Raw genomic sequence first — 144,179 nt, 5'->3', positions numbered from 1 at the left:
CCTGGAATGCATATTGGGAAGAATGGTGTTTTAGGGAGGGTAACAAGACAATGTGTGTAAACTGAGAGGAATAAGCCAAATGGATTCAATATGTTCTTTCGGCAAATATTTACGGAACAGCTCGACTGTGTCAGACACTGTTATTGCAGGGGGGCGTGCGAAACAGTGACTAAAACGCTGTCCTCAGGGGCCCCAATCTAGTCGGGGAGACAGACATAAATCTGAACGTATATAAACATTTTCAGACGGTGGCAAATGTTATAAACAACATACAAGGCGGGTGAAGTGAGGGAGGGGCCCTTGTGCAGAGGCCGGGACCCCTGGGGGGGTACGCTGAGACCTGAGTGAGGGGAGGGGCAGCGCCCAGTCACCCAGGTGAGCCGTCGGGGGCGGGCGGGGCGGGGTGGGGGATGAGCGGGGTGGGGGTGGGTGGGAGGAAACGCCAGGCAGGAGCAGGGCTGCAGGAGGGGAGGCTGGAAACCCAGGCCGCGTCAGCTCGCGCAGGGCTTCGCTGGGCAGGGCAAAGCGATCGGCTTTTGTGTTTTAATGGCGCTGGGAAACTACTGGAGGTTTTAAACGGGGGCTTGATGTTTTCTCTTGAGGCACCTTGGCTATTAATGGAGAGAGTCTGTTGGGACAGGAGACACGGCAGGGAGGCCTGGGTGGTGGGTGAGGCCAGAGTGCTGGGCCTGGACCAGGCCTAGGAGTTTGGAACCGAGGATGTTGCCAGGTGGTGCCACTTAGGACATTTCTGGGATGTAATGCCATCAGGAGACCCAGGAAAGTCGGTGGTGTGGTTCAGTCCCAACCCACAGGCCTGAGAACCAGGGGCCTGCTGGTTTAAGGCCGGGAGTCCGAAGGCTGGAGAAGCAGCAGTGCCGATGTGTCAGGGCAGCAGAGGATGGACATCCCGCTCCAGGAGAAGAGTGAGGATTAGCCCTTCCTTCTGCTTTCCCGTGCCCGGCGGGCCCCCAAGAGACTGATGGTGCCGCCCTCGCGGGGCACGTGGAGCTCTTGACTCTTCACTCAGGTTCAAACGCTGATGGAGAAACAGCCTCACAGACAGGCCCAGAAATACCAGCTATCTGTGCATCCCTCAGTCCAGTCAAGCTGGCTCATAATGTTTATCATCACGGGGGTTAACGGAAAGACTGGATTAGAAAAAGGGAAGTCACAGGAGGATGGAGCAATTGATAAAATCCCTGGAAGAGGTGAGAGGCATGGGTGTGTGTGCACAGGTGTGTGTGTGCGCCTGTGTGTGCAAGATTTGATAGGGATGCTTCATTTTATCTTTTTTTTTAATATTTAGTTATTTGGCTGCATCGGGTCTTAATTGCGGCACATGGGATCTTTGTTGTGGCATGTGGGGTCCTTTGTTGTGGCACACGGCTCTTTGTTGAGGCACTCAGGCTCCAGAGCACGTGGGCTCAGTACTTGCGGTGCAGGGGCTCTCTAGTTGTGGCTCACGGGCTCTAGAGTGCTCGGGCTCTGTAGTTGCGGTGCATGGGCTTAGTTTCCCCATGGCATGTGGGATCTTAGTTCCCTGACCAGGGATTGAACCTGCGTCTGGCAGATTCTTAACCACTGGACGACCAGGGAAGTCCCCGTTTTATTTTATCTTATTTTTTAAATTTTTTCCCAGTTTTTTGAGGCATAATTGACAAATACAATTGTAAGGTACGTAAAGTGTACAACGTGCTGATTTGATATATGTATACATCGTGAAGGATTCTCCCCCATCCCCTCCAGGGACTTACATCCATCACCTCACATATTTACTTTTTTTTTTTCTGGTGAGAACATTTAGTCCTACTCTCAGCAAATTTCAATTATGCAGCACAGTGTTATCAACTCTGGGATGCTTCTTTTTAGACGCAGAGGAGGAACACATAAGTGAAGAAACTCTGGTGAATTCCTGAACCTCTCTGAGCCTTGTTTGTAAAGCAGAGAATTATCCTTGGGATTAAATTGGCGTAATGCCTGGCACCATAGCAGGTAGGTAGCCAATAGGCTGTACACATGGGGAGAGAGAAAGACTTTGAAACAGAGGCAGAGGGAGCTGAAGGGATTCTTACCTTATGAACTGTATTGTCTTGGAGAGCTACTTCAGGAGCTTCTCTGAGAGCAAGGGCCTGGGGGGAGGAGCAGGATGGGGCCAGAGGAGAGTGATAACATTTAGAGAGCTGCCTGGGGGGAGGGGGAGGGGAGGGTGTTGGGAACTCCTAAGACTTCTAAGGTTTTTGTTACTCTGTAGTTCAGTGATATTTTTTCCCCCCTGAAGTATTTTTTTAAGCAAACGGTCTTATCCAAAACTGAAGTCTCTTTGTACTGTGCCCAAGAACAACAGAAGTCATATTACAATGACAAGACTTGACAGGAAAACAGTACCCAAGAGAGCTGTCCTGGTATATGCTTGGGAGGGGGGCTCCCTACCCAATCGTCCACCTTGACCTGAGTCTGTTCCAGCCTGAAGAGTCTTACCTTGAAAAGGGACCTTACCTTGGAAAGGATGGCATTGGTGATGGTGATGGTGGCTATGTCAGTTTACTTCTTGGTCCAGTCCATATGTGGGGTTCCTTTACTCAGAGCTATGGGATTTGGTTACATCCAGTAAGAGACTGAGGAATAGGCATTGATGTACAAGTTTTGATACACAATTTATATGGCACAACATCCAATTAGGGTATATTTTGATGGATTTAAATACCCAGCTCATACTCTTTTTTCCATTTAAAAACATGTATATGTATATATTAGTTTTGGCTGCACCGTGCGGCTTGTGGGATCCTAGTTCCCCGACCAGGGATCGAACCTGGCCCCTTGGCAGTGAAAGCGCCAAGTCCTAACCACTGGACCGCCAGAAAATTCCCTAAAAACATATTTTGAAAGCATATAATATGCATATAATACTCCTATCCTAAAAAATTACTTAAAATTTGTGCTATTTTTCTTTGTAAGTAGTTTTCCTTGCTCAACAAATACAGGTAATATTGCCATTAAAATATTGTGCTTTTATTTTTTTAACGTCCACTATCTTTGAAGTCATTAGATGAATTAAACTTCTTTTGTATGTCTTGTTTTCTTTATATAATAAATAAAATGTACAAGTATTTTCATGCAGCTATTAATAAAAGAAGTTAATTTAATCCTTTGTGATACTGATTTAACAATGTTTTTTTTTCTATAAATTTCCGTTGCTTGTTTTAATGAAACAACCTGTGAAATTTCCTGAAGTACTGTTATTTTTCCTTCTCTTCCTTTTTCTCACATACTTTCAAATTTAATTTGGAAGTTTGCAACATCTTTATATTGGTTTCTAACTGTTAAGGTTCTTATCCTTAGAAAAGCTTTCTTACACAGAAATTAAAAATCCAGAATAAATTTATGGCTTTAGACTTGTGTTTAAGTTAGGAAGCAGTATCTGTTGCTGATGGGTAAGAAAAAGATCTTCACCCATGCAGCTCTCTTTGACTTTTCTTGGAAAGTGACCTTTTCCTGTTAAATGGCAATTATTAGGAGAGTCATGAGAAGAGATGGAAGGACACTGCATGGGGTTTATTAATGATGTTATCTCCTTGATATTAAGTCTATGAAATACATCAACACTTCAGATGTGGATATCCTGTACAGATGCTTGGCTTGAAAATATGATCAGAGGTCAATGTAATTGCAGTCCTTGGACCATCTAGCCCCCTCCACTGGTACTGTGACTCTTTTTGGCAGTCCAGGTGGTTCCACTTTCTGGACTATTCCTCTTTAGTTTAACTGAAGTTGTAAGTTGTTTTGGGTAGCTGTATAGTGGCATCTATGTACTGAATATGATGTCTGTAAACAGACGTCACCACGTGAGCAAACTGAAAAGCTGTTGACTTTGCTAATTACCAATGATTCAACCTATATTATAACACTATTTGCTTTAAGTATTTTTAAATTTTTCTTGCTGTTTTGGACTGTGACCAAATCCACGAAGGAAATGATGCAAATATTAATTCAGACTGAACTTGGATGTGTGTTAAATTTCCACTCTTGGAAAAGTTAAAACATCCAGTGCTTTTGGTCAATCTTTTTTTCTTGATTGTTTTATGATTCATGCTTTAAATTCGGCTTTAACGATCACAATGTGATACAGTTTGACATTTGAACAATGACAACACATTAGCTTTTGGCTGCACAGCACAGCCTGTGGGAGTTCCCCCACCAGGAATTGAACCCGGGGCCCTGGCAGTGAAAGCATGGACTCCTAACTGCTGGACCGCCAGGGAACTCCCTAGCTCGCTAGCTATTTTTAAGAGAATGTCGTAGGCTTAGGATGGAGGGAAAGTGTGAAATAAAAGCATTGGGAATATAGATTTTCTGGTCACCAGGGAATGGATTTTTTTCCACCTGGCAAGATGAAAATGAGAAAATTTGTTTAGAAGTCAGGGTCAGAGAATCATGAAATTTCTGAGGTATGGAGAATCTTTAATTCTAATATAATCAAATACAACTCTCTTATTTTTATACAGATGAAGGCAGAAGAGAAAGGAGGTGATTTGTCTGTAGATATTTAGCTGTTAGTGGTAGAGACGGAGCTGGGGCTGAACTCTAGTGTCCAAATTCAGTGCTCTGCTTACTTTCCAACAAATCATGTAAGTGGAGGTAGGGGGAATAAGGGGGATTGGGACAGGATTTTGAAAACAATTATCACCGAGTTCTCTTTGCTGAGTCCAGCCTTTTTGGAACCCACAACTCTGAACCAAATGGAACTAACCAAGCAGGGTCAAGGGGAAAAAGCAGGTGAAATTTGCCTTGATGTGTTTCACACCTTGAAGCCTGCAAGAGATTTTGAATCGAATCCCAATTTTGACATTTACGATTTTAGGCTTAGATGCCTCAATTGTTTAAAAAAAAAAATGTGTTGGCCTAAACGAGTGATTCTCCAACTTTACCACACATCACCTGGAGGGCTTGTTCAAAACTAGTCATCTAGGCCCAGCCCCCAAGTTTCGGGTTCAGTACCTCCAGGTGGGGCCTGAGAATTTGCATTTCTAACAAGCTTGTAGGTTGTCTGAGGACCATATTTTGAGAACCAGTGGCTTAGAGATCATTTTAAAGGTCTTTTCCTGCACAAAAGAATTCTTTCAAGCAAAAACAACTTTATTGAGGTGTAATTTACATGCAATGAAATGCATGAATCTTAAGGAAATAGTGAGGTGGGACAAATGTATTCATGCACGTAACCACCGCCACAGGCAAGACATGAAGACTTTTCCATCAAGGCAAAGAGCTCCCCAATGCCCTGCTGAAGTCAGCGTCATTTTCTTTTTTCTCTTTTTTTTAACCATTTTTTAAATTGAAGTATAGTTAATTTACAATGTTGTGTTAGTTTCAAGTGTACAGCAAAGTGATTGTTACACATATACATATATATATGTTGTTTTTCAGATTCTTTTCCATTATAGGTCCTGCACGAAAAATTCTTAACTTTCTCAACAAACAGAAGTTTATACATTCATGGCACTTGGAAAGCATGGGCAGGGAGATGTTTTATTTTATGAGAAACCAAGTTTTGTGAGGTCTTCAAATGAAAGATACAAGTTACTTTAAGTATGATTTTAATATAGTATTCTGTCCAAAGTCACAAATGTTGTTGGAAAAGGAATGAGGTAATTGTCAAGGTAATTGGCAAAGGAAAATTCTGGAAGGACTGTGCTATATATACTAAGTACAGCAAAGGCTTCTCATTAGTGCCTTGCCATGGAAGTGGATCTCAAAACAAACCTTATTTATTTAAATTGGAGTCAGTGGGAGTTCCCGACAAGAAAAATAGTTATAAGATCAAAGCACTAAGTGAAAAACCAGGAAACAAGAATTTTATGTAACTACCATCTAAAGAATTCTTAAGGTAAGAATTTTCAGTTACATTTTATTGATGTTCTTTCATAGTTGAAAGAGCATGAAGCTGTGGTTTGAAACCCACTTCACTCCTTTCTTAACCTTTAGTACAAATATGCTTGGTTATTTTATTGAGTTTGGCAGTTCTTTAATCATAACAAAGAGAAATGGGAAAGTCCAAATGTATAGTCAGTTCTTGTTCTTATTACAAATCCAGTATTATGTAACATTTTCTTGCAGGAATATACGTTGGCTGAGGTTGCTATGCTGGGGTTTTAGATGTTACGGTTACATTTTGTACAATGTATAATGTAATTGCTAAATGGATGCACTGTTTACACACTGTTTTAGGCCAGGTTTTAAAATATTCCCAAGAGTTGGAACATATCTTTTAAAAGGTAAAAATTACACTGTAGATGTAAAAATATACCCCCAGTATATAAGAATTTATTTTGTATTTCTTTAATTTAAAAATAACCCCAATTCTGATATAACCCACTTATAAAGAGGTGACTTTCTTTTTTCTGGTAAAGATCTAATGCACTGGTGATCTACTTTTGTCTTAATGAGATATGACCCTTGTAAAATGCAAATGTATAGGAAAGAAAGATGAACCCATACTTCTCAGTTGGCTTTCTGTTGCCTGTATGACAGTTAGCGTTTCACCTGTTTTTTCACCGACACAGCAGGGAGGAAGATGTGTGAGAAAGGGTTTTGTGATGAAAAGTAGCCTGATTGATCATTTAAAGACCATCTGAGAAACTTGCCTCCAAATAGCTGGTGGGCATCCCAGACACTGAGTGCTGGGCACCATTGTCCCACACAGCGTGGAGAAGCTCTGCGGCCCGTGTTTGGGGCTTAATTAGGGCTCGGAAATTTAAGACTTTCTTTTTTCCTAAATCTGAGTGATTTGTGACATTATCCGTGGTTTTATTTTAGAAGTAATTGCATCAGATTAAAAATGAAGTTCATTATGGTTATTTTTTTTAAAAGTCGGGTAATAACAAATGTTGGCGAAGATGTAGAGAAATTGGAACCCACGTATTTCATTGATGGGTTGCAAAATGGTGCAGCTGATTTGGAAAACAGTCTAGCACTTCCTTAAGTGGTTAAACATAGAGTTCCTGTATGATTGGGCAATTCCACTCCTCTTTCTCTCTCTCCCTACCCCTTCTCCCTATATTCTTTCCAACTCTCCACCCTAGAGTGTCAGCTCCAGGAGAGTGCAGGCCTGGTCTGTCTGGTTGCTGCTCTGTCTCTGACATTTGGAACAGAGTTTGGCACATGGCAGGTACTCAATGGATTTTTAATTGAGCAAACCAGTAGGAAATAGGCATACAGTAAAGTTATTAAGAGCAAAGCCTCTGGAGTTAGCCTGCCTCACTGTGAATGCTGGCCTAACTCTTCCTTTGGGACCTTGATTTTATTACTCAGTCTCTTTGAGCCTCAGTTTCCTCATCTGTGAAGTGGGATAGTAACAGCACATAAAAGTTTCGAGTGACAAGCCCTCAAAAAATTTATTAAGAACAAAGAAAATTCATTTAAAAAACGTATTAGATATAAAGAAAATTCATTTAATAAAAAGTTATTAAGAATTGATTGCATAACACTTTGTACCATGTAATATGGGCATCATCTCTGTAGATGAATAAGATGTGGTCCCTGGCCTCAAGATAATAAGGAAGTGTCACCCTGGTAGGAAAGAGATCCCTAAAAGCCAAGAAAGAGGCCTAGGTCTGTGGAGAATACACTAAAGTTAAGGCACCTCCTTAGCCAAACGCATTAGGAATCATGCATCAGCCAAACTTTGTTCCCAGTTTTTAGCATTAAGGAGACAGTCATTTTGAAGTGAATTTATTTCTCTAGTATATTATATATGAAAATATTAATTCCTATGTATTTCAAGTGGACACAATTTAGCCATCATGAGAAAATTTAATTTTATGCCCGGCCAATTTACTTCATTTAAAAACAATGAAGGGAATTCCCTGGCAGTCCAGTGGTTGGGACTTCATGCGTTCACTGCCAAGGTCCTGGGTTCTATCCCTGGTCAGGGAACTAAGATCCCACAAGCTTCGCGGTGTGGCCAAAAATAAAAACAACAAAAATAAGTACATTGAGCACAGGATATATTCCAAAATATAGCTTTGTTTTGTCTTCTTTAAAATGTATTCAGTGGGAGTATTTTTCCCCTGCCCCTGATCATAACTTGGGCAGGTGCCTCAACTCTGGGGCTCACTTGTAGATCAATTTATTTCTGTTAGTTGTGATCATGGTAGCAGGTTGTGCCTTTCTTGACTTAAAGTTCCCCCTAGACCTGAGTTCCAGAAAATATGAAAGAATTCACAGTTCAGAAACATAATGCCTTATGGGAAAACAAAGCAGAGATGGGAGACTGGGCCACGATTCAATAGATCTATCCTCAGATTTACCAACTCTAGCTGATGACAATCAAATTTGGAACATTAATCAGCACAAAAGCAGCCCAAACTTCTGCAGGTGTTGTAAGATCACTTACAGTTGGAGAACGATAGTTGGGACATTTTACAAAGTTTCTCAGAACATGCTATACAGATGTTTTCCAACATGGTGGCAAATGGAATCATTGCTAGGTGTGCCAGTTTGGGTGCTCCCAAGCTGGCTATTTAAACCCCAGAAGACGTGTCTTGCTGACATCCTTAAAAGAGAGGAGACTCCCTGGGAGGAGAGGGTGGCAGCTGGGAGGTGGCACATTCTAATTCCTAGCAGACTGACATTAGGAAGTTTTGTAAGGAAATCATGGCTGGGTTTTTACCAACATATATATATTTTTAAAGGCATTGTTGGAAATAGCTGAAGTAAAAGTTGTTTATTGTTAAGAAAATTACTATAACCATAGGATGTCAAACCAATGGTTTACTGGTGTCACTATCATACCTAAAAAAATATTATATATATATATATATATATATATATATGGGATGTGAGTATCTTTTTTATAGTCCTAATACTTGGCGAAGAGCCAAGTATCAACATTCTGCTTTCAACTTAAATAGTGGAGGCATTTTCACCACTATTCTCTTAATACTGGAATGTCAGTGCTTGCCACCTCTATAGGAGAGGCCCAGAGTGGCTTTTCTGTATAAAGCAAAACTAATTCTGTACAGAGCAGATGAAGATCCAATTAAGTAACAATCTTTGTGTGATGACAATTTACGTAGCCTTTACCAAGTCCCTTGTTCGTATTTTTACATTTAATAAAAGAAAAGAGTACCCTAAATTAAAATGCTTTTGGTGGCATCTTATACACGTTACACTAATAGTAAGGGACCATTTCTTGTCATATACTCTAGCTAGAAGCTTTCTTTCTCTCCTCCTTTTCTAGCATCTTAAATAAATTAATTTTACTCTATAACAAAATAGATCCTAAGAGTAGCTTTTCCCCTTTCTGGTCCTCCATCCACACGTTCAGAGCCTCTTCTGGCTTCACCCTCCAGAGCTGTTAATGCTGGTCTCTGGGGTCCCAGTATGATCCCAGGAGGTGCAGACCTGAATAGTTGGGATGAGAAAAGTTTGGAGAAAACTTTACTTAAGCTATCTGATATAGTTAACCATTTCTCAATTTCCCAAACCCCCAGCCTCACTTTTCCCGGGACACAGGTTATACAGTCTTAGCTCTGCCCGCGATCACTTCTTGCCCGTGTGCCTGAATCTCTGTAGCCCGTCTAACTCTTCTGAGTCTCAGGTTTGCATTTCCATAAACTCCCACGTTACGTTCCTGGTCTGTACTGGACTTGATCACAAAAACCTTAGCTTCTGCTTTACGTAATTTTTTCTGTTCTTAACTCAGAGTATCTGCTTTTCTAATTATTTCCAAAAAAGTTTTATAATTCATGTGTACTGCATCAATCTTTGCTGTGATCTAAATACCACATAAAAGTGAATCCACTGTACCTGAAAATGGCATCAGGGAATGTGTGGCTGGGGAAGGAACTTAGTATTTAAAAACTAAAAGCTGGACTTCCCTGGTGGCGCAGTGGTTAAGAATCCGCCTGCTAATGCAGGGGATGTGGGTTCGAGCCCTGGTCCAGGAAGATCCCACATGCCACAGAGCAACTAAGCCCATAAGCCACAACTACTGAGCCTGTGCTCCAAAGCCTCCGAGTCACAACTACGGAGCCCGCGCACTGCAATGAAGGGTAGCCCCCACGGGCTTCCCTGGTGGCGCAGTGGTTGAGAGTCCGCCTGCCGATGCAGGGGACACGGGTTCGTGCCCTGGTCCTGGAGGATCCCACATGCCTCGGAGCGGCTGGGCCTGTGGGCCATGGCCGCTGGGCCTGCGTGTCCGGAGCCTGTGCTCCACGACGGGAGAGGCCGCAGCAGTGAGAGGCCCGCATACCACACAAAAAAAACAAAAAACAAAAAAAGAGTAGCCCCCACTCGCCGCAACTAGAGAAAGCCCACGCAGCAACAAAGACCCAACATAGCCAAAAATAAAATAAAATTAATTAATTAATTTAAAAAAACTAAAAGCAGATTGACAAATAGACACAACAAAACAAAAAACATTTCAATTCACTGACTAACATCTTAATACAGGTTGTGCTACTTAAAAAATTATCATTGCTTGTTGCTAAATCTGTTCAGAAGATTTTGATAATGTACTGTAATATAGGCATTTTTTACCCTCTTTTTCTTTTCTTTAACCTTAAACTTTAATGAAAATATAAAACCTTTTGTTCTGCAGTTTCCTAGTGCATTGCTAAATGGGAAACCATAACATCTCCTTATATCACAGTTACAGTATCCACGACTGTCTGACCCTTGTACTATGTTGTAATGCCTCTGAAATCAGGGCTGGATTTTATTTATTTTCACATTTCCCCCTGGCTCTTAACTTGTCAAATAAATTATTAGGGGAAAAATCTTTCTCATCACTGCTTTTTCTCTTCCTGGAAGATGATTTACAAAAAGTAATAAGGTCACTTGTCAGCATATACCCTCCAAAAAGAAATAAAATTTAATTTGTGCCAATTAGTCATTTATTTCAATGGGAAAGAATAAAGGATGAAAAATCAGGACAGTGTCTCCAGATCCTTTTCTAGCTAAAAAAGTCACACAAGGATCTTTCTTGTTTGAATGTTTTAGTTTGCTGCTGCTATTAGAAGAACTCTTAAATCACTACTCCAGACGCAGTTATTGTGGGCAAGTCTTCAAGATTCACCAACCTTTTCTCTTCAAACTAAAGCAGATCAATAAAAGGGAGAGATGGAAGACACAGAGAAGGAGGCGCGCGCGCGCACACACACACACACATACACACGTGCACACTAACAAATGGCTGCCTCTGTGACGACCCTGCAAGCTCATGTGGTGTTTTATGGCCTTTATTGTCTTGCTCAGGACAGGGAACTGATGACCATACCACATGGTGACCTGTGCACACCCAGATGCAGCTGTGTGCTATTGTTGTCAAAGAAAGCAATACAGGTAAGCTCACACATGCCTAGTAATAAACATAATTGTCACAGAGATGCATGGTAATTAAGCAGAAATGTTCAGCATTTTATATAAATTGCTATCATGATTATTATATTTTTACAAAAAACACAGGTTTTTGATTTTTTGCTTGGGTGTATTTGTAATCGGTCCAGAATATTCCCTGTAAAACCTACCATTCCTTTCTGTCATCCTCATCCCCAAATCCAGCTGCATTTGCTCACAGAGTACCTGGGACCCCTTGCCCTCTGTGGCATCCCTCCTGTATCCCCAAGCTAACGTCCTGCCTGCGCACTCGGACCCTGCCCCAGCCTCCTCCATCCTCCCACACTACTCACACCAGCGGGGTCCTTACACCATGCTCCCTGCCCCCAGAACCAAGGAGGTGAGTGCAAGGTCAGAGGGCTGTGGACTCCACAGTGGCTGAGCAAGAAGATAATAATCCAGTGTAAAAGGGTGAGTAAGAAGGTAACAATCCGACATAAAAGGGATGGGAGGCCGAAGTTCAGGGACAGTCATATAGGAATAAAAGGATCCACTGAGATTACGGGCTGACTCCCCAGAATCCTTGAATTGTGATCACATGTGCTGAAGGAGACGCGGCAGGAAGGAAGAGGAAGGAAGATGAGGGCCTGTCACAAGCACCGTGTCAACCCTCCTCTCGGCATCACCTCCCACCCTGACCCGAAGCCACAGACTTCTAACCTGGCTCCCCTGCAGGACTCACAGGGGGTCTCTAACAGCCCCATCTACTATGGGGCATGCCTAGTGTGAATATTCTACATGGATGTGAAGTTTAGTAGGTTAATAATTATACCATGCCTATTGTGTTCGGAGCTATATAATTTTTTTTAAATAAATTTATTTATTTTTGGCTGCATTGGGTCTTCGTTGCTGCGCGCGGGCTTTCTCTAGCTGCAGCGAGCGGGGGCTACTCTTTGTTGCGGTGCGTGGGCTTCTCATTGTGGTGGCCTCTCGTTGCAGAGCACAGGCTCTAGGAGCACAGGCTTCAGCAGTCGTGGCACGCACGCTCAGCAGTTGCGGCGCACGGGCTTAGTTGCTCTGCGGCATGCGGGGGATCCTCCCAGACCAGGGATCGAACCTGTGTCCCCTGCACTGGCAGGCGGACTCCCAACCACTGCGCCACCAGGGAAGTCCCCAGAGCTATATAATTTTAAAAGAGTGTTCTCATTTTACTCCAATAACCCTGTGTGGTAGGCATTATTATCATTCCCATTTAAAAAATAATTTTTTAATTTCAGCTTCATTGAGTTATAATTGACGTATAAAATTGTAAGATAAAGTGTATATCACGGTAATCTGATATGTGCATATATTGTGAAGGGATTCCCCCATTTGGTTAATGAACATGTCCATCACCTCACATATTTATCTTTTTTCCCCCCTTGGTGAGAACACTTAATTTCTACTCTCAGCAAATTTCAGTTATACCCATTTTTTTTTTTTTTCAGTATGCGGGCCTCTCACTGTTGTGGCCTCTTCCGTTGCGGAGCACAGGCTCCGGACACGCAGGCCCAGCAGCCATGGCTCACGGGCCCAGCCGCTCCGCGGCATGTGGGATCTTCCCGGACCGGGGCACGAACCTGTGTTCCCTGCGTTGGCAGGCGGACTCTCAACCACTGCGCCACCAGGGAAGCCCGAGTTATACCCATTTTTAAACAAGTCAGTTGAGGCTCAGAAATGAGCTGTCCCATAGTTAGCCGGTGGTCAAGCCAGAACCCTGACTCATGAAGCAGGGAACTCAGAGGAGATGCTGTGAAGGTGAAGGCAAAGAAAATGGAAGATGGGGGCCCAAGAAGAGAGATTCGTGTCTCCCACTCCCCATTTTGTTGGGCTGGCCTCAGTTTACCTTCATCTTTGTGCAGTCAGTTAAGAACTGTCACAAGGGACTTCCCTGGTGGTGCAGTGGCCAAGACTCTGCACTCCCAATGCAGGGGGCCCGGGTTTGATCCCTAGCTGGGGAACTAGATCCCACATGCATGCCGCAACTAAGAGTTCTCATGCCACAACTAAGGATCCAGTGAGCCACAACTAAGGAGCCAGAGAACTGCAACTAAGACCCGGTGCAACCAAATAAATAAATAAATTAATTAATTTTTTAGAAAGAGAGAGAACTGTCACAAAGGGGAATTGGGCCCTTGGAGGGTCTACTTTTTCATCTCAGCAAGAATTATTAGCCGCAATTTTGAAAAACTGAAAATAAAACTATCCTATTTTTGGAAATTGCTTCCTACAGTCTTCATTCTAGTCATATTATCACATTCTGTTTATAATGAATTTGAAAGGACCATAAAAATCCTTCAACTGTGCTGACATCTGGCATCAAATATTGCTTCTATGAGACATCTTAGGAAGCTTTCTTTCTCTTGGAATAGCTGAGTTCTGTTGTTTTAATGCCACCTATAAAATATTCTACTATAGAGTATTAAATATTGAACTGCTTCCCTGCTAATCCTACTCTTTTCTAATTTTAAAATAAGAAAAGAGGTTCATTTAATCTTTAAATGAGATTTAAAAAGTCTGTTGTTTTTATATGGCAAGATATCGTCAGCCCACTCTTAGCAGCTGGGGAGCAGTTGCTCTTATGGACTTTTGCTTTTTACTCTTGCCTTTTGAATTCCATGTTCAGATCATTTTTCTATGAGTAGAGACAGGTTTATGTTACTTATAATGTACCAGCAGATCTGTAAATGACCAAATCAGTGGTTCTCAAACTTTTTAGTCTTAGGATCTTTTACACTCTTAAAAATTATCAAACAACCCCAGAGAATTCTTATGTGGGTTTTTCTGGGGTATATCTACCAATGTTTACCCATAATAGAAATGAAAACTAAGAAAATTGTGAAATATTTATTTATAATTCATTTAAAATAGCAATAATAATCTTAGCAGAAGTAACATTTTTTTTAATGAAAAAATACCAAACCAAAAGAATTTTATGAGAATGGCATTGTTTTACATTTTTGCAAATGTCTTCAATATCTGCTTTAATAGAAGACAGCTGAATTCTACTATCTGTTTCTGCTTCAATCCGTTGCAATAGCACACATCATGTAGTTTCTGGAAAACTCTACTGCAAAAAAGGCAAATAACTTCATTTTATTATGAAAATAATTTTTTTTTAGAATAACATCTTTTTTGTGTGTGTGTGGTACGCGGGCCTCTCACTGTTGTGGCCTCTCCCGTTGCAGAGCACAGGCTCCAGACGCGCAGGCTCAGCAGCCATGGCTCACGGGCCCAGCCGCTCTGCAGCGTATGGGATCTTCCCAAACCGGGGCACGAACCCGTGTCCCCTGCATCGGCAGGCGGACTCTCAACCACTGCGCCACCAGGGAAGCCCAACATCTTTTTTAAAATTAAGTTATTTTTGGCTGCGTTGGGTCTTCGTTGCTGCAGGTGGGCTTTCTCTAGTTGAGGTGAGCGGGGGCTACTCTTCATTGTGGTGCGTGGGCTTCTCATTACAGTGACTTCTCTTGCTGCGGAGCACAGGCTCTAGGTACACAGGCTTCAGTAGTTGTGGTACGCAGGCTCAGTAGTTGTGGGGCACGGGCCTAGCTGCTCTGTGGCATGTGGGATCTTCCTGGACCAGGGCTGTAACCCGTGCCCCCTGCATTGGCAGGCGGATTCTTAACCACTGTGCCACCAGGGAAGTCCCTTGGCCTGTTTCTTGCCCATTTTTTTTTAACCTGTAGATTGAAGTTATTGCTAGTATCTACCTCATAAGATTACTGTGAGTATTAAATGAGAAAGTAAAATAATATCGTTCTTGGCCCATAGAAGCGTGTGTTTTACTTATTATTGCTAATCATAATTACCATCTCTTTATGAATCAAAGGCTTATTTTGAAAGTCACTAATCATTCTTTAATTTTCCTGTTACTGGGTGATTTGAAGTTTCATTAGACAACTGTGGCAATGAAATTGCAATCATGATCTGCTCATTGAGGGGCTGTTAACAAGTCCAGATTAGTCTATCAAGTTTTGACTGCATCTTTTCATCCTTCTGCAGAATAATGTTTGTGCATAATCATACATCTTATGCCTCACACATGTCCTTGGTCAAACTTAACCTGGGCCTGGCTCATAGGTCCATGTTTCCTTTACTCTATGGCAGAATCCCTAGCTCTAGGCCAGCCAGTCTGAACTGGCTTTTTGCCCTTTTTATGCTTGAACGTTCTTCATTCTGCCCTGTCGTTCTTATATTGGATTTGGAATCATCTATTTTTAGTAAACTTCTTATTTCTTGATTATTCTCTTAGCTAGGATAAATTTTTAAGTTCCGGCTCCTCTGGTTTTGATTCTGTGTATGTTCCTGCCCTGAATGCATTACTCACTTCCTACTTAACTTAATATCCATATGATTACTTACTGCATGCATCCCATCCCATCATTCGGGTTTGATCCTTGATGGTCACTTCACAAGTATCTGAGCTTCATCTGTTAATTCTTTTTTTTTTTTTTTTTTGCAGTACACAGGCCTCTCACTGATGTGGCCTCTCCCACTGCAGAGCACAGGCTCTGGACGTGCAGGCTCAGTGGCCATGGCTCACGGGCCCAGCCACTCCACGGCATGTGGGATCCTCCCAGACCGGGGCACGAACCCGCGTCCCCTGCCTCGGCAGGCAGACTCGCAACCACTGCGCCACCAGGGAAGCCCCATTTACTAATTCTTGGTGCCTAACAAATCTAAACACTCCCATCTCAGTAATGTAAAGGTTTGTATGAGAAGTGGATTACGTGGCTTGATGAACAGTGGAGAACATAGAAATATCATTCTCTGATACATGTGAAATACATGGTGTACTCTAGCAGAGATGGGTCTGGTTGAGACAGCATTCTGTAATGGGTGCTGTTTATTAGATTTTGCCAGAATCTTGGTAGCAGTTGTTGTGAGTTCACCCAGCTCAGATATCTGTATAAAATAATAGCTATGAAATTATTAGGAAGACAGAAAGATTTATTGAGTAAGAAATGAGAAATGCATGCATTTTTCTATAGACCTATCCTAAATAAATTCTTATGGATTTATAGTAGGTTCAGATATCAATCTTTAAGTCCTTTTCAGTAAGGAGATGGTGGTAAACTTAAGGAGTATAGCTAAGAAAAGAGCCTCTGTTTCAGTCTAGTTCAGTTTCTCAGCCTGGACACCACTGACGTTTTGAGTGGATAATTCTATGTTGTCAGGGCCATCCTGGGCATTGTCAGATGTTTAGCAGCTTCCCTGGCCCAACCTGCTAGATGCCAGTAGCATCCCCTTAGCCACGATGATCACAAATATCTCCAGACTTTGCGAAATGTCCTCTGGGGTTAAAAATCATCTCCTGTTGAGAACTGCTGGTCTAGTCTTTGTAAATTTATGACAGTATAGTCTAACTTGATTTTTCAGCAAAATGGGTACAAGAATATTGAACTTAATTTCTACCTTTAATTTTTTCATTTTGTGAAAATATTTTATCATTGTAGCTTTTTGTTTTCATTCTTTTATTTTTTTGTTTCCCTTACCAGAATATTAAATTATTATACTGCACATATTCTTGTGAAATTGTTTTATTGTTATTATGATTACTATTATTATTAATCATTATCTGTTTTCCCCAGTAGCTTCTAAGCACTGTATGGAAAAAAACTTTTTCTAGACCAGTGTATGTCCTTGTCTATATTAATGGCTATCAGTTGGTAGGTGCTTAATAAATATTGTGAGTGAATGAATGAATTCCTGTGCTCGAATTGGGAGGCAGGATGTTCACGCAGGACTAGAAAAAGAGTCAGAAGGTCTGAGTGCACTGTGGGATTTTTGGCAAATCTTTTCATTTCACTGGCTTTCCATTTCCTCATAGGTAAAATGATGACCCATGAAAGATCTTGTGTTAGTTTCCTAGGGCTCCTGTAACAAAGTACCAAGTACTGGGTGGCTTAAAACAGAAATTTATCTTTGCTCTTACGCTGGAAGTCTGAAATCAAAGTGTCCGCAGGGCCATGATCTCTCTCTGAAACCTGTAGGGGAGAATCCTTCCTTGCCTCTTCTCGTTTCTGATGTTTGTCAGTAATCCCTGGAGTTCCTTAGCTTCTAGATGCATCGCTCCAATCTCTACCTCCATTGTTACACGATGTTCTTCCTGGCATATGTCTCTGTCTCTGTGGCTCTTCTTACCTTATAAGGATTACCTTGTAAGGACACTACTTGTATTGAATTAGAACCCACCCTAATGACCTCATCTTAACTTGATTACATCTGCAAAGACCCTATTCCCAAATAAGGTCACATTCACAGGTAGCAGGGGTTAAGACTTCAACATATTTTTTTTAGAGGGGTGGGCACATTTCAACCTATAACAGATCCTATTTCGTCTGAATGCTGCTATTATGGTCTTTGCCTTTGTTCATTGCTCTTAAATTATAGATCATAATTAATATTGAGAAAAGAATTAGAATCTGAATCCAGTTTCCTGGTTAGGTCCCTTGGAAAGAAATGGCCGAAATCTAACAGTGCTAGAGGAATCTCTCAGGGTTGGCTTTGTTTCACCGTCACCTACACTCTAATGTTGCTATCATGCAGACACCCAAGCTTCATCTCCACCCCCCTACACATAACCACACCTTAGAACTTGGGAGGGCACACTGGCAGCCTGTCCACACTTGGGAAGAGGGACTTGAGGAAGAGATTTGCACGGTCACTGACAGCAGACTTGGGTATATTGGGGCAGTATTATTTTCCTAAACTAAGGGCTATTATAACAAAGTACCACAAATGGGTGGTTTCAACAACAGAAATTTATTGCCTCACAGTTCTGGAGGCCGAAGTCTGCATCAAGATGTTGGCAAAATTGGTTCCTTCTGAGGGCTGGGAGGCCCCTCCTCTTGGCTTGTAGATGGCCATCTCTTCCCTGGGTGTCTTCACATCATCTTCCGTCTACCTGTGTTTGCCCCTGTGCTCAAATTTCTTTTTTTTTTTTTTTTTAATAAGGGCACCAATCATATTAGAGTAGGGTCCACTCTAATGACATCATTTTGATACTTCTCTGGCGGTCCAGTGGTTAAGACTCCATGCTTCCTTTGCAGGGGGCATGGGTTTGACCCCTGGTTGGGGAACTAAAACCCTGCATGCCACACGGCACAGCAAACAAACCAACCAACCAACAAAACAAACCTACAAATATCTAATGACATCATTTTAACTTATCTTTATAAAGACCCAATCTCCAAATGAGATCACATTCTGAGGTACTGGGGGTTAGGACTCCAACATATTTTTTATTTGGAGGATACAATTTACCCTTACCAGGCAGGAATTCTGGGATCCCATGGAGTGTGGTCCAGAAGGGGTTCCATGGATTCCGGGTGGCCATGTCCTCTTAGCTCCATGTCCTCTATACAGAGGAAGACCATAGGGGCCCAGTCAGTAGTGTGCCTGTGAGCAATGTACTCTATAATGTAGCATATATAATTATAAACTGTACCAAATTCTGCCCTACCCTTTCCCCCAGGCTTTGCCATTTCCGAGCAAGCTGGGTCTATGACCTACTGCCAGCATCTACATCCCTCGGCTAAAGGAGCCTGCTCTGTGCCAGGGAATTAACATTCCCCTGGGAGCAGCCCTCAACCCATGACTGAGGGCGGCTAGGACACAGATGCTTCAGTTCCCTAGCTCCTTGGGAAGGATAATTCTGTGGAAAGGGTAAGTATGTGGGTCAATATCAAAGACTTTCCCCCCTTTGTTTTATTTATTTTTTATTTTTATTTTTTGCAGTACGCGGGCCCCTCATCGCTGCGGAGCAGAGGCTCCGCGACCAGGGCACACGGGCCCACCCGCTCCGTGGCATGTGGGATCTTCCTAGACCGGGGCACAAACCCGTGTCGCCTGCATCGTCAGGCGGACTCCCAACCACTGCGCCACCACGGAAGCCCCCCACTTTGTTTTAAAGTTTCGTTGCAAGATATGTGTTTAATGTGAAAAAAAACACAATTGCCATGTATAGACGTATTTTTCTCCTTCTGTACTTTATTTATTGTCTGTTTCCTCCCCATTAAAGAGAAAGCCCCAAGAATACAGGGATTTTTGTCTGTTTAGTTGACTGCTGGATGCCCAAGCCAACCCAGGGCCTGGCACGTGAGCAGGTGAGCAGTGCCTCCTGGGGATGTGAATGATGAGAGGGTGAGAATGACAGCACTCATGGGGCGGGGGAGGAAAGCAAGGAGGCCAAGTTCAGGTTACTTTTTAAAAAAACATTTTTATCGGAGTATAGTTGGTTTACAATGTTGTGTTAGTTTCTGCTGTGCAGCAAAGTGAATCGGTTATACATACACATATATCCACTCTTTTTTAGATTCTTTTCCCATATAGGTCATTACAGAGTATTGAGTAGAGTTCCCCATGCTATACAGTAGGTCCTTATTAGTTATCTATTTTATATATAGTAGAGTATATATGTCAGATTACTTACGATGTTGCGTTTAATCATCTTATTTTGTTTTTACCATGATTTTCCTTCCCTCTAATATTATTATTATTTGAGAGTGGTTTCTACTTGACTCATGTTGTTTATTGGTATTTACATTTCCAAAATATCTGACCAAGGAAGAGATGTGGTTGTTGCCTGACTGGACCCATCCTAGGAACCATTCCGGTTACATACATACCCCTCAACCCACCCCCTGCTCTCTCTCCTTCCACACAAAAAATCTTACAACAATTTAAATTCTTTCTCCTGGCACCAATAATTCATAAAGAATCTCTTGTCATTTTTCTATTAAAGGAGGATCCCATTATTTAGTCAGTTTTTATGTAACTAATTGACTTGTACACTATTATTTTTCTCTGTCCATTCTCTTTTTCTTTTTTTATTTCCTAAGATTGTTTTCTTCAGGATGTGTAAGCCAATTTGGTTTTAGCTCAGACAACCCATACAAGGCCCGGCATTAAAGTTTTCTCCTTCTGAAATGTTGATCTATTTCTGATTTCACTGAACTTCCACAGTTTCCATTTCCGTGACACAATTCAGCTAGGAAATTGAATTAATTAATATACAGTTTCCCCAGTTGCCTAACATAAGACTAGTGTGAGGATCTTTTCTATTACAGTAACATTTTGGGGGTGGGTTATATTTCCTTTTAGAAAAGATTATCTAATTTAAAAAAATCTTGTTTTATTTACATCACCTAGAACAGTAGGGGCTGGTGGTAGATATCAACTCCTTGTTGAATTGATAACAAGATAAGCACAGACTTTTTAAAGCTGTCTTAGACCTGAATGGTAAAATATAGCATAGTCATTTACTAAGCATCTCTTTTTTTTGGGGTTTTTTTTTTTTTTGTGGTACGCGGGCCTCTCACTATTTTGGCCTCTCCCGTTGCGGAGCACAGGCTCCAGATGCGCAGGCTCAGCAGCCATGGCTCACGGGCCTAGCCGCTCTGCAGCATGTGGGATCTTCCCGGACCGGGGCACGAACCTGTGTCCCCTGCATCGGCAGGCGGACTCTCAACCACTGCGCCACCAGGGAAGCCCTAAGCATTTCTTTTATGTCCAGTGGGTACAAAGAAAATAAAATGACACAATGACTGCCATGGAAGAGTACAGAGGAACTGTACAACTTTAAAAAAGAGGTAATGTAATAGAGAAAGATTTAGTTGGACATGGGTCGAAAATAATTAGATTGACTAGATGGGTCTTTAGAGGCACATAGGAAAGCTACCGAAATGGAGAAAACCAATGGACATATCTGAGTCTGTAGTAAACACAGGAAAGCAACAGCTTTGTAAGTGTTGGAAATGAACACTGTACTATTTATTTTGGCTCTGGGAGGACTTTGTACTCATGTTACCACATTGTACTCATGTTATGGTCCCTCAGCATTTTCAAGTTATCGATAGAGTTAATCACACGATTTAGAGAACGTTTAGTCCATTCTCCCACACTGGATTCTGGGGTGGGGTGTGTGTGTGTTTGTGTGTGTTATTATCTTGATTTTTGTTTGTTTTTTTTTAATTGGATTCTCTTCTTGTACTTATTTGTTTGTTAACACTACATGGAGAGATTATAGGATTTATCTCCAGTTGAGCCTGTTCCTTTTGTCAACAATTTCATAGATATTATATCTATCTAATGAAAATTATCTTAACATTAGAAAGGTTATTCCACCTTTACTATAAATATTATTACCACTTAGCCCCCTTACTGAACTTTATTTCGTTTACTACTGATGAAACAGTAGTTGAAAACTTTTTTTTAACCTGCACGTTTCATCTGATAGAGATTACGACAAATTCATCAAATGAGTCATACACTTAAGAAATATTTATTGAGCACCCACTCTGTGCCTTGCACTGTTTTTCACTGTAAATGCACAGCACAAAACAGGAATTTTCTGCTTTTAGGCAGCTGACATTCTATTGAGATGGGTTTGACAATGCAAAAATTAATAATGTTTGAGATAGTGACATATTGTATATTTATGTGAAAGAAATCTTAATGTAAAACTGGTTCAAATATTCTCTTTAGTTACCTAGTGCTGCAGAGCTTAACCCCAAATTTAGCTACTAAATAAATGCCTATTATCTCACCTACTTTCCATGAGTCAGGGATCCAGGATCGGCCTAGCTAATGGTTCAGCCCAGGGACTCTCATGAGGTTGGAATCAAGATGCTGGCCAAGGCTGGAATTATCTGAGGGTGGACTGGGTTTGAAGGATTCCTTTCAAGGAAGCTGACTCCCAGGGTTAGCAAGGTGGTGCTGGTCTTTGGCAGGAGGCCTCAGTTCCTCCCCACCTGGACCTCTCTGCAGGGCTGCTTGGGACGCCCACAACACAGAGGCTGGCTCCCACCCCAGAGGGTGATCCAAGAGCAAGAGGCAGAAGCCACATGTCCTGTAAGCCTTGGTCTCAACATCACTTATCTTCACCTCTGCCATATTCTGTTAGAAGAGAGTCAGTCACTCAAGGAGAGGAGAATTTAGAGTCTACCTTTTGAAGGGGTGGTATCAAAGAATTTGCACATTCTAAAAAAACCACCATAATTACTTAGATACATTTAAGAGCAAATTAAGCAAAGTAAATGGTATGTTTCAGAGATATTTCACCATGAATTATACCTTGTTTTATACTCATTGTTTGTGAGTATATAACGCCTTGTTATGCCTTATTTGCAGCTGTTTTTTAAAAATTGCTTTTTGGTGTTACTTTTGGACACAGAATCATTGAAAATTTAGGTTTCTTCTTACTCTTCTTCCTGCTTTGGTTGCTTTGCTACAATGCTGTCAACATTGTTTAGGTTTCCACAGATGAAAATATTTGAGATTTTTTTTTCATTTCTGGGATTAGTTGATGAATTCAAGATTATTTATATTACTTCATGTTTGTATTGAACATGAATTGTCTAAGTGACTGGGAGAATGGAATTTCATGGCCCAGGGGTAAAATAAAATCCCCTTTGGTTCTCAAATAAGTTACTTTTGGTGGGGCATCTAAAGTCTACAGAAACGTAGCTCCTGTGTGGAATCCACTTAAGCCTGTCTGCACATACATGCTGTACAATGGGATGACCATTTAAAATTGCGGTCAGCTCCACTTTAGCTTAGAAAGCTGGTGAGAGATTGTGTATGGCTGTTCAGAAGATAGAAATAACATATAGAGAAATGTGGGTGAAGGATAATTCTTTGGCTACTTGGCTATAATATTTGTATATTTGACTAGAATAGATGAGAGGCTCCCCTTTGTGGCCCATGTATGATGACAGTTCCAGGGCTTATCTCTTAATGACTGAAATGATAAATTTGGAATTCATCAAACTTAACTTTTCTCCACGACTGGACTTCCCCTTTGGGCAGTCTTCCATGGGAAGCCTTTAGTGAGTCTTTAAAAGTACAGCAGCTCTACTGGAGATTGACAATGATTTAACCTTTGGACCTTTAAAGATAAAGGACTCTTGTCAACTGTATAAGGCCTCCTTTTCTCCGAAGGGAAGAATGCTTTTAAGTTTCTTAGAGGATTAATTAGTAACTGAAAATAGCACCATTCTTTGAATTGTTCCCACTTTTACAACAAATAACAATGGAAACAAGTGCTGTCAGAAGGAGAAATAAGAAAAAAGCATATAAAAGATGATCAAATTTCAGACCTTGTCATTTATGAGGAGATTTTATTCCTACTCCTAGATCCTGCCCTAAATAGAAGAAACTGTGGATGGAATCAGGTGTTAAAGAGGAAAGGGGGAGGGCTTCCCTGGTGGCGCAGTGGTTGAGAGTCCGCCTGCCGATGCAGGGGACACGGGTTCGTGCCCCGGTCCGGGAAGATCCCACATGCCGCAGAGCGGCTGGGCCCGTGAGCCATGGCTGCTGAGCCTGCGCGTCCGGAGCCTGTGCTCTGCAAGGGGAGAGGCCACAACAGTGAGAGGCCCGCCTACCGCAAAAAAAAAAAAAAAAAAAAAAAAGAGGAAAGGGGGAGCAGGAGAGGTATTTTTCTCCCCCTGAATTCGTGGGAGTTTAGCGTCTTGAATATCTGAGACATTTCTAGTTGTACAGACAAGGATGGAAGCTTGTTGTCTCGGAAAGGCATACTATTTTACACAGTGAGAGTGAAATGAAGACTAAAAAAGAAATCAAGTGCTGATTAAAGCCATGCTTGGATCTGGGAATTCTTTTGGGTAGGAGGAGGCAGTCCTCAAATGTATTTATGTTGATTTTTAACCAATGTTAGGCAGCATTGCAATGGTTAAATTTATGATGACACAGAGCTGGGAGAGACTTTGTAGATGGTTTGGTTCTGACCCCAGAGAGATGAAATGACTTGGTGAATCATTACTCGGTGAAGAGATGTGGTCAGAGCTAGTTCTAGAAACTTCCAGTACATTTTTTTTCTGGAAAAACCAAACCACCGATTTTGGATTTTTACATTTGGTAAAACAGTAATTTAATTAGAGGTTGTTTTGTGGATATGTTTTCATCTGAGGGGTAGGAAAAAAAAAAGGACCAAGAGCCACAGAATTAAATAGAAGAGGAATTGTAAAAAACCCCCACAAACATTGAAATTATAATTCAAACAGTGTTTGCCTATGAGACCTCTTGGGCTGGGAAGAAGGCAGGGTGAAGGGGACAGGAAGTGAGACAGTGGTTCGGGTCCTAAATGAAACTGGGGCACCTCCCTTCACACCAGGTGACATTTCTTTCTTGGGGAGCCAGACCCTCAAGAGGAGTCAGAGTTGGCATCTGATGACTAGCAATGGTAATAAGTACTTCTCTGTGCATTTAATATTTTTGTTTATTTTGTTTTGATACTGACAGAAGTGAGACCCTTGGTTTGACAACCAAAGTATGATTTGCTATCATTACATTATTGATAGCTTCTCACAAATGGCAAAACTTCATTCTGACAAATTGCATATCTCCACTCCGTGTTAAAATCTATAAACAATATACAGAATACTGAATCTCTATTTTCTCCTCTTATCATTATTCCACATCCTGCTTTCAAAGCCAATGTCAGCAAGTCAGTTTACACAACCATGGTGAGTCCTGCAGATTTACAGTAGACAGAAAGGAAGGGCTCAGGTCCCCATGGAAAACAGCCTTCCCCCCTGGTCTGCCCTCAACAACTGATATTGCAGCATTAGGAAAGATAATTTAAAAAAATTATTTATTTTAGGCTGCGTTGGGTCTTCGTTGCTGCACGCGGGCTTTCTCTAGTTGTGGAGAGCAGGGGCTACTCTTCGTTGCGGTGCGCAGGCTTCTCATTGCAGTGGCTTCTCTTGTTGCGGAGCACAGGCTCTAGGCATGTGGGCTTCAGGAGTTGTGGCTCGCGGGCTTCAGTAGTTGTGGCTCACGGGGTCTAGAGTGCAGGCTCAGTAGTTGTGGTGCACGGGCTTAGTTGCTCTGCGGCATGTGGGATCTTCCCGGACCAGGGATCGAACCCGTGTCCCCTGCATTGGCAGGTGGATTGTTAACCATTGTGCCACTAGGGAAGTCCCAGGAAAGGGAATTTTGAAGCTAGATGCATCCTCAGAGTTCCTTTAGACCTAAATCCTCAATATATAGGCCCAAAGAAGCTGGTTTTCTCAAGGTTACAGGGCTGGTTATATACTGCTTCAGAATTGGGATCATAAAGTCAGCTGGGATCTCAGAGAGTTTTCCTTCAAGATGAATTCTCTGAGAAAAGAACCATCTTAGGCCAGAATCTTGGTAGAGATGAAGTTACCTAACCACAAGATGTGGACACAAAGGGGGAGGAGGTGGCCCTGGGAGCAGAGGTGATACAGGAGCAGGCTTGGCCTCCTTGACCATGTTGCCTGGGTCCCCGCAGGTGAGGCCAGCATCGTATTTCTCCTATTCTTATCTCCTGCTCCACCTGGCTGGCGACTGTGTGGCATCCACAGGGGACATTATTTGGAGCAGGACAGAGGTGAGGCCTGCTGGTTTGCCTCCCTGGCGTTATGCAGGTCCCCCCTTTGTTTCATTCCTCCCAGCACCAAGGATCTCCTAGGACCCAGGTAGCACGAGCTCAACCACCGAAGAGCTTTCTGTTCGCCCCTGAACGGAGGTTCCTTCAGCTCCTGGAATCCCCCACACCCTCACCCTACAGTTGTTTTACTGGGGCTAAGCCCAGGAGAAGGAAAACAACGCGGAAAAGGAACGAATACAACCCCATTCCTCTGTAACTCAAAGCAAAACTTATATGGAATGCAAATGGAAAAAGAGATTTGATCTGGGAGGTTTTTTTCCAGAGTGGAATGCATACTGTAAAATGATTACTGTAAAACAATTACTGTGGCTAGCATTTGTGAGTTAGTTGGTTGTGGATTTTAACAACCATTTTGCTGACTTTTAGGCAGCAAGTGTGAGTTTTCCTGTTCAATTAGACCATTGGGAGTGCTCTTAAAATCCTGTGGAATCATCTGACTTCCTCTGGGAAAACACTGATTGGTATTAACTTTCATCCTTTCCCTTTTGAGGCCGAAGTAGACTGAAATACTTCCTGCTTTTCTAATATGTTCTTTTTCTTTCCACCGTTCCCCCATCCCCAATGATTACAGTATTTCCAAGTACAAGGGACTAGTTGTGGAAAATTAAGGAACAGGCTCCCGTTACAGGCTCACATGTCTAAGGATCCCAAATGGGAGGCGTAAACGTGCTTTTAGTGAAAATGTGGGTGTGTTGAATATCAGGGGCTGCAGAATTTAAATACCCTTGATAGGTTACAACTAGAAGACAGTTTCCTCTTCTGTGTGCAAGTGTAACTATGTAATGAAAGAGCCAAGCATCCTTTAGACTGAACTCAAAGTTCATTAAAGCTGCTTAATTACAGTCTGGAGCACTTGAATTTATATTTCTTTTTCTTTTTAAAATATTTATTTATTTATTTGGCTGTGCCAGGTCTTTAGCTGTGGCATGTGGGATCTTTGTTGCAACATGCAGAATCTTTAGTTGTGGCATGCGAACTCTTAGTTGCAGCATGTGGGATCTAGTTCCCCGATCAGGAATTGAACCTGGGCTCCCCTGAATTGGGAGCATGGAGTCTTAGCCACTGGACCACAGATATTTCTATTTGATCTGAAGTGGCATTATAAAATATCTCTGTTATGCCAAAGTCAAATTAGGAAAATACAAAATAGTAAACAAATTATTTTTATATTCTTCTTGTTAACACTTTAGAGAATTTTGTAAAATTGTGGCTTAGTGTGTTTATGACCCTCAAATCTGTTTTTTATTTCTAATGTTAAAAGTGTACTTGGTTTACTATGGAGAACAGTATGGAGGTTCCTTAAAAAACTAAAAATAGCGTCACCATATGATCCAGCAATCCCACTCCTGGGCATATACCCAGAAAAGACCAAAGCTCTAATTAGAAAAGATACATGCACCCCAAAGTTCTAAGCAGCACTATTTACAATAGCTAAGACATGGAAACAACCTAAATGTCCATCGACAGATGAATGGATAAGGAAAATGTGGTACATATGTGCAATGGAATATTGCACAGCCATAAAAAAGAATGAAATAATGCCATTTGTAGCAACATGGATGGACCTAGAGATTATCATACTAAGTGAAGTAAATCAGACACAGAAAGAAAAATACCATGTGATATCACTTATATGTGGAATCTAACAAATGATACAATGAACTTAGTTACAAAACAGAAAGATAGTCAAAGACATAGAAAACAAACTTACGGTTACCAAAGGGGAAAGCAGGGTTGGGGGGGAGGCATAAATTAGGAATTTGGGATTAATAGATACACACTACTATATATAAAATGTATAAAAAATAAGGACCTACTGTATAGCACAGGGAATTATATTCAAAATCTTGTAATAACCTAGAATGGAAAAGAATCTGAAAAAGAAAAAAAAATATATACATATATATACACACATATATGCACACACATATATACATATATATGTGTGTGTGTATAACTAAATCACTTTGCTGTACACCTGAAACATTGTAAATCAACTATACTCCAATTAAAAAAATGTAAAAAATATTTTTACTTGGCCTAATTTATAGTTTTATTTTTAGGTTTAGCATGACAAACATTAATCTTTTTTCACCCTGAGCTTTTTTGTGTCATTATCAACATGGAACTTATGTTTGAAACAGAAGTCATTGGGTCTGAAACTCTTGGCATTAGATTTACTGGTTCAGAGATGCTGAGCCCCACAATGTTAAACTGAAACTGTAAGAGCCACTGGTGCGAATGGAATTTGGTTCTTTCTGGACACTCCGCAACGTGATAGCTGGAAGGAAAGGTAGCATAAATCTGTGGGGGAAAGTGTAGGATTGATTGTTTCTTTTTGGTCTATAGCGTGGTCCCCCTGTTAACAGTTGCACATAAAGAAGCTCAACTTCTTTTCTGGGTATGGCCTCATATAACAACTCTTCAAAAATACAGCTATAAATCCTGGAAAAGAGGATTTAATGGTGTCAAATGCTTCTCTTTTGTGCTAGAAAAGCGTCATCAACTTCTCCAAGTCTGATTTAAAATAGGTGAGGTTTTTGAACATTTATCCAATCAACATCGATCTCTGAGTTACAAATAGGGCTCAGTAAAAGAAAGCCAAATATCAGCTTTCCTTACTGTTAGGAGGACTTAATTAATATGACTGATCAGAAGAATTTGAATACGTAGGGCACCGCCTGTGAGACTTAAAAAAACAAAAAAAAAGTTGGAGGACTTTCCTACCTGAATTATCTGATAGGGAACCCGGCATATTAGGAAGATAACTACATGACTATGGTGTGAAGAATTCAGACCAAATGGAATTGAATGAAAGACAAGATCATCAACAGCCTGGATAATTTACTTAACTGATGACTTTGCAGTGAGGTAATGTTACAGATAAGAATGCTTAATGCAAACCAAGTAGGATATTTCCCAGGCAGCATTTTGAAGAATTGTTTGGGATCTTTCAAGATAAAAGATGGCATAAGAGGGGCTTCCCTGGTGGCGCAGTGGTTGAGAGTCCGCCTGCCGATGCAGGGGACACGGATGCGTGCCCCGGTGGGGGAGGATCCCACATGCCGCGGAGTGGCTAGGCCCGTGAGCCAGGGCCGCTGAGCCTGCGCGTCTGGAGCCTGTGCTCCGCAAGGGGAGAGGCCACAGCAGTGAGAGGCCCGCGTACCGCAAAAAAAAAAAAAAAAAAAAAAGATGGCATAAGAGACATACATGAGACAATATATGCAGAGAATGTTAAGTAATTTTGAATGTTCTGAAAAGAGTCAAAAAGCAATGTGATGGGAAAAAAGTGATAATCAAGAGAAAGATCATAGATTGTGAGATAAAGTAGATTATTTGGAGCAGCTCCCTTTTTTCATTTTTTCTCTCATTCTGGAAAACCTTGTTTTGAACTGGGGATGGAGCCTGGGTCTTTACAGATTAATTTGTTTAAAAGTTTGCTTATTTTGCTCCTTTTGTGTTTATCAAACAAAGTATGGTAATAACTACTAATTCAAACTGCTCCATTCCTAGTTCTCAAAAAATTAATAAAATATGGACTGGCTCAAAATATTGATATCACATCGATCCTTAGAACTCTCCATCTGGGTCTAGCAGGGTACTTTCCTCTGATTAAAGACCAAAGAAGAAAATCCACCCTCTGAAAATCACATGATATCTTTGATCTACAAAGGCTACTTGGCATTTGTTTCTGAACCCTCCCTGTGCCTAGTTTAGTGCCTTACAAGTACAGAATAAATAAATGACCTAAATGTGCAACCCCAAGTCAGAAAAATAAAGGTGCCGAAAAGAGAAATCTAGGGAACCTGGGCTCTAGTATCAGTTCTACAAATTCAATTAAAAAAAAAAAGGATTTATTCAGCTCTTTATTCTGTGTCAGGGATTGTGGTAAACATCAAGCTGCCCATGAGGAATTCTGCTTCTCAAGAAGATGGCCTGGCTGTCATTTGGTAATGTGCATGCATATACAATGTAATAGGATGGCAAAGATTATAGCTAGCAGAGAAGAAAAATTAACACATTCATAAATGATCATTTTGTATCCACTTTAATTTCCAAAGCTATTTACCTAAGATTCTGCCTTTATTATCTGCCATTAGTGACACTGGATGTCTTCAAGTTTGCATTTCAGACAAGAAGGCCTCCCTCAAACTTTCACCTGCTAACAACTGTAATTAAGGTAGAAGGCCTTATTTAGGTAGTAATTAGCCTCCAGGACTTGAAGTGTAAACAGAATGCTAATTCATTTAGATAGTTAATTGGTCTTCTGGGTTGGAGATCTTAGCATGGCCTTCTTCTTCAACAATGATGTATTTGTCATCAACATACAGATAGTGTGTTGACTTAGTGCAGTGAAATTTTGCAAACTCTTGTTTGACTCTCAGAATTTTAGCTTTTAACTCTCTGGTAATGATGAATGCAAATGAATTTGAAAACATCATGAAAATATCAAGTAAAATTCTGTGGCAAAATCATGAACAGTTGACTTTTTCTTCATAATTACAGGGACCATATGGCTCAATCTATTCATGTTATTCCAGTGTAAGTATTGATAAATCCCCTTTCAGATTCAGGAATATCTTGGTTTGGAGATAAATTATGTGGTCACACTAATCATCATTAAAGATGATACAAAATACAGTGATTGCTGTAACTAAAGGTGTGGGTAAGATTGGTTACATTTTCCAGTGAATCCAATGACAGATGTTAAGATGCTCCCTACTTGCTGCCATAAAGAAAGGATGGTTAATAATTGATGTTATTAAGTTTTAAAAGTCATTTCTTTTTTGAAGGACAACTACGCCATCTGGAATTTTGTCATTGCCTTTACCAAGTCTCCTGGTCAACCAGCAACTCTTGCTCAAAAAACGACAACAAAAAATTATTGTGTTTGATAACTGCATGTCTTTGTGTTGTTGTGGCTCCCCTGCTGTAGATAAGTTGCATGGCAGGTGAGTCCGATGTTTCACTTTTTTTTTTTTTTTTGTGATACGCGGGCCTCTCACTGCTGTGGCCTCTCCCGTTGCGGAGCACAGACTCTGGACGCGCAGGCTCAGTGGCCATGGCTCATGGGCCCAGCCGCTCCGCGGCATGTGGGATCTTCCCAGACCGGGGCACGAACCCGTGTCCCCTGCCTCAGGCAGGCGGACTCTCAACCACTGCGCCACCAGGGAAGCCCCGATGTTTCACTTTTTAAAGTAGGTTTCTTCTTCTTGGGTACTCCAGCTCATCACACTATGCAACAGATGCTTAGGCCTTCTGCTAGCCAGCCTTCCAACATGTGCATCCAAGTTAACCTGTATGAATAGTCCATATCATACTAATTCAACAGATATTTCATGAATGAAGTGGCTGGCACACAAGAGGCATCCAGATATATATTAAATGAATGAATAAATACCAACCGCACCTTTGACTCCCTGCTAGGTGGCACCAGCTAGGTGGTAGGAAGAAGGAGAGGAGAAAAAGCTCTATATAATATCAGGTAAGTTCTGCCTCCCAGGGGTTAACAGTCTCCAACGGGAAGATGTAAATACATAACGCAATGGAAGGTAAGAATCACTGAGTGTCAGAGCATCTGTGAGTGGGGGTAGAGCTCACTAGGGCTGGAGAGGAGGGGGTGAAGTGAGGCTTGAAGGAGGAGAGGTAGGTTTTCAAATTTAGGATTTTCTCCCAGTTCGGGGTTAACTCTGGCCCCAGATTCAGCCCCTGAAAGTAAAAGGGCCCTTCTGTCAGTCGCTGGAACTGCACACAGTATCATTTTTTCTTTTTTTGGAGCTGGCTAACAACTTTCCCTTCACGATTGATGACTAATTCAAATGAGCATTAGCTCACTTTGCAAATATGAATATTACAGTATGGCAATATAGAACGCTAAAAGCTACCACTTTATTATGATTCATCTTAGTTGCGAAGTTGAAATATTGCAGTAGCATTTAAAGAGAAGTGAGTTACAAACAGAGAGAACGGGTTGCCAAGGGGGAGGGGAGGTGGGAGAGGGATGGAGTGGGAGTTTGGGATTAGCAGATGCAAACTGTTGTGTAGAGAATGGATAAACAAGGTCCTACTGTAGAGCACAGGGAATTGTATTCAGTGTCCTGTGATAAACCGTAATGGGAAAGGATATGAAAAGGAATGTATATGTATAACTGAATCACTTTGCTGTAGAGCAGAAGTTAACACATGGTAAATCAACTATACTTCAGTAAAATAAATTTAAAAAGAAGTGAATTAGACTGTCACAATGTCATCCAAAATATAAATAAAATAAAATAATTTTCCCTTAAGCAATTTAAAAGGAGGAGGGCTTAATCGCATAGCAGTATTGACCCACAGCACTTAAAACGAACAGAACGTGCAGGTCTCACTTTAGTTTTGATTTTATTATTACTTTCTTTAGTGCACTGTTGCTCACAGCCAGACAGCCTGTACTGCTACCAATAGGACCCGGGCCTCACCAAAGCCGACGGGCTCTGCAGGATGCACGCGTATCTACAACCCGCCCCCTGAGAAAGAAAGTCCGGCCCGGGCCACTCTGAGTGTGCGGAGACCCGCTGAGAGAGGGAAAGTAACCGGAGTCGGCTGGCTGGGCGGCCAAGCCCCCTCCTAAGTTTCGCTGGGCGTCCAGCCCCGCCCCTTCTTTTATTCCGAGCGCGCAGCTTGGAGCTGAAACTTTGTAACCCGAGCGCGCTCGCTCTGCGCTCCTCCCCGCCCCGGTGCAGCCCACGAGGGAGGCGCAGGAGGTGGGACCTGCGGGCGGGAAGACTCCGGACGCCGGCGCGCGAGGAGCCGGGACCCGGGAGAGCTCGCAGCCCAGAGGAGGAGCTGGAGGGGGAGCGGAGCGCGCGGTCCGAGAACCGGAGGCAGCGGTCCCGGCCGGAGGCGCAGAGGGGCGGCGGGGAGCAGCAGGGCCGGGAGAGTCCCGCTCGGAGCCGAGGCCGGGGGATCCGGGCTCACGGCCCCGAGGCTCAGCAGCTGCCGTCGCCCAGGAGCAGCAGCTGTGCCCGGGGTCCCGGCCGCGGCGGCCGCGGGAGGAGGAGCTGCAGCTGGACGGTGGCAGCTGGAGGAGGGGCCGCGCCGCCCGGGCTGAGCCGCGCTGGGATGTCCCGCTGACCGCGGCAGTCATGCAGCCTTGACGGGGCGCTCGGGCGCGGGGACCAGCCGCGGGTCGCGCCCTCCCTGGAAGGGGCAACGGGCGCGGGCAGCAGGACTTTACCGCCGACTCCAGCCCCGCTGGGTGCCCAGTCATCCACCATGGAGCCCGTGACCAAGTGGAGCCCCAAACAAGTGGTGGACTGGACCAGAGGTGAGCGAGCCTGGGGGGGCCCGGCATCTCCGGCTCCGGGCATCGGCTGGCGGGGAGCTGGGGTAGGGGGTGCTCAGCCCTTTCTGCAGCCGAGAAGCGTTGAGAGCGCAGCGCGGTGACAATGCAAACTTCTTCCCAGTGGCTTGTGCGTCCCTAGCTCTTGTGCCTGCTTTCGGGGGTGCGAGTGGTGGTGGCAAGCCGAGGAGAGGCCCGTCTTTAAACCGGGGGCGGGGTAGGGGTGGCCTCTGATGGAGGATGGAGGTCGGGGGTGCGGATCTTGGACGCGGGGCGCCCTCCCTGCCCTTCCCGGCGCCCCGGCTGCCTGTCCCGGAGCACAGAGGCACAAGGCGCCTTTGTGTGGGTGACTCCCCTCGGACGTCGTCAACGCCGCCTGCCCAGAGCAGTTCGCAGGCGTGACGAGGCGGTTGGACAGGTAAAGGGAGACCCCGGCGGCTCGGCGAGCCTCTGTTTTTGTCGGAGAGGGAGAGAGGGCAGCGCAAAAACCAACACTGAGGCATTGGCGCCGGCGACGAGCCTTGAGCCAGACTCCCCGGGACTCGGCGACTTTCTCTCCGGGAAGGCGCCAGTACCCCCGGTGGCGCCGCATTTTTAGGCCATATTTAAACCCTGGGAAGAAGAAGTCTAACTGTTTGGAACCTTTTCCCTGAGTTATGCCGTCATTTGGGATGAGGAAAAGCAGGGTGTTGGTTGGCCAGGCGGCGGGTGCTGGAGCAGGGGTGGGTGGAAGCTTGGACTCTGAGCTGTCACGGTTACTTTTAAGTACCTGCCAAGATTTCGAGGGAAAAGTGACGGAGGTTTCTCAAGCCTCTTTGAACCTTCCAAGAGAACAAGCCCTCCAAGAACAGCCAATGTTTAATGGGTTCCTCACCCACCTCCCAGCTCAGCATCTCTCTGTTTCAAGTTACTATTTTTTTTTTTTTTACTTTCTTCTATCTGCTCTTCCAGGTGAGAGGAATGGTGTCCTTTCTCAATAATAATAACTAGAATTGTATAGCGCTTTACGGTTTGCTAAGAGCTCTCTCTCTGTTTTTGCCCTTGGTCATCAGTAAGCCTGAGAGGTAGGTAACACTGGTAAGATCAGGTCATCTCTCTAACTGTCTCACCCATGGCTGTGGCATCACAAACACTGGTCATCTCTGCATCTCATTTCTCATGCCTGCGTAGTACACACAGACCACGTGGAATGGGATGTCCCAGATGTATGGGAGGTATGGCACGTGTCAGCGGGGCATGTCTGACCATTTCCTGCTCCTTTGGGAGAAGGGACAGGGTACATCGCTCCTGAGAAGAGGTTTGCCCAGGGACCAAAATTTCCTGGGCTCATATTTAAAACAAACATGAAAACACCAAGTACTTGTACATTGAGTAACGTGTAAATAGCAATGTCACAGCTTGATACCAAACATAAACTTAAAAGCTATAAAGACCCAGATCCTATTTTGAAATGGGGTGTGTTCCCCCATTCAAGATACTACTAGGTCCCCTGTCTAGCGACTTGCCCAGTCTGAGTTGGTTGATCTATTTTACCAGTGTATCCATCATAGAAGCAAACCAAGAAACTGATGACTTCAGCAGTTTTTGACCTCAAGAGCTGCTTTGTCTAAAATGGTAACCAGACCACAAGTGGCTCTTGGGCCCTTGAAATATGGCTGGTCCAAATTGCCATGTGCTGTAAGTGTAAAATACACACTCGTGTGAAAAACAGCATATAAACTATCTCATTGCTAGTTTTTTATACTTACTACATGTTGAAATGATAATATTTTGATATATTGGGGTCAATAAAGTTTATTACTAAAATTAACTTCACCTGTTTATTTTTACCTTCTGAAAAGTGACTCCTAAAAAATTTAAAATTACACAGGCGGCTGACTTTTGCAGCTCACATTATATTTGTACTGGACAGTTCTGCTCCTGAGTAAAAGAAAGGGTTACAATTTATCACTCTTTGGCTTTTCTGAGCTGCTTGCCAGCCTACTTGATAAGGTACAACCAGAAAACCAGTAACAGGCAAACAGGGAGATTATGGAGTGAGATCTTCACACCCTCAAGATTTGTGTCTTTTTTTTTTTTTTTTTTTGGTCCCTCTTGGGATTGGGAGAGGAGAGGCATAAATTCACATCCTGTTATGTTTGTTTAGCATTTAAGTCAGAGCAGATTAAACTGTTTTTGGTATCCTGTTGCCTTGACGTTGTGACTTAGTTGAGATTGCTTTCACCCAGGGAAAGTTTTCTACTGACCTGAAAGAGGAATTATGGGTGGTTCAGTATCTTGGTGTCTGGAGCATTGGATACTGATTAGGTTACATACCTGTGGCTAGTACGTGGCAACGTTATACAAAATGCATGTACCCTTTTGGACCCTTAAGTACAGCCTCATAGAATGACCTGGATACTTTTTGTGTTAGAATCTAGAGAAGATAAAAGGAGGAAGTGTGTGGAGAACTATTAGACGAGAGGCTACATTCTCCCAAATTGGGTGGCACATTACTTGAATATTTCTCATAGTCATGATGTGAAAATATTGACTTTTTAATGAACTATTGGCTTATGCAAACTTGTTTGCATATAGAACTATTTTTAGCTGTCTTTGCTAACCTCCCTGCCCAACCCCCATTTTATAAATACATCCTACTGATAAGCAGCTCTTCTTGTAGATTGCCACTCCTGGCATTGCATGAGTGTGGCAGTGGTGATCCTGAGCGCTGTAGAAAGCCTTAGATTTAAAACTGTCTAAATCCGGCCACGACCTCCAGCTTGCTCTCATGTTGATGTTATTAGGCAGATGCATATATTAGGAAAAAGGTTGCTGTCTACAGAATGAAGTAATTCATCTGGCTTTTATTAGTAGTAGTATTTTATTATTATTATTATAATTTTTATTTGTATTAATCGCTAGCTCTATTAACACCAGTGTTATAATATTAGTAGATCTTCAGTGCGTGTTAGCGCAGGTCTAAGCATTGTACAAGTGTTAGCTCATTTAAATATGTAAACACCCTTTGAGGTAGGAACTATCATTTCCATTTTGCACTTGAGGACACCGAGGCACAGGAAGGTTAAGTACTCTGACCAGTGTCACACAGCCACGACGTGACAGAGCAGCGTTTGACCCTGGACAGTTTGGCTTCATTTCCTTCCATCTTCTTGGGAGCTTCTTCCCAGGGTCACCCCCAGAGGACGCTCAGCATCTTCACCACATTGACGAATAGAACATCAGGATCCCTGTGATGAGTTATAGATCATTTAGTGGAGGAGAGTCATTCGCTGTATGTATGTCTTATTCTGCCTATTCCGTATATGTCAGGGAAGTTATTTGTTAATCAAATTAATTCATAGTTTCATGCCACCTTGCCTTCCAAATGATTTGGTGAAGGCTTTTGCAAAGCAGATGCACTTTTATGATGTGCATCAGGCAAGAATAGGGTCGGCTGCGTATAACAGAAAACCCAGTTTTTGGTGGACTCTCCAAATGAGAGTTTTGATTTTTCCTTGGAAAAGAAGTCTGGAAATAGGGAATTCAGGATTGTGTGGGGTTTCCGTGGTGCCTCAGGACTCCAGGCTCCTTCTGTCATCCTGTTCAGCCATTCTGAGCAGGGGGCTGAACCCTTTATACCAAACACCTCAGTGCAGGATGGCTGCTCCACCACCAGGATCATGTTCTTGTTCCAGACTGGAGAAAGGAGACCCAGAGGAGACAAAACACTGGTGGTAGCCAAGTCTTCCCCTTCAAAGAGCTCTCCTAGAGGTTCCATCAAATGACTTGGCTTACATCGTAGTTGCTACAACTGTCACGTGACTACCTCATGCTACAAGGGAAACTGGTCACTGTAGTTTTTTTAAAAAGTTTCATACACGGTGGCCTTGAAAAAAATTTGGAGTTTATTCAGTAAGGAAGAGGGGGAGAATAGATATTGGTAGGCAGCCAGTAGTGTCTGACATACAGTAATTTACATGTCCTCATACTCATAGATCAGCTCTCAAAGTAGGACACATGTCACAATTTCCCACTTCCCTCAAGCCCATGGGTCTGCCTTGTTTTAGAAATAGTGTTGTATTTTCATCCCTGTTAAGTTTTCTCAGGTCAGAACCTTAAGCTGATGATGAGGCCTTTGTCTCTAAGCCTGATTTTTTTTCTTGTTATATTTAATATGCTCATTTCATTTACAAAGATGTTTCATTGACAACAGTTAATTGCAACTTTATGGTAAAGAATTAAATTAAAAAATTCACATCTGGAGTTCCTTGTAATAATGGGAAAAGTTGGAAAGAGTCTGGCTTAAAGCCAAATCATTCTAAGCTTGATTTAAATATTAGAAGTTACATTGTAAAATGCCGCGTCCCAAGTTGTGTTTCTGCTTTCAGGCCTCTTCAGCAAGGAGCAACGGTTGCTGGTTTGTCCCTGCAGCCCTGTCCGTCCAGCCCTTGGTCGTTGATCGGTCTGCGACGGACAGTCTCGAAATAAGTGTTTTTGTTATTGAGGGAGCACATCTATAAAACCAGCTTTAGTCCCAGAACAGAAGTATCTCTGGCCACCTCCTGGTGCGGCCAGTGTGGTTAATGTTTCCCCATCACCAACCAAGAGGAAAGGGAGCTTTCTTGTTTGAGGTCTGAGCATGTGCTCAGGACATCTGCTCATTCTCTATATGTGGCTGTGGGCACTGCTTTTTTCCTGATATGTTTGTAACATGTGGCAGGTCAGGAGTTTTAAAGTGCCTCACTATCTGGTCACAGAGGAGCTGGAGTTCCCGAGTTAACTGTAGAGGTCTTGTTCGTGGCTGGTCAAAGGCCAGTTCTTTTTGTCATTCTGATTCCAGTTAGGTTGTCCTTCCTTTAGCCTCTAGGGTCGCTGAAAAAGGGAGGTCTTTTGGCAGTTGTAGGTCCACCATTTGGCTATAGGTCAAGAACTTTTTCTTTATTCCAATTTCTTGCCAGTTCTATCTCCTGGACTCCAGCCACAGAGTTTTCTTAATCATAATAATAGAAAAACATTCACTGAAGTATTTATTATGTATCAGACACAGGGCTAAGTGCTTTATTTAGACTCCCTCATTTACTCCTCAGAAAACCCGGTGAGGTGTGCGAACAATTATTAGCCCGTACTAAAGACGAAGAAACTAAAGCAGAGACAGGGAGTCTCTGGTCTCGTGCTGACAGGCGGTGGTGCTCTTAAACGCTCTCCTCTCCTCCATCACTTCATTGCTCCTGTGGCTTGTACCAGGCGTTGGAACTTAAAGGTGAGAGTGTGGGCTCTGGAATCAGTCTCTGGCTTTGTATCCCAGTACCACCTCTGCCTGTGTGATCTTATGTAAGCTCTCAATAAATTACTACTTGTTTTTATTGCTTCCTCTCCTCTTTGATCGTATAGCTTCAGGACATAAATTATTCTCTCTGAGCTGCATGGTCTGTCATAAGGTTGATTCTTACCATTCAGGGACACCAGTCAGTGCCCTGGAGATTTCCCTGCCATTTGCCAGCCACTCAGAGGACCCGGGGTGGGACTTGCAGCTGGTCAGGAAGGTTCTTGTTTTTGTTTTTTGCTTTTTCTATGTTGATATTTTATTAAATTCTTTACATTTTATACTCACAACAATACTATTGCATCCTCTGTGCAAAGTAAATTCTAGGTGTATCTAAAGCTTAATTATGAAGAGCAAACTTAAAAATATTAGAACAAGTAGGGCTTCCCTGGTGGTGCAGTGGTTGAGAGTCCGCCTGCCGATGCAGGGGACACGGGTTTGTGCCCCGGTCCGGGAAGATCCCACATGCCGCGGAGCGGCTGGGCCCGTGAGCCATGGCCGCTGAGCCTGCGCGTCCGGAGCCTGTGCTCCGCAACGGGAGAGGCCACAACAGTGAGAGGCCCACGTACTGCAAAAAAAAAAAAAAAAAAATTAGAACAAGTATACGAAGGACTCTATTAATTCCTCTTAGGCATATTTCTTTTAAAAATACTAAGAAGCAGAAATAATAAAAAGTGACGAGACATACAGATGCCCAACAAGTATATGAAAGGATGCTCAGCATCACTAATCAGGGGAAGGTTCTTGGTGCGCTGAGCGGTAGACGCCTCTTGCCAATATCATGAGCCCTCTTGGGGTAAATAAGTTCAAACTGTATTTTCTCAACTTCTTTCTTAGAGTCACTGGGCTTCCAGTGAGCATGGCGTTAGGACTGGCTCTTGCTTTGGACTGTTGACCCCTCTGTGGCACCTGGTCCATGACTAGTGGTACCCGCGTCGCCCGGGAGCTTGTTGGAGATGCAGAAGCACAAGCCTGCTAACTCTGCATTCTAACAAGATCCCCTGGTGATCCATGTGCACATTGCAGCTGGAGAAGCTCTGCTCTAGCAGCCACTGCAAATGTGTTTTCGCACTTCACTGGTAGGTCCTGCTGTCTGATCTGACATGGGCTCCACCTATTTTATTTAAGTTCCCTGGTGATGACACTTGACTTGGCCACTAATTAAAACAGAAAAGCAGTCTTAGGGTGTGTGCTTATAGTTATATATTTATAAGCACCACCTAGCGACAACATCAGGTGATTCTCTGTAAACTAAATGAGACATTTTCCTTGAGCTGTCTTCCATATTTCTTGGGATTTGAAGAGTTCTCATAACAATCCTTTTTTTTTTTTTTTTTTTTTTTTAAAGCCAAGTAGGAAGAAGGGAGTCATGGGGTGGTCAGTGGGCTTGTGTGGTTGAAGTGTGTTCTCAGGATCCTTAGGTGGACTTTGGAGGATGAGCTGGGCTTTTGGCCAGCCACATGGTCCTGTAGTCTGTGACTGCACCAGGTTTATCAGACTTAGATGATTTTGGGGGAAGATTTCATTGTTGCTGGAAAGTGACACTGAATGTCATTCAGGGCAGTTCTTAAAATTTGGAAGTACATGCTGTGCCGAGGCCGGGTGTCTGAGTTCTGTGTCGGTGGAGATTGGGAGGTGACCTCTCCTTGTTCAGGCCTCACCGACATGCCTCCCTTTTGCATTCACATCATTGCGGAGAGCTGCGGGCACCTTAGTTTTCTGTCTTGCTGTTTCTGTGTCACTGCCTCGATGTTTGTTCATTCCTAGCCTGTTGTGTTCTAGCTCTGGGACATCCATGTTCTCACCTCCTTTTCCTCTTTGCTCTCATTTTGTGAGGTTTCTGGTGTTTTCACCACTGGTATAGCCATGAGCTAGGCTTTAAAGCAAGTTTTATTTACACAAGCTCTTCCGTATTTGTTCTCATTTGATATTTTCACAAGCCCGAGAGGAGCACAGTGAAGGCCCAGTGAGGATAGAGGCTTTCGGACATGAAATGGTTGTCCAAGGTCAGAAGGCCAGGAGTTGGGACCAGACTCCACAGGCTTCTGTTCTCTTGTTCTGTGCAGCCCCTGGTTCCTCCTCTGGTCAAGGTGGTGCTTTTGGTTCTCTCTTCATCAAGTGCCAGGAGGGGCAACTTCAAAGAACTTTTGACTTTTGTGTTTCCTGATGATCCCTTCAGGGTTTACACTCATGGAATACATTCCTTTTTTTTCTCTTTCTTTTTCTTTTCTTTCTTTCTTTTTTTTAATTACACAGCTTAAGCAGGGCCCTACGTATCCTGAACCTGACCTTTTAGCATTTGAGACACTTCTTGCCCGTTATTTATTTTTATTGTAGTTTGTTGACTGTGTTGTATTGTTTCAGAATGCTACTCAGTAATGAATCATTTCTCTTTTTGACTCTCTTAATCTAATTTTTATTTTATCTTGAGTGTCATATGGCAGATTTTTTGTCTGGTACAATTCATATTTCTACTTGGTGGAAGCACATCTATCCATCCATCCATTTAACTTTCTTAAATGATTTTTATGGCTTCATTTCCTGCTTGCCTTTGATTCTTCACAGCATTTTCATTTTAACTGCTGAGGGAGAGATTGGGCATGGTGAATAACACACAGGCTTTGGAATAAAATAGAGCTGGATTCATATTCTGTATTTTTTAAAAAAAATTTTATTGAGGTGTAGTTGCTTCACAACAGATTCTGTATTTGATACTAACCGATTTGAAAACTTAGTAAAGTATCTTAAGTTCCCCAAGCCTGCCTTAGGTTTCTCATTTGTGAAATGTGACTGATAATTAACTCACAGTGTTTTTGTTAGAATTAAAAGAGGTAACGCAGGGAAAGCATTTTGCATAATGTATGGCATATAAATGTTCACAAACTCATTATTGATTAATTCATAATAACTCCAAGTTAATACATAGTATAATTGGATTATTGTTGCTTAAATATTTAATGCTGTTGTGGCTGATAGTCACCTTTCACGTGTTTACCAATAATTTATGACAATTCCATCCTTCTCTGTATTGGTGGATAGGTGGTGAGTTAAATTAACTCCATTCTTTGTCTTCTCCTCGTTGTTTCCTTGGACACTTTTCCCTCACTTCCTTTGAGGACCTTGTATGTCCTGGAGGAAGGTGGCGCCACGGAAAGGTTTAGTAGTAGTTCTCTTGGAGACAGCTTCGGAGGAACACTTTCCTTGATGACAAATTCCACCCTGTAGTAATGAGAGAGTTTCATTCATTCAACAAGTGATTACTGAGGACCTACTAAGTTCCAGGTATTGTTCCAGGTGCTGGAAAGCCAGCTGTGTTCTAGGTACAGGGTTCCAGCTGGGTCCCTCCTTTAATATGGTGGATGTGGGGATGACAAACAACAATACCAAAACCACCACCACAACAAAGCAGATGAACAAGAAAATATTCACTAGTGATAAGTGCTAAGAAGAAAGTAAAGCAGAGAGGTGAAGGAGAGTGACCTGGTGGGAGACTTCTTTGGATGGTGTCATTGGGGAGGCCTCTCTGAGAAGATGACACTTGGGTATGAATGACAGGAAGGAACCAGCCATTGGAAAATTAGGGGGAAGAGCATGTAGGCAGAAGGCACAGCTAGTGCAAAGGCCCTGAGGTGCAAATGAGCTTGGAGTGTTTGAGGAAAGGAAGCGCGGTGTAGTCATGAGGAGCAAGGACAGTGGGGTTGTGGTGGGTGGGGCGAGAGACACAGCTGTCAGGTCATGGAGGGTCTTATAAGTCTTGGACAGGCATTTGCAACATTTTCTAATCATGAAAGGCAGGGGAGTGACGTGATCTGATTTGGGTTCTTGGGGCAGGAATGAGCTGAGGGAGCCCAGATGGAAGGCACTGCAGTATTCTGGAGATGATGGTGTCTTGAACGAAGGTATTGGTGGTTCTAGCATTTGTGAAGCCAAGTTCTAGGTAGAGTTGGTTCACTGATAGCTTCACATCCAGATAATTTAAAAACTATATTTGAACTTGGGGTGTAGATTCATTTTTTTCTTTCTCTGCCAGGGTTCAGAGCTCTCCCTGGCCTTCCCTCATCCTGATTACTCTCTTGTCATTTAAAAGGGGGAGCACAATCTGTCTTTCTGCGTTCACATGCTTTGTTTACATCATTGTTCTCTTCTGGCACATTTTGCAGGGAGCTACAGTTTCTGAAGCTGTTTATTCATCTATGAATAGGGTTTTTGTGAAAGTGGACTTAGCCTAGTTTGTTTTCTTTGACATCAGATGGCTGATGGAACAGTTTTTAACCTGGGATCAGAAGGGCAGATGCAGTTGTGTTTACTAGAGCAAAGCAGTTCCTTGGAATGCAGATCAGTAGTTGTCAAAATTAGAAAATTTTTTTATGAAAACGAAAAATAGTTGAGTCAAAGGAACTGGTCAATAGATCTAATTTAAAATATTTTGCTCTGCTGACAGACTGTCCTAATTTTACTTTGGAAAATAGAGTCACCATTTTTTGATTGAATAGATGGTATTTTGAGAAATTTCAACAGGTAGGAGTTGAACACATTTTTTTTTTTTTTTTAAACACTCAATGCATCACTTACCAACAGGGTAGGAGTGACTGGGAGAGAATCGAAGGTTGGTAGGTTTATATTAGAATAACCTAGAAACTTTACAACACACACCTCATGTCACCCCCTCTAGGGAGAGTATCTTTCAGACTTTTAGAGGAAAAACCCCGATGTGTCATCAGTCAGAAAAGGCAGTGATTATGATCATCTGAATCATGCTTTCCTGAGGAAAACCTTTTAGTGAAAAGAAACACTCTATTTCCTATTTTCAGAGATTTGCAGCAGAAGGGAAATTCAGTGCTTTTGGGTTTAGGAGTGGATGTGTGTGTACATGTGTGTGTGTGTGTGTGTGTGTGTGTTTATGTGTTTCTAACTTTAACCTGTGTTAACTGAACAGATTTTCATGTTCTCAGGGTAATTTTTTTTTTTTTTTTTTTTGCGGTACGCGGGCCTCTCGCTGTGGCCTCTCCCATTGCGGAGCACAGGCTCCGGACGCTCAGGCTCAGCGGCCATGGCTCACGGGCCCAGCCGCTCCGCGGTACATGGGATCCTCCCAGACCGGGGCACGAACCCGCGTCCCCTGCTTCGGCAGGCGGACTCCCAACCACTGCACCACGAGAGAAGCCCTCTCAGGGTAATTTTATATTACCGTGTCTTAGGGAGAATCAAGTCAAAACTCTACCTGGAATATGACCTTTGAAACAGGAAAACTAGCTTGATGTGTAGAGTGGAACAGATTTCACGAGGCACCATCTTAACATGGATTCCAACTGGAGTCTTTTTTTTTTTTTTTTTTGCGGTACACGGGCCTCTCACTGTTGTGGCCTCTCCCGTTGCGGAGCACAGGCTCTGGACGTGCAGGCTCAGCGGCCATGGCTCACGGGCCCAGCCGCTCCGCGGTACATGGGATGCTCCCGGACCGGGGCACGAACCCGTGTCCCCTGCATGGGCAGGCGGAGTCTCAACCACTGCGCCACCAGGGAAGCCCCCAACTGGAGTCTTAAACTAACCATGAGCAGATGACAGAGCTGTGAGTAGCATTTATGAAAATGGCTGTCTACACTAAAGCCTAAAATTGTTGGTAATAAGTGTTAAATAAAAAACACAAATACTGCTTGTGAGTAAGACATCTAAAGACAGATGGTATGAAGTTTGGTTACAAGCACCCCTAGGCCAAGTTGAAGAATCTCATCTAAAACTGATCTGTAAAGAAAGACTCTTTTTGGAGGTGGAGAGACTCTTTGTTCTTCTTATTTGGCGCCATCTAATCGGGATACTTAATGAGCACCTATAAATCTGTGACAATTGTCTCTGACTCCTGGTGTTTTTAAACGGAGATTTTCAAGAAACCCTTTCCCAGCCACATATACGTGGCTCAACATCTTGTCACTGTTGTTCTTGAGCTTCCTCTTTTTTTTTTCAGTGTTTGCAAAGTGTAATCTACTTTGTTTTAAACAAATATACACATTTAAAACCTAGATCCTGTTTTAGTTTGTCAGTTTTGTAAAAAGTTTTATTGAAGTATAGTTGATTTACAATGTTGTGTTTAATTTCTTTTTTTTCTTTTTTTTTTTTTTTTTGCTTTACGCGGGCTTCTCACTGTTGTGGCCTCTCCCGTTGCGGAGCACAGGCTCTGGACGCGCAGGCTCAGCGACCATGGCTCACGGGCCCAGCCGCTCCGCGGCACGTGGGATCTTCCCAGACCGGGGCACGAACCCGTGTCCCCTGCATCGGCAGGCGGACTCTCAACCACTGCGCCACCAGGGAAGCCCCCCTGTTGTGTTTAATTTCTGCTGTACAGCAGAGTGACTCAGTTATACATATATATCGATATATTCTTTTTCATATTCTTTTCCATTATGGTTTATCACAGGATATTGAGTACAGTTTCTTGTGCTCTACAGTAGGATCTTGTTGTTTATCCATGGACCTTCCTTTTTCAACATGAGAGCTTAGACGTGTAAATCCTCAGGCCCCATCCCAGACTCACAGAATCAGAAACTCTGGGGGATGCAGGAGGCTGTGGTCCCTCAGTGATTCTAGTGCTGGCTAAAATTTGAGGACCACCAGTCTATACCAGTCGTGTGGAGCCTAGAAAAATAAATAATGTATGTCAGACCATCCCCCGTAATTCTTGTCTGCAGTTGGTTTTCAGCTAATACATAGTGATTGGGTAGGAAGGAGAACTTTTCTAGTAGGGACAGTTGTTGCATATTTCAGTAGGTGCATTAATGCACTGAGGTCTGTAAGTGTCCTTCCCACAGAGTGGGCAGGGAAGAGTTAAAGCCTTTGTCCCCATGGACTCCTAGACAGCTGTGCCACCCCAGGCCCAGGGGACCCTTTTGTTGTGTATCTCTGAGTGTTCAGCCCCAGGAAAACAGAATGAGGGGAATGTTTCCCAGTCTGAAGGGACCTGTTTAGGTTTTGTGTGGAATTTCCAGGCCTCGCTCTCTTAGAAGAGTAGAATGTGACACCCCGTCCCCCGTTCCATTTTGAGGGAGAGTGGATAGTTGTTCTCTTTCACGTAGCACTCAGGTTTTGGCTTTGAACAATGCATGCAGATGCAAAGGGAAATGAGAGGAAGAAAAAGCAGAAAAAAGAAATACTCAGAGTGGCAAATATGCTGCAGTCCAAGGTGAAAAGCTCTTTTGTTTTAGTTCATGGACATCGAATCAGTGCAGATGGAGTTTGAGAGTTCCCCATTCCCCCTCCACCCCACCCTGCCCTCTGCACAGTCAACAAAGGCCAAGAGAGTCCAAAATAAAAAAAGCTGCTACAGAAGTGAACATTGAGGACTGGGAATGGCCCTGAGACTCGCAACAACAGTTGCAAACTTAGACGCCTACAGGGGCCAGGAGGCAATGTCAGAAATTGAAATGTAGGGGCAACTGGGACAGTAGGGAGTGGTGGAGACTGTGGCGAACCCAAAGATACATGGACTGCTCAGTTTCTGCTGACTGCGGACCTACAGTTTCTAGAATCTTATGCCTCTTTGTTGTTGTTCTTGTTTTCAAATGAAGTTGGGTGTCTGTATTTCTCTGTGACATTTTTCAGTTTTTAGAAATCTGTCAACAGTTTTTTTTTTGGTATAGGCCAAGCATAACATATCTGTGGGCTAGTGTGTTGATTCCCACTGTGGACAGCTGTGGTCAGGTTTGTCTTAGTGAGAAACAGACGTATGATATGTGAATACAAGTAGCCGTAGAGCAACTCATTAATTATTTAGTAAATCTGTTTCTTAACCTATAATTTCATTTTGCTACTTAACTAATGACCTTATTTGTAAAATTGTAACATGTAACTCCCTATAGGTACTGTTAAGCCAGAAATACCGATACCTTGATGAACCCAGCAGGCCATTGAGTAGTTACTCTGCAGTGTAAAAGCAAGAATTTGGCTTCTTCTGAGTGAGTTTACTTTGCCACTCACTGGCTGTGTGGTATTGGTCCCTGACAGGAACTGTTTCTGTTTGTACAGAAAGATTCTATGTATAAAATAAAGCATATACCTTGGAAATAAGGTATGTGCTCCTAACTTCCGTGCTGGCTTGTGGGGTCCTGTTTGAAATAGTAAGTTATCAGTTTACTTAAGGTCTTTCTATCTTCCTGGTGCTCTGAATTGGGAGACAAAACAAACAGGAAAAGCACTAGTTTTAGTACTTAAACTGGAGTGGTACTGAGCCCAGGATACAATCTGCAACACTTCTCAATCAAAATCTCAGAGCGTTAGGCTTCCCTGGTGGCGCAGTGGTTAAGAATCCGCCTGCCAGTGCAGAAGACACGGGTTCGAGCCCTGGCCCTGGAAGATCCCACATGCCGCGGAGCAACTAAGCCCGCGAGCCACAACTACTGAGCCCACATGCCACAACGACTGAAGCCCACGAGCCACACCTACTGAAGCCTGTGTGCCTAGAGCCCATGCTCCGCAACAAGAGAAGCCATCACAGCGAAGAGTAGCCCCCGCTTATGCAACTAGAGAAAGCCCACACTCAACAATGAAGACCCAACGCAGCCAAAAATAAATAAGTAAATAGATAGATAGATAGATAAATAAATAAATAAATAAAAATTTCCAGAATGTTTTAACTTTTCAGTGTGTTTTGTAAGTGAGCAGTCCATATACGTGTCTGTATACACATACACACATATAAGTATACAGACTATATTTACATATATATACACACACGTACATTCATTATGGATGATATTTTGTTAAACCTTCATGAGGTGTTTCTATCAACCATTTATTCCCTTTAAAAACTTAAAATGAAAAAATATATAGATTTCCTTTCTAGCACCAGTTCCTCTGCTTCACGCTAGGAGCAAAAAGACGAATTAGATGTAAACGAAGCCTGTCATGAAGGAGCACACTCCTCGGTCGGGGACGCAGCAGTTAGCAGGTGACATTTACTGAGATTTCTGACGTGCTCGACCCTTGCTGTGGCTTTTCGTGAATTATCTCGTTTCGTCCTCACAATACTTGTTTGACGGCAGCACTTTTATCGTCTTCATTTCAGAGTTAAGGAGGCCAGGCCCTGACCCCTCTGAGGTTGTGTACACAGTAGATGGGGTTTGAGTCAAGAAACGTTTGATTCTAGAACCTGACCTTACCTGGCTGCTCTTGGGTAGGCACCGACGTAAGTTCGTCCTGATAATAAGTTTTTGTTTTTGTTTTTTTTGCGGTACGCAGGCCTCTCACTGCCGTGGCCCCTCCCATTGCGGAGCACAGGCTCCGGATGCGCAGGCTCAGCGGCCATGGCTCACGGGCCCAGCCGCTCCTCGGCACGTGGGATCCTCCCGGACCGGGGCACGAACCCGTGTCCTCTGCATCGGCAGGCGGACTCTCAACCACTGCGCCACCCGGGAAGCCCCTGATAATAAGTTTTGAGGGCAAGAGGAGAACACTGACGTTATTAACAGTATGGTCTGAATTGCTCTACTTAAATGTAACCTGTAATTTTACCACTCGATAAAGATAACTGTAGGGAATACTGTATCTATATTTTTTCTCTTTTTAATATTTGATAGGGTGACTGGAAAGGGAAGAAGAGGGATTTAAAAATGTACTTAATAGGGATTATGCACTTTTGGATAGTCACTTAATGTTTTCAAGTTCCAGTTTTGCCTAAGTTAAATTTCCGAGATTGTATGAATATATATGTACAAAAACTAGAAGGAAATATATTTCAATGCCAGCATTGGTTCTCTATGGATGATGGAATTAGAGATGGCTTTTGTTCTCTTGTTTATACATTCTAGGGTAATCAGATGATTTTTCTGCTGTATTCAGAGCCAGGGCTCCTTTCTGTTTGGCCTCATCCTTAGGCTGCTGGGGACTCAGAAGGGCCATAAAGGGCCACATGGGAGAGAATGTGGAACTTACTTTCCTGTCTTTCTCTCCAGGATCTTGAACCCTTAAGTTTGGCAGACTTAGCGGCTCTCTCTTACCTTCAAACTGCTAACCCATCTTTTAAAAAATTTCGTTTTTACTCTTATGGGTTGGTTTGATACGTGTTAAGCCAGCACAGCCAGGTGTGTCCAGCCATGTTGCTTGAATGCAAGACGTAGCGTGTTGGCACTTAGATTTTAGTGGGCCTGAGAGTCACTCGCTAATAAGGATTAAATGATTCCTGGCCCTAACTCCCTAGAGCCTGCTGCCGTAGGTGTGGGTGTAGGTGAGGCCCTGGTTGCTGGGTGCTTAGCCAGCAGCCCGTGAATCTTTTTCAGGTGTTCTGTGGACCACAGTTTGAGAGCCACTGACTTTTAGGAAGTTTGTACTTAATTCAGTGGTTAGTGGAGAAATGATAGAGGGGTTTGAAAGGAGGTGTGTTGCTGGCAGAACTGTGGGATGTAGGGAGGGCTTTGCAGGCAGGAGTGATTGGAATCTGAGAGACCAGCTCTGGGAGGCATTCGGGGTGGTCTCTTGGAGAGAGTTGAAGATGCCTGAGGAAGAGAGCAGGGGCCTTGAGAGAGAGAGAGAGACGGGAGAGGGGCTGCCGAGAGAGGCACCACCCATGAGTGTTCCAGAAGCCTTGGCAGGGTCTGCATGTGAGAGTGGAGAGAAGGGGACTTTCGTGTCCACGATTTGTGCCTCGGTGCCTTAGCACGGCAGTACCACTGAAGCGTGCTGAATTCCGGGAGGAGCTGCTTTGCAGGTTCGAGAGTGAGCACACCTTGGGGGTAGCAACCTCAAAAGCCGTTCTAGGTTGTAGAGGAGACATCTTGCATGGTACCAGCATCTTACATGATTCAAATACTTCAGAAGACTCAGTGCCTTCTCTCACTGCAGCACTCTGATTGTCTCATGTTTTCATGAGGTGTAAATATCATGCAGCTTGGCACGCGGAATGTGTTAAAATAGGAGAGCGTTAGCTGAAATTCAGGTCCTCCAAGTTGAGTGTGAAATGATGCAATATACATGAATATGGCACCCTGAATTATTTCTGTACATCTCAGTCTAAGACATAGAACACATAGTGAAGTAGAGAAGATTAGGGTCCTACAGGAAGCTTGTCAATGGAGATATAAAATCAGTGCTGCTAAATGCTAAATGCATCGTCGAGTAATCCTTGCAGTCTTGTCCAGTGCTTCGTGAGATCAGCAGTTCTGGCTGCAGTTGCTTTGTGGGATGGGGAGCCGGTTGCCTGAGATTAGTGCCTCCTTTGGATCGTACCGGCTGAGAGAGAGCCAAGGGCGTGGAGGGCTCTTCCAGGGTGTGGCTCTCAAGGGGGTGGCAGGTCTGTCCTTCACGGGCGTGATGGGGCCCGTTTTCTTGTTCGTCATTGGCCCATCCAACCCTTAGAAGTAGATGTGATTTCTTCTGTGAGTTTCGGGTAAAGTGAACAGATTCTTTGCTTAATAGGATCAGCTATAAAACAATAGGTGATTTTTCTTATAACATCTCCCCGGTATTCTGCACAACTGACGTTTCCATTAAAATTTGCTCATTTCTGGGACTTCCCTGGCGGTCCAGTGGTTAAGACTCCTCGCTTCCACTGCAGGGGGGCACGGGTTCAGTCCCTGGCTGGGGAGCTAAAATCTTGCATGCCGCACGGCGTGGCCAAAAAAAAAAAGTTTTTTTGCTCATTTCTCGTCTATGATTTTTAAAGTAATCCTAACTGCACAACCTGGTATTGTGAAATGATGCGCTTGTCTTTCACGTTAATTCGGGAAACGAAGTTTTGGATGAAGTAGGGCACCAGGTCACATTAGGAGAAATAGACCTAACTCTTTGCATTTAACTTTTCATCTGTTAACTAGAGTGCCCTCTGAACTGACACTTCCACTAAGTCTGATGAAAGTAGCTAGTCACTATGCATTCATTCAGCAGTGCTTACTGAGTGCTGACCCTGTACCAGGAGCTGTTCCAAGAGAGCTGAGGATAACAGCAGTGAATAGAAGAGACGGTAAGTAGTTCCTGTCTTCCCGGATCTGACATTCTAGTAGGGGTTGACATACAGTAAGTAAAACTCATAACACATGGATGTGGTACATGTTGCAGGCAAGGGCCATAGGTGGATGCAGGAGGGAAGCAGGGATGCAGCGTTAACCGGGATGGCTGGGGGAAAGCTCTCAGTGAGCACTCGGCTAACAGGCAGAGGGGTGTTCTTGGCAGAGGGAACAGTAAGTGCAAATGCCCTGAGACAGGCCAGAGCCTGACACATGGAGGGAGCAGGGAGGGCCAGCGTGGCTGGGATAGAGGGAGCCAAGGGCAGAGCAGCAGGAGGTGAGATCACGGGAGGGGGGGGCAGATGGTGCTGAGCCTTAGAGACCGTTATGTGTGTTTTGGCTTTAATTTGATGTCTGGGGAGCCATTGGAGGCTTTGGAGCCAAGGAGTGATATCAGATTCACATTTTAAGATTACAGTGGTTGCTGTGTTGAGTAGACAGAAGTTAGCAAGGGTGGAATCAGGGAGCCAGTTAAGATACTGGGGCAATAACCATCTGAAAGATGACACTTGGACCAGGTGGCAGCTGTGGTCACCAGCACGAGAGGTGGCCGTGTTCTGGGGGTTCCGAAAGGCCCGTGGGATTTACCAAGAGATCGGGTGGTGGTGTGAGAGGATACCCATGGCGTCTTTGGTCTGGGGAATTGGAAGGTTAGAGTGGCCGTCCTCAGAGAGCTGGAAGAGCGTGGGAGGAGACGGTGAAGGGGATATTTGGGTTCGAAACATCCATGCTTGTTAGTTCGCCAAGTGAAGTAGAGATGTGTGTCTGCATTAATGGGGGAATTTGGGACTAGATAGAAATTTGGTGGCCATTGGGGTATATACATGGTATGAAATCTCTGAGACTGGATGATATCACCCAATGAGTGGGCAGGGGGAGACAAGGGGAGAGAAGAAATCCAGGGCGTTCCCGCCCTTACAAGTCTGGGGGTTGAGCAACCAGCAAGTTGCTGCCAGTAAGTACAGGAAATCTTGGGAACGGTGGTGTCCTGGGGCCAGTGAGGAAAGTGCTCCCAGAAGGAAAGAGTGGTCAACTGGGCCCAGGACTGCTGGTGGACTAATAAGGGGAGACTGAGAATTGACCAGTGCATTTAGTGTGTGGAGGACATTGAACTTGAAAGTTAGTTCTGGTGGGTTGATGGGTGCAAACGTCTGAGTAAATTCAAGAGCAAATGGGAGAAGAGGCATCGATGTCCCAAGAGATCACACTGTGTTAAAGCATCTTCCTGAATGAACACAGCACAGTCTTAGTATGACTTAAGCACGGAATGCATTCTATTTGAATTCTTTAAAATCTGTAACCATCTTTTGGAATACATGACTGTTTGGTAAAGTAGATGTTTGATGAATTGGGACATGTTTCCTCCTTGAACTGGGTATCAGAACACCATAGATTATGCAGTCTCTTACTTTAATACTAACAGAGCTATTCATTCATTGAATGACTATGTACTAGTGGCTTCTATAGAGAAGAGTTATTCCACAGAAACTCTCTCTCTACTCCAAGTTTTCCCACAATTTTTTTTTTTTGAAATGAGAGTAAATGCCTCTCTACCTGGGTTCTGTATTATTCCATAGTTTAACCATTTAGGTAGAAAAGATTTGTTATGGACGGCCCCAAAACCTTGGAAGAATACCTTGTTGCTTTTGATTTACCTTCATATATTGTAGGATTTATCTGAAATATTCTGAATGCCGTGAAATTTTGTATAAATGATGTCTATTACAGCCCAGAGGTGGAAGCCATTTGTTAGCAGGAAAATTGGTGCAAATAGAGATTAACTAACTTTAAATATAAGTCATCAAACATATATAGAGCACCTATCATGTGTAATGTCTCTACTAGGTGCAGTGAAGTGGACAGGGTCCCTGTCTTTGGCACCTTCCATTGAGTGGAGAACACAGACAAGCCCACAGGTACGTCAGCAGAAGAGTAATTCACTCAGAGTTTGAACAGGCACAGCATGGAGGGCTTCTTGGAGGAAGCCACATCCAAATCCAGACCTGTAGGATGAGCAGGGGTAGCCAGGCCTAGAGGAGGGGAAAGAAAAGATTTGGGAGAAAACTGGGAGGCAAGAGAGATAAGGCATTTACTCACAACTGAAAGAACTTGATTGTTCTGGGTCTGTCCTGAGGTGGGGTGGAGAGAGGTGAACCTGGAGGGGTGCTGTGTGGGGAGGTGGGCTACATCACCAAGGCCCTGTTTATGCCTCTTAGTAGGTGGAGGCCAGTGGAGGACTTTATGTTTTTGAGTGGCCTTTCTTTGTGGAGGAAGTACGTGTGTGTGTGTGTATACATATGTAATACATATATAAATATCTATATCTATTTATCTATCTATCCTCACACACATATGTAGAACTATACACATATGTGTATGAATTTTTTCAGGCTCCTAAATGTTATTTGATTCAGGATTCTATTAGGGCGGCACTTGCCTTTCTGTTAAGGAACATGGCAGTCTGCTGGGTTTTAGACCTGGAGTGAACTGGTCCTTCTATTGCAGGGGAAGCCCCTGAATCTCAAGGAGAAAAACCGGTCAAAGGCTCTGTGCAAAACTTAACTTGACTTCCTGGGTATTTATTTCCTTTGATCTGTGAAATGTGAAATTGACTGGACTTTTATAGCATAAGGAAACATAAAACCTCTTCATTGAAAAAAGGAGGAACTACTAAAACATTGACTAGAGTGAAAAAAAAGAGATAGGAGTTTGGGCTGCCAGGCAGTGCAGGTGGGAGAGGGAGAAGGCGGTGAGGACCGGAGAGGAAAGGTGTCTGCAGAGGCGGCTGCTGCGGGAAGTGAGGGCTGAGGGGGTGTGGCCTGGAGGTCACAGCTGGAGCTGTGGGTGTCCTGTGTGTTAGCACCTGCCGTCCGCTGCCCGTGACTGATCAATGGTTAACCATCGCTCCTAGCTCTGCATATAAAGTGGTCTTTATATGTTCAGAGTCTTCACTCTAGTGGTTGAGTCAAAGCAATAGCAGAGCATTTGTAGGAATGTATGCTCTAGAAGTGGTCAGAAATAACATGCAAGCGTTTTTTTTTTTTTTTTTTTTTTTTGTGACCACACCTGCGTGTGGGATCTTAGCTCCCCAATCAGGGATCAAACCCTGCAGTGGATGCCCAGAGTTTTCATCACTGGACCACCAGGGAAGTCCCAATCCAAGTGTTTGGAAGTCTCCCCACGCTTGCCACCCCAGAAGGATGCTGGAGCATGTAAGAAACACTGCCCCCTACTCCCATTTCCATTTTTAGCTTGGTGCATGGTGTACCGAAATCTTACAAATATATACTCTGAACATTTCAGACCCAGGCCCAGATGAATCATACCGGCTCTACCAGATCCAGAAGCAGCTGCATGGGTATTCATTTCTGAGGTCCTGAACTCTGGAAGAACACACAGATTATACTTAAAACTAATGGGGCTAGATTATGATAGGATGAAAAAAAAAAATGAGGACCCACCTCTGCAGGGTGTGGCTGCCCTTTCTCTTGCGCTGCATTGTTGCCCAGATTGTTGTGGGTGGTTGCCGTTGCCACATCATTCCCAGGGTTAAACATATACTCAGTTCTGGGAAAGCTTCCACCTTCAACCGTCCACACTGACAGTTCAGGGGAATGTGGTTTTAAAAATAATTTAACAAGGTAAATTTTTACTTTTTAGTAGTTACCACTTAAAAAAACCAGCCAGTTTTTCTGCTTCTATTTCCACCTTGTTCCTTCCCCATGATTTCTGAGTGTGTGATCCCTTGGAGGATATTTATAGCTATTACTTTAATCAATTTAACACCTTTCTCTGTATATTTTAGCAATTTGAAATTCTGTTTGGTAATTTCTTCTTGCATCACTGAGGGTGTTTCTGTTTCTCCTTCATCTTTTTTTAAAAAGCCCTAGAATGGATATCGCAAAAGTATTTTATTAACCACTGTATAGCAGAGGAACTCTGCTCAATAGTCTGTAATAACCTAAATGGGAAAAGAATTAGAAAAAGAATAGATACTTGTATATGGATAATTAAATCCACTTTGCTGTGCACCTAAAACCAACACAACATTGTTAATCAACTCCAATATAAAACAAAAATTAAAAAAATATCTTATTAAGGTAACATGCATATTGGTACCTTTTTCCTATTTTCTGATTTTAAAACTAACTTAATGTTAGATAATATGTAATGTTCCAGCTCAGCTGTAGAAATTTCATCTCCTAAAATCATGTTCTAATGAATCAGGGAGAAAAGAAACATTTAAGACAAACGAATAACAACAAAAAAAGAAAAGTATAAATGCCTAGAAGCAACCATAGGAATTCAGGGAGAACGCTGAGGATCTAAGAGAAAGCTATCTTATTAAATGTAGTTGTGGTACACTTTCTGGAAGTGATAAGTGTAGTGAAATCAATCTCTTATAATGACTTAATTGTCACCAGAAGATCTAAAAACAGTTTTGTGGGTTAAGGTATGTAATTATCATCCTTGGTGGTAACTATAATGACTATAATGTTCTAAAAACATTACAAGATATTTTCTTATAAAAGCAGACTTCATATTATAGATCTTTTTATTATAATTGTTGGTTTTGTTTGCTTTTTATAGATCCAAAGATACAATATAATGAAAGTAACATATTGTTGCAGTGAGATGTAAGGAATAGAGTTGTTTTGTTTTGTTTTTTTTGTTCCATGCAGTTAACATTCTTTTTCTCTTTAAAAAAACCCAAACAAACATTTTCATTCCAAAGCCCAGTGACATTTGCACTTGAGGTGGTCAGGGATGGTGTCTGTTTATCTGCCCAAATCAGGGCTCGTGCAATAAAGGCCTTTGGTCAACACTTGATGGGGGAGAAGGTAAAACCTGGGAATCTCCCTAACAAAGTTGGAATTAGTTTTTAAAAATCATGGCTCTCAATGGAATGTGTCTACTTTGGATGCCTGTAGTTAATTGCCTACAATAGAGGAATAACTGTTTTACTCTTAAGGGTTTTGCCTGGAGAGAAAAGGTATTCATGTATCCATTCATAGTCTCTCTCTTTTCTGTCTGTTATGGTTGTCTAAATTTGTGTGTGTGTGTTTGGGCCATTCCTCATTCTAAAAACATCTGTGGCTGCTACAGTAGTACATGGTGGTTAAGACCAGGGCTGGCTGCTTACGTTTGGATCCTTTACCAATCACTTACTAGATGTGTGATGTTGGCCAATTTCTATGCATTGCTTAGTCAACTAGCTTATTTTTAAATTTGGGGTCATGCCATTACTAAACTTTGAGGGTTTATGTTGAGGATTCAGTGAGATAATGCAGGTGAAGCATTTACCACAATAAATGGTAAAATAAACTGTATAGCATATAGTAAGTGCTGAAAAAAACTCTAGCCGTTGTTTTGTTGCATACATTACAGGGATATCCTGGGGAATTTTTTTCACATTTCTGACAGAATAGTTTCAAAGTGAACACATATGCTGCCTTTTACAGATGGTAAATTACAACTCAGTGAGAAGAATGGTGAAGAGAAAGATTGGATCACATACCCTTTGGGGAGTGTGTCGACATCACATGGCATTAAAAAGGGGGAGGTGCCAGGCTTCCTGGGTGGCGCAGTGGCTGAGAGTCTGCCTGCCGATGCAGGGGACGTGGGTTCGTGCCCTGGTCTGGGAGGATCCCACATGCCGCGGAGCGGCTGGGCCCGTGAGCCATGGCCACTGAGCCTGCGCGTCTGGAGCCTGTGCTCCGCAATGGGAGAGGCCACAACAGTGAGAGGCCCGCGGACTGAAAAAAAAAAAAAGGCGGGGGGGGGGAGGTGCCAATTATACCTCTTAAATTGTAAGATATGGATGATTTCTTAAATCTCTCTCCCTGGTTATTCCACTAACGTAGTGTTCTGAGGCTTGACAGCTGCTAATAGTAATCGGTAGAATACAGTTACTAAAAGTCAGAGGGAAGGCTGTCGCCAAAGTCCTTCAAGTTTGTATTTCCTGTTTTATCACAATTAATGTCCGCGGCGGCTTATTCCATTTCCTGCTTTGCTGTGGCATTGGATAACCGGTGGGTGTGACGGTAATCCCTGGGTGTGTCCCTGGTGTAGTGTGTGTTCCTCTGAGTAATCATCTTCTGTGATCAACTGGCCCATTAGCCCCCGATGGAAGGCAGTCTGTCTCACCAAGTCCAATTAAGGGAACCGGCCCGATTTCTTCTTGGGAGCCAAGAAGTTATTTCGTAAGATGTGCTCCTGTAAGCACTGTGGGAATAGCTGTCAGAATGGTGATTACTTCTGTTCTTTAGTCACCAGAGTTGATTCCCTCAGTTTCAAAACCTCAGAAAGTTGCAAACTTCTCAAAGGACTTTTATTTAGGGTTACACGTGCAAAGGGAGAGAGAATGGTCCCCACAGGTCTCAAAGAGGCACCTTTGCAGGTAGGCACCTGGAGTGATGTGGAGTCTGCTGTTAGTGCTAGAGCAGACCCGGGTTTATGGGCAAGACTCATCCCTGATGTTTCTTTGGGAGGCATAGGGAGTGAAAGAAAGAGCTTCAGAGTTTACCTGACCTGCTTATCTATAGATGGAGTACTTTTTGTAAGACGTCCTTGAGCTGAGGGAATAAGTGTTTTTATATTTTAGTCCATGTGTACCTGCTTCCGGAACAGGATTTCAGCAGTGTTGAATGTAGACAAATTGTCTTAAAACTAGATTAATCTCTATTAGCCTGAGAAGGCCCTTTCCCCCTTGAGAAACTGTCACATGATTTCTTCTAGATCAGTTTCCAACTTAATATATTTGCTTAATTAGTTTCTATTTATTATTGCTTTAAAAATATGTGTTTGTAAGCTACCTATACTACTCCCCCCCTCCCTCCCCCATTACAGCTTCAGAACTCTGTGTAGAGAGATGCAATCCATTGTTAATGAATTAATGCACAGTGTATTTTAGATGCTATCCATTTTTAGCTTATACATTGAATTTTTTTTTTTTTTTTTTTTTTTTTGTGGTACGCGGGCCTCTCACTGCCGTGGCCTCTCCCGCCGCAGAGCACAGGCTCTGGACGCGCAGGCTCAGCGGCCATGGCTCACGGGCCCAGCCGCTCCGCAGTACATGGGATCCTCCTGGACCGGGGCACAAACCCGCGTCCCCTGCATCGGCAGGCAGACTCTCAACCACTGCGCCACCAGGGAAGCCCTATACATTGAATTTTTAAAAAAGCTTATTTTTAAAATTGATGTATAGTTGATTTACAATGTTGTGTTAGTTTCAGGTGTACAGCAAAGAGATTCAGTTTTATATACATATATGTATATACATATATATATTCTTTTTCAGATTCTTTTCCCTTATAGATTATTACAAAATAATGAGTATAGTTTCCTGTGCTATACAATGTACACTGAATTTAAAAGTTCAAAAAACATCCACCGAAAATCCCATAAAGAGAGAGTTAAAATCTGTGTTCATCGGCTGCGCTGTCTTCAGGGGAACTGCAGTTTTGCTCTTGAGGAAAGCAGGGGTGATGACTCAAGCTAAAAATCCCCCATCCAGGGGCTCGAAGCAGTCAGGCTGAGAGCAGCCACCAGGCCTGGGTGCCTACATTACCATCTGTTTACAAGCCTTAAAGACCCAGGGTTCACTGTCAGCGTCCTTTGCTGCTTAAAATAGCAACAGAGGACTTTGCCGCAATTAAGATATTAGCGATTTATTTTTATTTTCATATTTTTTTCTTCATTTTGTTTGGAGGAAGTTGTAGGGGAAAATCATACTAGGTTTGAGATAAGGGAGACCAGGAGGATCTTTCTAGTGAAGGACTATTACGTGTTTGGAAATGCTAAGATGTTCATCTTGTTTTGGTTTGTGAACTGGAAGACGGCCTGTGTATTGGGAAAATTGACTTCTATTGGGAAAGGCAAGGGCATTTTTCCTAAGGCTCTGTGGTTCCAACACTCTGATTTCCATGTTTTTTTCCCATCGCTAACTATCTCATCTTGAGTGTTGGTGATAACCATAGGTCACGCAGTCCAAATACGTGTTCTTTTGAGTGAATAAGTTGTTTCAGTTTAACGCTAAAGAAACTGTGGCCCAGAGAGTTCCATGGCTAAGATGTAATGGCAGGACCCAGACTAGAATGGAATTCTCCAGACTCGCAGTTCTGGATGTTTCTGATTATGCTATTTTCCCAACCTTACCTGAATTACCCTCTACCCCCAAATCCTATAAAATTTATGGCCTTGTAGGTCCCACCCACCAGCTTTAGTGTGGAGCATCACTTGCCCATCTGTACTGCCATCCAGGGCAGTCAGTGAGCCTGGTTAACCGTCTGTGATGCAGACTCGGTGTTGGCCTATGGAGGTCCATTGGGGAGGCGTTTTCCATCTAGCAGGGAGGTAGGTGACAACACTGATTATGATACCATACTGTGTGGTGCATTCGATGATGGATATGTTTACAGGTCTAGGAGCCATTCAGAGGAGCATAGAATGCATTGTGTGTGTGTGTGTGTGTGTGTGTGTGTATGTGTGCATGTAGTTTAGGGGGCAGTTTGCAGAGGGTTTTAAAGGATAAAGGGGACTTTGCCAGCCAGATTGGGGTTGAAGATGGATTCCTCTAGGTGAAGAGATTTGGGAAACTAAAAACCAGTCCATTGGCAGTGCTGGAGGGTGAACTTGGTGGTAGGATCGTGGCCCCCTGCTGACGTCTATAGGTTGTACTCACATCGTTCACCTGCTCTGACCTGTTTCAGAATGGAGAGAGGTGTTGAAAGTTCATCAGTGATCCTCTGTTTTCTTTCGGGCTAAAGAACATGAAATGTCTGAATAGGTATGACGTGGAGAGGCGGTGACGAGTGTGGACTGCCAGGTGCCTGGAGGCTCTGTGACTCAGGTGCGATCAGGGAAGAAAGTTCAGGAATAGTGCTTTGCTTTGGACTCAGAAATATAAAGGCAACAGGTTCTGTCCGGAGCCTTCCTGCCCTTCCTCCATGGTGCCATTGGGGTGAAGGGGTGGACACAGGTTTACATGTTCAGCTTCTGGAACCAGACACAACTGCCTTTTAGTTTTCACGGCCTTGGAGGAAACAGATAATGAATGATAGGAAACAGCTGCTCCTAACGTGGCAGCCAGAAATGCAGCCTCATGGAGCAACGTGGTAATCACGAGAATATTAATGGAAAGTCCTCTCTGATTAAACACTGGGAGCTGTGGAATGTGGTTTGTTTTCATATATTTACCCCTCCCCCCATTGTCTTTCTGTTGCCTGCAGATTTTATTTTTATTTGTCCAATCATACAGAAATACTTTCTTGTGAAGTATTACAAGAAAGTTATCTAGAGTAGATAATTTAAAAAAATAGATAATTAAAAAAAATCTAATTTCCTGCTAAACCCTTCACTTTTTTATTTTATTTAAAAAAATTTTTAACATCTTTATTGGAGTATAATTGCTTAAAACGATGTGTTAGTTTCTGCTTTATAACAAAGTGAATCAGTTATACATATACATATATTCCCATATCTCCTCCCTCTTGCGTCTCCCTCCCTCCCACCCTCCCTATCCCACCCCTCTAGGTGGTCACAAAGCACCGAGCTGATCTCCCTGTGCTATGCGGCTGCTTCCCACTAGCTATCTATTTTACGTTGGGTAGTGTATATATGTCCATGCCATTCTCTCACTTTGTCACAGCTTCCCCTTCCCCTTCCCCATATCCTCAAGTCCATTCTCTAGTAGGTCTGTGTCTTCATTCCCGTCTTACCCCTAGGTGCTTCATGACCTTTTTTTCTTTTTTCCCTTAGATTCCATATATATGTGTTAGCATATGGTATTTGTTTTTCTCTTTCTGACTTACTTCATTCTGTATGATAGACTCTAGGTCCATCCACCTCACTACAAATATCTCAGTTTCGTTTCTTTTTATGGCTGAGTAATATTCCATTGTATATATGTGCCACATCTTCTTTATCCATTCATCCGATGATGGACACTTAGGTTGCTTCCATGTCCTGGCTATCGTAAATAGAGCTGCAGTGAACATTTTGGTACATGACTCTTTATGAATTATTGTCTTCTCAGGGTATATGCCCAGTAGTGGGATTGCTGGGTCGTGTGGTAGTTCTATTTTTAGTTTTTTAAGGAACCTCCTTACTGTTCTCCATAGTGGCTGTATCATTATATATTCCCACCAACAGTGCAAGAGGGTTCCCTTTTCTCCACACCCTCTCCAGCATTTATTGTTTCTAGGTTTTTTGATGATGGCCATTCTGACTGGTATGAGATGATATCTCATTTAAAACCTTCACTTTTTTCAGAGTTGGGTGTGAGCACCTTCCAGAATCCTTCCTAGACATTTGCATACATGTTTATACAGATTAATGTATAATTATTTTCATTTACATAAATGGATTCACATGTAGCTTGAATCTGATCCAAAGTTTCTTTTTACGTTTCATACTGTCTTAAAGGTCTTTCCACATCACTCTATTCAGATAATCCTCAACCATTGCAGAAATAATTTTTTATACAATCAAACTTAATTAACTTTGTCAATAATTTAGGAATGGCTGTATGGAAATATGGGTGCCTCTTAGGAACAGGAGGGTGTGATGGTTTACCCACATGGGTACCGAACAAGGATTCAGGATGTTTTACGGCAGACTGGCTGGCACCTGGCAAAATATCTTGGATCAGCCTGACAAGATAGAACTGATCTCTTGCTCTGAGAGTTTATTACTGTGACACCGGCTCTGCTTCAAGCACACCTTTAGTCTTTTCTTGCCAGAATCATATTAAAGTGAGAGGTGGCCTGATATATAATCTTTGAGATCTCCGACTAAGGCGTCAGGAGAATGTGGGACTTGAGTCTTTCTCCAAAGCTTGCTTCATACACTTGCAAAGCTTGTTTAAGAGAAGTTGACCCAAAGGACAAGTGGAGTTTGAATTTTAACCCAGAGAAGTGGGACCCAGAATTGATGAGGGGGAAACCCTTTGGAAGGGGAAATGGGATAGGTCATTGTTTTGATACATTCATGGGCTGCTGACATGGGCAGCAGTTGGTGACATCTTGCTAACCTTGTACATTTGAGCTTGCCAATCCCAAACAGACCACGGGCACTTGTGTCTGCTCCCCAAAGTGCGACAGCAGGTGTCCCAGGAGCTGTTGGAATGACGTCGTTATGACCTCGGTACACGGTGTTTAGACAAAAGGGGGGGGGAAGACGCCTTCTTGGCTTGACAATTTGCCAACCACCTGCTGCCATTCTTTTTCTTCAGTGCTTTGAAAGTGGCCAGAATCTGGTCATCGGGCCTCTTTTAAAAATAACAACGCAGGCATGTATAAAATCACGAAATCCAAAAAGCTGATGTAATTATAGAGGACACATGGCAATGGGTGCCTATTTTCCTCATCTCTTCTCTTGAAGGCATCGGGACTCTTATATTTCACGTGGCCAGTTGCTGCCTTAAAGAGGGAAATTCTAGAGGAGAGATAGACTTTCATGGGAAAGTTCCTCAGATCTTTTACCGGAACGAACTGTTATCAAATAAGCATCAAAATGACCTTCAAATTTCTCGACGATGTGTGGCCATGTCGTGGCTTTATAAAGAAATCGTAATCTCTAGATAAAATGGCACATGTGCAGTGAACTATTTTAATCTGGCTTTCAAGGAAGTTGGGGTTTGTGGGAGATTTAGAGGCTGGGAACGTGGTGTTTCTTCTGTTGGCTGTAAAAGTGCTCTTTCCAGCTCCGTGGTGTCATGTCACCGTGTCTAATAGGGACAGGCTCACACATTTGTGTTTTTTTTTCATGCACTGCCTTCCTTCACTTAAGCATCCCTTAAACATCAGCCAGTTTGATCACATAGAGGACCAGTCAGGTAGACAGCTCTGTTTCCCTGTATCCATCCTGCTCTTGAGACCCTCCCACACTTGAGGGCATTACTTGCCTGGGGAGGTCGCACTGCAGGAAGGGAGCTTCACATGCTGTCACCTGCTGCCGGGAGAAGGTGGAGCCAGCCTGGGGCGGAGCAGAGAAGCCTGTGCGGAGTTCTCACTCCAGTGCTTTCTCTGGTGGGATAACCTTGCACGCTTAGCCCTTCAGAGCTTGCTTCCTCATCTGCAAAACGAGGATCATAATCCATCATGTGGTCCTTCTGAGAATTAATCAGACCCTGGGGGTGAGTGCCCAGCCCATGTGAGGGACTACAGAAAGGCCTAGGAAATGGTACTTGGGTGATTTCTTTCTTTCTTTCTTTTTCTTTCGTATTCCCTGTCCCGAAATGAGATGACCCCAGCCCCGGACATTCTCGTGCTTGGTTCTCATTCACCAGGGATAACTTTCTTTTGTTGACAGTCAACAAAAAGAAAGTTGACTTCTCCAAAAATTACCTTCTGGAGTTGCAGCCATTCTGCCATCTGTTTGCCTCCCTCCGTCCCACACCCTGACCTCTGCAGTGCAGGAAACCCCAGATCTGTTCAAGGGCAAAATTAGTTTCAACCACGGCGTGAAGGAGTCTGGGGGCTGCGGGAACCAATAATATAGAGTTACAGTGAGTTGCATGTACAGAATCTCAAATTACTTTGGCACAAGTTTTACAGTTGAAAGTCTCTTCCAGGTGCTTCCTCTAGACTGAAGAAGTTAGAATTCCACAGAAAAGGACACTTCAGTTTTTAAAAAGCCATTTTGAAATACGTAAACACAAACTTTTCACAATAGGGATGGTCACTGCTGTAGTTGTGGGTTGTACATCTCCGTGTTAATCTTTAGCAGGGGGCTCAATTTGTGTGGTGATTGCTGTCAGCCCTGGTTTGACTCATGCATTCCTCACCGCCACAGTAAGATCTGTGTTTATGTGAAATATGGAAACGATTTCTTCCCCCTCTTTCTTTTGTGCTTGAGTTGGGATGGAGCCGCTGAGTTGTTTTCCTTTGTTATTTTTAAAGGGTCTTCAGTTTCAGAGCTCCACTCGGGGCTTGAGCAGGACAGCTGGCAGTGTGGCTTAGGCTGGTCCTCGTGAGATCTGGCTCTGAATCCAGCATCCTTACGTTGAAGCAGGAGGCTCTCCTTTCTAAAACTTTGACTTGCCCAACCCTAAAAACCAAATGGAAACTAAAATAGAGTAGAGAAATTTTCACTGAATGAAGAGTTTTTTACCCTGAATTTGTCTTCTTTATCATGACCCATATGTCTTGTGTCCTGCTCTCTGCCTTTTTTTTTTTTTCCTTCTCCTCAACTGCTTGGGTACCATAAGGATGGGGAAGGCGTAGGCCGAGTCGTTAAAGGTCCAGAGTTTAACTGTACAAAAAGAAGAACCAAAAAAAAAGAGTGTGTGTTCCTCCCCATTTTTGAACAATTTATCCTCCTAAAAAAGAAAGTTTTGTGAGAAAGATCCCAGGCTATAAAAGAGAGGATTAGCTGCTTTCATTGGGTCCAACACCACATTCTCACTGCATCGTTGGCAATCCTTGTAAAGTGTCTTGGCAGATAGGGGCTCTTCCTTCACAGTGTAATGTTTTTCCAACTGCAGAGTTAGAGCTGCTTCATGTGCCATGACGCATGGCTAGGTGTCAAGATCATTTTATGGGACGAAAAACCCAAAAAGACTTTTAAAATGTGCAGCTTTCGGGGAAAAAAAAGTCAGTTTTACAAAGAGAGTTTTAAATAAAAGGGCATTCTTGGGTTTATGCTTTCCTCACGGGCAGATCTTTTCAAAGATGGAATTGTAAAAAGAGGACGTACATTTCTTTCATTCATTACCTGAGTCCTTAAGGTACAGCTGTCTTGAAGGACCAGGTGCTGGGGATACAGGGATGAGTGTCACCCTCTGGCCTTTAAGTAGCTCCCTTTTACTCAGGAGCCAGAGACATGAGTCAAAATACCTGGTCCAGATGGCAGGAAAGAGGGGGTGATGAACTTGGCTGGGGTGTGAGGTGCTGGGTGGCTGGTGTCCAGAGATGGCCTCATAAAGGAAGAGAAGCTTCAAGTGAATCTCGAAAGATCAGGAGGAATTTGCCGGATCAGATAGGAGTGTGGTAGGCCTTGCGGGCAGAAGAAGAGCAAATGCAGAGGTTCAATTTATGAAGCAGCAGGGTGTTGGGAGAAGGGATCCCAGCCCAGGGAGGCCGGAGTAGTCTCATGCAGGAGGGAGAAAGCAGGGGAGGAGCGTGGCCAGGAAGCCCAGGGCCAACTTCCGGAGGCCTCTGCAGGTCGTAGGGTCATGCTGTCGCCTTCAGGACTTTGCTCCCCTCATGGGAGAGGCCTTCTCTGACTAGTATCATTCTTGTTTCCTTCCCCTGCTTTAGCCTTCTTCCTAGCACTTACCCCGACCTGTTTTAGGCTTGTGAGTTTATTGCCTGTGCCCCATTGTTAGAACGAAGACCCCAGGAGAACAGGGACTTTCTTCTGGGTGGATGGCTATGTTCCCAGTGCCTGGCATCAGTGACGTTATAGAGTTTGCCTTCATCCTCTGGGTGCTGGGGAACCATTGCAGATGCTAAATAGGGGTGGGAGTGGAGGTGGGGTCACATGAGTAATTGGGGTGTTAGGAAGATCAAGGTGAATGTCACATATAGCCGATGACAGGTCTTTAGGAAGGGAGCTCCTTGGTGCATACGGAGGGCAAGAGAAGGAAGGAGGTTACTGATCTCACTCCTTGGCTACCTTGGACGATGCCCAGCTTTGCCGACCTGGTTAATTATCAGTAGCCAGTATCAATCTCATTTTGTGGCAAATGTTTGGAAACCTTGCTAAACAGTACAGAGAAGCTCTGAGAATTTTTTTTCCCTATTCTACAAACCCAGTAGCTGCCCAGGCATTCCAGTAGATGTTACGATGTCACGTGATAATCATTTTCTTCACTTATTGCTACTTCCATGATAGATTTGAGAAATCTTAATGAATTATCTTTCTTTGCAATGCATTGAATGCTTTGATATAAAATGGCTTCTTTATGTAAAAATAGGTTTAATAGTTTCAAGAAGGCTGACCTCATAGCTGTTTGGGTCATGCAGTTAGGTTGTCTGGAAAGTTAAAAATAAAAAAGATAAGAAAGTGGACATTCTGCAGTTCTTCTGAGAGAATTGATATGATGTATCATCCTGTTGACTGGGAAGTGATGAGGAAATGAACAGTTCTCCATATATAACTTTTCCTGGTAACTGAACTTCATCACTTTAAGACCTGGATATTTAAAATTTTTCTCTTCAATTTTGGATGGAAATCTTTCTAAAATTATTCACTTTCTTGTGCTCGTAAGCAGAGTGAATTCAACATTCCTTTCTTGGGAAAGAAAGAATTTTGCACAATGATTGAAGTATGTGATAATGTATTGGCACTTGTGAGTGTCTTGCCAAGTGACCCCAGAATGCCATGTTTTCAACATTACTGCCCTTAGTTTTTAGGTAGTGGGTGCTTCTAGCAGCATACCCACGTGTGCCTTTCTTGAATTTACTCAACTTGTCTCTTGAAGCCTGGGAAACAAGAGAGCTTACTTGCTTTGTAAAATGAGAGTAAATATGCCTTGGGGGAGGCTGAGAAGGCCTGTGTAAGTCAAGTGAATGGCTTTTATTGCACAGGCTTTATTATATCTTTAACATTTCAAAGAAAGAGGACTCATTTTATATTTTTCAAGTCTTCCTAACATTAAACTATCCGTATCTGAAAAAAAAAAAGATTATAATATCTCCCCTTCTACTGTCAATGATGCTGGGTTTGCGAAGTGAAAGAAAAATCCCCAAGCCTCTTACAGTGTCTGTCCAGAGGCCTCCTCTCTTCCCTTTGGGTCCAAGGTGTATGAGGTGAGGTCACTGGAGGTGTTCCTATACTAAAGTTTGTTTGTCATCATCTTTGATAACTTACTGGGCATCTATCATATATAAGGCACTGTGAACAACACAGGGAGTGCCTTCTTCCTAGAAATTTAAATCCTAGTTTGGAAGAGGAAGTAGTGGAAGAGAAACAACTACAGTACTTGGATTTTGTCAGGGGATGCAGCAGCGTAGTACACCTCTAGAAAATCCAGGGCTGAACAAGAGTCCTTTCTCCAGAAGGTTGACCTTTGACTGAGAATACAGACAACCCAGATGGAGCCGAGGGGAATGAAGCAGCCCCAGGGAAGGCCCAGTAGCAGAATCAGCCATGTCCATCCGTGGGGTGGTACATCGTGACCAGATCAGCATAGACAAGTTAAAGCTTGTCTGCACATGCCAGGAGAGCGAGGTGGACAGCAAGGGCCACGGGAGTTGGGGTAGGTGATCACCTCCACGTGGGGAGGAGGGTGGTTCTTGAAAACCGCATGGAGTGGGAGGGTTACTGTTGGATCTCGATGAATGAGTACAATTGCTGAACTGCAGAAGGGGAGAGAAGGCTGGCCAAGAGGAGAAGACTGCCTGGGATGGGGGAGTGGGGGGTGCCGAAAGGCCAGGTGTATGTTATAACTCTGTTCTGCTCTCTTCCCGAGAAGAAGACTTCTCTCTCTGAGCCTCCCAGTGGGAAGACAGTGGGTTCTGGAGTTGGATGAACTGGTCTCAAGACCAGTTCTACCACTTTCTAGTTGTGTCACCCTCAGCAGCTTTCTTACTCCCTGTAACATCAACTCCCTCCTAAAAGGAAGGGAGATAATAAGACCGATCTGTGGACTCCTCGGAAGAATACATGAGAGTTATATTTGACCATGCACTATATAAACATAGTGTGTGCTCAGTCATTGGTAATTTCCTTGGGCCAGCCCTTCCTCAGGGCCTTGAGCTGTGGCCTCCTGATGCCCACAGGCTGTGTCCACTTACTGACTCAATGAGAGGTCCCGTTCAACTCAGCAGGTGCAGGAGGAAGTGCATTGTGACATCTTCTTCCTACACTTCTCCTCTCCCTTTTCAGATCTTAATTGTTTGCCCTTCCCTGTTGCTGTTTCTATCTGGTTAGAGTTTGGAACAGTTAACCCAGCTCAAACCCTTGGTGTCGTCTTTGGTTCATTTTTGCCTTTCATGTGACATTTCTAGTCCATCATCTGATCCTGTCCGTTTCTTTCTCTTGCGATGTTATCGTCTCCGTCTCCTGGGGGCTCACATCATGTCATGAATGGATTGCTCAGAAGCTTTCTGACTTTGGTCAGCCCTGTCCAGCTTGCACATTCTTTAGATACCACTGAACCCCTCTGTCCTTCCATAATCCTTTGATTTGGCCATACCTTTTCCATCTAACCTTGCTTTTCATTAGTTCTTAGAGTACTAACAGACACATTTATTTATGCTGCTTGTGTGCCAGGTATGTGTTAAGGACTTTATTTATATTAGACCATTTTCTTTATTTCAGCCCCCAACGTTGCGCAGCTAATCAGTGTTTGAACCCAGGCAATCTGGGTTTACTCTTTTTTTGTTGTTTTTTGCTGCACCAGGTGGCATGCGGGATCTTAGTCCCCCAATTGGGGATCGAACCTGTGCTCCCTGCAGTGGAAGCTCGGAGTCCTAACCCGTGGTCCACCAGGGCAGTCCTCAGAGCCTACACTCTTAAGACCTGTGTGTCTTCATCGTCTTCCATCCATATAAACCCCTAGAGAGCAGGGGCCCCGTGATTTATCACTGCTCACCACACTCCGTGCCTTGTCCTGACATACAGTAGACACCACTGAATGCGTTCTCTGCATAATTTCCTCATTCCTTCTCTGGGCCCTAGTTCACGCCGTTCTCTCCCAGCATCATGGCGGGAGGTTCAGGAAGGGGTCGGTGGTCTGATACGAACTCATACAACCTGGGTTCATATCTCAGACATCTACCCACTACTTCACCTTGGTTGGGTCACTTCTCTGAAGCCACAGTTTTCCTCTACAAAATGGGGATGCTGGCCACGCCACCTCATAAAGTTGGTATGAAGAATCAGTGAAGTCATGTGTGTCAGATGCTCTAGTCCTGTGCCTGGCACATGGAAAAGGGTCCATAAACATCAGCTCTCATAAGCAGTCGAGTTACGCCCTCCCCTGCTGCTCTCAGCTCACTTTTTCTTTTTTTTTGGCGGTACGTGCATGGGCCTCTCACTGTGGTGGCCCCTCCCGCTGCGGAGCACAGGCTCAGCGGCCACGGCTCACGGGCCCAGCCGCTCCGCGGCATGTGGGATCCTCCCGGACCGGGGCACGAACCCGTGTCCCCTGCATCGGCAGGCGGACTCTCAACCACTGCGCCACCAGGGAGGCCCTCAGCTCACTTCTGTCTGTTCTTTTAGGCCTATCTCAACTCGCATCATCTATCGGGCACTCGTGTAACTTCTTCAGCTCACAAAGAACCAGACACTTGCTTCTTTTTGACCATTTATTAGCTGTGTGACTTTGAGCAGGTTACTACATTGTACAAGTCTCCGTTGTATTATGGTGATAAAAAAGGGTTTTCTTGGTGTGGAGTAAAGACGGAGTATGTGACGCATTGTAAGCACTCAGTTCATTTTAGTTTTCTTGCCTTTTTCTCCCTCCCTCGTCACCAACCCCTCCTCTACCAACAGACCAGCAGGCCCCCATAAAGGCTCACTGACAGACTCAAGTCCTAACTTCGCTGTTGGAAGTTACATGGAAGAAAGGGAGGCTTCTACTGTATGGAAAGGACTGGATTGAGGTCCAGTAGCAGGAAACTCTACGTTGAAGAACCCTTGCCCCGTGCCCTTTGGTCTTGTTGAAATGTACTCTTGGTGGCCCTTATAAACATAGCCAAGTTTTATACTGTGTAACAAAATTTTGACATCCTTTGGACTCATTAATTCAACAAATGATTCTTGAATACCTACTTTGTGCCAAGAACCGCCCTAGCTGTCGAGGGTATGATGATGGTCAAAACCAACCTGGTTTTCGTCTTCCCAGAGCTTGTCCTGCCGGGGAGACAGACACCAGCCATGCAAATATTACATTATAAAGCTGGATGTGTTATGAGGGGAAAGCAAAGGTGCTAGGAGATACATGCTAAGGGGATTTAGTGTTGAAGGCCAGGGAAATGTTCCCAGTGAAAGGGATGTTTGAGCTGAGATCTGAGGGCTGAGTACGAGTGCCCAAGGAAGGAGGCAAGGGAAACCTTCAGATTTAATACTCACTCTTAGTCTCTTAATGTAAGATGCTATTTAGTGTTCTGTGAAGCTTGGATGATGACAGATGATAATTAGTTTTCAAACCTGGAGGTGCCTAAATATGCTGTCACTGACGGTTTTTATCTCACTTGTGCGTAAATGGTGTGTGTGTCAGGCTGGGAGAGGGAGGCTGAATGTACTTGAGCACAATCAGGCGTTGTATTTTTATTACACTGGGGCCAATGCTGTCTGTCAGGCTCATCCAGGCACTTTGTCACGGGACGGATCGCGTTGTCTGGGCTTGTCTGCTCAAGGGCAGGTGCTCTGTATTTTAATTTGTATTACGTATATTTGCTCTGTAAGTTGTTGTTTGTTGGAACTTGGAGAGCCAGGTGCTTGCAGCTAGAGTATGGGCCAACTTTTTGGAAATTTGAATGAAGTTTGTTAACACAAATAAGGGACACCCTTCAGCCAAGTGTAACGGGCTACCGAAATATGACAGCTGTTAAGGAACAGACCTTTAAACCCCTCCCCGCCGCTTCCCCTAGTATAATCATCTCAATGGAACCCATTTTCTGACCTCTTTCAGGAAAGGTATTTCCTGAAACATTACAGCAGAGTTTTCCAAAGTGATGAGCCCATGATAGTATTAGAGATGATTTTAGACTGCCTGACTAGGTCAAGGGAAGACTGTGTTTGTAGCTAGCCTTTCTTCAACACCTGTCACTTGTGATTTCCCTTTTGACATCAAGAAGCAGGCCCTAGGACATTAATAACTTTGCTTTGTTTTCATTATACTTATGTTTATGATCCTTTCTGTTTATGGCAAGTGATACTAATTTATAGCAGTGATTTACAGACTTTTTCAAAAATGATGTTAAAAATGAATTGATTTAAAAAAAATAAAGTACATAATAGTAGAAATGGCACTCAGAGTTGACAAAATCATTAAGGTGGTTCTTGAATGACTGAAGTTTGGGAACACTGCCTTGGTGTAATCTGGACTTTTTTCCTGCTATCTGGCATTTGTATTCTGGTTCTGAGGGCCTATAAAAATTTGGGTGTTAAAATCTGATAACACAATAAAATATTATGTTACCCTCACTGTGGCTCTAATCAAAAAGATGGATAATAGTAAGTGTTGGTGAGGATATGGACAAGTTGGAACCCTCATAAATTGAGAGTAGGAATGAAAAATGGTGCAATTTCTTTGGGAAACAGTTTGACAGTTCCTCACAAAGTTAAAACATAGAGTTACCTTATGATCCAACAATTTCAGTCCTAGGTATATACTCAAGAGAATTGAAAACCTATGTTCAGGTAAACACCTGTACCCGAATGCCTATTGCAGCGTTCTTCATAATGGCCAAAAAGTAGAAACAACCCATACGTCCATCAACTGATGAATGGATTAAAATGTAGAGTGTATCCATCCATATCTGTACCCATCCATACAGGTACTATTCAGCCATAAAAAGGAATGAAGTATTGATGCGTGCTGAAACATGGATAAACCTTGGAAACATTATGCTAAGTGAAATAAGCCAGACACAAAAGGTTACATCTTGTAGCGTTCCATTTATAGGAAATGTCCAGAACAGGCATATCAGTAGAGGTAGAATGTAGATTAGTGACTGCAAGGTTTGGGTGGAGAGGGAATGGAGAGTGGTTGCCAGTGTGTATGGGGTTTATTTTTTGGGTGATGGAAATGTTCCCAAATTAGATGGTGGTCACACAACCTTTTTTTTTAATAAACAGCTGAAATTTATTTCTCACGGTTCTGGAGGCCATACGTCCAAGTTCAAGGTGCCAGCATGGTTGGGTGAGGGTCCTCTTCTGAGTTGCAGACTTTTCTTTGTATCCTCACAAGGTTGAGGGACAAGCTATTAAATATACTAAAAATCACTGAATTGTACACTTTTAAAATTAAGATATAATTCCTAATACCATAGAATTTATGGTACGTAAATTGTATCTTAATAATAAAATTGGGCAGCATAAAAAAGTGTAGCTGTCCGTATGAAGGCTTTACGTGGCAGTGTTGACTACTACTGCTGCCAGTAGAATGACATTGCCCCTCTGTTATTAGGATTATGCTTTTCCCAGTGGTGCCCACGTGGCCTTGGGAGCCAGAATCCTAATACAGACCAACATGGGTAGGTTCTAACAGGCTGTGCAAAGTGTAACATTACATTTCCATCTTCACAGTAGTACTCTGAGATCTGTGGGCTATTCATATGTATGTGTATATACATATATATACCTAACTGAATATATATATGGATGTATGAATACATATATTACTCATACGTAATAGGGGGAGATTAGACTAAAGGAGTTGGGTGGTAGAGTAGGGCCTTGAACCAGTTCTTTGTGCTATACTTTCTGCTGTAGTCTGTAAACAACTTGTCACACACTTGAGAGGTAACAGGCCAAGGTCACAACTGCAAAATGGGGTTGAAGATGAGAAAGTTCACTCCTGCCAGATTAACTCACTTATTTAAGGATGTATTCTCATGAACCTTTTCATTGACGCCACTATAAATATTGACTCAAGATGTCTTAAACAGCCATAATAGAATACTTGGTAATTTACAAAGCACTCTCAAACACAGTACTTCATGTTATCTTAGTTTAAAGCTAGGGAAACCAAAGTCTGAAAGTTAACTAACTGGCCCTAGACACATAGGAAAGTCACAAGTCGAGTTGGATTTTAAGCCGGGTTGTCTGACTCCATGCCTGCTGTGTTTTAGGTCTTTCCCCACGCCCTCCCATTGTTTTGTTTGGAACGTGTGAATCCATTCATTCTCCATTCATTTGACGGTTACTTACTGAGTGCCTCGTAGGGGTAAGAATCTGTTCTGGGAGCTGGAGCCAGGCTTAGACGAGGACCCTAAATCTTATGGTGCAGACGGTTTAGGGGGAGGGGCCCAGCTGGAGACCATTAGCCTAATAAAGCAAGGTACTTTCAAAGGGTGATGTCTTAAGAAGAAAATAAGAAGGTGGTATGACAGAAGTGAGTGAGACGTGTCCAAGGACTTTTTTAGATTGGATGGTCAGGGAGCACCTCTCTGAAAGGTGACATTTGAGTTGAGACCAGAAGGACCTGAGAAAAGTCAGCCAGGCAAAGATCCAGCAGAAGATTTTTCTAGAAAGCTGAACATCTAGTGTTCTGCATAGCCCAGCGTTTCTAAGGCTCCTTCTAGGAATCGAATTCTGAGTCCTGAATTTAAACCATTGTTCTGGTCTTCTTCTGTATACACATCTGTCATTTTCTACTTTTTGGCAGTGTGTATGTATGTGTGTGTGTGTGTGTATATACCTATATATATATAATATAGCATGTGTATGTATGTATCTATAGATACACACACATGTTGTATTATACATAGTATAAATAAACAATTATAAAAATAAATTTCAAATTAAGTACTTCTTTTTCAGTAGAAAAATATCATTCTAAAGGTGTGATTTTCCTATCAGGCATAAGGCTTTTGCAAAATCACTTTGAGTGATTCCCTCTTAGGAATCTGACCTGGGGTTTTTGCTTGGGTGACTAAACAGTTGTTGTGATGACCATGAGAAGAAGATAGCATCTCCAGTTGTTGGCCCTCCTCAGGACCACCTGTTGACCATATATTTCATGAGACTCCCTGAAGGCATTTGCAAACCCTACACACACAAGTGCTGTCGGGCAGTGTCTATTTGATGCTAAATAAATAGATCTGAGTTGGCTCAGATGGAATGAATTCTTTGTTCCGGGGAAAATGTCATTCTTTCAGAACTTCCAAGCAGAAAGCTTTTGTTTTGTTGGTAGTGCCATGCATTCCAAAATAAGAAACAGGCCGATGAAAGGATAGAGGTGATTTGAGTCAAATACTGTGAGTTTCGGGGTGGGAGGTGGCTGGTGGTGACTGCGGTGGCATCTGGGGAGGATGAGGTAGGAGGTTCCGTGACAAGGATTTTGGTAGCTGTTGTCTCCTTTAAGAACTGGTCTCGGTGATGATCGTCAAGGCTCTCTGGGGCTCTCAATGGAAACACAGCCGCTGTCGAACGTCAATTCCTCTTCCTCAAAGCTTCACCTTCCTCCTTGCTTTTCCGTATCTCCCTATACTGTATGTTCTCTCTGCAGTTAACTCTTTTCATAGAGCAACCTTCCACATTTTCTTCCCCTTGTAAAAAAAAAATACAAGTGGAGGGCAACAGCTCAGGACATCTCTGCCCCACTCCCCCAGTCCCATCCCTCCCCAACAAAGGTTTCTCCCAGGGAGTTCTCCATTCTTTCCCTGAGAGCAGGGCCTGGGTCCCAGACTGTGGTAGAACCTTCCAGCTTTACGGTATTTCCCAGTTTCTGCAGCATCCTTGCTCATGCTTGCGTGTGCTTCTGGAGGGCAGGTGCTTCTTTTTGTGTGTATCGTAGATGCAAATCAGTACAGGAGCCCAGTGAACTGAGCTGTTCTCTGCCTAGAAAGCGTACCACACACGGGTTTTTTTCTTTTCTTTCATTTATTTTTTCTCCTGTGGTTTACTTGGCTGATTTTTTTTTTAATTGAAGTATAGTTGATTTACAACGTTGTGTTAGTTTCAGGTGTGCAGCAAAGTGATTCAGTTATACATATATATATCTCCCTCTGTTCTTTTTCAGATTATTTTCCATTGTAGGTTATTAACAAGATATTGAATAAAGTTCCCTGTGCTATACAGTAGGTCCTTATTATCTATTTTATATATGGTAGTGTTTATCTGCCACACTCCTAATTTATCCCGCCCGCCCGCCTCTCCCCTTTGGTAACCACAGGTTTGTTTTCTGTGTCTGTGAGTCTATTTCTGTTTTGTAAATAAGTTCATTTGTATCACTTTTTTAGATTCCACATGTAAGTGATATCATATGATGCTTGTCTTCCTCTGTCTGACTTACTTCACTTAGTATGATAATCTCTTGATCCGTCCGTGTTGCTGCACATGGCATTTTTTCATTCTTTTGTATGGCTGAGTAATATTCCATTGTATGTATGTACCACATCTTCTTTATCCATTCATCTGTTGATGGACGCTTAGGTTGCTTCCATGCCCTGGCTATTGTAAATGGTGCTGCTATGAACGCTGGGGTGCGTGTCTTTTTTTGTTGTTTTTTTCTGTAGCCCTCAGGATATACAGGTTGGTGTTGACCTGCACTGACAGCTACTTCTCATTTTCTCTCTCTCTCTCTTTTTTTTTTTGTAGTATTCTCTCTCTCTGCCTTTGTCTTTTCCTGGGATGCTAATGGCTTGCAGAAAACTTGAAGTATACCCCCTAATCTTCCCTATTTTTATTTGATCCTGAAAAGAGATAGCTTGCCTTTTTCTAAATTCAAGTTTTTGAAAAATTACTCTGGGAAATATAGATATGTAGAGAATTTTATGAATTCTGCAGATATTTAATCCTTTAAAGGCAGTCATTTTTACTGATGTATCACCACCCTCTTATAGTCACTGCTGGCCTAAAAGGCCAGTTTCTAGAGTCACCTTCAAAAGTGAAAGAACTAGAAAAGAATTCAATTCAGATTTCCTAGAAAAAAAATAGAATCTATCTCACCTGTATTTTATGGTGTTGTTAAGAAACTTGGGACAGCGACTCAAGATGTTATCAACAGCAAGCCTGTAGGAATTGGTGTCCTAAGTTCCTTAATTTTCTCATTGACCCATCTAGGTGGGAGAGCCATTTCTATTTACATTACCATTAAAATTTCTGATGGTAGTCATAGACGGTAAACTAAGTCAGCTTAAATGACTTGAATAATTTCCTGGTATATAACACTGTACTTTCTTTAGATCATATAAAGGGATGTCTGTGAATCTCCTGAATTGGAGGATGGAGAGGCACTGTATGGTGGTGAAGAGCAGAGACCCTGGCGCCAGCCCCCTGGCTCTCAGCCTGGGTCTGTGTGGCCTTGGGCAAGTCAACTCCCCTCTCTGTGCCTCAGCTTTTCAGCTCTGAAGTGGGACACTTCTAGTACCCAATCTTGCGGACCCTGGGAGGATTAAATGGTTTATATATATTAAATTTTGGCAAGGTGCCTGCCATGTGGTAAGTGACATTTAACTGTTCGTAATTTTATATATTTATTTTTCCCAATTCTAAGAAGTTTCTTCTTAATTTTATATCACAGAAAACTTGATATCTTCTCAGCCATAGTATTTGGTGAGATAAATCAACCCTATTTTATTTTGCATTAAAGGCTTTAGAATTTGTTTGAAGCCATCAATTTTGCAGGTCTTAAGACGGAAACTCCTCTGTTTATTCACCAAATACAGACCTCTTGGAGGGTTTTCACCTGCATTTCCTCCTGTATCCTGATGCCACACCTGAGAGGATCCTGGGAGCTTAGGCTTTATGGCTCATTCTGGCCCTTGACTTTCTTTTTTTAAAAAAAAATAAATTTATTTATTTTGGCTGCGTTGGGTCTTTGTTGCTGTGCACGGGCTTTCTCTAGTTGAGGCGAGCGGGGGCTACTCTTTGTGGCAGTGCGCGGGCTTCTCATTGCGGTGGCTTCTCTTGTTGCGGAGCGTGGGCTTAGTTGCTCCGCGGCATGTGCGATCTTCCCGGACCAGGGCTCGAACCCATGTCCCCTGCATTGGCAGGTGGATTCTTAACCACTGTGCCACCAGGGGAACCCTGGCCTTTGACTTTCTTTAATGTTCTCTTAAAATCTATAATTTGTAGTGTATGTCAGTGTGAATGTTTCCATGTGTAGATTTTTTTCTTTTGTGTATCTTAGAAAGCTCTGTAGCCATCGTCTGGTCCCTCATTGAGGGAGACAGACCAGGCGCTGCCGGCCCTGCTTCGTGAGGAGGGAGCGTGTCCAGGGAGGCTAGTTGCACCACATCCTGAGTCAGTGCTTGCTGAGCCAGCAGAGGGCCAGTGTTTAAACTCTGTATAATTCAAAAACAAGAAGTATACTCCTGAATTCTGCCCTCATTCTGGGCGTATATGATCTTATAAGGTATTAACCTCAAAAGTACTATTTTTTCCTCTCGTCCATTACTGTGTACAAATAGTGCCAACTACCTGCCCTGTGGATGGGAGCTGGCTTTGGCATTTGGGCCCTTGCCCTTTCTGTTAATAGGGGGTTGGATGATGGTGGTATCCTATTAATTTGAAGATGGGAAGAAGAAGACAGTGACCGAAGATTATAGGTCCGTATGGGAATTCCCTGGCGGTCCAATGGTTAGGGCTTGGCACTTTTACTGCCGTGGACCTGGGTTTGATCCCTGGTTGGGGAACTAAGATCCTGCAAGCTGCACGGCGTGGCCAAAGAAAAAAGCAAAAAAGATTACAGAGTTGTAGAAATTCAGTGCTGGTTGGCCATGGGGTCAACTTTCCAGCCCCTGCCTTTACACACTGGAGAACAGGGGACAAGGTCTGCTCGAGGTCACATAGCTCCTAAGGTTAGAGCCACAGGCCTACATGGTGTTCCCCCTGCACAACATAAAGGCGACTTTGCAAGATGAGGACCTATGAGATCAATGTCACTCAGTAGCATAGGACATGATGCATTTCGTGTTTCCCTAGAGTGCAGTAAAAATGGGATTTTCTGGAGGACGAGGAAAAAGCTTCACTTTAATCCCTCAGGAACCCAGAGTGGATGTTCTCTCAAGCCACAATTATAGTAAACTTGTGGGGAATTTGTGTTGAAGAATCTAGAAGATTCTTCCCCCGCCACACCATAAGCTGCGAGGGCTAGGACCTTCTCTATCGATTTTCCCATCAGGAATGTCTGCAGCTCTGGTCTCAGGGGGTTCATGAAAGAAAGATAAGAAGGTGCGAGCCGGACAGGGTCACTAAGAGGAATGTGAGAGGTGAGGGGATCCTACAGCCTCAAAAATTCACCCCTGTCAGAGTTGGGATCTTCAACCTCAACCAGGATTTCTTTTCTTTTCTCTCTTTTTTTTTTTTTTTTTTGCGGTACGCAGGCCTCTCACTGTTGTGGCCTGTCTCGTTGCGGAGCACAGGCTCCAGACGCGCAGGCTCAGTGGCCATGGCTCACGGGCCCAGCCGCTCCGCGGCATGTGGGATCTTCCTGGACCGGGGCACGAACCTGTGTCCCCTGCATTGGCAGGCATACTCTCAACCACTGCACCACCAGGGAAGCCCTCTTTTCTCTCTTTTATCCAGCCAATATCTGAACGTCGCATTGTGCCAGGCAATGCATGAGACATAAGGCTGCGTCATCAACACAGGCATGGCCCCAGCCCCATATTTTAGAAAGGGAGAGAGGCAAATGCAGGATAATGAACAAATAAATACTCACAGGCTTGCTAAGTCCTGTGAAGGAAGCAAACGGGACACACAGGGAACAACAGCAATTTGGGGGCTCTTTTGCATACGGGGCTCCACCGGAGGCGTCCCTGTGATGTGATATTTGAGTTGAGACTGAGGGGTGAGAAGGCACGAACGTTCTAGGTTAAAGGAGCATCACAGTGACAGGCCTTGAGGTAGAAAGGGCCAGATATCGTCAGTGTCCAACGTGGTGGTCTGGGGAGAATGTGGCAGGAGACGAAGTTGGAGAGGCGGGCAGGACCCGGACAGACTAGCCTGGACTTTGCAGGCTGTGGATTTTCATCCCACAGGGCTTGGAGCAACATTTAAACTGTGTGTTGAGAAGGTTTTAATGAGTCTTCAGAACGTTAATCTACGTGAAAGACGCCCATCACCCAAGACCATATATTGTATGACTCGATTTATGTGCAATGTGCAGAATCCATTATGTGAAATAGCCAGGCAAACCCAAAGAGACAGAGAATAGATTAGTGATGGCCCAGTGGTAGGTGGTGGGCTGTGTGACATGGACAGTGACTGATTTATGGGCCCAGGGAGTTTTTTTGGAGGGGGGGGTGTTGAAAATAAAATTGGTTGTGGTTATGGTTGCATGAATATACCAGAACTCACTGAATTGTACACTCTATATAGGTGACTTGTAGGGTATATACATTATATTTCAACAAAGCTGTTATTAAAAAATGAAAAAGTCTACTGCTGCCTGACAAACCTGCTTCATTGTTCTAGGCAGCTGTCCCCAGTCTAGCAGCTGTGAGGGCCTTTCTCTGCCCTCCTGGCATGTGAGCATCTCCTGCCCCTTCTCCTGCGGCCTCACCAAGTAAAAGGCATCAGCTGCTGATAATGTCGCTTCTTTTTTTTTTTTTTTTTGCGGTACGTGGGCCTCTCAGTGTTGTGGCCTCTCCCGTTGCGGAGCACAGGCTCCGGACGCGCAGGCTCAGCGGTCATGGCTCACGGGCCCAGCCGCTCTGCGGCATGTGGGACCCTCCCGGACCGGGGCACGAACCCGTGTCCCCTGCATCGGCAGGCGGACTCTCAACCACTGCGCCACCAGGGAAGCCCCATGTCAGCTTCTTGCATCAAACCTCCGTGTCTTCCGATCCCGTACAGGCTTCTGCGCTGTCCTTTCACAATGCTCAGAAATGGTTTTAAATCCTGACTCTGCGTCTTGTTGGTTGTGTGACTTAGGCCAGTTATTCGACAGGTCCGTGAGCCCCAGTTTCATTTCTTTTTTTTTTAATTTAAAACTTTGTGGGCTTCCCTGGTGGTGCAGTGGTTGAGAGTCCGCCTGCCGATGCAGGGGACACGGGTTCGTGCCCCGGTCTGGGAAGATCCCACATGCCGCGGAGCGGCTGGGCCCGTGGGCCATGGCCGCTGGGGCTGCGCGTCCAGAGCCTGTGCTCCGGAACGGGAGAGGCCACAACAGTGAGAGGCCTGTGTACCACAAACAAACAAACAAACAAAAAAAAACCTTTGTATTTTCACAAACACTTAACTAGCACTTACTATGTACCTATCACTAATATCTGTAAGTGCTTTAAGAATATTAACTTATTTACAAATTTTAACACATTTACTCATCCAGATAACCCCATGAGGTGTAGGTACTCTTAGCTTCTCCACTTTGTGGGTGAAAAAACTGAGGCACAGAGAGGTTAAGTCACTTGTATGAGGTCACACAGCTGGGAAGTAGCAGAACTGAATCCAGGCAGTCTAGCTCCAGAGGCCTTGCTCCCAAACACTCTACCTCCATGGTCACAGGTACTCTCCTGGCCTGTAAAATGGGCTTAATATAAGCTTCTTCCCTTGTTTCGTTTATGATCCTTTGATCTTCAATGACTATATCTTATACCATTTCTGCAGAGCTCAGCATGGTGCCTGAAGCATAGTCTGTAAATAATGTACTTAATTAAGTCACTTTCCATCCATTTCTTCATTGACGACCTCAGACCCCACAAGGATTTGGGTGCCCCGTTGATGTTTGGGCTCTGCCTTAGCTCTGCCTTTTAGGGCCATGATGTCACAGGGAAGGCACGCTCTGCATTTAGGTTTCCTCATCAGTAAAGTAGAGATAGTAATGACCTGGCCAGCATCCTCCCCCGGCTCCTCTCAGGGATCAGTGACACATCACCGCATGGGCAGGTGCCCTGTAAACCCTGCAGCCCCCTAGCAATGCAGGAGTTCAGTTTCCTATGCAGCCCAGCTGTTTGGACTGTGCAGTGTTGGTAGATGGTTGAATAGACTGCAGTTTTCCCATGGAAATGTTGATGGACCCAGGTGAATTGGAGGTGATTGATGTGTTGTATGTTCATCTCAAGATGGAACTTGCCCCTGGGCAGTAATGACACCCAAACAATGGGCGAAGCTTCCAGGTTTGTTGCCGTGGCCACTGCATGGTCCACACTGTGAGTTGATCGTCTGCGGTTCCATGAACTTAAACTTGCTGCCTGTCCAGGGAACTAGTTAATTCTTCCTTCGGTTCAGGGTAGGCATGCCAGTGACAATACTTGTAGCCAATGTTTGGTTCTTAGACCAAACCTAATTTATAGTTTTGGAAAAATAAACTGTGCTGGGGGTGGTGGAGAGTACAGTTTACTGGGTGAAGGACATTCTTTTCTCCTCTTTCACATGTTGCCCCCCTCCCCGCTTGGTCCAGGTGTTCCAGAATTGGATACAGTGGTTTGGTTACTGAATTACAACAACCAACCTTGGAAAGGACACATTTCTTTTACCAGAGTATTGTGCCATGCTTTGTGTTCATCTTCTCAATTTTGTTTTTGTTTTTAGAATCTGAAAACTTGGTTTGTAGTTTTTGTTGAATAACAACTATGATATGTACGTATATGGTTGTCTACGCAAACACACGCATACACACACACACAACCTCAGACATCTACGTCACTGTTCAATTTCTTCCCTGCACTTGGTGTTATCTTTCAAGTTCATGATACTTTTTGGGGGTGGGGTAAGGGAAGAGGAGCTCAGTGCTGAGCATTCAGGGCTGTCATTATAGTCTGAATTCTGGTCTTTAGACCCTCAGTTCTTTGGTTGATTGTGATTTGCATGTCAGTTTTTTTCCCCAGTCTTTTAGAGCAGGTCTAAAGATCATCCAAAAGATGATTCCAGACAACACTAACTTCTGTCCTGTCCCCTGTCCCCTCTCTGGGCACTTTTCGCCTTCGTGGCTGGACTCAGGATGCTGTGGGCATGGCAGGCTGGGTCCCTTTCACAGCATCAGAAGTTGTGCAGAGTCTGCGTGGGTGGAACGCTGGGGGGCGGTGGGTGGGTTTGCCAGACCTTTAACTTGGAAGCCAGGCTTTCCTGGTTAAAATCTTCAGCTGGGATGCATTCCTTCCCAGTTCAGAAACCTCAAATGAGAGCAGTCCATCTGACTTGTTTTCTGGGTAGCTTGAATCCTTGAACTCCTATTTTCACTTCCTTAAATTATCCTGGCATGGACATATTTGCTATTTCCAAGTTTTGTTTCAGTAATAAATCCTCTACTTATGTAGTAAAACCCAAAGAGTAGCTGTTTTTTGGTTACATCTTCTGATGTCTTCTGAGTGAGGTAAGTCTTAGAAGACACTGGTAACTAGTAAGAAAGTTGAGTTTGCTTTAGAAATAAAGTACTGTTTTTTTGTTGCTTCTTGTAAGAACTTGAAGCCATGGATTTGTTGCTGCATTCTTTTGCAGCTCTTCCGGTGATGTGTGGACCAGCTTTGCCCAAATGTTTAAAAGCTGTGCCAAAGCGAGAGAGTGGCATGGACATATATACACGACCAAACGTAAAATAGATAGCTAGTGGGAAGCAGCCGCATAGCACAGGGAGATCAGCTCGGTCCTTTGTGACCACCTAGAGGGGTGGGATAGGGAGGGAGACGCAAAAGGGAAGAGATATGGGAACATATGTATATGTAGAACTGATTCACTTTGTTATAAAGCAGAAACTAACACACCACTGTAAAGCAATTATACTCCAAGAAAGATGTTAAAAAAAAAAAAGCACAGACTTTTGTCTTCAGCATTTCTGTTCTTTCAGCTTGATGCCTTCCTCCCCACCCCAAATGGACAGCCGCGTGTTCCTCCTCCTTCACATCAGTTGCTCCATTCCATAAACGTAGTGAAGAGGCTTTGTTGGTTCTTAATTGAGCTTCCGGGGTCCTCGCTGCTGGATCTGTGGTTGTGTTTGGATTTCACACAGCTTCTGCTTTGAAGGCAGCGGGAGGCCTCAGCAACGACTGCACATGCTCACAGCTCTAATCAGGGCAGAAGACCGGACAGTTTTTCTCAGGACCAAGTTTATTGATTTGCTAATTGTTTTTGTCTCTGAGGAGGTTTGGGATTTAAGTTTCTGGGCAGTTTATTTCCTTCTTCATACTCTGCAATGGTAAGTACAGGTAACATACTAAGTGGAGAAGTGTAGACTTTTAGATCTGAAAGGTACTGAGAGTTCTTTTAACCTGCTTTTCAGACAGTGAATTTAGTTGTTGTCCCCTTTCTTCAAATTATATTAAACCAGAAGCCTGGCAGGATGACTGAGAAAATCAGAGCAGCGAGCAGTAGTGTATGTGGGTGTCAGGTTTTTTTTTAAATTTATTTATTTTTAACATTTTTATTGGAGTATAATTGCTTTACAAAGGTGTGTTAGTTTCTGCTTTATAACAAAGTGAATCAGTTATACATATACATCTGTTCCCATATCTCTTCCCTCTTGCGTCTCCCTCCCTCCCACCCTCCCTATCCCACCCCTCTAGGTGGTCACAAAGCACCGAGCTGATCTCCCTGTGCTATGCGGCTGCTTCCCACTAGCTATCTATTTTACGTTTGGTCGTGTATATATGTCCGTGCCACTCTCTCGCTTCATCCCAGCTTACCGTTCCCCTTCCCTGTGTCCTCAAGTCAGTTTTAAAGTAAGCCTGTTAGTTCACTCGAGGGGCCCAAGAACCAGAAGTAAGTGGTTTAGCCAGTGTTGTGCATGGCAGAACATGGACTAAAGCCAGACTAAGAAATCAGGTTCCCTTCATTAGAGAGCAGGTTATTGGCTGCCAGGGGCCGTAGGGAAAGAACTGACACAGCAAGAGGGCACAAGGGAACTGTCTGGGGGGACAGAAATGTTCACATCATGATTGTGGTGTGGTTACATGGCTGTATGTATTAGTCAGAACTCATCGACTGGTACACTGAAAATTGGTGAGTTTTATTATATACAAAGTGGATAAAAAGTTGTAAGGGGTCTCCTAAAACATGTTCAGGATTTTTTGGGGGAGGGAGGGAAGGAGATAACACTTTCTCTGCTTTTTAATTCAGTGTAATTATATTAAATGATTCTTTCAAAAATATCAAAAGAAAACAAACAATCAGACTCACTTCATTCCCAGTCTCGTCTGTTTGTCCAGTTGGCAGATTTACCATCACTCTGGACTCCTTGCTGCTGTTAGTTATACCAAGGCTTTGCACACCTTTTCTCTAGAAGGCCAGATAGATAGTAAGTATTTTGGGCCTTGTGGGCATTTGGTCTCTGTCTCAGTTACTCAATTCTGTTATTGTATCTTGAAAGCAGCCAGAGACAATATGTAAACAAAAGAGCATGGCTGTGTTCCCATAAAACTTTACCTCCAAAACTAGGCGGTGGGCCAGATTTGGCCCATGCCCTGTATTTGCCGATCTGTGAGTTACACCTTTGTTCCTTTTGGAGAAACTCAGCGAAATGGGCGTTTTTCTACATCCTCACCAGAAAGATGAATGTTATAGAAAAGTGGAATTGTAGAGGCGTTTGGCAGACAACAGGTCCTCAAGGGCTTGGAATGCCCAGCTAAGCTCACAGATTTCGCTCTGTCAAGGAGAGGATGGTTTTGCCCAGGTCGGATTGTGGAGGATGAACCAAGAGGGAGAAGGGACTGAGCATGGGAACCAGTTTCTGGATGATTGTAGAAACCTGGGCAGCAGTGACAGTAAGACAAGACGGAGGAGATCTAGTGGAGGGGTACTCAACATTAAGATGGAGAGAACTCAGAAACCTGAAGACTTGAAGTCCTGGGGATGAAGAATCTGGAGGAGGAGGCGGATGGTTTCCACCTTCTGGCTGGACAACTCTGTACGCCTTGGGGTCATTGACCAAAATAAGGAAAATGGGGGAGAGGCAGGCTTGATGAGAAAGATGAGTTTAGGTTTGAATTGTGTTGAGTTTTAGATTAGCAGAATTTGGAACGCATCACTGTATAGCTCTGTAGCCTTCAGATTTTTGATCATGCTTTTCCATAAGTAAGTAATTTGCAGGCACACACTGACAGTACGTAGACATTTATCTCTAAGTAATACACACATTCTACTGGACTATAGTGCATATTATAAAACCTAACATAAGAATTAGGCATATCCAAAGGGTAAGAAATATTTTTTTTAAATTACAAGGCAAATATATGTTTAATGTGTGATTCTTCATGAACATTAGGATGTTACATCATTAGATGTGACACCATATTTCTAGTAGTGCTCTTAGATCTGGTCATCATTTGATTAGAATCATCAATTCACCGTTTCTGATAGTTAGCTTGGGCTTGTGTTACCTTCAGTGTGCAGTTCATTTTGCTTTTCTTGCTACTCCTTGTCCTTTTGAGATCGGTGTAGGATTCTGAGCCGAAGAAGGGAGGTCATGGCTGCAGTTGCCTCCCCTCAGAGTGCACACAGGATATTCTGACAGGGGTGAAGGAGGATGGCTTGTGAGGAAATTGGATCCTTCCACATCCAGAGGGAGGAACTGTGCTTCCATCAGGGGTCTCAGCAGGTGCAAAGGCAGCAGCACAGCTGGCTGTGTCCTTTTGTCTCAGGCTGCTGCTGGGGCTGAGACAGGCTGGGACCTGGGACGCTTTGCTTCAGTGCCTGCACCTGGACACACGTCTCCTCGGGCAACAGAATACAAAGAAGCTACAAGGGATTAAAAATAACTGCGTGCATGCACAGCTGGGGAAAATTCTGGACAAGATACAAAAAGACCAAAAATCCAACAGCTGCTTCTGAAGAGCCGGGAGAAAAAGCAGGACACTGCGCATGCCCCCTGCACTCAACCCCTCCAAAGGGGTGGGCAAAACACCTAAGCCCCCACTCCAGCCCATCCCTCTGGACCCGCCCCCATCCTCACCCCATATAAGGAACCAACCTCCCCCACCTCCGGGAGTGAGCAAAGGAACCTGTTACTTGTTTTTGCTCCCCCTGCTGCAGCAGGGGCCCCAATAAAGCCCTGCCTGAATTTTTTGTCTGGCCTCTGATCAACTTCTGTTGATTAAGGAGGCCAAGAACCCTGGTCGGTAACAGACTCCCCCCTTCACTGTTCTTCTTGGAGACACTGATTGTAGTTTTGACTCTTTAGGAAGGGCCAGTGGGTCAGGGGCCCGTCTGACCAGGCAAAAAGAATTCCTCAATCCTTCAACGTTATGGAGCTAAAACTCAGTACACCCTGTGTTTCAAACATGGTGTTATTGCCTGAATTCATACTGCTATACTTAAACCAGTTTTATCAGATAGTTTTTTGTTTTTGTTTTGTTTTTTAATATTTATTTATTTGGGGGCTTCCCTGGTGGCGCAGTGGTTGAGAGTCCGCCTCCCGATGCAGGGGACACGGGTTCGTGCCCCGGTCCGGGAAGATCCCACATGCCGCGGAGCGGCTCGGCCCGTGAGCCATGGCCGGTGGGCCTGCGCGTCTGGAGCCTGTGCTCCACAACGGGAGAGGCCACAACAGTGAGAGGCCCGCGTACTGCAAAAAAAAAAAAAAAAAAATTATTTATTTGGCTGCTCTGGGTCTTAGTTGAAGTACACGGGATCTTCGTTTCTGCATGCAGGATCTTTTCATTGCAGCATGTGAACTCTTAGTTGTGGCATGTGGGATCTAGTTCTGTGACCAGGGATCAAACCTGGGTCCCCTACATTGGGAAGGCAGAGTCTTAGCCACTGGGTCATGAGGGAAGTCCCCTATCAGCTAGTTTTAAAATTAAGGCCTACAGACTTCAACAGAACGGGGTGACAAAGAAAGTTATTCTAGGGCTTCCCTGGTGGCGCAGTGGTTGAGAGTCCGCCTGCCAATGCAGGGGAGGCGGGTTCATGCCCCACTCCGGACAGATCCCACATGCCGCGGAGCGGCTGGGCCCGTGAGCCATGGCCGCTGAGCCTGCACGTCCGGAGCCTGTGCTCCGCAGTGGGAGAGGCCACAACAGCGAGAGGCCTGCGTACCGCAAAAAAAAAAAAAAAAAGAAAGAAAAAAAAAGTCATTGTAGGATAGAGTTGGGTGTCTCACTTCACAAAAAGATACTTGGAGGTCCGAACAGTAGACCACCCTTCTGAATTTTGGGGAGACGTTATAATACGTTGAAGCAGGAGTGTCAGTAAGTTGAGAAGGCGGAGGAGTTTTGATGTCAGGTCCTTAACCATTTAATGTTTTTAGAAGTGTTGGGAATTCCGAGAATATTGTAATTAGATGTAAATGTTCCACCCAAGCCTTGCTTCCTTCCCTTTGGTTCAGATCATCAAGAACTGACCCCCTGCTAAGTGTTCCTCTCCTTTGCATTGGAGGTTCCTCCCCAGCACAGTGCCTTGTATGTGCTCGTTGCACCATAGTGTTGCTGAATTAAATTGAATTGTGTGACCTGTGATTGATTCTCCTAGTCAAAGAATACAGTATACCCAAACCCTGTTTGCATCATCTGTCACTTGGTGGCCCTTTTAGGGGACCTACATGAGATGCAAATCTACAAACGTTAGTTAGATCGATTTCCGAATCAACACATTTACTTTATTTACTTATTTTTGAATTTTATTTTACTTATTTTTTTATACAGCAGGTTCTTACTAGTCATCCATTTTATACACATCAGTGTATACATGTCAATCCCAATCACCCAATTCATCACACCCCCACCCCCACCCCCTGCCGCTTTCCCCCCTTGGTGTCCATACGTTTGTTCTCTACACCTGTGTCTCTATTTCCGCCCTGCAAACTGGATGATCTGTACCATTTTTCTAGGTTCCACATATATGCGTTAATATGCGGTATTTGTTTTTCTCTTTCTGACTTATTTCACTCTGTATGACAGTCTCTAGATTCATAGACGTCTCTACAAATGACTCAATTTCGTTCCTTTTTATGGCTGAGTAATATTCCATTGTATATATGTACCGCATCTTCTTTATCCATTCATCTGTCGATGGGCATTTAGGTTGCTTCCATGACCTGGCTATTGTAAATAGTGCTGCAATGAACATTGGGGTGCAAGTGTCTTTTTGAATTATGGTTTTCTCTGGGTATACGCCCAGTAGTGGGATTGCTGGGTCATATGGTAATTCTATTTTTAGTTTTTTAAGGAACCTCCCTACTGTTCTCCATAGTGGCTGTATCAATTTACATTCCCACCAACAGTGCAAGAGGGTTCCCTTTTCTCCACACCCTCTCCAGCATTAGTTGTTTGTAGATTTTCTGATGGTACCCATTCTAACTGGTGTGAGATGATACCTCATTGTAGTTTTGATTTGCATTTCTCTAATAATTAGTGATGTTGAGCAGCTTTTCATGTGTTTCTTGGCCATCTGTATGTCTTCTTTGGAGAAATGTCTATTTAGGTCTTCTGCCCATTTTTGGACTGGATTGTTTGTTTTTTTAGTATTGAGCTGAATGAGCTGTTTATATATTTTGGGGATTAATCCTTTGTCCATTGATTTGTTTGCAAATATTTTCTCCCATTTTGAGGGTTGTCTTTTAGTCTTGTCTGTAGTTTCTTTTGCTTTGCAAATGCGTTTAAGTTTCGTTAGGTCCCATTTCTTTATTTTTGTTTTTATTTCCATTACTCTAGGAGGTGCATCAAAAAAGATATTGCTGTGATTTATGTCAGAGTGTTCTTCCTATGTTTTCCTCTAAGAGTTTCATAGTGTCTGGCCTTACATTTAGGTCTTTAATCCTTTTTGAGTTTATTTTTGTGTATGGTGTTAGGGAGTGTTCTAATTTCATTCTTTTACATGTAGCTGTCCAGTTTCCCCAGCATCACTTATTGAAGAGACTGCCTTTTCTCCATTGTATATCCTTGCCTCCTTTGTCATAGATTAGTTGCCCATAGGTCCGTCGGTTTATCTCTGGGCTTTCTATCATGTTCCATTGATCTATATTTCTGTTTTTGTGCCAGTACCATATTGTCTTGATTACTGTAGCTTTGTAGTATAGTCTGAAGTCAGGGAGTCTGATTTCTCCCGCTCCGTTTTTTTCCCTCAAGACTGCTTTGGCTATTCAGGGTCTTTTGTGTCTCTGTACAAATTTTAAGATTTTTTGTTCTAGTTCTGTAAAAAATTCCATTGGTAATTTGATAGGGATCGCATTGAATCTGTAGATTGCTTTGGGTAGTATAGTCATTTTCACACTATTGATTCTTCCAATCCAAGAACATCCATCTGTTTGTATCATCTTTAATTTCTTTCATCAGTGTCTTATCGTTTTCCGCATACAGGTCTTTTGTCTTCCTAGGTAGGTTAATTCCTAAGTATTTTATTCTTTTTGTTGCAATGGTAAATGGGAGTGTTTCCTTAATTTCTCTTTCAGATTTTTCATCATTAGTATATAGGAATGCAAGAGATTTCTGTGCATTAATTTTGTATCCTGCAACTTTGCCAAATTCATTGATTAGCTCTAGTAGTTTTAGGATTCTCTATGTATAGTATTATGTCATCTGCAAATAGTGACAGTTTTACTTCTTCTTTTCCAATTTGTGTTCCTTTTATTCCTTTTTCTTCTCTGATTGCTGTGGCCAGGACTTCCAAAACTATGTTGATAATAGTGATGAGAGTGGACATCCTTGTCTTTTTCCTATTTTAGAGGAAATGCTTTCAGTTTTTGACCATTGAGAGTGATGTTTGCTGTGGGTTTGTTGTATATGGCTTTTATTATGTTGAGGTAGGTTCCCTCTATGCCCATTTTCTGGAGAGTTTTGATCATAAATGGGTGTTGAATTTTGTCAAAAGCTTTTTCTGCATCTATTGATATGACCATATGGTTTTTCTTCTTCATTTTCTTAATATGGTGTATCACATTGATTGATTTATGTATATTGAAGAATGCTTGCATCCCTGGGATAAATCCCACTTGATCATGGTGTATGATCCTTTTAATGTGTTGTTGGATTCTGTTTGCTAGTATTTTGTTAAGGAGTTTTGCATCTATATTCATCAGTGATGTTGGTCTGTAATTTTCTTTTTCTGCAGTATCTTTGTCTGGTTTTGGTATCATGGTGATGGTGGTCTCATAGAATGAGTTTGGGAGTGTTCCTTCCTCTGCAAATTTTTGGAAGAGTTTGAGAAGGATAGGTGTTAGCTCTTCTCTAAATGTTTGATAAAATTCACCTGTGAAGACCTCTGGTCCTGGACTTTTATTTGTTGGAAGATTTTTAATCGCAGTTTCAATTTCATTACTTGTGTTTGGTCTGTTCATATTTTCTATTTCTTCCTGGTTCAGTCTTGGAAGGTTATACCTTTCTAAGAATTTGTCCATTTCTTCCAGGTTGTCCATTTTATTGGTATAGAGTTGCTTGTAGCAGTCTCTTAGGATGCTTTGTATTTCTGCGGTGTCTGTTGTAACTTCTTTTTCAATTCTAACCCTATTGATTTGAGTCCTGTCCCTCTTTTTCTTGATGAGTCTGACTAATGGTTTATCAATTTTGTTTATCTTCTCAAAGAACCAGCTTTTACTTTTATTTATCTTTGCTATTGTTTTCTTTGTTTCTATTTCATTTATTTTTGCTGTGATCTTTACGATTTCTTTCCTTCTGCTAACTTTGGGTTTTGCTTGTTCTTCTTTCTCTAGTTCCTTTAGGTGTAAGGTTAAATTTTTTATTTGAGATTTTGCTTGTTTCTTCAGGTAGGCTTGTACAGCTATAAACTTACCTCTTAGAACTGCTTTTGCTGCACCCATAGGGTTTGGATGGTTGTGTTTTCATTGTCATTTGTCTCTAGGTATTTTTTGATTTTGTCTTTGATTTCTTCAGTGATCTCTTGGTTATTTAGTAACGCATTGTTTAACCTCCACGTGTATGTGTTCTTTACATTTTTTTCACTGTAATTCATTTCTAATCTCATAGTGTTGTGGTTAGAAAAGATGCTTGATATGATTTCAATTTTCTTAAATTTAGTGAGGCTTGATTTGTGACTCAAGATGTGATCTATCCTGGAGAATGTTCCCTGTGCACTTGACAAGAAAGTGTAATCTGTGTTTGGATGGAATGTCCTATAAATATCAATTAAATCTATCTGGTCTATTGTGTCACTTAAAGCTTGTGTTTCCTTATTAACTTTCTGTTTGGATGATCTGTCCATTGGTGTAAGTGAGGTGTTAAAGTACCCCACTATTATTGTGTTATTGTCGATTTCCTCTTTTATAGCTGTTAGCACTTGCCTTATGTATTGAGGTGCTCCTATGTTGGCTGCATAAATATTTATAATTGTTATATCTTCTTCTTGGATTGATCCCTTGATCATTATGTAGTGTCCTTCTCTGTCTCTTGTAATAGTCTTTATGTTAAAGTCTATTTTGTCTGATATGAGAATTGCTACTCCAGCTTTCTTTTGATTTCCATTTGCATGGAATATCTTTTTTCATCCCCTCACTTTCAGTCTGTATGTGTCTCTCGGTCTGAAGTGGGTCTCTTGTAGACAGTATATATATGTGTCTTGTTTTTGTATCCATTCAGCAAGCCTGTGTCTTTTGGTTGGAGCATTTAATCCATTCACGTTTAAGGTAATTATCTATATGTATGTTCCTATTCCCATTTTCTTAATTGTTTTGGGTTTGTTTTTGTGGTTCCTTTTCTTCTCTTGTGTTTCCCACTTAGAGAAGTTCCTTTAGCATTTGTTGTAAAGCTGGTTTGGTGGTGCTGAATTCTCTTAGCTTTTGCTTGCCTGTAAAGCTCTTGATTTCTCCATCAAATCTGAATGAGATCCTTGCTGGCTAGAGTAAGCTTGGTTGTAGATTCTTCCCCTTCATCACTTTAAATATATCATGCCACTCCCTCTGGCTTTTATAGTTTCTGCTGAGCAATCAGCTGTTAATCTTATGGGAGTTCCCTTGTATGTTATTTGTCATTTTTCCCTTGTTGCTTTTAATAATTTTTCTTTGTCTTTGATTTTGTCAATTTGATTTTTATGTGTTTCAGCATGTTCTCCTTGTGTTTATCCTGGCTGGGACTCTCTGCGCTTCCTGGACTTGGGTGGCTATTTCCCTTCCCATGTTAGGGAAGTTTTCGAGTATAATCTCTTCAAATATTTTCTTGAGTCCTTTCTCTCTCTCTTCTCCTTCTGGGACAGCTATAATGTGAATGTTGGTGCATTTAATGTTGTCCCAGAGTTCTCTTAGGTTGTCTTCATTTCTTTTCATCCTTTTTTCTTTATTCTGTTCCATGGCAGTGAATTCCACCATTCTGTCTTCCCAGTTGCTTATCCGTTCTTCTGCCTCAGTTATTCTGCTATTGATTCCTTCTAGTGTATTTTTCATTTCAGTTACTGTGTTGTTCATCTCTGTTTGTTTGTTGTTTAATTCTTCTAGGTGTTTTTCTTTAATTCTTCTAGGGCTTTTTTAAACATTTCTTGCATCTTCTCGATCTTTGCTTCCATTCTTTTTCTGAGGTCCTGGATCATCTTCACTATCATTATTCAGAATTCTTTTTTTCTGGAAGGTTGCCTATCTCCACTTCCTTTAATTGTTTTTCTGGTGTTTTATCTTGTTCCTTCTTCTGGTCCATAGCCCTCTGCCTTTTCATTTTGTCTATCTTTCTGTGAATGTGGTTTTTGTTCACAGGCTGCAGGATTGTAGTTCTTGCTTCTGCCGTCTGCCCTCTGGTGGATGAGGCTATCTAAGAGTCTTATGCAAGCTTCCTGATGGGAGGGATTGGTGGTGGGTAGAGCTGGGTTTTGCTCTGGTGGGCAGAGCTCAGTAAAGCTTTAATCCACTTGTCTGCTGATGGGTGGGGCTGGGTTCCCTCCCTGTTGGTTGTTTGGCCTGAGGCCACCCAGCACTGGAGTTTACCTGGCTCTTTGGTGGGGCTAATGGCGGACTCTGGGAGGGCTCATGCACAGGACAACTTCCCAGAAATTCTGCTGCCAGTGTCCTTGTCCTCATGTTGAGCCACAGCTACCCCCTGCCTCTGTGGGAGACCCTCCAACACTAGCAGGTAGGTCTGGTTCAGTCTCCTCTGGGGTCACTGCTCTTTCCCCCGGGTCCTGATGAGCACACTACTTTGTGTGTGCCCTCCACGAGTGGAGTCTGTTTTTCCCCAAGTCCTGTCGAAGTCCCGCAATCAAATCCCGCTAGCCTCCAAAGTCTGATCCTCTAGGAATTTCTCCTCCCATTGCCAGACCCCCAGGTTGGGAAGCCTGCTGTGGGGCTCAGAACCTTCAGTCCAGTGGATGGACTTCTGTGGTATAAGTGTTCTCCAGTTTGTGATTCACCCACCAAGCGGTTATGGGATTTGATTTTATCGTGATTGCACCCTTCCTGCCGTTTCATTGCAGCGTCTCCTTTGTCTTTGGATGTGGGGTATCTTTTTTGGTGAGTTCCAGTGTCTTCCTGTCAATGACTGTTCAGCAGTTAGTTGTGATTCTGGTGCTCTTGCAAGAGAGAGTGAGTGCACGTCCTTCTACTCCGCCATCTTGAACCGGGACACCAACACATTTCCTTTAAAACATAGCAAAATAAAGCAAAATCCTGTGGTTAAAAATACTTTAATGATCAAAGTACTTGATGTGAAGGGCTGTCAGAACAACTCTGGGCTCACTGTCTTTGTGGAATTAGAGGTTTTGCTGATTTGAGCCTATAGGCTGAGAGCATAGCTTTGGGATGTCTTTCTAATGGGCTGCACCTGCCAGGACAGAGGCTGATCTAGTCAACAATCTGATTTCAGTCTCGTACAGAAAATTAGAAGGGAATAGCTCTAGAGTTTTTGCGCTGGGGCATTTACTGTCATGTCTTAATCTTCATGTACACAATCCTTTCCACATTTTGGAGAGATTAATTAGTTAATAAAAACTAATCCTTAGTACAGAGCAAGTATCTTGTCAAAGATTGGAGTTTTGTTTTGGGGTTTCATTTTGTTTATAATATTTCCCAGTGTAGAAATGACCTCCTTTAATCTTGAAACATTGAAACTTGCAACAAATACCCTGATATCACAATCAGTAGTTCTGTTAATTTTAGTTACTCACTTGCATGGGAAAATAAAATCAGGTGACTTGTGCGTTCGTAAGAACATGAAGTTCTTTGTCTTTCTTATGCATTCAGTTATTTATTTCACATACATTGTGCACCAACAATGTTCTAGATGCTGGGGAATAGCAGTGAATAAAAATGAAGACTCTACTTTCATGGTGCTTGTATTCCAATATAAATCCTAAAATATTTTTAGGTAGGATCAATGATAATGGTAAGCTACCAAATTTGGGAATATATTCTGGGGAAGCTAATAACAAAGGCTGTTGTGATTTTATTTTATCTCCAATTTATGCTGTTCCAGAGGGGGCTACCTAAGCATTTGTGAGTTTGTGTGTCTCTCTAGCAACTTTTGTTCTGAACACTGAGGGGACTGACGACCTGAATAAATCAATTTTTTAATTGAACGAAATATGTAATTATTTGCTTCATAGTGTTCTAAGTTCTTTATAACTATTAACACTTAATTTTCATCACAGATCTGTGTAGTAGGTAGTGTTATTATCTCTGTTTTACAAATGAGCCAACTGGGTAACTTGCCCCAGGTACCCAGTTAGCAAGAAGTAGGATTGGATTGGAACTCAGGCTCTTAACCACTGCCCTGTTGCTTTCTGATATAAATTATAAAATAGTATTTTTAAAAATAATAAGATATTTCTTTTTTTTTTCCTTTTTACCCTTGGGATTTCTCTGAAATTTTAAGTTTATTTACAGGTTTGGGAAGAGGGGAGGAAGTCTGGCTGTCTCTCCCTGCTGCTTCCATTCTGTGGGAACTCCCTCTCCTTTGCCTTCCTGATTCTTTTCACATTGAATTATGTGTTTAATTTGTGTAAATGGAATGTGTTTAATCTAATTTTATTTAATTCTGTGTTTCTCTCAGCGCTGCTAGACTTTCAATAAGTTCCTTGAAACAAAGAACTGGTAAATAGATACATTTGACAAATAGGTTAAAGTGTACTGTGTATTACAAATTCTAAAACCAGTTTATTTGAAATTGGGGATTTTCCCCTCCTTCGTGGGACTGCGTAATAGTTTGATTTCGCTGTTTATAAATGTGTAATTGTATTCTAAACAATAGGATAACTGAACAATAGGCCATCTTGTATTGGAATAATACAACTGGAGACAATACTATTTAAAACTTAGCATATTCAATAGACATGTCCCTTGAAGGGAAATTCTTTTTACTTTTTAAATTTTTTATTGAAGTATAGTTGATTTACAGTGTTGTGTTAGTTTCAAGTGTTTAGCAAAGTAATTCACTTATATATACATATATATATATATACATATTTTTATTCCTCTCCAGAGTCTTTTCCATTATAGGTTATTACAAGATATTGAATATAGTTCCCTGTACTATACAGTAGGCCCTTGTTGCTTATCTATTTTATATATAGTAGTGTTTATCTGCTAATCCCAAGCTCCTAATTTATCTCTCCCCACCCCTTCCCCTTTGGTAACCATAAATTTGTTTTCTTTGTCTGTGAGTTTGTTTCAAAGTTCATTTGTATCATTTTTTTAGATTCCATATATAAGTGATGTCATATGATATTTGTCTTTGTCTGACTTACTTTGCTTCGTATGATAATCTCAAGGTCCATCCGTGTTGCCGCAAATGGCATTAGTTCATTCTTTTTTATGACTGAGTAATATGCCATTGTATATGTATATCACATCTTCTTTATCCATTCATCTGTTGATGGGCATTTAGGCTGCTTCCACAGGGGAAAGTCTTTAAGCCACTCTAGATTCTGTATTTGGGTAGGTAGCAGCATGGTGTTTCCACTTGGTAATTCTCCTACATCTCAGAGATCTTCTGATTAGTTGAGGTCAAACCATTTATATTCCTCAGAATCCTCAAGGAGATTCTTGCCCTTTCTCAGGCAAATGTTCTGCTGTTTGGTTCAGTTCCCTCTTGTCCTATCCAGAAGCTTCATCACACCTCTCATCTCAACCTTCTTCTCTGTGTCCGAAATATTTCCTTAATGCACTGAAGCTATTTCTGAAATCCTGTTTCTTCAGTGAAACTTTTCATAGTTAAAAGAGAAATCTGGCCTCATCTTTATTTCTACTTATTATTCAGGGGTGAAACTTTATGAACATCCGTAGTGCATGGTTCCTTCACTTTACACTTAATGGACTGGTTTATTCTGCACATGACAGCTAATATGAGTCAGTTTTGTTCTCGTATTTTGAGCAAAGAACTTGCCTGGCACAGTAAACATGAATTGCAGTTCTTTTGGTCATTGGGCCTTGTTTATTTTCGGAAAGAGTTTATCGCATGTGGATGAACATGAAATAAAGTGTTATTAGGTTTGTGTTGGTTTGTTAGGGCTGTCATAACAAAGTATCACAGACTGGGTGGCTGAAACAACAGGAATTTATTTTCTTGAAATTCTGGAGGCTAGAAGTCTGAGATCACAGTGTTAGCAGAGATGGTTTCTTCTGAGGCCTCTCTCCTTGGCTTGTAGATACCTTCTTCTCCCTGTGTCTCCACATGTTCTTCTCTGTGTATGTGTGTCTCCTCTCCTTATAAGGACTCAGTCATATTGGGTTTGGGCTCATCCATATGACCTCATTTAACTTAATCACCTCTTTAAAGACACTACCTCCAAATACAGTGGTGCTCTGAGGTATTGTATTGCTGATTAGAACTTCAACATATGAATCTTAGGAAGATCAATTCAGCCATGACAGGGTTGAAATGTACAATATAGTTGTCTTAAATTTTTATGACAAGTTAGAACAAAAATTCCTTTTAAAGCTTAAAAGAAGGCAAAGGAAGAGAACCTTCTGAAGGAGGGGAGATTGTAGGATATTGGTTTGATCTGGCTTAAAACTGGCTAAGTCATTTAGGGCAAAATTCATAGTAATTAGTCTTTTGTCCATACTTTCCCAATTTTTTGGATTCAATAAAATGTGAAGTATCTTTTAAGCACCTCTAGGTTTCCATGATTCTATTATAATAATAACTGTTTTGTAATTAGACCTTACTGCTGATTTAGGAAGGTGTTTGGAGAGGAATGTTTATAATCTCATGTTTGCAGGGTAGAATGCAAAAGGATCAGGGCTTCTGTCAACAAACCTTGATTTGAATTTGAGCTCTTTTCTTCTGTATTGAGCTGAAGAAAATGGCTGACAAAATCCTTCTCTTGGTATCTTACCAGCTATGTGACTGTGGACAAGTTATGCAACTTACACGAGCCCTAATTTAGTCATCTGTGAAATGGGAATAAAGTTGTAAGGAGGCTCTCCTCGGCTCTTGGCCCTTGTCACTGTTGACTACTGCAGCTGGATTGTGTGCAGCTGCCCCTGGCTGCCCCAGTGGCATGACACTCCATGCCTGCTGACTTGTGTGGCCTCCACTGCCTGCTCAACTCACATGCCATGGAGGCCACTTGTGGCTCGAGGCCATCAAAGTAGATCTGAGTTTATATCAGTGTCCCCAACCTTGCTGCTGTGTGACAGATCCCCTCTGATAGACAGATGTCACTTCAGGGAGGATGGGTTGGTTCTGACTAGTTATCATAAAATTAATTTTTTCTTAACCTCCTCTTCCTGTATTTATTTGATCGTCCCAAACAGTTATCAGGACATTGTTCCTCTTCCTACATCTTATCAAGAGGTGAAAGCTTTTGCCACTTTCAAAACTTTCAAAAAAGTGGGGCAGAGATATCGTTTAGCCTAGGATATCAGATTTTGAGATGCATGGACTTTAGTGTTGCCAAAAGTAAGTGCCGGACCTACGTCTACTTTTCCTGGTTCAGAATACCCACATAGAGAGCTTTCGTGAGAGTTAAATGAAGTGTGTGTGTGCTTGTGTGTTTGGGTGGGAAGGGGACAGCAACATGCCTTCCACATACTTTATTCTAGTTAAATTGAGTTTTCATCCTTTGTGTTGGGATTGAATTTATATAAATCTACCTTTTAAAACACTAAGGTAGGGGCCTCCCTGGTGGCGCAGTGGTTGAGAGTCCGCCTGCCGATGCAGGGGATACGGGTTCGTGCCCCGGTCTGGGAGGATCCCATGTGCCGCGGAGCGGCTGGGCCCGTGAGCCATGGCCGCTGGGCCTGCGCGTCCGGAGACTGTGCTCCGCAACGGGGGAGGCCGCAGCAGTGGGAGGCCCGCATACCGCGAAAAAAAAACAACAACAACAACAAAAAAAAACAAAACACTAAGGTGGCTTTTATTTTTGGGCTTAAACAGATCAACTAGTTTAGTATAAGATTTTCCAGTAAAACCATTAACGTGTTGACCAGAGAGTTCTCTATACAGGAGTAAAGAATCCCAAGTTCTTTTAGGGTTACCTATTTTAATCATTATATAAGAACATTAAAATACAACACTGTTGGCAGTAGTATTTGACCTAGAAAAATTCCCATAAACTAACCCATTTAACATTGTCTTTCTCTGGTACCACTGCTGGTACCTACTCCTCTAGATCTTGTATTCATCAGAACTTTTTCAGTTGCAAGGGACAGAAACTCAACACAGATAAGCTTAAGCTAATAAGGGAATTTATTTTTATTTAAGTAAAAAATGCTGGGGTTAGAAGTATCTTTAAGTAGGGTTAGATCCAGGGACATGTTGGATGTTACTGGGACATCTTCTTTGTCTCAAAGATTTATTTTGTAAAACTGATCAGAAAAATGACTGCCAGCATCCCCAAATTTGTATGTTTATGACTTCTAATTGGAAAGGAAGAAGGGGACTTTGTCTTCCTATGTTCATATATCAAATATCAGGGAAGATTTTGATTGGTTCTGCTTGAGTCACATGGTCATCCCTGAACCTATAACTGGCTGATGGATAGAATAGTGTGGCCAATCACTGTGGCAAAGCATCTTGATTGGCAAGTCCACTGGGATCACATGGGCTGGGAGAGGGATGGTGTTCCAGAGGAAGACTGCTTAGCAAACAGACAAACATATGTCTAGCACAGATAACTAGCATTTCAAGTCAGTAGGGGTTAGTGTTTATTCTTTTAGCTGAAAGGGAATGGGATGGTAACTGTCAAAATTGTGTAGGATCCATTTGAAATTATTTTTTTTGCATTTTTAAAAATAAAACATTTTTAATTATTTATTTTTTTAAGGTGGTAAAAGATACAGCACATAAAATTGACCATTTTAACCTTTTTTTTTATTGCAGTATAATTGCTTTACAATGTTGTGTTACTTTCTGCTGTACAAATAAGCTGTGCATTAGATTTAAAATCTGCTTAAGAAGATGCGAGGACACACTTGAAAGATGTCCTTCAGGTGGAATACACATTGTATAGACAATCAAATAGTGGAGCATAATTGGCAATTCCTGAAGTTGATTTAAATGTGGGCATTTTTTTGAGTAAAGGAACAAAAATGACAATAATGGACCCTTTTGCTTTTTTTTTGGTAGGGTTAGATGATTGCCTGCAGCAGTATGTCCACAAGTTTGAACGGGAGAAGATAAATGGAGAGCAGCTGCTGCAGATTTCCCATCAGGATCTTGAGGAGCTGGGTGTCACACGAATTGGACACCAGGAACTTGTGTTGGAGGCTGTCGACCTTCTCTGTGCACTGGTTAGTTCAGGAAAAGGTGATCTGTACCGCCATATGTTTTTAAGAATCTCATCTTGTAAATCTCCACAGTTTTGCGCTTTAGCTTATCGTCATTTTCTTAATGATCCATGGAAGTAGAGCATGAGCTGAAGATAATATCAGAAGGGAAGAAAAGAAATCATTTGCTAGGTAGACTTGGCAAGCGAAGGCCTACAAGTTAAATCTGGCCCGCTATTTTTGTAAATAAAGTTTTATTGGAACGCAACCATGCCCGTTCATTTAAGTGTTATCTGTGGCTGCTTTTGTGCTACCATGGCAGAGATGGGTAGTGGTAACAGGGACCATGTGGCCCCTCAGATCCTAAAATATTTACTCTCTTGGCCTTTACAGAAAAAGTTGACCTTTTATGGAAAAAATTTCTGTATTCATCTTATTTTCTTATCTTTTAAAAAGAATAAAAAAGATGAAGATGGTCCTGAATGAACATGTCATCTTCTATATTGAAATGACAAATGGGTTCTGATTTTCGTGTCTGTTTTTGTTACTATAAAAAGAATTTTTATGTTTCACAGATATCTGTGATATTTCAATAACTGATACTGGTGCTTGGAATAATCAACCTGTGAAATGGCAGCTAGATGGGAAAAATGTGAACTTAGTTACATTTCGCAGCTGACTGAGTTTTGGCTTGAACGTGAGTGAGTAAAATCCTGCCAGGTTCCGACTCTTCATTACATCTGTGGCCGTGTGGGTAGTAGCTCTTTTAGGTATGGTTTAAAACCACCTCCAAGGGTACTGTGTTTATAAATTGGTTGGCATAGGGTGGGATCCTTGTCAGTCTGTTGTGATGCCATGAGAAGGATGCTGTTTCCTTAACTGTCAGGATTTGGGCAAACTCGGCAGCATTCAGGCTGGTTTAGTTACGCTGTGAACCTGAGCAAGGGGTTATATACAATTATATCCCTGAGAATGGTGGGAAAAAATGTGCTACCGATTATCTTGCCATTGCTGGTCCGCGTTCCGTTGATTCTTTAACACTTGCTGCATTGTGCGTGTTCTTCTTAAAGTGGATAGAACCTTGTCTTCTGCTCTGATATGTGCTACTCTTGTTTAGGAAAGTAATGGGGAAATTATTTGTGGTTGATAAATGAGCTGCCACCAGGAAGATGCTGTGGCCAAGTGATCTGAGAGCTGGTCTGGGAAGCAGGCTTTTGCATTTTAATCCAGGCTTTGCTGCACACTCCTGGCTCTGTGACCTCCAGGGAGATGGTGGTGTGTGTTTTCCCCGTTTGTACAGTGATGCTCCCCTAGATGTGGCTGTCTACTAACCTGTAAGTGTTTTGCACTGCCCAGAAAATATCTGAGTCCTGTTTATTATTAAAACTGTATGTTTTTCATACAGTAAGACATGCTTGAGTTTAGTCTTGTCCTTTCTGGGAACATTACTTTTTGGACTTTTCTGCTATTTCAGATCATCTCTTTCACTTTGTGGTAGGACTTGGAGGGCAGGTCAATAACTTTGAAATCCACAGTGTGGGAGGAGAGCAGGCAGGATGGACTGGACGCAAGTTGTGGACCTCAAGTGGGATAATTAACATAACAGCTGCCTCCCCGCTTTCCTCCCTTCCCTACCTCTTAAAATATTAGACTAAAGTGAACAGAGCTGGACAAATGCCAGAACCTAAAGCTGTGTTTTATCTCTTACAATTTCCTCCTAATTTCCTTTGTAGACAAAGTTTTGACCTCAGACTCATTCTGGACGTGCTTCATGTAGCAGAGTGCTAGTGAATGCATTTGACACGAGGGTCACAGAGGGTTCTTAAATGAATGTGCCTTTTCTGGGTTGGGGAGGGTTTTAGAGTATTTCACTAAAATATCTTTAGCCTTGCTATAACCTCCTTTTAAAATATTCTTATGGTAATGCATCTATTGATCATACTGTGTTTAACCCATTCACACCATATAGATCTTTGTGTATATAAATAGGTGGTAATTTTTTGCCTTGAACAGTCCATCCCCTGGACAGTTAATATGTGTTTGCTGTTGTCCCTGGTATTATGGAAGACATTTTTATGTAAACAGTTTAGTGGATGTTGATTTTATGATGGACAGGAAATGAGTAGAATTAGAAGTAAGAGAGGGGGAGGAAAAAACAAAAGCCCCTGGAAAGTTTTGGAAAGAAAAGTGCCGATCTTTAGGAATCTAAGGAATCTTTAGGAATCTTTAGGATCTTTAGGAATCTAAAATAGGGAATAGCTATTGATTAAGGTTCCAAACTGATGAGCAGATGGGCCACAAAGAGCTGGTTCTGGATATAGGGAGCAAGGAGAAAAACTCCCTTTTGTGAACACTGACCTTGGCTGGCTGGAGTGGCTTAGGAGAGTGACTTGTTTTCTGAGGCGAACCAGGACCACTTCCCAGGATTGAGTTCAGAGTCGGAGCCCACTTTTTCTCCCTCTCTCTGGGGCAGAGGGTGACTGGGACCAGCTGTAGAGCTGCTTTTTCCAGTAGCTATTAGCCACATGTGACCATTTAAATTAAAATTAATTAAAGTGAAATAATAAAATTCAGTTCCTTAGTCACAGAGCTACATTTCAAGTGCTCAGTAGCTACTTGTGGCCAGTGGCTACCATATTTGGATAGTACAGACAGAGAACATTTTCATCATTGCAGAAAGTTCTGCTGAGGACAGCATTTGTCTCTAGGGTGGGATTGAGGGTAAAAATGTATAATTGCAAGACCCATTTTCGTTGCCAGATCAACCAAACCCTAGTTTCCTAAAGACCAAGGCAGGGGCAGATTTGTTTTTAAGGTTGAAGTAGGCTGAGAAAGTGCACAAAGTTGGAATCCATACACGTTTGAAGTGATGCCACCTACCTGTGTGCTTAAGTGAAATACCTGTAATGTGTCTACCTGCCCTGGGTGCTTCTGTGCACTCGTGTACCCCTGAGATGACTCACTGTTTATTGTTTACCCAGCCATGGCAACAGTTAAAAACTGGTATCCTTTTTGTTATGGGGAGAAATAGTGAAGGAAGAGGAGTCCGTTCTAGCAATTTGTATTTAACTTGATCTTGCTTATGAACTTATTAAACTGTGAAGTATACTTCTTAGGCTGAAACTTAATTGACCCAAGTCAGTAAAATGGATTTGATTGTGTGACTGTGAAACTCCTTAATCACCATGTATGTTAGATCACAGACAGAGCTAGTAGGAATGGGGAAAGAAGGTGGCGGAGAAGTTGTGTAAGGTTTGTCCTTAGCTAAAATGTGTACAGTTTATGACTCCAGAAGAGCGAGAATCTGCCTCTTTCCTTTTCTCCTGTCTCATGTGTTGTTTCTCTAGCCAGACGAGGAAATGACCCCTGATGGCTAACTTCTAATGACGTGAGATCTCAGTGGAAGGTTTGTAGTACGTGTCTAGATTTTTGGAGATTCATTTCATTTCTTAGTTCGTACTGTGTTGATACCTTATCTTAAATTAAGCAATTTCTGAAGGAGACAGATATTAGGGAAAAGATTAGTGACAGTAATCAAATCTGGTCTGAGAAATTATTCATTTACTGTCTTTCATTGTGGGACACTTAAGTCAATAATCCTTTCCTGATTATGTTTCTATAGTAGGGGTTCTTTGGAGCTAATATAATCAGTTTCTTGTTCTCTTCTTATTGTGGAATGGGGTGGAAGGGGATGGAATTTTCCTTCCTTTCTTTGTTCCTTCTTTACTGCTTTTTAAAATTATAATCTATGTAGAAAAAGCAAAACTACAGTGACAGAAAGAAGATCAGAGGTTGCCAGGGCCTGGGGGTTGGGGAAAGTGACTATGCAGGGGTATGAGGGATGTTTTGGGGGCGATGCAAATGTTCTGTATTGTGATTGTGATGGTGCTTATGTGACTATTTACATTTGTTAAAATTGATTATGTCGCGTACTTAAAATTAGTTTTATGCATCATAAAGTATACCTTAATAAAGCTGATTAAAATCTCTTAAACATAAAATAAAATTATAATCTATTATAGCTACATCTGTCTATCCTTCTAGTCCCGTGATTTGTTTTTTGGGGAAAAAAAAAGAATCAGAGAAACTGAATGGAAATGAAAAGAACCAGTTAACAAGCTACACTCCTCCTTTGTTTTAATATTAAAAGTGGTAGGTTTGTAGAAGATTGAGGTTTAAAATTTCCTGTAACCCTAAGATGAATTTAATCCTCTTTGAGTTCAAGAAATAAATGTTGTCTACAGTAATAAAAGTTCCGAGTAATTCATGGTGTCATTGGCTATAGAAAGCTGAGTTTCCTGCTTTTAGTTCAGAACTCTTGCTGTAAGTCTGCAGGCTGACTAATTAACTGAATAAGGGGACACTTCCCTTTAATCATAGTCACAAGTGCTTCAAAACAACCTGTGTCATGTGGCTCTTTATCCACTCAGTTTTGAGTCTTTGATTCTCTGATTTAAAAAGCCATGGTGAAAATCCATCTTTTTATTTTTGTCTTCTCTACTGAAGGACAATGCCATATTCTGGTCTCCAGAAAATGACAGTGGAACAAAAACAGAATGAATATCAAGTTTAGATGGAACATCACTGTTAATACAGAAGACTCATTTTTGTTCTGAAATTTACATTTTTTTTAAAGCTCACAAAGACAATTTCAGTTAATGCATCTGAAAAAAAATGCATTTTTTTCTTTATAATTGTTCTTAACTCTTTTCTATATACATTTAAAAAATATTTTTTATTTTCTAAGAAGCAACATGCCACATAAATTTAAACTTCACATAAAATCTAATTAAAGTGTGCAGTGTTTTCATTCAGGGTATTGTCTTCTGTTGTTACTGTTGCTACTTACCATTGTTCATCTTGCCAAAAGAAAAAAGTTCTCACAGACTCCCTGGTTTATTTATGCTTTACGTATCTTGATTTGGGGACATGGCTCACCCCTCCCTGAGGCATTAGAGATGGGGCTATAACAGAGGAGGGACCAAGGGACAGGCTAGATGCAGTGGGGACAAAAGCAGTGATCAGATCCAAAGAGGGCCCACCGGCCTCTCAGAAGAGTGAGGTCCAGGTTGGCTGAAGCTGGCTGAAAGAAGCTTCTAACACATCAGAGGGGTTGGAGCAGGTCAGGATAGAATTTAGGGGGATTAAACAATTTGCTAGTTTGTGTTAGATCCAGGATGACTGGCCACTTCTCTTTTTTCTTGTCCAGTGCCCATCCTGGTTTCTGTGTCATCGCTTTGCCTGTTCTTGGACAGGGTGTGTGGAAGGGGGCATATACAGCATCGTGATCCAAAGCTTGTACCCTCGATGCAGATTGCCTTGGTTAGAATCCCCCCCAACTGCCACCGATTAGCTGTGTGGCTTTGGAGAATTTATTGAATGTCTCTGTGCCTCAGTTTTCTCACCTGCAAAATAGAGATAATATCACTTCCAACCTCATATGCTGTTTTACCTGAGATGTTTGCCGAGCACTAAGCCCGGTTTCTGGCATAAAGCGTTCAATAGTGTTGGCCATATATTATAACCAATTTTTAAATGATACCACATTCTTGCTTTGGGATGCTATTGACACAGTTTAATATACCCCAGAAATATTTTCACTTTTTTCTTAAAAAAGGATGAAACACCAATTTAAGATGTGTACATGCAATTGAATACTGAAATTCATCCTCCCCCCAAAGTCATGTCAGATTTACATGTCGTTTCTTGTTGTTACTTGGGATTTGTTCTTTATCTGGAAGAGAGTAGTCTAGGGCAATAGTGTCACGTGAAACGGATTTTTTTAAAAGCATCCAGGTAAGTCAAACATTGTTCAGAAAGAACGGAGGTTAGAAGCTCACAAGATGGAAATGACCTTCCAGGTGAATTGATGTCTAGTCAGTGCTGTTCTGTTTCTGTGTGACTTTTATCTGATGGAAAGTCCTCCATTCAATGACTGCTTTACGTCTGCTGTCCTGGAAATGCAGTCATGAGTAATACACACAGAGCCCAGCTCTCGCAGACCTTGCATCTGACTTAGAAAGACAGCAGTGAACAGGGTGGTTCAGAGATGACAGAGGTGATGGCTAGAGAGTGACCTCAGGAGGTACTTGGCAGTGTCTGGAGACATTTTTGTTTGTCACAACTGGGGACCGGATGCTACTGATATCTAACGAGTAGAGGCCAGCTAAACATTCTACCATCTACAGGAATCCCACCCCCCAACCCAGACAAACAATTATTAGGCTTTCAATGTCACTAGGGCCCAGGTTGAGAAACTGCTCCAGATGGTCCTGGAAGCCGTGAAGAGGAGGGGACATTTGGGCTAATTAGGATGTGATAGGAAGGAGCTGTCCATGCCAACCTTTGTGGGAGGAGAATTTCGGGAAGAGAAACTAGCAAGACAAAGTCCCTGAGGCAAGAGGAACAGAGGCAAGGCTGGTGTGGCCCATGTGGGTGAGAACAACACTGTGAGCAAATCATGTAGGGTTTTGTGGCTGACATAGGAGTTACTCAGGTAGCTCAGTGGGTTTTTGGTTATTATGAGCGTTTGGACATTGTTGATTGTTTTGAATTTTTCCCTTTGATTTTGTTTTCCAGAATTATGGCCTTGAAACCGACAATATGAAAAACTTGGTTCTGAAACTGCGAGCATCTTCCCACAATTTACAGAATTACATAAGCAGCCGGAGAAAAAGTCCAGGCTATGATGGGAACACCTCCCACAAGCCCCCCAATGAGTTCCTGACTTCTGTGGTAGAGCTCATAGGCGCTGCCAAGGCCTTGTTAGCTTGGCTGGACCGGTAAGTGATGGGTGTGCTTTACTGTCCTGTAAAAGGAGGGTCCGAGATGCATAGAAGTCGGTGTTTTGCCTGAGGAACAGGAACCTTTATCCCTTTCTTGCCCTTGCCATTGGACCTGTCCAGGACTTTGGGGTCAGTGGTCCATTTTAGGGTCCCTTTGGAAGTTCCTGAGGTGAATAGCAGGAATGAATTAACCTCAGCTTAGAGAAGAATTAAAGTTGAGTTTTACTGAGGTTAAACATTACTGATTATTTGTTTGTATGAAGGCTGTTAGTTGACTTTTGAAGGTATGTACATTCTCTTGGCTCAGCTTTGGACGTGTTTTTATCTAGAACTTCTCTGTCTCTGTTCTACTCAGATTCCTATTTTCTGTGTTACTTGAGAGGAAACAGTTACATAACAATTTAAACCAGCCTGTTGTGTAGCTGTGCTTGTTAACACACAGTGTGGGATCCCAGTGGGTTTATCCTCTCCACTTTTTTTTTTTAAAGAGAACTTTCATTGCTTTCTAGGGCTCCATTTACAGGGATCACTGATTTCTCAATAACGAAGAACAAAATCATTCAGCTTTGCTTGGACCTGACCACTACAGTCCAGAAGGTCAGTACATCACTGGTGTTTTCTAAAAGTTTTTTTTCCCTTTTCCTTTTCTTCAAAGGGTTTACATGTAGGTATAAAGTACCATTCTTTCTTTCTCCCCCTTTCTCCCCCCATCAGAGCTGGGGAGAGATGAAGGGCTTTAAGTTAGATGAATTTACAGATAGTTTCTGTGAAAAATGACTAGTGACCTTTACATCAAAGATTACCTTCTTTTGCTTTAAAATAGTTGAGCAAATAGCCCTGTACTTTCTCTAAAATGTTAGAGCACTTAATATTTTTAAAATAGAAATTCTGGAGTAACTACATTTCACCATAATCTTTGTTCTGAGTGTGTTACTGTATCTGCTTGTTAATTTTCTTTTCATTTTGACCTCTGGTGGTTAGGTTAACCAGTCAGGAGGAGCTTGGTGGTGATTCAGTAACAAACAGCCCCCAAACCTCAGCAATTTACTCCTGGATTCTCTATATCCAAATGGGTCAGCTGAGGGATCTGCTTCAGCTCGCCTCACTTCAGGTTGCAGGCTGACAGAACAACCAGTGTCTTACGTTGTTTGTCTCTGGGGCAGAGGTGCAGAGAACCTGGGTGATTCTCACACTGACAAATGTTCTGGTTTGGAAGTGACACGTCAGTTTCACACACAGCTCATTTGCCAGACCTTCGCATCTTAGTGAAGGCCAGGAAGATATTAACTGGCATGTAGCAGACTGTTGTAAAATTATTTTTGAATTGAGTTGAGGCCATAAAATGTACGGAAGAACTTGTTCTTTTTTCACATCTCACTAGGTTTGAAAATTCTGTGATTGCACATTTGTTTCCGCTGCTGATTTGGCAAAAAGTAAAGAACATCCTTTCCTCGGTTCTAATCATGCCATAAAATAGATGCAGTTCTGAAAAGCTATGTGCTTTGTGTCTGTTCCCGGAACATGAAGAGTGAAGTTTGGCTGTTGTTTAAGGTCCAGTCCTGAGCAGCCCTTGAACTTGAGGCACGTGGGACTTCATCATTATGCTTTTGAGGCCATGTTCTTAGGAAAACGCTCAGAGCAGTAAAGTGGCTCTGAGTTTCAGCTCTTTTTTATAGTGCATAAAATAATTTTGACAGAAAGAGTCTGATACCAATCACGGTGCATTCATCATGTAGCCACCAAGTCCTGGCATTTGAGGTAGAGGCTGCCCAGGGGTACAGATCCCACTCAGAAGGGTGCCCACTGGGCATCCTCATCACATTTACCCCTGTTTACTGGGGCCGCATGATGCCTGGCCCGTGATTCATGGTACTTTTTAAATGTGTGTTTAAGCGAATGAGATAATGCTTTTGACACATATGCTGTTGAGAATTTGTCGCTTATCGGGAAAAATTTAACCCAAACTTAAGGGACACAACAGGTATTGTTTCTATTTGTGTTTATTTTTTGTTTTTGTTTTCCCTTTGGTGCTCATTGAGCGTATGCTTCAGAGACAGACAGCTATGGGTTCAAATACTACCTCTACCATTACTTAGCCCTGGGACATTGGACAAGTCACTTCAAATTTATGAGTCTCAATTTTCTTACCTGTAAAATGGGAATACTAACAGTTACGTTACCAGATGATTTGCTGGAATTTCTACAAGTTATTGTGGAGTAAGAAAAAAGGGGAAAAAAGTGTAAGAGGAAGACAAATGGTGACCAAAAAAATTTTAAATGTATGTATATATGTATTTGTAATATGCAGTACATCTGAAAACCTATATACAAAAGAATATATATTGGGGCTTCCCTGGTGGCGCAGTGGTTGAGAATCCGCCTGCCAATGCAGGGGACGCGGGTTCGAGCCCTGGTCTGGGAAGATCCCACATGCTGCGGAGCAACTAGGCCCGTGAGCCACAACTACTGAGCCTGCGCGTCTGGAGCCTGTGCTCCGCAACAAGAGAGGCCGCGATAGTGAGAGGCCCGCGCACCGCGATGAGGAGTGGCCCCCACTTGCCGCAGCTAGAGAAAGCCCTCGCACAGAAATGAAGAGCCAACACAGCCATAAATAAATAAATAAATAAATAAATAAATAAAATTAAAAAAAAAAAAAAAAAAAAGAATATATAAATACAGTGGGCAATTTGGAAGAAAAGTTGGGTTTACTTTGGCTGGAAGAAAAGTTGGGTTTACTTTGGCTGGGAGAAAAGTGGGGAGAGAATGTAGGAGGCAAGCCAAAGAACAGAAAACACTTATTCTTTTACAAAAAGCATGTATGTGACCACATTTACTTATTCATACAAAATTAGATCTAGAGAATTAGTATAGAATATTTAAAAAATAGTAATACCTACCTCAAAAGATTATGAAGATTAAATAAGATATATGTATAGCACAGTGCCTACTTAAGAAATAATAGCCTATAGTAGGAAATATAAAAATCTTTTCTGGTACTGCTTTTCTGGAGCCGAACTTGATGGCTTAAGAAGAACACAAAGTTAACAAACATGTTGGGATTTCTGGTACTTTTTAGTTTATTTAAATTTGAACAATTTTTAAGGATTAAGACTGGCAATGTGTAAATATATATGGGAATGTCATTTTATGAACTTAGTTTGAAAAACATGTTTAGCTCTTGACGGACGTGTGTTTTCTGTAGTAATTGGAGAACGTAGTCGCTTTGGCAAGTAGTAAAATTTGTGTGCACAGTTGAAGGATGAGTGGAATGTCTTCTTCCACGTGCGGTGTCGTGGCAGCAGAAAGGCTGAATTTGCCAGGGGTTTCACACCCTCTCACAACTGCGAGAAGTGCAGTTTTTCTCCAGACTTCTTGGCAAAAGATCTTTTGACTCTTTAGGAAGAAACCTGCCTTTTCCATTTGTTGCTTTTTTTTTTCCTGGGGAATTGAAGGAATAAAAGCTGTGTCTCTTTATTTCTGGTGACAAGGAACATGTTCTCCTAGAGTCTTTATTCTCTGTGTCCCTGTGTGTGAAGACAGGCATTTGTTTGTCCCTTTTCTTCTTTCTCTATTCCGCAAACTGCCACTCTCCCCTCCTCTTTCTTGTTACTTTCTCTGCATCCTTCCCTCTGATGACAGTGTGTACCTCTCCAGAGTGGAAGGATAAACAGTTGTTGTTTTCTTCCTCCGTAAGAAAATGGCACTCTTCTTCTTCTTCCTTGTGCTAATTAACTTTTTTTCTTTCCTTTTTTTAGTTGAAGTATAGTTAATTCACCATGTTGTGTTAGTTTCAGGTATATAGCAAAGCGATTCATTTACGTCCCACACCGAGTCCGTGGATAGACCTTCCGTCCAGTTTTCAGGCTATAATTTCAGGTGAAGTCTCCTGGTGGGAAGGGATTCTGATCTCTTTCTTTAATCTGTCCTCCTGAAGTTGTGAGGGCATGAAAACTGGCAGGAGACAACATGGCAGTGGCAGATGCTGGGTTCCAGTGTAGGAAGAAATGCTGAGCAGTAGAGAGCCCAGAAAAACTGAATGGAAAGGAAGCATACCATCCCGCAGAGGAGGGAAAGTCAGGAGACCATTTACTGGGAGCTGTTTGGGTCTCAGGTGTGGACTATCTGCCTGACGTGTGTTGTCACGTTTAATTCTCAACAGTTCTCTGAGACAGGTTTTATCATCCTCACTTTACAGAGAAGGAAACTGAGCTATGGAGAGGTTAAACCCATCTCCCAAGGCTCCTCAGTTAGTAAGAGAGTAGAATAAGGAAGAGTGGCAAAGAAGGAGCAGCTGCTAGCTGCCCTGGCTGGGTCTCTGCCAGGTTGATTGGCCTGAGTCTGCTGATCCAGGTGACCAAGGAATGTGACAAAGCTCAGGCTTCTGTCGGGGTCATGAAGGGCTGACTTGGTTCCAGTTCTTCTTTTTTCCATTCTGTTGCCTTCATGCCAAATAGCATGAAGTCAGGCCTGCAGCTGCTTCCTCCCGGTAGGAATGGGTGTGGGAACCCACGTTCACGGGGGCGGAAGGTGAAAAGCGGCGCTTTCACACGCTGCCTTGGACACTTCGTGGAGACGGGCGTGCTCCTCTCCCACTGGCTCCATCACCACAGGAGCCCATTTTCTTGGTGGCTTCTCGGATCCGTCAAGGAATCAAGTTTGAGGGACCATGAGGTCACACATGCACCTTGATGCTTGGGCCCTGGTGTATGGACAGGAGCTCTCTGCCTGTGGGTGATGACCTCCTGAGGATGACAGCCCTCGTACCATTTGGGATGTGTAGTGAAAAATCATAAACACAAATCATTCGTTTTATTTCTAGCACGAGACGGTGTAAGTCTTCTGTTTTGCTAAAGTTGACATTTATTTGAGAATTCTGTCCTTCAGATGGTGTGAGCAGGGGAGGGGCCGTCACAGTAGTTGATGGTTTAGTTCCATGCACAAGATGGAGGACGAAAAGCACAATTTTGAACTGTAATCATTCATATTTTACAGCAGGTGCTCCTGGAGTTTGAATTTATATCAGATTCACACATGCAAAAATGCATTCCTAAATTTCCCTTTTTAAAGTGTTTTCTCACTAGGCTGCTCTTTTCCCGAGACTCTGTGTAAATTTTGGGAGTAGTAGAGTGACTATTATTTCCCACATTTTTACCTAGTAGAGAAAATGTAAAAACCTTTTACGAAGAAGGCACCTAACATCTGATTATAAAATCACATAGGGTAGGCTATCATACATTTTTACCCCTACCCCCAGTGGCAGTAAAATATGACCTAAAATGACATTTTGATTGAAGTGAACATCTTTGTCTGATAAATCCAACAGAGTTGATTAGTATCCTTCCTGTACATAATATAATTCGCATTTTCCTTCGGGTGCCCCAGTTTGGGATTTACTGAATGGTGCCAAATAAACTGTCAAGCATCTCGTTGATCTCCCTTTTCTTCTGCAGGCACTCTGCCATGTTGATTGAAATCTGCTGTAGGTACGCTTTAGAAGGTTAACTGAGAGTTTCACGTTGGCAGTTTCACTTTGGCTGCTTTTTGACAGGACAATGGTTATTCCTATAATCAGCTAACTGGGTTCATAGGGTCCCGAGTCTTTTGTTCTTAAGCTGAGTAAACAATGCTTTGCATTCCAGCCCATTCTTTAATGTCATCAATAGCATGCCTCAAGACCACTTTTCTGGCAGTGTGTTAATGAACGTTTTGTTGAACGCTTTTCATCTATTAAGGGCTGAAATATCTGATTTAATCTCAGTGGCGCTTAAAATAAACTCTGTGGCTAAGTTTACTCAAGCCCTTATTTGAAAGCTATTCTTATGGGCAGGCCCAGAGCTAAAGACTCCAGGCTTGTTGGCCCAGTGCTAGCTCAGCCTGGGGTCACATTTGAGAGTCCTTGTCAACTTTCTTGGACTCTGACTTCTGGCTTCCTACTCTCTGTACAGTCTGGATAATAGGTGGATTTTCAGTTCTGGTGATTCTTGTAGTCTTTCTGATTAAATAATTGGTCAGATGGGTTCCTTGGATGATTAGCATCCTGGGTCAGGAGAGATTGAAATCTTAGGAGGAGTCAAATGTCAGCTCCTTTCCTGCTCTGCCCTCTTCTCCCATCCAGGTCTCTCCTCAGATGGTCCAAGGACTGCTCAGGCTGCAGTGTGGGAGGTGTGTCAGGGACCTCCTTGGACCCCAGGAAATATCTAGTGAGCTAAGCCAACGGTTTCTGAAAGTTTTTAGCTCTTATAGTTTTCATTTTCTTCTTTCTTCCTTTAGGATTGCCTTGTAGCAGAAATGGAGGATAAAGTTTTGGCTGTAGTAAGTATACCTTCTAAAAGTTACAGTAAAATTCCTTTTCCCAAAACAGTGGGAATCACATGAATTAAAGTAAATGTACTGTGGCTAATTATTTCAGGATATGCTTCGAAATATCGGCTTTCGGGATATGAGTCTATTAATTTAGGTGGAAAAGGAAGAATAAAAGTTATTTAACAATAAGACCAACTCCTGTGGAAATTCCTGTGCTTAAATTGGGTATATTGGGGTCTCTGCTTTACTTTTTTTTCCCCTGCTCTGAACCCTTCATCAGGGTACAATTATACTTAAATTACTAACTAGCCTGTTAATCAGGGTTAAACTGATGTGCAAATTTCACTTTAGGACCATTTTGTTTAAAAAAAAAATCTTGGCAAAAACCTTATGATAGAGGGGAGATGTACTGTGACCGTTTAAAGAGCATTCTGTAACTATTCATCATCACTTCCTCCTTTTGACATAAGCCAGCCTGTGCTCTTTTGATAAGGCCTTCCTCCTACTGATGTTGAGGAATTTAGCAATGAAACTTCTATAAATATATTTTCCATAAATAGGGAGGCTAAACACATTGGAGGAATGTAAAAAGTGTCACTTCTTGGATTCTCCCCCTTGGGAAAAAATAATCACTCTTTGGAATCTCCTGATTTCTTTAGTTGTTTAATTTTCAAAGGTTAGATGAATCTGATCGGGAGAAATAACCACACGTAGCCACTGTGATTTCTACACGGGGGCCACTTAACAGGGATCCTCACGTCTCTACTGTTGTACCTGGTCAGTGTTTTGCGTTCAGAGAATGTGAGCCATCACTAAAAAGATCATAGACCTAAATGTAAAATGCAAAACTATAAAATGCCTAGAAATAACAGGAGAAAATCTTGGTGACCTCGGGTTGGGCGATGAGTTTTTACATACAACACGAAAAGCGTGATCCAACACGAAAAGCGTGATCCATGAGAGAAAAATGGATAATGTAGACTGCATTAAAATGAAAAACACTGCTCCATCAATGCACTGAGAATGAAAGACAAGCCACGGACTGGGAGAAACTGTTTTCTGAAACTCATATCAGATAAAGGACTTGTAGCCAAAATACACAGAGAATTCTTAAAACTCAATAATAAGAAAACAAACAACCTAATTAAAAAGTGGACAAAAGATCCGAACAGACACCTCATGGAAAATGATATACAGCTGGCAGATAAGTATATGAAAAGATGTTCAACATCATGTTTCATTAAGGAATTGCAAATTAAAGTAACAACAAGGTACCACTATACACCTATGAGGATAACTATAATCCAACACATGATGGCACCAAATGTGGAGCAATAGGAACTCTTGTTCATCGCTGATAGGAATGCAAAATGGTACAGCCACACTGGAAGACCCTGTGTCAGTTTTTTACAAAACTAAACATACTCTTACCCTACGATCCAGCAGTTGTACACCTAGGTATTTACCCAAATGAAAGAAGCTTATATCACAAGAACCTTCACAGAATGTCATAGCAGCTTTAATCCTAACTGCCAAAACTTGGAAGTAGCCAAGATGTCCTGTAGGTGACTGGTAAACAAACTGGTACATCCAGACAATGGAATGTTATTCAGCAATAAAAAGAAATGAGCTATCAAGCCTTGAAAAGATATGGAGGAATCTTAAATGCATATGACTAAGCGAAAGAAACCAATCTGAAAAGGCTACATACTGTATGATTCCAACTATATAGAATTCTGGAAAAGACAAAACTATAGAGACAGTGAGAAGATGGGTGATTGCCAGGGGTTCATAGTAGGGGAGTGGAGACAGACAAGGAGGTGGAGCAGAGGGAATTTTTAGGGTAGTGAAACTCTTCTCTATGATACTGTGATGGTGAATATATGACATTATGCATTTGTGAAAACCCATAGAACTGTACACCACAGAGGGTGAACCCTGATGTAAACTACAGACCTTAGTTAACAATAATGTAACGCTATTGGTTGATCAGTTGTAACGCATGTACCACACTAATGCAAGATGTTAATAAAATCTTGTTATTATTAACTGTTATATAACTGTGTTGGAAACTGTGTTGGCGTAGGGAAGGAAGTATATAGAACTCTAACTTCTGCTCAGTTTTTCTCTAAAAACTGTTTAAAATATAAAATCTATTTAAAAAAAAGGTGCAGGTGGGCTTCCCTGGTGGCGCAGTGGTGGAGAGTCCACCTGCCGATGCAGGGGACATGGGTTCGTGCCCTGGTCTGGGAGGATCCCACATGCCGCGGAGCGGCTGGGCCCGTGAGCCATGGCCGCTGAGCCTGCGTGTCTGGAGCCTGTGCTTCTCAACGGGAGAGGCCACAACAGTGAGAGGCCCGCGTACCGCAAAAAAACAACAAAAAAGGTGCAGGCAGAAGTATATATTTTTGTACCTTGTCCGTATTTGGTATGCAGAGAATGTGAGCAATCCCTGAAAAACCACACGGATGGCTGGGGAATACAGGATTCTTTAACTGCTGAAAGGGGGTTTCTGCCCAGCCTGTGCGCTTCAGTGGTTATAAACGAGTTAATATAAAAGGTGCGCTTGTTAAGCAAAGCTGAAATATTGGCACTAGTCCCACACATTGCAAATATGGACCCCAAGTGCCATGTGTTCACTGAGCAGTATTATCACCGTAGTATCACAACCAGAGCTAAAGATGATAGGTGAAGTGCATTTAAAAAAAAAATTCAGCCGGAGATAAACTTGGTTAATGATTGAACCTTCCCTGTTTGCCTCTCCAACTCTAGGTCAAGGTTTTAAATGGCATCTGTGATAAAACAATCCGATCTACCACGGATCCTGTTATGAGCCAGTGTGCGTGTCTGGAGGAAGTTCACTTACCAAACATTAAACCTGGGGAAGGCTTGGTAAGAATTCTGACAACACTTGTTTATTTTCAAATAACATCGTCATTTATTAAAGTTGGTGTGTATGTGTGTGTGTTTTTTTAAAATTCCTTATTGCTTTCACTAGAATTCTGAATAGTAGAATTCAATTAGACTGTCTTCCATTATGTAGTTAGGAATTTGCCATCTTGAACTGTTGATAAGTTTTATGTCTTCAAAGTATAAAAATAAATACTGTTTTAAAACTATATACTCATATCTCGAAGAAATTGTCTTAACAGTGTTATTTTTAGGCCTTAGCAGTTCAAGGAGATAGAAAACATTTCCACAAAGGAAAGGTGGTCTCTGGGTATGAAACAACATCTGCTTTGAAGTCTCTGTTACCACTTAGGCTGAGAAGAGACTGGCTGAAGGAAATGATTCTTAAAAAAAAGTTCAGAAATGCTTTAAAAGTAATGTATGAGCTCTGTAATAACAGGCCCTGAGAATACATACAGGTAGATTCCTAGATCAGCACCTAGGTACCTACATCTCCAAATACCTAGCATGCAGCCGATATGGTTAATCTGCTGACATTTAAGTGAGGAAACTGTGAGGCCCATTGATGAGCTTAGAGGCTTTGAGTCAGAGTGTGGTTTAAATCCCAGCAGTCCAGTGACTTTACCTCTTTATGTGTCAATTTCCTCATCTGTCAAAAGTGAATAATAATAATGATAATAACCCTCACGGGGTTGTTGAATGTATTAAATTAGATGATGCCTGCTGAGTGCCAGATGCTGGACGAATAGTATGTGTGCAGTAATTGGTGGCTGCAGCTACTGTGGCTGGTATTGATGAGGGGGAGGGGGGAGGGGGAGGGGGGGTGCCTAGTGTGTAGGTAGCTGTGGGAAGATATCAGGGCAGTCTCTGCTCTCCAGATAGGAAAACAAAAATCAACCAAATGTTGACAAGCCCACATTCTTGGTAAGGAGAAATGTACATACCGAGACTGCTTGGCTTCAAAGTAAATGATGGCTTATAATGGAGTACACACAGAAGGCTTCCTGGAGATGGGTTTATTCACATATTGAAGCGGAGAACTGCCTCGCGTGGGCAGAAATGGAGTTGCCATTTCAGAAGGTAAAGTTATGCAAGCAAAGCTCTGGGAAGAGGAGTACTGTGTGGAGGGGGAAGCCAATTACTCTGCCGATGCAAGTGGTGGGAAAGGAGAGGACAGGCAGAACCGTGCAGGTGTTAGTGTTGGATGAGGTGCTCATTGCCGAGTGTGGTAGGTTGCTGAGCAGGGCAAGTTCACGGTCAAAATGACTTCTGAGGAGAAGCTATGTTATTATCAATACAATATCCGTACCAGGGTGAGCAACTACTCTTTGCTCTGTTTACTTTTGCTCTTTGCCCATCTTATCAAAGTTTAATAAACCTTCTTTTTTATACATGCTGTGTCAAACTACAGAGATGTTTCCTCCATGCTAGGCATTCACCTCTGAGTTTGACTACCGGGCCTTTGAGGAAGGAGAGTATTAATCTATACGCCCCCCTTAAAATGCAAGAGTGCCTGTTTCTAGTTTACTTCCTATGTTGTGTTACTTAACAGTCTTTGCTCATACATCCTGGTCTGGTTGTTAGTGGCTTGAATAAGTTACCGTGCATGGACTGCTGAGACCAAATTAACTGAATATATTGTGTCACTACACAGAGAAGGAAGTGGTCGGGAGAGGACCTGCCTTGTTTGAACTGCCTCATTCATTCAACAGGTCTGAGAACATTCTTTCTGAGTCCCCAGAGTTAGACCAAAATTCTGTGCGCCTGGTACACAAATTATAATATCAAAGAGATCTTGTTTCTGATTTCTTTCACCAGTATTTCGCCTTGGTTAGTTCCCCTTCCTGCTCTGTGGATCTTGTTTTGCAATGTTTCAGGAGACTGAAAAACGAGTGGTGTTCTGAAGGGACTGCCTTTAATGTTTTATAAGTTTACGTCTCACTTGCGGCTCTATTTCTAAATGTTGGAGTAATGAGTTAATATGTCTGACTCACTCTAGGGCATGTACATCAAATCAACCTATGATGGATTGCACGTGATTACTGGAACCACAGAAAATGTAAGTGCTTATCCATTAAATGTAAAACCATTGTATGTTCAAACAGATTTGACAGAGTCCCTGTACTCTTCATTTAAATGTGTGCGTGCTGTTCTGTTGTATTATCTGTAGTGGGAGCAGCCGTGCCTGTTTTGTTTATTTCTGTGGCTAGCATGCAGCTTATCCAGCTGTCATCAATGTATTATTTAAGTTGTCCTTTATTGCTCTGGTTCACACACCTTGCCCAGTTTTTACTGCCACGCTTGCGTTTATTATTATTATTCTTATTTTTTTGCACCCTGAAAATGTTAACCCATAAATACAAAAAACAATGATCTCTTTGTTGTTGAGAATCCCTCTTATAAGAGCTGGAATTGGTGACCATATGTGTAAAATATAGATTTTTAAAAATGGAATTTATATGTGTCACCAGAGTGACTATTTTGGGATTTTTGCATGACAAAGATTCTTTTTATAGAGCTGTATTTCATAATATTTGCATGATATTGAAATTTAGTTTTTCTCCCCCCTAATCCTTTGAATAGAAAAAGCAGGGCTGCTTCTACTGAAAGGGACTTTGTACCCTGTTATCTTCCTTTTGAAAATTCTGCTACATGAAAGGTTTTTCTTTAGCCCCTCAAACATTTTGAATTTGTGAAAAGTAGAGCTAATTGAATACTTTCTTTATGCAACCTACCTACCGTATGGCTAGCTTTTGAACGACACTGATATGGAGCTGGAAATGTCTGAAAAGCTTCCCTGCATCTGTGGAAAAGAAGCATGTGTATATGGAATTAGTTACTATTTAATCAATTAAGAGGAAGTAATTCAAGAAACAAGAGACTTGGCAACTACTTTTCTAATCTCTGGTGGAAATATGTATCGGAGTTTGAGCTTCAGCTGCTAGGTCTGTTGATAAAATAAAATAGCATGACCTTTGATCAGGGTTTGTGACACACACTTGATTTTTGTAATAAGAAAAAAATGGCATCGCTTAAGGCAGTCCATGAGTTATAAATTCATTGTGCAGTTCTGGGAGATGAATGAATAGAAGATGGTGGTGTCTTTAAGCATTCTTTGTTGAGCTCCACTGAGAATACACTGAGACCACTGGGAATTTTTATACCGCATCACCTAATAGGCAATAGTGGCACAGGACATTCTTCTTATAGGCTGGGGATGGTGCAAAAGAAAAAAAAAATCACAACAAATGCTCCTCCCTTATCCTTATCAGAGACTTTCTATATTTTAGCTGAACCACAATGAGAACAGAGTCATATACCACTCAGTACATTTGGTGGGGGGAGGGGCTGGATAGATTCAGAAGAATGGTGAATGTCGTTTCAGTTTTGTGTCTAGCGATTTGGTGATTGCATTAACAACCAGACCTGGGCAGTTCCAGACTCAATCGGGTCTTTGAATCCATTTCAATCTCGGAAGAACTTGTAGAACACTATAATAGTATTACCAGAAGGCGCACAGATTTCTTCCTTTCACTGTCTACCCCTCTCCCTCACCTCCCCCCTCTGCCCCTCGCCGCCACTTTTAAGGATGAGATAACTAAACAAAACTGCCTTTGAATCAAATGAAATGTCAAATGATACGTTCTGTAGAATCCCTACCAGATCATATAGGACTGGGTGAGAGATTCAGGGTTCACCTGGATGTGGTCGATCCTGCTGCTTCCGTACAGGATGGTAAACAAGTCCTCCTAGAGAGAGGTGGTTTCCATCTTGTTAAAGATCAAAAAAGGGGAAACTTGTCTTTTTCCGTCTGGTAATCCACTTGAAAATGTCCCTCATTCTTTCAATCAACCACCTTGTGTTCATTGTGTGTCTGGAATACGCCAGATACTTTCTAATTCTTGTCGATGAAAGTGGGAAGTTAGGTAAGAGTCCACTTCTCAAGGGCTTGAGCTGGATATTTTACACTTAATGCTGGACATTTTACACTTAAATGACAGTAGAAAAGTGCCAGCTCCAGGACAGCTTTCTGGCTATCACTTAAGGTCGTTATGACTTAAGCGACCCTAAGTCAGAATGTTTTAATGCAAGTCTAGTGTTGGGGGGTGGTAGTGGACAGAATCCCCAAACTGCATTCCCTCTATCTTGGACTCCAGGCTGAAGCAATGCGAGGAGGTCATCTCAGGCCTCCTGTCTACTTTTTCTGGTTTTTTTTGGAGGTTACCTGAGCAGCCAGGATCATTCCAAGGTGAGACTAACAGGATCTAGTGATTCTCTATCTTCTTTTTTGATGTTGTTCAAGACCTTGGCAGACTTCTTGATAGGACCTCATCCGTACTCCTACCCCCCACCCCCAACAGGAGTTGGGAAGTAGGTGAGCCTCTGAAGAATGGAGGCACTCTTCTCCAGGTCATCACTCTTCTGCAGCAAACCAGAACAAGCATCATTTTTCAATAGTCCGGCACATGGTGAAGATAGGCACGAGCTACTGCCCTAGGGAGAATTTTGGTTATCAGGCTCTCTCTTTACCAGTGTTCTGCCAAGCACAACTCTTAATCACTTGGTAGGATATTTGAGAAATGAATGGGAGAGGATCCTTAGGAAGGGAAGTCAGTTCAGGACACCGGGGCTTGTTTTTTAGATTGCATATCTATAAACAGGGACTTCCTGGCCTCAGGGCCATCTTTTAGAAAGTGAAGCGTACCTTAGAAGAATCCCCAGCCCAGGAAGGTTAACTGGACTGGACTGATTACGATCAGACTTACTAAAGTTGATCTGTACCCATGGGTTAGGCATCCGACACCAGGGGCAAAAAGGAGCTTTGATACGTTCATTTGTTTAAGAAGTGCTTCAGTAGAAAGAGATTTGAGACAAGCCATCTCCCTGTGGTACCCACGATGCTAGTCTCTCAGGTGAGGCACTGCTGGTTGTTATGGTAGCAGGTTAAGTGCTTTCAAAAATAACTGTTATAGTTACCTTACGTTGGCCCTAGGTAAATCAAAGAGACTGTTTCTACAGTTTAACACTACTTGCTCATTTCCTTTCTTTTTTTTCTCTCTCTCTTTTTTTTTAACTTGCTCATTTTTTTATTGAGCCTATCACAACAGCTGAGTGAGAAAATTCAGGAAGGGTGTCTTGAGTTTAATTGCTGTCCCCATCACTGTGTTCAAAGGTGCTATTTTTAAAGGATGGTTGTAAATTGAAGATTCAGTCAGCTATGTAAGTCACAAAATAAAACACTCTGGCTTAGATAACATTTGATTATAATTTGAAATCAAAGCTTGATCCTTTCTTTCTCTTTTGATCATATGAAATATCTTTTTTTTTTTTTTTTTTTTTTTGCGGTACGCGGGCCTCTCACCGCCGGGGCCCCTCCCGTCGTGGAGCATAGGCTCCAGACGCGCAGGCCCAGTGGCCACGGCTTACGGGCCCAGCCGCTCCTCCCGGACTGGGGCACGAACCCATGTCCCCTGAATCGGCAGGCGGACTCTCAACCACTGCGCCACCAGGGAAGCCCCGAAATATCTTTTTTTTTACATAGTTCTGTTTTATTTTACTCCGTGCATTTGTTGTTTTTACAATTTAATAATAATAATAATAATAATAATAATAATAATAATAATAAACTTATACTTCTAGGAAGGATTAGACATTACTCTTATTATAAAATATTTTTCAAATTTCATGTACAACTAAATGCCAAAATGTTTAAGTCTGAAAAATATATTAGTGAGAGAAAAAAATTTGAGATGAAATTATGGCACAGATTCCTTTTAAGATGAAATAATCACTTCAATATATAATTATAATTTGTCAGGGGAAAAATTTTAAGGTACTACTTTAATTTTAAAAACCACATAATAAGCATAAAATTATATTCTGCATCTTTCACTTACTATGTGTCCATAACACTGGACACATAGTAAGTTATTTAACACTGAATCTCAGTGTTCTCAAAACTCCATAAAATAAACCTAATGATATCTTAGGCTTAGGTAAAGGTTGTTGGCAGAATTTTTTCTAACCATTTTTTTAAATCATCTGAAATATCTTAAACATAAAGAGTTTAGTTTGATTCAGTGAACCAGAAACTATGGGGAAATATTTGACAAACAGGTTACATCTATTTATCTGTCTGTACACACATATGTGGATGTATATATATTTGTATCAATATTTGCAAATTTGTAGCAAACTATTATTTGAGGGAAACAAGGCCTGGACTTTGTTTTGATACCGTGACAACACATGCACTTAGAATTCCACCTGAAAATGCAAAAAATTTAAATTTTCTCTAAAGAAATATTTTCTATTGTCACTATCTTTCTATGTTAATAGCATTATGATAACATGTAAAAGAAGTTTAAGTAAAAGTAAGATTTAGTTTTAATAATTGCTTAAAAGGAAATGGTATGACAGGTACACTGATGATCTTTACACCTTAAGCAGTTGGTCCACATTAAGCAGTTGGTCGGCTTTTACAAGATTAATTTTGATAGGGATATAGGTAAGTTTCATTTTAGATGAACCAATGGCTTTGATCAGCCCATTATGTGGACAGTGCGTCCCACTCTTCACGATAGGTTAGATGAACCTTGGCTGTTCCAGCTGACAGATTATCTCTTATAACAAACTGCTAATAGAAGAGAGAGCACCAGTACCCACATGCCAAGTTCTACAGGCTGTGTACTTTGAGGGAACTCAAGTACACTGTGTAACGTTTCCTGAGAAGATTCTATTTCCATTGCTCGTTTTCTGTAGCAAAAAGAAGGCACAAGAAATAGAAGCAGAAAGAAGTAGAAGGTTTAAAAAATATGACAGGTCTCTCTCTGTTTTTTTCTGATAGTCTCCTGCAGACAGATCTCAGAAGATTCATGCCGGTGATGAAGTCATTCAGGTCAATCAGCAAACTGTGGTGAGTTTGTTCCCTGAGACTTCCGACTTCATATTCCCCTCTAGAACTTTTTTTGTGGACCACAGGCTCAGCGGCCATGGCTCACGGGCCCAGCCGCTCCGCGGCATGTGGGATCCTCCCGGACCGGGGCACGAACCCATGTCCCCTGCATCGGCAGGCGGACTCTCAACCACTGCGCCACCAGGGGAGCGCCCCCCCCGCCCCGCCTCTAGAACTTTTAAACCGTTTTGCATGCATTTAAAAAATTTGCAATTTATATCCAATTTTCCATAATTTTAAGCAGTGCTAGGATGAACAGATTTGTGTCTGCCTATTTGCTCATAGCTGATTTCCTTGAGGTAAATTCATAGGTTTGAGTTTTCGTAATTCATGAGCAAGTGCCCTCTCCTCATTTTCTTTCTTTGAAGGTGGGATGGCAGCTAAAAAATCTGGTGAGAAAGTTGAGAGAGAATCCTACAGGAGTTGTGTTACTGCTTAAGAAGCGGCCCACGAGTTCCTTCAACTTCACTCCCGCCCCCCTGAAAAACCTACGATGGAAGCCGCCTCTGGTCCAGGTACTGTCACTGGTTGAAATCTTTCCTCTGGCATCAGCACAAGGACAATGTCCAATATCCGATTTGTCTCCAAAAAGAAAGACTACACTTTGATTGGTTTCAGGAGTTTGTGTATGGATAATTATCCTATAATCTTACTTATATGAAAATAGCCATGCTGGATCTGCATTGAACACTATGGCAGCCACTAGCCACCAGTGTCTATTTCAACAATTAAAATGAAAGCTTCAGTTCCTCGGTCTCAGCGGCCACATTTCAGTGCTTGGTAGCCACTTGGTGGCGAGTGGCTGCCAGCAGTACAGAAGGTTCCTTCTGGTCCTTCTCCTCTCTCGTTTCAAACACATGCTCACAAAAAGGAATCCAGTTTGACCACTGATCTTAGAGAGACCGCATGGGGTTGAGTCCTCAGCGATGGTTTAAAAAGGCAGGGGTGTGGACCGTGAGAACAACCCGCCCAGCGGGGAGCTGTATCACTCCGTTGTTTAGATTTGGCAGTCTTGGGTGATAATAAAAAGCAGACCGGTCTTTAGTGAGTTTTATTATTTAAATTCTCTACAAACAGTGCACTCCTTACTGCCTACACCTGGCTGCACCATGCACCCTGACCAGCCTCTTCCTCACATCATCGGTTCTTAGTGTTTAATTCCTAAATCATGAATGAAAAGCAATCACATTTTAGTGCCCTTTCATAAGATTGAGATTTGCCATTTATATGTAACGTTCTGTGATTTTATTGTACATCTTCAAATGGAAGGAACAGCAGTGGTCTCAAGCCATCAATCTGGACACCTCGTGATGCATAGAGCACTGGAAATATGCCTATGTGTGTACCTTAGGGGTGTGGAGGCACATAAAAATAAAGACCAGGATGTGGAGGGTGGAGCCCGGAAGGGGCACATAATTAAGTTCAGTTTTTAAATAATAATGGAACGTATCAATCACACCCCAGCTGCTTCTGTTTGCACCGCTCCGTATAAGGGGCACCATCTTTCAATAGTTTTGGAATTCTCAGAGTGTGTCACGTAACATCGAAGAGGTCTTCTCTGATGGTTGATGGAGTGCTTGCCACACAGCAACTCTGTCAGCTTCTTGGTGCAGGGGCGTAAATGTTAGGTTCTGAACAAGGGGCGGTGGGTATGGACAGGTAGGCGAAGGCGCCTCCCCCTGAGGAGGTGGGAGCCCTTTGGAGCCTGGAAAACTAGGTGGGATTTGGGAGGCAGATGGGAGGCTGTTTGGTGGAGGAGAGGAACGCTGTTCTTCAGACACACGCCCACCAAGCGAGGATGTGCTGCCATCAGGGAAGGGCGGTGCCCAGACAAGGTTTCCTAGAAGCAGAGTGTGTGACAGACATTCCTGTGAAAGCGATTTAGTGCCTGTGCTTCAGGTCAAACTTGTCCGGGAGGGAGGGAGGCAGAATAGGAGGAGAAGCCAGCAGATGCTGTCTCAGGAGAGTCCAGTCTTGGCCTGTTACCCAGGTGTAACCACACAGCACGGGCTCTGGTAGCTCTACTCAGCGGTGGCAGCTGTCCGCCGAGGGCAGTTTTCCAGAGAAGGGGGCAGCCGTGAGCTTTGAGCAACAGACGCTCACAGCAGCCGGGTTCACTGACTGACCAAGGGCTCTGGGTAGACACCACAGCGCTCCTGTAAGAATAAGTAGACCAGACTCTTTGGGGCAGAGGGTGGGAGAGAAAGCTGGACCAGTGGGCTGAGCTGGATGGGTGGGTATAGGGTCCCAGGCTAAGGAGTATGGACTTCATCTCACAGGTAATTTTTGTCAACAGGTTGACAGCTGATTTTTTTTTTTTTTTTTTTTTTTTGCTTCTCACTGTTGTGGTCTCTCCCGTTGCGGAGCACAGGCTCCGGACACACAGGCTCCGCTGCCATGGCTCACGGGCCCAGCCGCTCCGTGGCATGTGGGATCTTCCCGGACCGGGGCACGAACCCATGTCCCCTGCATCGGCAGGCAGACTCTCAACCACTGTGCCACCAGGGAAGCCCCTGACAGCTGATTTTTACACTAGTATTTGCATCAGTTTGCTAGGGCCACTGTAACAAAGTACCAATGACTGGGTGACCAAAACAGAAGTTTATTCCTTCAAAAGTCTGGAGGGCTAGAAGTCTCAGATCAAGGTTGGCTTCTTCCAAGGTCTCTCTCCTTGGCTTGCAGATGACCGTCTTCTCCATGTCTTCACGTGGTCTTTCCTCTGTGTGTCTGTGTCCTGATCTCCTCTTCTTATAGGGACACCAGTCATACTGGATTAAGGCCCACCCATATGACCTCGTTTTATTTTTCTAATTTTTAATTTTTATTTATTTAATTTTTTTGGGGGGGGGATGCGTGCTATGTGGCATGTGGGATCTTAGCTGCTTGACCCAGTGATCAAACCTGCGCCCCCTGCAGTGAAAGTGCAGAGTCTTAACCACTGGACCACCAGGGAATTCCCACATGACCTCATTTTATTTATGTATGTATTTATTTATTTTGCAGTACGCGGGCCTCTCACTGTTGTGGCCTCTCCCGTTGCGGAGCACAGGCTCCGGACGCGCAGGCTCAGCGGCCATGGCTCACGGGCCCAGCCGCTCCGCGGCATGTGGGATCTTCCCGGACCGGGGCACGAACCTGTGTCCCCTGCATCGGCAGGCGGACTCCCAACCACTGCGCCACCAGGGAAGCCCCCTCATTTTAAATTAAACGTGACTTTAAAAATCCTATCTCCAAAGTACAGTCACATTCTGAACTACTGGGGGTTTGGGGGACACAGTTTAGCCCATGATACTACCTAAACACAAGAAACCCCAGTTGGGAGCTGTTACATGTGTAGGTGATGGGTAATGTGGTTCTGGGCGAGGCTAGGACGGGGCAATTTTAGTGAAAGACTAATGCAAGAGGCCATTTGGAAGAAGCATCAAGAGGACTCACAAAGCAGCACAGCATAGTGGACAGGAAGGGGCCCCGGAGTTGAAGTCCTTGAGTTCAAATCCCACCTCTGCCACATCTTAGCTGTGGGACCTCAGATAAGTATTTAGTATTTCCGAATCTCACTCCTAATTACTCATGTTGACAGCATAGGTTTTGGGGTAGGGGTGAGGAAGGTAGGCAAGGCAAGGAAGAAGCAGATGTGAAATGTGGCAGTGAACCTGGGTGGTAGTACCAGTGACAAAAATTAGAATGTCAGGAAAGAGCCATCTGGGAGGCAGAGATGATAGGTCTTCTGGTCATCACTGAGTTTGAAGTGACAGGAAAATTCAGGCGAATGTGTTCAGAAGGGAAGTGAAAATTATATCTAAGTATAGGCTAGAGTTAGTTCCTTGACCTATGGAAATTCACTTAGGAAGGGGCATGCTTCCTTTTTCTTTGGTTTTGTCTACCTTCCTGCCCGGTTCCACTAACTGTGCAATTTGGGGGAAGAGGTGAAGGTGAGGCGTGAGACACCTAGCTTTGCTTCTGACCCAGGAAGGGAAAACCATCAAAATGCAGAGGCCGTTTGACAGCATAGCTATTAAGCATGTGGTGATGTGTCCAGGATATTTTCAGAACATGAACTCTGGTAGACCAGTACTCTGTACAGTTTCTCAGCCCCCGCCCTGGCTGTTGTCCTGTGTGTCATTCTTCAGGGGTCTGTACGCCTGGGTGCCCACCTCTGCTGGGAGAGAGCATCTTTAGTTCTTGTCCACATCATTCATGTGGTCACTGAAAAGCTGTTCATCGCTCTGTTTTTAGGCCACAATCCTGGTAAACAAGGGTTATTGATTTAGAAGTAACCATCCGTGTTGGAGTTTTCGGAAAATGCCTGTTCTATGGAAATGCTCCAATTTTCTTCTGCTTCTGTTTGTTGAGGGCCTGGGTCCTGGCCCCATGTTTTCAGACATTGTCCAAGATTGTCAGAATGAGATGTGGATCAATTACATAGTTCGGAGAGTTGACAGACTGTGGTGTATGCTCTGGGAGACTGTCTCCCTGTGCCTCGGCATCTCTCCCCAAAAGGGGGCTGTCTCTCTGTGAGCACCGGCTACTCCCGTCCTCCCCACCCTTAGACTCCCATTCCCACTCTCACTTCCAGGAGATGGGGGGTCTTCCATCCATCACCACCTGGGCTAGATAGGGCGTAGGTGTCCTTTTCTTACTCCCCGGGGTCTAGCACTGTCCTCACGTGCTGCCTCCCACTGGCCTTCACCCAACATCTTCGTGCCTTGACTCCTTTTCTTGCTGTTCCTTTACCAACCAGAAAAGGCCCAGTCATTGCTGTTCGATTGTAGAAGAGATAGGATTGAAGGTCTCACACAAGATTTAAAAATATTTTTTAAAAGCTGTGTGGATTTTAAATTTTAAAAATTAACTTGTGGGTATGTGTATATGTGTATAATACTAAATTAGACAGCGTAAGGTTGGGTACTTACTATGTGACAAGCCCTGTGCTAAGCCCGTTGCGTGTATTACGTTACCTAATTCTCACAGCTACCCTGTGTTGCTACTATCTTTGTCCCTGTTTATTCCCATTCTATAGAAGAGGCACAGAGAAGTTGAGTGATTTGCCTGGAAGATACACAGCTAATCAGAGGTATAACCAAGACTGCACCCAGGCAGTCCGCATGCCGAGCCCATACTCCTAGTGATAGGTAGCATTGTTAGTAATTAGTGTGAACTAACTCTTTCTGTCCTCATGGCAGCCCTACGTGAGAGGCACTGTCAGTATGGCTGTTTTTCAGAGGAGGAAACTAAGGCTTGGGAGCTTAAGTGATTTGCTCAGAGCTGGAATTCTAACCTGCCTGACACCTGGCTCCTGGGCCTCTGCCTTTCTTTCACTAGGCACCTAGGCTTTCAGAACTCTTGGTAAATGGTTTATATATACAATGGAATATCACTCAGCCATAAAAAAGAATGAAATAATGCCATTTGCAGCAACATGGAAGTACCTAGAGATTATCATACTAAGTGAAGTCAGTCAGACAGAGACAAATACCATATGGTACCACTCATTCGTGGAATCTAAAAAATGATACAAATGAACTCATTTACAAAACAGAAACAATCTCACAGACAGAAAACAAACTTATGGCTACCAAAGTGGGGAGGGAGGGAGGGATAAATTAGGAGTTTGGGATTAACAGATACACACTACTATATATATATATATATATATATATATATATATAAAAGGTCCTACTGTATAGCACAGGGAACTATATTCAATACCTTATAATAACCTTTAATAGAAAAGCATCTGAAAATATACACACACACAACTGTATCACTTTGCTGTACACCTGAAACTAACACAACATTGTAAATCAACCATACTTAAAACAAAACAAAACAAAACAAAACTCTCGGTACATTCTGAGTGTCTCAAAGCAGAATACACGTTGGATGTTGCTAGTAGCTGCAGACACACAAATGACCTGGGCCCCTGTTTACCCAGGGGCTGGTGTTGGTTTTGGGGAGAACGATCTCTGAGATAATGTCCACGCTTTTACACTTAATCCCTTTCAGACCTCGCCTCCGCCCACGACCACTCAGTCCCCGGACAGCACGATGGATGCCTCACTGAAGAAGGAGAAGCCAGCCATCCTGGATCTTTATATCCCTCCTCCACCGACCGTTCCCTACTCCCCCCGGTATGTCGGTGCCCATGTCTATGGTGTGCACATCTCCTTGCGTGGAGGTGCTAGTGGTGGTGGGAAGGCCATGAGTATCTTGAGAGGAGACGCTGCTGACACTCCAGTGTGTTGGGGATGAGTCTTGAATCCACCATCAAAAAGTATCGCCCTGGGTGTGGGCGTTGGGGAATGGGTGAAGGGGGTCGGAAAGGACAGACTTCCAGTTACAGGCGAAGTTCTGAGGGTGTAATTTACAGCGTGGTGACTGTTGTTAACAATGTTGTGTATTTTTCAAAGTTGCAGAGAGAGTAGATTTTAAAAGTGCTCATCACAGGAAAGCAAGAATTGGTAACCACGTGTGATGATTGTTTTGCCGTACATACGTAAATCATTACGTTGTATCTCTGAAATGAATACAGTGTTATATGTCGATTATATCTCAATGAAAGCAGGGGTGGGGGAAGTGTGATCCTTTAGGGGGAAGTGTAGGAACAGATCTAGTTTTATGGGCCTTGAAGCCAGCCAGTATGATGGGGAGGGGGCTGATTAAAGCATGTGCTCTCGGGGACTGCATTGTTTTAATTCTTCACTGGGCATCGAAACGAGCTGTTTGGGGGTCCGTGAAGCTGAAGTTTCATTAACTACACTGTAAATTCATCTCTGGGGCGGAAGATAATAAATATTTCTGTGAGATTGATTAAAGTTACAGTTTTATTTTGCTGAGAGGGATGTGTTCTTCGTAGGACTTAAAAAATGTGAAAATACGTGTGGATGGGCTGTATTTGCATGGCCATGTGTGTTTATGTGTGTGTGTCTATTTTAAATTCTTCAGGATCATTACTTTATTTTATTTTTTTTTTTTTGCGGTACGCGGGCCTCTCACTGTTGTGGCATCTCCCGTTGCGGAGCACAGGCTCCGGACACACAGGCTCAGTGGCCATGGCTCATGGGCCCAGCCGCTCCGCAGCATGTGGGATCTTCCTGGACCGGGGCATGAACCCGTGTCCCCTGCATCGGCAGGTGGACTCTCAACCACTGCGCCACCAGGGAAGCCCAGGATCATTACTTTCTTAATGGCTATCTTAAATGTTTATGGTAAAATGAGGACGGTCATGCTAGATGTTATATAGGGGGATGATTAAGGTATGAAAATATAGGCTTATTTATATCATCTTACATATTTACATATGCTGGTAAAAGTAGAGAATCTGGCTCATTTATGAAACATACATTTACTGAGAGTTGGGCCTGATTTACCATCTTATGCAAAACAGATGTAGTTCTTGCCCCCAGAGAACTGCCAATATCTTAGTCAACTGTTCAAGAATAAATTGAGAAATACTTAATCATGCTGTAATTTTTCATAAGACACAGTTTGGACTGAACTTACAGTGGTTTTTCACTTCAGGGTGGAGTTTTTCATTTGTTTGTTTTTGTTTTAAGCTGAGCTCTTTGCTTCTGCTGTGTTTCTTTCCTGGGCACAAAGAAAAATTAATGTCATTTTCCTCTTCCTTGAGTCTTGGTTTGCCCAGAAGTTATTATAGCATGTAGAGCAGTGGCTGCAGTGATCAGGGGCTTTCTGGTTGGCAGACCAGGCTCTTCCCTGTACTCACAGACCAGAGTCCTGTGGTCACGAGATCTAAATTGTGTTTAAAATTACAAGGAGTTGTTGCTTTTGCACATAGAGGGCAGAGGGTTTCACTGATAGAACAAACGAGTGTGTGGACTGTTCTATCAGAAGCTGTAGGCTGCAGGGAGGATGGCCCCAACTCCCCTCATCCTGAATATTCTTGTCTGGGTCTCAGTGAGGGGTCGCAGGAGCTGTGGTAAGAAGGGTATGTACATAGTAAAGGTGAAAGGGATCTGGCGCGTTGATTCTATTGGGGGAAACACGTGGGCGCACACACACCATTAATGAAGGATATTTTATTTTATTTTTTTAATTTATTATTTACTTATTTATTTTTGGCTGTGTCGGGTCTTAGTGGATCTTGTGGCACGCTAGATCTTCGTTGAAGCATGCGGGATCTTTCGTTGCAACGCGGGCTTCTCTCTAGTTGTGGCGTGCGGGTTTCCTCTCTCTAGTTGTGGTGCACAGGCTCCAGAGCATGTGGTCTCTGTAGTTTGCAGCACGCAGCCTCTCTAGTTGAGGCGGGCGAGCTCGTTGCGGCGCGAGGGCTTAGTTGCCCCGCGGTATGTGAGATCTTAGTTCCCTGACCAGGGGTCGAACCCGCATCCCCTGCATTGGAAGGTGGGTTCTTTACCACTGGACCACCAGGGAAGTCACTGAAGGATATTTTATTAGGAATGAAATGTGCAAATGGTCACAGAGAACAAGTGGTGAGTCATGAAAGCTTTGTAAATGGGGAAGTTATATGCCAGGTTTAAAAGTATGGAAGAAGATAGATTCATGGTGGGGAAAGGGTATGCAGGCAGCAGGCTCACTGGGAATACCAATAGGCAAGGCTGATCCTTAGACTGTTTTTGAACTCAGTGGATTCTGGGTTTATCTAGTAGTTTTGCAATGAGCCCCTAATGGAATTTACTCAGTGCCAAAAATTTAACCAGCTGGTAATCTGGACTCAACTAAAATTAATTTTAAGTTTTATTATAAGCTGACATTTAGAAAGAATGAAGTTGCAAGCAGCGGTCCAATTTTTGCTGGTTTCTGTACTTTGTTTAGAACATAGATACTTTCCGTTGGCCACTCTAAAGGCCCCTTTGTAATTTTTGACATCATTTTCAAATCTAACAACTGCCATCACACATCAAGTGTCTTCTTTGCTGGATCTTGGCAAAGATACTACTCTTGGCATGAGAAAAAAGGTTCAGTAGATCATACCTTCACTTGTGGTGTCTGTAGTAAGGAGGAGATTCAACTCTAGGACAGACGTACAGGAAAACCAGGGCTAGCTTTTCAAGATATATGTGTATCCCTTAAACAAATATGAAAAAAAAACTCATTTTCTCTTATTAATAGGATCATGGTATTTACGCTTATTTAATAGGATCTCTATGTATTTGAGAAGCAACTGTGATTGAAAAAGTGTTGCTTTTTCCTCCAGAGGAAAAGGAGGATTTGTTTTCTTCTGTGTGCTAGAAGCAGAATGTATCCTATAATTCTTTAGTGTGAGAGGATCTTCGTAAGCAACTTAATTATTGCCCTCTATCTTGCAGGGAAGAGAATGGGAGTTCTGTTTACGGATTCAGTAAATGTAAACAGCCACAGCCTGGTCCTAAGCGTTCTGAGTCCCCCAATTCCTTCCTGGACCAGGAAAGCCGGAGACGGAGATTTACCATCGCTGATTCTGATCAGTTGCCTGGGTATTCCGTGGAAACCAATATTCTGCCCACAAAAATGAGAGAGAAAACACCATCCTATGGTGAGTTGCTGAGTGTTTGTTTTGTTTCTCTTCCCCTCCCCCTTCCTTATTTGGAACTGTTGGATGAATTCTGCAGACTTGAAGGGTAATCCAAGGAAAACATAAACCTCAATGAAATTCTAAGTATGAGACCTTTGTTCATCTTTCTAAAGCTAAGGCTTGTTGAGTCATTACACTGCCTGGCATCCAAGCCCAGCGGGGTGAGATCATGTTACAGTTTCAGCTTTCAGTGCCTGCATTTTAACTTGGAGCTGCTTTGCTCCGTGGACCCACAGACGCAAGTTCAGCATGCCTCTGTCCTAATGGTTTGCTGTGGAAATACAGTGCTTTAAAATACTTTTCTTATTTTTAAACTATGTTATTTTGCTTATGCTGAAGTGAGTGTGATGTCAGGGTGGGGGAGGGTCTCATTCTAAATAAAGGGAAGGATTCTCTAAAGTCCAAAAACACTGTCAGCTTTTCCTTTTCCTTCCCCTCCCTCTGAAGGCAAGCCCCGGCCTTTGTCCATGCCTGCGGATGCGAGCTGGATGGGGATTGTGGACCCTTTTGCTAGACCTCGAAGTCATGGGAGGAAAAGTAAGTTTAATTTAAGCAAACTGAAAAGTACCAAACCTGGAGTCCAAAGCCCAGACCCTCGTTTCAGCCCTTTTGTGCTCTAATGACCATAAAATCATCTTCTCATCTGCAAAATCAGGGGGTGCTGATGTGTAGAATGGCAGAAATATATATTCCTAGGTAGTGATTGTAAATCTCCTAAATAGTATTGTGTGCTTTAAAAAGGCTGTAGACACTGATGGTCCAATTTCTAAACACATAGAAATACACTATTCGTTAAACAATCTCATCGTCAATTTTATGACTATTATTATTGGAACCTGTTTGATTTTTGACCAACAGACATGGGTGTTTTTCTCCCCAATCCTTCTTGTGTTAGAGAGTAACTACTATTGGAAAAGAAACTTGTGTTTAATTTACTCCGTAATCAAAGTTACAGGTGATAACACTTGTCTTTTGAGGAAAATGTTTATAAATAGTCTTATTTTGGGCCAGATTACATTCGATTGTCAGGACATCGTAACATTGCTTTTGTGGCGCTGAAACAAAGAGCTGGTGAAAAGTTAGAGAACACTTGGCCTTAGATTGTAAAAGGAAGAAGAGAAAAGTTCTGGAGGCCTAACTTCCAAAGTGATCAACCCCTGACATTTCCCTGCGACTTGGTAAAGTTTGTCACCTAAGTACCCAAATCACCTGGATTACACTAAATTGGAAAAGGGAGAAGTTGCCTTCTAAGGTCCAAGATACCCTTAGTTGACACGAAAATCTGTGGAGCAGACAGCAGGGGGCAGGGCAGTTCTTTGTTTAGATTCAGAAATGTCCACATCTTCTTTGCCATTCTTTTTAGCATTTGAAGTCCCCGATTTAGACTTTTATTTCCTTTAAGGTTGAGATATGGGGTGTAGGGGTGGGGAGTGTGAGGTCAGGAAAATGGAAAGATACTTGACCTCCATCCCACCTTCCACATTTTTTCTGGTGTTATCATTTTAGAAAGAAAGGTACCCGCATAATGGGCAATTTACAAAAATAACAGCTTTTTTGAGAGACAACTCGCATACCATAAAGCTCACCCTGTTAAAATGTACGATTCAGTGGTTTTTAGTATATTCATAGAGTTGTGCTAATTCCAGAATCTTCTATCACTTCAACAAAAAACGCCTGTAAGCAGTCATTCCTCATTCCCTCCTCCTTCAGCTCCTGGCAACCAAAAATCTACTTTCTTTTTTTTTTTTTTTTAACTTTCATAGTTATCTTTTTTTTTTTAAAATAAATGTATTTATTTATTTATTTTTGGCTGCATTGGGTCTTTGTTGCAGTGCGTGGGCTTCTCATCTTGGTGGCTTCTCTTGTTGCAGAGCGCGGGCTCTAGGCACGTGAGCTTCAGTAGTTGTGGCTCGCGGGCTCTAGAGCACAGGCTCAGTCGTTGTGGCACATGGGCTTAGTTGCTCTGCGGCATGTGGGATGTGGGATCTTCCTGGACCAGGGCTCAAACCCACGTTCTCTGCATTGGCAGGTGGATTCTAAACCACTGTGCCACCAGGGAAGCCCTGAAAATCTACTTTCTGTCTCTGGATTTACTTTTTCAAGGCATTTCATATAAATAGACTCCTCCAAAATGTGGCTTTTTGACAATGGGCACTTTTTAATGTAACTTTTCCCCTTTGATTACAGAAACAAAACAAATTGTTGGAAAACCTCTAGAAGGTACGAGAAAAATAATCTGTAATCTGCTTCCCCAACCTAGAAATAATCTGAATGTTTTGTGTATCTTCTAGTTGTTCCTATATTTACGTATTATACGCTTAGAAAAATGTGCAAAATGGAATACATAGATATTCAGTAATACTATGAAAGGGGAACGTTAACAGGTGTATTTTTGGTAATAGCTGCATTAGTAATCCATCTTATGGCAATAGCAGCTCTTCATTCAGTCCTCAATGGTTGAGCATTTAGGTTATCTGTGTTTTCCCCCCCAGTTGTTAATACTGCTTCAATAAGCATCTTGTATGTTGTTCTCTGTACGTTTTTAAAAGTGGAATTTCTGGGTCAAAAGAATGCTACATGTTGCCAGGGTGCCCTGCATTCTATGTTTCTATTCAGTTTCTTACCCCCCTGCTCCCCGTCCCAGGGGGTCTACTGGCTTTTAGGGTGGGATCATTCTTCCTTCTCCAGAAATGTCACAAGCCTTGCAGAGCATTAAAATCTTTGAACCCCATCCATTAAAGGTGAAGCGTGCCTGCCCTGCATTCAGAGTGATAACCAAAGGCATCCCACCTCCTAACTGCTCCTTAGGGGATGCTCGGGAATAAGAACCACCGTTCCAGGGGCACGTGCTCTGGGCTGCAGGCATTGAGCAAGGACAGTTGTGGAAGGAGTGATAGAATTATAAGATTTTCTCTCTTTGGTTTTTTGATTTCAAGTGAAATTATGAAAATTCTACCCTGATTAAAAAGTGCGGGCTCTCTGATTCTGCTCTGCCGCTGTGTTACCTCTCAGATGGAAAAGCAGCCTGAAGTGTGCACCTACCTCTCCCGTTTCTGCTTTCTCAACACCCAGTGGTGTGGGCCTGGCCGCCCGGGGGGCCTGGTAGCCCATCCCTGGGAGGAGGGCAGGGTGTGCTGCCACCTTCAGAGGCAGTGCCATGCAGAGGATGGGTATTTTAACGGACTACTTGTGGGCTTTGTCTGAAAACAGGTGAGGACGGCCTTTGCCGGTATTTCAGTAATGAGCGGATCTCTCCGATCGTCGAAGAAAGGTCATCCGCCCCATACCGTTTCTCAAGGCCCACGACCGAGAGGCAGCTGGTCCGAGGTGCAGACTACATCCGAAGCAGCAGGTGCTACATCAGTTCAGATCTCCACAGCAGCGCCACGATTCCGTTCTCGGAGGAAGGGACCAAAAAGAAAGCCAGCTCCTCGGCAGCCAAGTCCTCTTCCCCAGAACCGTCCCTGCTGGTCAGCTGGTTTACTCGCCTGAAACTGTTGACTCACTGAACCCTGCATTCCCGGGACCCTCCCTGTCTCCTGCTACCAAGTGCCTTGCTTCCTCCATCAGCAACTTGTTCTGATTTCATCCACAGTATTATGCAGCGACCTTATGCGATTTCGTGGGTTTTCTTTTTCCTTTTTTTTTTTTTTTTTAGAAAGTTGTGTACTGCACTTGGAATTTTGAAGTCATTGGATGGGAGCAAATCCAGAGAATCTTAGATGCTGGCTTATGGAGGCCAAAGGAGAGAAATGGGGAGAGTCCGCTTTTTTTGGGCTTCCTTAAGAGTCCGAACACGGAGACACACTCTCTAAACCAGAGCTTGGCCAGGACTGTTATCATCATTTTGAGGATCTGGGCCATTGTTCTTTTTAGGTGGGTGGGACTACAGTTGGTGGCCACTGTCACACAGATGTGTTGGGTTTTGGTCCAACTTCTTCACCTGAAAAAGCCAGTGGAGGAAACAGTTTTGTTTTGATTTTTCAAGCTACATACCACATGTGTAAGTGTAGCAGCTTTGACTTTGAAATAACACGTGGGAAGCATCTGATGGGCTTTCAGAGCAGAGGTTTGAGTGTAGGCCAGTTACACTTAGTTAATGCCCTTTTCATAACCGTCTCAGTGTAAGTCAGTTAATACAGAAACACGTGAAAATGTTTAGATAGGGCTTACTACACACAAAGAAGTTTATGGTTATTTGTGAAGGGTGTTGTGTCTTATTGTCTTTAAGGGAAAAGAAGCTATAAGATTTGCTGACAGCCAAAGTATCATTGAGAAAAATGAAGCAACCATACTTAGGTTTATGAGAGAGACATCAGTTTGCATTTTGACCTGTTCAATGACTATCTTCTAGAAAAGAATGGACAGTTCTTCAAAATTGTACACATTTTGCTAATTAGAAATCTCTTGGAAAGTCCCACGGTCACTCATTTTCAACTAGCATCAGGTATTTTGGAAAAGTGTGTCTGGATATTAACTCCTGTTTAAACTGAATGTATGATATTTTGCTAGAATGGAAAAGTACTATCTTGTTAATTTAAGTGTTTTAAATATAGTTGTATATTTTTCTTACTCTTAGTCACATGTAATTGATATATTTCTGTTTTGTGTCCTACATGAAGCTAACGAAAAAAGTGTTCAAGATGTTTTCAGGTTTACCAGTGACCACCTTGGCTGTTGCCACTGTGGTCACTATTGTTAAAAAAAAACAGAATAAACCCTCCCAACCATTTTAGGATTTTATGGATTAGAAATGGGGGCATTGAGGGAGCGTGTGTAAAGTAAAATTACATTCGGAGAATTTTCTGAGCTATATCCCCGGGCAAAGCTGGTATCTCCTATTCAAAAATATCTTCCCCTCACCCCTTGAATTGTCTACTTTGCTGAACTGCCTGAAATTGGAGATTGCTTGGGGTTAACATCTTCCTTTTAAAATGCCTCTGGTGGGACTTGCCTGGTGGTCCATTGGTTAAGACTCCATGCTTCCAGTGCAGGGGGTGCAGGTTCAATCCCTGGTCGGGGAACAAAGATCCCACGTGCTGCGCGTTGCAGCCAAAAAAAAAAAAAAAAAAAAAAAAGCCTCTCGTGGGGTTAAGGGAGCTGGCAACCACTCGCATATTAGTGTGAATGAATTCAGTCAGGCTGTTTTCCTGTCAACCAACCCCCAAGGGAACTGCAGTGAAGATATAGTTGTTTCATGGGGAATGAAAAGGGGTTTGGCCAGTGGAGGAAAGAAGAGGCTTGGAATGCGTGATTCATTGGGTGCTTGACAATACAGTATCAGGGCAGAGCAGGGGTGGGGAAGTCTGGTAACAGGGCACTGATGACTAGGGGGGACTATGGAAAGGGGGGAGAGCCAGCCCTCGCCCTTTGACTGTTAACGTGGCCCAGAAAATGGGGTGGCAACTCTTCCTCTCACTCTTCCTCTCACTCTCCAGATCACTCTCAGATCCCCTGAGTAATGAGTTTAGTGGTTTTGGAGGTCAGCCCCTTTTCTGTGGATAAATGTCCTTTGTGATCAAATGACCATCCTCAAATGAATTTTCAGTGCCCAACTCAAGTACAGTAACTGTGCCCAATCAGTGTCTTTCAGACTGTTCCCTGAAGTCCTAAGGGGAGGCCACAGAAGTTTCTGAGTTCTCTACCTTCAATCCGCCTCCACCGCTTCATTTTTATTTGGGATTTTCTCCTGAAATGTGTTTGAGAAATAGATTGCTGCTTAAAGAAGTTTCTATGTATCTTTACTGTTGACATGTATAATTAATAGTTTAATACTAATTTCTTAAAAATTAATGGAAACTGCTTGCCTCAGTAATAATCCAGGTTGAATGGTAGACGTGTGTGAACATATGAAGATGTAGAATGACACTTTTTGACATGATCCTTTAAAACCGTGATTTTTGATTACTACCAGACCCAACTCAACACTAACCCTTTTTTATAGTAAATATTTTATATCACTACAGTCATCAAGTGAAATTCATGGATGATACAACCTTTCATACATAAGAGCATCATCCCTATTTGCTGTTCCAAAACGAAATAGGTAATATAACTGACCTCTATACACCCCCATCAATATAAAGTCCTAACTGAATATAAACAAGTATACATATATATTTTGTAATGAAATCATTATTTTAATAGGTAAATGCTCTAGCATGATTATATTACAAGATGTATGAAATAATGTAACAAAGCACATACTTGTATCTGTATATGAAATCACCAGGCCTGTGGCAGCTACACAGGCCTGCTGCGCTGGCAACTCAACATCGGAAATGGGACTGATGTCAGCAATGCAGTTTTCTAAAATGTGGCCAATTCTTTTTTTTGTTTGTTTTAATTGAACGAACAATTCTTTAAATTCGATAGTGCTTTACAATTTTTAAAAGTTTCACACACGTGATTTCATATAATCCCATAATAATCCTTTTTTCTTCCCCTACCCCTATCCTGCCCCTTCTCCTTTCCCTCTCCCCACTGATAACTACTAGTTTCTTCTCTATATCCGTGAGTCTGCTTCTTTTTTGCTTTATTCACTGGTTTGTTGTATTTTTTTAGATTCAACATATACATGATATCCTACAGTATTTGTCTTTCTCTGTCTGACTTATTTCACTTAGCATAAAGCCCTCCAAGTCCATCCATGTGGCCACAAGTAACAAAATATCATTCTTTTTAATGGCTGAATAGTATTCCATTATATATATATATGTATTGCACATCTTCTTTGTCCATTCATCTGTTGATGGACACTTAGGTTGCTTCTATACCTTGACAATTGTAAATAATGCTGCTATGAACATTGGGGTGCTTGTATCTTTTTGAATTCGTGTTTACGGTTTTTTTTTGGATGTATACACAGGAGTGGGATTGCTGGGCCATATGGTAGCTCTAATTCTTAGTGTTTTGAGAAGCCTCCATACTGTTTTCCACAGTGGCTGCACCAATTTATATTCCCACCAACATTGTATGAGAGTTCCCTTTTCTTAAAATATGGCCAATTCTTGATAAGGTTCTAGACAAAACAATTCTATAACAGTTACATCCATATAGTATTTACTGGGTGCCTGGCATCGTTCTAAATACTTACCTAACAACTTTATGAGGCGGGTGCCACTGTTATTCTCATTTTACATATGAGGACACAGGGCTGATAGGGCAGAGCTGGGATTAAAATCAAAGCAGTCTAGCTCTGGCAACCTTGTTCATCATCACTTTGCTGTACACTTTCCCTCAGTTTATAGAATAATTGCATTCCTGAAAAATCCAATGCATACTAAAACTGGGCTAGAGGTTCCCTGTATGTTTATATATAAAAAAAATTAGATTCTAATTTTCAACTAAACTCAGATAATTCTAAACTGGCTTTCCATCTACATGAATATTTGGTCGGGCAATTGATAGTTGTGCTGATGGGGGACAGTTTCTTGCTGGGAGGGGTCTAACCTGTAGAACTTGTGTAGCATCCCTGTTCCATCTGTTGAATGCAGCTAGTGGCCCTCCTATCCTCAGCACCTCAAAAGCCCTTACAGTTCCAAAACCACATCTAAGGGGCAGTACCATCCCTTTGAGAACAAGTGATTTAAAAGTAATCCTGTTTCATCTTTGAGCAGAGTTCCAGTCTTCACGTTATATATTTGTCCATTTTCTATCTTTACTTCCGTTTCCTCAGTTCTCTCCCCACCACACCGGAAGTTTTAGAATCTGTTCTGTGAGGGTTGTTTTCGTTTTTGTTTTTCCACCTGAAAGTCAAGCAGTTGTTGCCTCCTCTGGCCCAAAGACCATCAGTATTCCCAAGTTTCAGTTTGTTAGCCCTCAGAAAACTCTAAGAGGTATTTACTCTTAACTTTTCATCCCCCAAAGAGCTGGTGTAAGCAAATGTCTTTGACACAAGTATGTTGCTTTTTTGCCACCGGAGGCATAAATGGGATGGCCATGCAGGCCTGATTTGGATGTTTCCACCTATTGAATCTGTGGTTAGTCCTTACAGAGAAGTGGGTCACATTTTGCTCCCACTCTTTTTTTTTTTTTTTTTTTACTTTTTGCCCTTTATGTACCAATTTTTTTTTAACATCTTTCTTGGAGTATAATTGCTTTACAATGGTGTGTTAGTTTTTGCTTTATAACAAAGTGAATCAGCTATACATATACATATGTTCCCATATCTCCTTCCTCTTGTGTCTCCCTCCCTCCCACCCTCCCTATCCCACCCCTCTAGGTGGTCACAAAGCACAGAGCTGATCTCCCTGTGCTATGTGGCTGCTTTATGTACCAGTTTATCTCTTTCAAGGTAGAATGGATTCATCAAATCTGTCTTAAAAGATTAAATTATTTGATTCCTTTACATTACAAGAGGTGACACCTGGCTTCTCATGACAGCGACACCCAGTCAAGTAGCACCTTCCGCGTGTGCCTGCTCCCCCAACACCCCACCGCCACCCCTGGTACCATCCATGTGATTGAACCTTATACCGTTGTAGACAAACGCAGAGCTCGAGTTAATTTAGAAAACACATGCATAACCTGCCCATTCTTTTCCTAACCCCAAACATCCAAGACTAGTGCAAGCCATGAACATGTTATTTCAGCTGTCAGAGTAATGAAACCAGTAGCCAGGAGGTGCAGGTAATTCAAGATTATTGAAGACACAGCATCTTAGCAGGGCATTTGAGTAGGTGTGTGTGTTTTTTCAAGCTCATATTTTAAAACTGAACATCATTCAAATGAATTGTTTAAAATGACTTTTTGTAATATGAATATACTGGAAAGTCAAAATAGAATGCCCAGTGAGAGCATAATTGTCAATGCAATAGACAAGGTTATAGAAAGTGTACCTGTCATGTCCTTCTTAGGGTCTATATCTATACTCATGTTATTTGCCCAGTGACTGGCTTTAATCAAATTCTCCCATCTCCTGACCTCAGTGCAACTGTCTTCATAACTGTCTTTGCTCCCACTCTTATGAAGAGAATCACTGCATCATTTCCTTTGGGATGAGACTTCTGCCTGCTACTTCCTTGGAGATTATATGGAAGGTGGGCACCTTGAAAATGAAAAAACTCCTTTTGGTAGGGCCACTTTTTGGGTTGGCCAATGACATTTGATTTTATTCACCTTTAGAGTTACCCTGCTTGTGTATATTTTTGATATATTCTTGCTAATCACCTGGAAGGTGAGTATTTAAAAATCTATTGATTAAAAACTGGATTAAAGGGAACACAAAGCTCACCTTTCCAATGTTTCTCCTGGATCTGACGGCCCTGGAGTCACTGCGCAGAGGAGGACAGTTCCCAGCCAGGGCCTTCGTGTCATGCTTGCAGCTGAATATTACACATGCTCTCCTTTCCCAAGCTTCCTGTTTCTCTGAAAAGTTGTGAAACTGAAGCTGTAGGAGAAAATTAAGAAATAAACCTCAAAGGTATTTTAAAAAGAAGAAGGGCTACATCACCCCTCAAGTCCAGGGATGTTGATATTCTCATCATTTTCTGTTTCCTCGCCTGGAGCATTGTAAACACTCAAATGTTTGTGAAGGAATGATTTAAAAGGAGAGAACGTTAGGGGAAAAAACCCATTTTTTCCTTGTTCTTCCATTGACTAGACCCATTAAAAAAGATTTCCCATTTAACTTTGTTTTTAGGGTGACAAAGACTGGATTTTAAAATAATCCTTCAGCATTTTGACATATCTCAGTCTGAACGTTTTGATTTATCTTAAAGAGAAAAAACTTTAAATATGAAGTTCAATATGAAGTAGTATTGTGCCTGAAGTAAGAAATTGTCCTTTTAATTTCGTGGGTGTGGGGTTCTCTTTTCTTACCCATATATACCTCTCTGTCATTCCAGCTGAGGCTGTATCAGAATAAGAATGGAAGGATTTCAGGGATTAGTACTAATTTAGAAGTCTTTGCCTCTTGGAAATGCATCCAGTAGTTAGAAGCAGTTGAGGGCTCAGCTTTTGAAGTTACGTAATCCAGCTGTCTCACAAGCTCTGTGACTTGAAACAAGTTACTTATCTCTCTGCTCCCCGGTTATCTATGAAATGGGGATAATAATAGAATCTCATTCATAGGCTTATGGGGATTAAATGAAACTGTGTTTGTAAGGCCTGTAGGATAGTCCAGCAGCCAGCACTTAGGAGATGTTGACTCTTGCTGGAACACTCTAGTAGCAGTGTTTGCTCCGTCTTAACCTTTAGTAAATAAAGCATTCAGAGGTGGCCAATAGGCTTTCATCCATAACCAGCAAGATAATGCCATGGCCACATTGTCAGAAGGCGGCTGTGTAGTCCATAGCCTGGAAATGTGGCTTTTACTGGTACAAATCTCAGTTACTCAGAAGTTTTGGCTGAGTCAGAACCCAAAAAATGATAAAAGTCTATGATTGGACACACTCAGAATAATAGAGTATTATTTTAATATTGGCTTGATTCATCAGCAGCATATTTTCCCTCTTTAATCCCCCAACTTTCAACAGAATAATGTATGAAAACAAAAGAAATCTGAGCACTTCCCCATCGCCTAGTTGGCTGAATGACTTTTGCCTCCCATCCCTGGTTTGAAGTGGTACCCACAAATTTATTTCTGTGTTTCGTATTGAAACCGTGCGCCTCAGATTGGGACTTGAACCCACGTGGCCGGGACTCGAACCCGGCCAAAACCCATGATCTTCCAACTGAGATCACACTCCTGGTTTCAGGGCTTAATGAAGCTCAGGTTCTTGATGCCTCATCGCAGAAAGAATTCAGTGAGAGACAAAGCGATAGGTAAGAAGTGGATTTATTTAGAGAGAAACACACTCCACTGAGTGTGGGCCATCCCAGAAGGTGAGAAAGGCACCAAGGTATGAGGTTGTCAGTTTTTATAGGGGTGGGTAATTTCATAGGCTAAAGAGTGGGAGGAGTGTTCCAGCTATTTCCAGAAGGGGCGGGGATTTCCAGGAAGTGGGCCACTGCCCACTTTTTGATCCTTCTGGTCCTTCTTCAACTGTCATGGCGCCTGTGGGTGTGTCATTTAGCTTGCTGATGTGTTGCAATGAGTGTATACTGAGGCTCAAGGTCTAGTGGAAGTTGACTTGTCCACCATCTTGGACCCATTTGGTTCTAATCCGTTTATGTCATGTCCTCGGGCTATGTCGTTCTTTCAGAGGTTGTGCCCTGCCCCCTTCCCTCCTGTTTCAATACTACTAGAAAAAAAGGAATCATGTAAAATGGTTTCTGGGTTGGAAATTCTCCTGAAAAGGAACTCTTTCAAACATATAAAACTAATAGATTGTGTTGCCTTTGCAGAAGCTGAAAAGGATTGTCCTCTGCTGCCACTCCCAGCTAATGCTTTGGTAGGTCCAGGGAGAAAAAGGGAAAGAGGTTCTATGAGAGGGACAAAGGGAGCTAGAAAATGGTTGTTAGGCTCAGCTTTCATTTGGTTTACTGAGTTTTGCCTGACTTTCAACCATCTGGACACATGCCCTGTATCAGCCAGACTGCAAGCACACAGACCAAGAGATGCTTAGCTAATACAGACACAGCAGCGCCCTTCCCTGCTTGAGCTTTTGTGTTTGTCTTTCTCATCTGTTAAGCAGAATCGTATGAATCTGTGAATATTTGGCCGTATTAAAATAAAAACCAACGTAGTCAGCAGTCAGTGTGATTCAACCTAGTAGATTACAAATGTCCCAAGGACAGAGATCATATTTGTTTCTTCTTTTTACTTTCTAGCAAAACACAATTCTGTTCTGTGCCGTGTGTCACAGTTATATTTTGTAATAACTGTTTGCCTCTGTGGATCTCTCCCCCACTCCATGAACACCCAAAGAAGACCCTCAAATTTGATCCTACTTATCTGTTTATTTCCTAGGAAATAATCTGCTTAATTCCTAGGAAAAAGGGAAGACAATCATGGGTGAATGACTAGTGGCATTTTTACATTATAATGCTCATGGCAATGCCAAGGATGAATAAGGGTTGGCCATGGGTATTTAGCTCAGATGAGCAATTAAAAAAACAAAAGAAAAAAGCCCACAAAACAAAACAAAAAAAGAACAAAAACCCTAGAACCTGATTTTTAGAGAAGAAAAGAAATTAACCTAGACCTTTCAATATTTGCTTCTCTTTTTAGCTCTTATGACAATTTAATAAATGGAAAAATGTTTAAGCCAATCTTGTTTAGAATACTGTATTTTACTTGGAAGTGCTACTGCTTTTTTTTCAGATTTCTCCTCAAGGAAGGAATGTCATTGAACACCCCCCCCCCCCCCCCGGCCCTTAGAGGATATTCAAGGAAGTTAATTGAATTATACTCTTTAGACAACACAAAATACAAATTATCAAGGTGTAAGGTTTGGTTTGTGTGTTAGTTTTAATTAACTAAATTAACTAACAACTAGTTAACTTTAGCTAATGCTCTTCCTTAGGCCCCTGACTTAGCCCTGAGTTCTGGCTTCTTAGCCAGAGGATGGACTCATCCTTCTAGATCTAGTCACCAAGGGGACTTCCAAGGTCGTCCCTATGAGACCCTCCTTGACCTTCCTCTGGACAGAATTCATTAGTCTCTGCTGTGTTTCTATAGCACTGACTCATCTTGTTAGATGTTTGGCTCTCCAGCTTGGATTATGAACCTTTCTAAAGCAGGGTCTGTATAACTCACATGGTAGGGAGAGTCAATATTATTGAAGTAACTAGATGGTAAAATTAATGACCTTGCAGCCAGAAAAAAATTGAAAAAAATTATTAAAGTTTTATGTGAGAAAAAAAGATTTTATATTAAGTTTTTTTGCAGACAACTACATATAGAATTTCATTACATTGGCTCACATGCTAAAGAAAAACATTATACCAGGTGTCAGAACTCAATCATATTTATAGGAAGAATAAACCTTGGCTGTCAACCATAGCTTCTTTGGTTACAGGATTACAGTAACTGCTGAGAATGTAAGCACTTTCCAAAGTCTACAAAGGACTCATTTAAGAATCATACAGGCAGTTTTAAATTAGCCATAGGAAAATTAATAGTGGGGAGTACGGGCAAAAGGACATTCCTATAAAGTTAAGCAAGATGGAGGACAATTCCAGTTGTATGACGTTTGGCTGAAGGAGAAGTAGTTTGCACCTGAGAAAACCAAGTGTATAAATACTAAAGCTGTTGACTACACAGTGAAATATTATTAAGAACCTTCATCCAAGTGAAGGA

At 42.5% G+C, this 144,179-nt stretch overlaps 1 protein-coding gene across 5 annotated transcripts; it reads left to right on the top strand.

Annotated features, from left to right (window-relative positions):
* Window positions 1–33,001: 33,001 nt before the first annotated feature.
* CNKSR3 (CNKSR family member 3) lies at window positions 33,002–137,057 on the top strand (the record flags this gene model as incomplete). Of its 5 annotated transcripts, XM_081251208.1 has the most annotated exons (15): window positions 33,042–33,122; window positions 50,308–50,386; window positions 52,275–52,345; window positions 98,366–98,545; window positions 105,085–105,287; window positions 105,800–105,887; window positions 111,561–111,602; window positions 114,366–114,485; window positions 116,503–116,562; window positions 121,351–121,419; window positions 121,827–121,973; window positions 127,465–127,589; window positions 130,749–130,954; window positions 131,441–131,530; window positions 134,204–137,057. In XM_081251208.1, the coding sequence occupies 12 exons, from the start codon at window positions 98,420–98,422 to the stop codon at window positions 134,500–134,502; spliced, it is 1,575 nt and encodes a 524-aa protein (XP_081107334.1). In that variant the 3' UTR covers window positions 134,503–137,057. The 5 variants fall into 5 exon arrangements, with proteins under 5 accessions (XP_081107333.1, XP_081107337.1, XP_081107335.1 ...); XM_081251207.1 differs by lacking the exons at window positions 50,308–50,386; window positions 52,275–52,345 and having other exon boundaries at window positions 33,002–33,122; XM_081251211.1 differs by lacking the exons at window positions 50,308–50,386; window positions 52,275–52,345 and having other exon boundaries at window positions 33,008–33,122; window positions 98,366–98,529; window positions 134,292–137,057.
* Window positions 137,058–144,179: the final 7,122 nt, after the last annotated feature.

This window comes from Mesoplodon bidens, assembly GCF_964165515.1.
Source record: "Mesoplodon bidens genome assembly, chromosome: 12".
Lineage (NCBI taxonomy): Eukaryota > Metazoa > Chordata > Mammalia > Artiodactyla > Ziphiidae > Mesoplodon > Mesoplodon bidens.
Note: the sequence above shows the minus strand (reverse complement) of the source record. Positions and strands in the feature narration are given on the sequence as shown.